This window comes from Gymnogyps californianus, chromosome 6, assembly GCF_018139145.2.
Source record: "Gymnogyps californianus isolate 813 chromosome 6, ASM1813914v2, whole genome shotgun sequence".
Taxonomy (NCBI): Eukaryota; Metazoa; Chordata; class Aves; order Accipitriformes; family Cathartidae; genus Gymnogyps; species Gymnogyps californianus.
The window spans coordinates 7,178,652-7,320,291 of NC_059476.1; the positions used below are offsets into that span (position 1 = coordinate 7,178,652).

At 43.5% G+C, this 141,640-nt stretch overlaps 5 protein-coding genes and 1 non-coding gene across 9 annotated transcripts; 4 read left to right on the top strand and 2 right to left on the bottom strand.

The window, feature by feature from the left end:
• Positions 1–11,380: 11,380 nt before the first annotated feature.
• PRDX3 (peroxiredoxin 3) lies at positions 11,381–16,667 on the top strand. Its single transcript, XM_050899201.1, has 7 exons — positions 11,381–11,431; positions 11,508–11,586; positions 11,783–11,924; positions 12,708–12,843; positions 14,645–14,748; positions 15,811–15,976; positions 16,473–16,667. Exons 1-7 carry the CDS (start codon positions 11,396–11,398, stop codon positions 16,524–16,526), a joined length of 717 nt encoding a protein of 238 aa, XP_050755158.1. The 5' UTR covers positions 11,381–11,395; the 3' UTR covers positions 16,527–16,667.
• Positions 16,668–18,460: 1,793 nt separating this feature from the next.
• On the top strand, positions 18,461–31,566 carry SFXN4 (sideroflexin 4). Its single transcript, XM_050899162.1, has 14 exons — positions 18,461–18,499; positions 18,605–18,670; positions 20,656–20,730; positions 21,680–21,706; positions 21,796–21,850; positions 22,650–22,675; positions 24,102–24,152; positions 24,238–24,303; positions 24,419–24,487; positions 25,783–25,873; positions 27,535–27,650; positions 28,651–28,736; positions 29,842–29,956; positions 31,173–31,566. The coding sequence occupies exons 1-14, from the start codon at positions 18,461–18,463 to the stop codon at positions 31,248–31,250; spliced, it is 960 nt and encodes a 319-aa protein (XP_050755119.1). The 3' UTR covers positions 31,251–31,566.
• Positions 31,567–36,328: 4,762 nt separating this feature from the next.
• DENND10 (DENN domain containing 10) lies at positions 36,329–48,754 on the bottom strand. 3 transcript variants are annotated; one of them, XM_050899365.1, is made up of 9 exons: positions 48,703–48,754; positions 45,088–45,284; positions 43,907–43,986; positions 42,195–42,343; positions 41,892–42,003; positions 41,430–41,530; positions 40,138–40,245; positions 39,445–39,539; positions 36,329–38,765 (listed from the first exon to the last, which is right to left on the bottom strand). In XM_050899365.1, the coding sequence occupies exons 3-9, from the start codon at positions 43,960–43,962 to the stop codon at positions 38,589–38,591; spliced, it is 798 nt and encodes a 265-aa protein (XP_050755322.1). In that variant the 5' UTR covers positions 43,963–43,986; positions 45,088–45,284; positions 48,703–48,754; the 3' UTR covers positions 36,329–38,588. The 3 variants fall into 3 exon arrangements, with proteins under 3 accessions (XP_050755322.1, XP_050755320.1, XP_050755321.1); XM_050899363.1 differs by lacking the exon at positions 48,703–48,754 and adding an exon at positions 45,877–45,922; XM_050899364.1 differs by lacking the exons at positions 42,195–42,343; positions 45,088–45,284; positions 48,703–48,754 and having other exon boundaries at positions 43,907–43,982.
• A 288-nt stretch (positions 48,755–49,042) lies between these two features.
• Positions 49,043–85,861, top strand: EIF3A (eukaryotic translation initiation factor 3 subunit A). Of its 2 annotated transcripts, XM_050898674.1 has the most exons (23): positions 49,043–49,102; positions 52,899–53,089; positions 53,288–53,424; positions 56,580–56,743; positions 58,025–58,224; positions 59,827–60,035; positions 61,046–61,217; positions 62,283–62,387; positions 63,198–63,296; positions 64,004–64,120; positions 65,162–65,347; positions 68,144–68,491; positions 69,047–69,151; positions 70,949–71,062; positions 71,352–71,474; positions 72,472–72,625; positions 73,680–73,864; positions 75,626–75,714; positions 80,232–80,310; positions 80,386–81,013; positions 82,363–82,537; positions 82,986–83,155; positions 84,535–85,861. In XM_050898674.1, the coding sequence occupies exons 1-23, from the start codon at positions 49,054–49,056 to the stop codon at positions 84,774–84,776; spliced, it is 4,041 nt and encodes a 1,346-aa protein (XP_050754631.1). In that variant the 5' UTR covers positions 49,043–49,053; the 3' UTR covers positions 84,777–85,861. The 2 variants fall into 2 exon arrangements, with proteins under 2 accessions (XP_050754631.1, XP_050754630.1); XM_050898673.1 differs by having other exon boundaries at positions 80,232–81,013.
• On the top strand, positions 63,664–63,796 carry LOC127018111 (small nucleolar RNA SNORA19). Its single transcript, XR_007766718.1, has one exon. It is a non-coding gene; the product is annotated as a small nucleolar RNA SNORA19 (small nucleolar RNA).
• A 6,988-nt stretch (positions 85,862–92,849) lies between the features above and the next one.
• On the bottom strand, positions 92,850–94,011 carry NANOS1 (nanos C2HC-type zinc finger 1). Its single transcript, XM_050899269.1, has one exon. The coding sequence runs from the start codon at positions 93,925–93,927 to the stop codon at positions 93,142–93,144; it is 786 nt and encodes a 261-aa protein (XP_050755226.1). The 5' UTR covers positions 93,928–94,011; the 3' UTR covers positions 92,850–93,141.
• Between the last annotated feature and the right edge of the window lie 47,629 nt (positions 94,012–141,640).

Genomic DNA, 141,640 nt, shown 5'->3' on the forward strand with positions numbered 1-141,640 from the left:
AACAGTTATAAAACTTGCTTCCTGGTATTTCAGCTAAAAAGTTCGCTTTGCATCAGGGGTTGCTTTAGTATAACTTAGTCACAAAGGAACTTACACAAGGGACCACAGAAAAAAACGCTACCAAGGCCAAAGCAAATGAGTTGCAAAATTTAAACCAATATTTGCTAGAAAATGTTTGTGGTGGTCACTCAGCCCTAATTCCCAGTCCCTTACAGAAGTCCTCACCACTGGACTTAACGTTGCAGGTCTACCTAAACCGCCCTTTGAAACCAATCTGAAATTTCCCTTTTGCCACTGGTACTGGGTTTGTGTTCCCGTTGCAGTTGTGATAAAACTTCCGCTTTTACTAACGTTAGCAGAGTGGATCCCATCATTTTCCTTCTTCTGACATTAAGTACCACATGGCAGGCACCAACCAACATGTAACTGAGCTAATACAGCTTTTACTTTTGACTTAACAAGTGGAAACATACATGCATGTACTTGGCTTTGGCAACATGTTCACCCAGCTAAATCTATTGATGGAGTCCGCAGGACCTGGAACAAACTTATTTTTAGATAGCATAATCCTCAATATACTAATTTGCTTTTACTCCTGATCTTCCATATGCTGGCCGTCTTCTTCATCTGCAGTGACATCCACCTACATTTCTCCCTGCAAATTTTAAAAACACTTTACTCCCAGCAGCTTGCAATGATAACTAAAAATGCGGAAACATACGCGATACGGGCACAATCCTTGTGGCTCTGATGTCAGGTACGTAACTTGTCCTTTGTTCTTCATTTCAAACAATTTCACACCCCCTCCAAAAAAGCTTTAAAAATAAATAAGCAACCGGGCCTCAAAAAAACGTTGTTGGAGCGTCATACATGGCTAAAAGAAAAGTTGGAATATAGTTTGGAGTAAATCTTGATAAAGTTCTGCCATTTGGATTATAGCTAACAGCTTCTTTAATATAACTTTAACACAATAAAACAACATTACTGTTACCATCTTCCTGAGGATGGTAGAAAAAGACCATAAAAGCGAGTGGCACATTTAAAATTACTTGCAAAATATTGGCTCTCTGAAAACAACACACAATAACTGTAATTAATACCAGTCCTTTAAAGTATTCCTCAAGTCTACTGAAATCTAAACCAGTATTGTATTGCTGGTAGCAACAACTGCATCCTAAACAATATTAAAAATGACAACAGAAAATAAAAATTCTCCATCAGAAGTCAGAAAGTTATAATTCACTGATCTGCTGAATGGAATAACACCTTTGCCCTTATTATTTATAGAGCTTTTTCGGGAGGAATTCAGGACTTTACTCTTTAGCTAAGCCTCGCAAGTTCAACAGCCCAGGAGTTATATAAACATTATTTTACAATTTGAACTATTTTCCCAGCAAAAGGATCCCTCCAGGGGAGGACTATTCGAATTATTTCTTTTACAAAACTCATGTTGCTTTACTCGTACTTCCACAGCTTCAGAGTGGCCAAAGCTGAAGTCCACCCGACCGGTCCCCAGCCTCGCTAGCAGGCGGTTCCAGGCACTTCAGAGGACAGCGGAAAAAAAAGGCTGCAGGTTATACCGCACCTAACAATGCCCAGCCTGGCAAGTATTTTCAGGGAACAGAAGTTTGAATAAAGGCTTGGAAAAAGGTTTTATCTTAAAGAGTAAGCAAGTAAATAAATACATACATAAACCCGGGTTGCAACCGGCAGAAAACGATGGCATCTTGGCAGTGATGCTGCAACCGTGAGACGTGTTGCTTGTGCGTGCCGCTCATCTTCCAGCCAGGGGGGATGCTCCCGGATGGACGGGGGCTCCGCGGGGAGCCGGGGCAAGCCCCGAGCCCCCGGCCCCGCCGTACCCCGCAGCCAGTCGCGGGCAGCGCCCGGCTCCGCGCCCGCGGTGCGCGGCGGGAGGATATCCTCCCTCGGGCACGCACAGCCCTGCGCGGAGAGAGGAAAACCACGTCCCCTCCCGAAGGGAGGAAAAAAGCCCTGCGAGCCCGATCTGCTGGCGGTTATCGGGGTTCGGCTTTGCGGGTTCTTGGGGGGGGGGGGGATGTTGAAGAGAGCCCCGCGGCGCGGCAGGCATCCCAGCGTATTTTTAACGCGCACCGTGCCGAGCAGCGGCTGCTCCGTGCCGGCGGCACCAGCATCTCCCGGAGCATCCAGCTGTCCGTCCGCAGCGGCTGCCGCCGGAGGCAGCCCCCCGCTCAGCGAGCCCCCGCGGCCGGCTCCGCTCCCAGCCGCGGCGCCGGGGCTCTCCGGGGCATCCGCAGGCTGGGGGGTGAGCCCCCGGCCCCTCTGCCCGGCTCCGGCTGGGGACAAACACACTCTCAACAATGGGCATGTTCGCAGCAACATGATATCACCTAATAACGCCGAATAAGGCAATGACTGTACGTTGAAGCGATACGATCCTGCCGGTCTCACCACACGGCGCGGAAAGCTATTTGCAGATTTGCTAAGCCCTTTTGAATGAATGCATCTGCAGCTGACCTTTAACAATAGACGCTGAAATAGCACAATCTGTGGGACCAGATTTGGGGGGGGGGGGGGAAGGGGGAAGGAAGAGATGGGTGAATATTGTAATCTCTGCAATCTCATTCACTTCCTTTCCCAAACCTCCGCACACAGGGGGGAAAAGCGATATTTTCCTTTTCACCGGGGCTCTCTCTCTCAAACAAGCCGTTTCCAACGCCGGCTCGGCCACATGGCACCCCGAAAGCCGGCGGCGGCGGGACCGGCGCTCAGCCCCGCCAGTGCCCGCCCGCACCCCGCGGGCATCGCTCCGCGGAGGGGCGACTGCGACAAGGATGCTCCAGCCCCCCCCCCCCCCCCTCCCCTGCCCTCCCCTCCCGCCGCTCTCTCACCTTCCCTGGCTTTCAGCAAGACGGTGTTGGCAACGATGTTTTCCAGCTCCATTGACGAGCTCGGGCAGCGTAGGCAGGCAGCGGCACTGCAGCAGGACGTCACTCCCGAGGTGCGGAGTCTCCGGGCGACCACCCGCCTCCTGCCCCTAGCGCGTTATCCCCCCGTGCATGATCCCTGCCCTTCCTCCCTTCGCCTCGGCGCTCCCCCGGGCGGAGGCGGCGCTCCCCGCGCTATCTGCTCCCGCCGCGCCTCGCCCCGCTACTCCATCCTCCGCCCCGCGGGCTCCCCGGTGGTTTGAGGGCTCGGGCGCTCCTGCCTCCCTCCCCCGGGGGTGTGGCACCGCCGAGCGGCCCCGCAGCCCCGCGCAGGCGCCATCCCCGCCGCCGGCTCCGCGGGGCCGGGCACGCCGGGACGTGTAGTCCTACGGCCGCCCCGCCGCACCTGGCGCTGGCCCCGCGGCCGCGCAGCGTCCCCGCGGAGGGGCGGCGAGCGGCCAGTTAGGGGAGGGCGCGGAGACGGACGCGGGGACGGGCCGCTGGAGTGTCCCGGGTGGCGGGAGCTGGCGGGGAGGGGGGGGGAGGCGGTTCGGTGCGGCGGGGAGGAGCGGGGGGAGGCCGCGGGGCGATGCGCGGAGCGATGCGCGGGGCTCCCCGCGGCGCGGCCCCCGACGGCGGCGGAGCGGAGCGGAGCGGCGCAGCCCTGGTGCCGGGCGCCACCCCGCGGCGGCGGCGGCGGCGGCGGCGGCCCCTGCCCGGCCCTGCCCCGGGGCCCCCAGGGCTCCCCCGCCCGGCCCTGTGCCGCGGCGGGTCTCCGTGCTCGGCGCCGCTTGTCAGCGCCTCGCAGGTGCCGGCAGCCGAGTGAAGGAGACCCCGGCAACCGGCAGACGAGTTCTTCATCCTCGGCCGTGCGATGCGCGCCCGGCTCCTCGGGCTGGCGGCACGGGCGTCTCGCCTTGCTGGAGGTCTTGGAAGCCCCCGAAGGAAGTCCCCGAGGGAATCCCGTCTTTTCTGCCACACCATTTTTATTTTTTTTTTTATCCTGGTAAGCGGTTGCGTGAGACATCAGCCACTTGTGGGAAGTTTGTGAATTTTAAGCGCTAGATTACAACATAAATTCTCTTCTGTCTATATAGGACAGATGCTCGTGTTAGCATGCTTCTGATTTTCCTGGCAACGGGGTAGATCAATTCGGCAGGTCAAGCAAAGAAAGAGGAATAAAAACGACCCATCGCTCTCACTGATGCTCTTCCCCATCTGTTTTTGCATTGATTAAATCCAGGGGAAGCAAATCAAATTAACATGCACCTTCTTGTAAGTGGAGCATAGACACTACTTTTTCTTTTTTCCTTCTTTTTTTATTGTACCAATCATACTTCTTTCTACAGCCAGGCAGAAATGCCTTGCAATAAGAGGACTTGAAGACTGCCTAGAACGCATTTTCTGAACATAGGAAATAAATGAGAAATGCATTTAATGAATAATACCTTGGCCATTAGGATAAAATGGCTATAATAAATGCCTTTTGTACCCAATTAAGTGTCAAAGGTTAGAACTTTGAAAGTTATTGTGTGTAGCAGGTGGCAATCTTCCACATCCTCTCTCCTATCACTTCAGAAAATGTTCGGCCTCCGGAAGCCGTGCCATGTTGTGGTTACTTTCTTTGTAATGCCAAGTTCTATATAGCAGCAGTTGTGTCTGTAAGTACCGGAAGATTTTTCTCTGATTAAATAATTCTTAAGGGAAAAATTGCTTCCTGGAAACCAGAGCCTTAGCATAGAGATGAGGTTCCTAAGGAGTGCCTGCCCTGCTTGTTGTTTGACCACTTCTGTGGGAAGACCGATGCTCGCTTGTAAACAGAGCAAATTATGCTCAGGTTATAAGTGCATTTCACATCCCTGCCCAGCCTCCCGCTAATGGTCATCACAGGGACAGCACCAGCATCGCAACATGGCTGATGTTGGAAGACGCTGTTACAGGTTTTATTACATATGTTTTTAATGCTACAAGCAACTCCTCTCTCCAAAGGAAAAATGAACACGCGTGTCTTTTAGTCCCCATTTTGTGAAGCAGCGCTCACTGCAGCAGCAAGCTCAACTTCTGCTGACAGCAGTGGGGTATCAGTGTGCTTGCCGCATCTCGGGATGAGGCTGTTCAGGGGGGAGGGATTTACTTTCATGGGAGACTCCACAGGGAGCACTGACTGTGTTTGGTGTGTAACTTTTATACAGGTGCCCAAATGAAACGGGCAGATCTTGAAGATCTTAAGTTTGAGTTGCACTTGGGAATCAGCATGTGAACCTGAGGGCTCTACTGCTCCTCTTTTATCTAATATCTATATGTACCTCTATATACACAGCCACCTGCAGTGTCGCCCTGTGGGACAGAAGTATGACTCCAGCATGCTGATGATGTCCTGTATACTTTGTGAACGTTTATTTAATTCTTGAAAGGGTAAGGAGATTTACGAAAAGAGTTACAACAGATCTATACACTGTTCGGAAATCCCATGGAGCTACCTAGTGTTCACGAACAGCGCGGCTCTGAAGCACTTCACGTTCCTGGCAACCAAAGGCACAGTTACACAGTCCCTTCAGAAAGGGGGGCAGCAATCGAACAGAGTGTTGTGCCGCTGCCAGAGTGGTTATTTCAACTAAGCTGGGTGACTTTGCATTGAAGTGGACTAGGAGCAGTCACAGAACTTAAATGTGGCTGAGCAGGGAGTGGAAAGCTGAGCTCTGCTACCGGACTGCTGAGATTCTGCAATAACATGTTTGTCTTAGTTACACATCTACACGGAGGGCAGTAATTCTGACTTCATGTTTATCGGTAAGAACAATGGGGTGGGTTTTCTTAATGATTCTTACAGTATTTAACAAAATAAAACTTGTTTCCAATAAATCTGAGTCAATGCAGTGCACTAGGACACAGAAGAAGGTGCGTTCGTTAGCACAATGCCCTACTTTGAAAAACAAGATCAAGACAAGCAGTCCTCACTGCATCTCTCTCTTCTACTACGGTTTTTTAAGCCTGAATAAATGGCAAGGGTCTGCTTCAGCGCAGGCCTCAGATGGATGGCCCCTTTCATGGATGTGGCTCCCCGTGGGTTGCCAGAGGAAGTGCCACTGCACAGACCTACTTCAAGTCCATCAGCTGGTCTTTGCAAAACCCACTGCGGCATTTGGAGTCTTACCTCACGACTTCTTCATAGCTGTCGGTATCTTCATTTTTGTGTCACCTGGAACACCTCGTTCACAAAAACAACAACCATTTCAAAAATTAGGAAGAGGCAGATCTATTTATAACCATTTTCTCTTCTGACAACAGTCCTTTAATTTCAAGGTATGTCCACATCTGATTTAATGGAGTAGTCAGGTTCTCTGTGAGTGAGGGAGAAAGAAACAGGAGACCTGTGAGTCCGTTCCACTGCTTATCTTATTCTATTCACTGTTGTAAACTCTGGTGCTGAAATACTCAAGCATGGACTCAAAGACAGGGTGGCAGAGAAGGAACACAGGTCTTTTTTGCTGGCCTAAAGATCCTGATTCAGTGCTTGCTGGGGGAAAAGGGAAAATTTAGTCTGAATCATATACAGAAGCAGCTAATTTTGGAAGGAAAAAAAAAAAGGAGAGGCTACCAAAACACAGTTAAACTCTGAAAAATGTGCTTTCTAAGGTGCTTAATGTGTTTGGTTGTTCTGCTTTTAAATAAAACATCGTCATCTGAAGTCATTCAGGAAAGGCTCAGAAAAAAACCCGTTTTGAGTACTGAACATCAGGATAAAGCAGGGCTGGCAGCCATCTTTCCTTTATGGGAAAAGAGAGGTTTGTAAATGAAACGCCAACACCGGGCGAGACCCAAATGCATCAGTGTAATAAGAATAGGAAAGCAGCAAGGCAGAGTGTGATATTCTGAGCCACTCGAAGGGATGAGTCATCGGCAGGGTGGGCTCACGCAGCTCCAGCCAGAAACACAGCAGCAACACACCCAGTTTTATCCTGCCACCAGAGAAAAACCACTTGGCCTCAGTACCGCCTGCTTGAAATGTCAGGATAAGACCCCCAGTGAACCAGATGTCAAAAGGCTTTTGCCTATACTTATCAACTGGAAACATACCCTAACAGCACCTATCTCCTAAATCCATGTTATAATACGCAATTAATGCAGTAAAGCCTGTTCATGATTAGCTCTAAGCTGGATTGTGTTTGGAATTGCTTCTGAAACTTATTTCTACAAACAGGGAAATTCTTTCGCCTCCTGCTGAGATTCGGTATCAGCAGATGGGAGCACGCAGGCCTATGAGAAAGCATTTGCAGGCAGCTGTAACCTTTTACAGAGCCCCTTTGCGTAAGGACAGAGGCTGCCATCTACCAACAGCCGTGGGGTGATGCATCATGTTGTCTAAACCAAACTTTTTGCTTTGGTTTAGATAAAAATGTTTATGCCTCTGTTGTTTCTTTCCATTTCCAAACCCTTTTTTCAGTTATCTATTTCCTCAAGGTAGAGGACAAATGATCGTTACAGCATTTGAGCACATCGAATACAATAACCTTCTAGAAGATAAGCAGATTTTATTTTTCAAACAAGCAGACGTACGCATCCCGTACTCTCCACAGAATGTGCCATTCAGTGACCCACGGCAGCAGATCTGGTTTGGGATTTGCTCACCCCTTTCATCAAGTTTAGAGAGAAGCAGCTACTTTTTCACTAATACTTTGTTGTGATAATGATGATCTTTCAAAGAGCTCTTTAAAATCTAACTCTCACAAAACAGTAATGGTAACAACACACAAGCATTATTGAGCACTTTTTATCAACAGACCTCAAAGGTTTTCACCAGAAAGGCATACTTAATTATTCCCAGATAGGAAAAAAGGGGCACAAAGCAAGAGCAGGTAGATAAGTATCCTAACCAAAAATAAAATTTACATCTCCCATTATCCGTTCAAGTGCCTTATCCACTGCTCTGCGCCTTGTAACGATACAAACTTCTCCCTAAAGCCTGCTGAAATCCCTGGAGAGTCTTTCACCAACTTCAGATGTCTCAGTTTGAATTGGGCTTAAAGACTCTAATCCTTCACATGCAAACATGTCCGTGCACTGCTGAGCTCGCGCTGCACCAGTATGAACCAGCACTCCCTCACTGCAGGATGAGATATGAAACTGGGGCCTGTCTGGCCAGGCAAAAGCCTGTGGGAGAGAGCAAAGCAGACAACCAACAAGATTTGGAAAAAGATGCACATACGGTATCGCTTGGTAGATTTATTTTGAACTTGGGATGGCAAGAAGAACCAGGGTTAGCAGCTGCTGTAGCCTGTGCCAGAGCCAGAGCTGAGGAAAAAGGAACAACTCTTTTGCCAGGTGCGCTTTGGCAGTGACAAGGTCCATCTTCAAATTGTAGGGATGCCTAGTAAAAAGCAAAATGGAAAATAAACCCCCTGTTAAATAGCAATAGTTCAAGCTCTTGCCCAAAAAACTGAGAAGCTGAATTATGCTGCCTTCATAACAAAGCATGAGCAGTATTTCCCCACCTGCAAGCCAAGTGTTTAAACAAAGAGTTTTAAACAAATATAACTTTCCGGGGGTGGGGGGAAGGACATCGTTTTAGAATACATCAACTTAGCAGTTGTGAATAATCATCTGTGGGTGAGACAACCATCCTCAGGAAATCCTAGCAATAGCCCTTTTCTTGCTGCCACAATACAGCTCCCACAGCTGAGGGAAAGGAACCGATGTGGCCCAGCCGTCCCCGGGTGCACAATTTGCTGCCGAGCCGCGAGGGACTTGGCTGGGAGAGCACGTCTCTCCGTTCCAGGGGATGTGCCAGTCCGGCAGACGTGCCATTCTGCACCGCTACTCAGGGAATCGGCGCAGGTAATGGCTGATGTTTCCTTGCTACTCTTCACCGACAGTCACTGCTCTGCAGGCGTCCCGGGCTCAGCTCCACTGCTCCCTGCCCCGCTGTCAGCCCTCAGCAGTGGCACGAAGACCTGCCAGACCTCTACTGCGGACACGTCTCTCAACAACCACTCCTTCCCTCTCCATCTCCAGGGCTGCAGGCTACAGCACTGCTCACCCACACTGTATCTGACATATTTTCTAACATACAAATAGTTTACTCGCTTCCACTTTTAGGCTTTGAGGGGTTTTTAAGCAAGAATGCCCCTAACTTTTAGGCAACAGACATGCAAATAAGCTGGGTAGCTCAGCCAGCCGGCCCCCCTCGCTCAGCCAGTGACCTCCCCAGCAGAGTCCCCATCCAGCTGGCACTGTCAAGCAGCTCTGGTTCATCAGCAAGAGTCAAAACTGAACTTCTTTTTCACATACCTTCGGGTTTCCCTTAACAAAGTGCTAATGAGAAGCAAGGGGTACGTAAGGTTCCTTAACTCAGAACCTGCTAGTTCACTGACCCAGCGCTGCCCTTGTGCACACCTATGTACACATGCTTAAATGCACACTCAGCTTGTTAGGGGATGTTGAGCCTGAAGGTAACAGCTTCAAAATCAAAAGCAACAGCGATGTCTATTTGAATTGAAGGAAATCAGTGGATGCAGGAAGCAGTTAGACTATGACATGGGTGGACCCCATACTGGGGTATCCGTATCCTTTAGTGTCGACATTTTCTTCCCCCTGATCTCACCATGGCTATAGGAACAGCTCATCTCTTGCACCTTGTGCAGAACACCTCCATCTTCATCATCTCCTTTTGGGCACCTCCATCACAAGCCCAGCCAAGCATGCAGTATGTCTGTGCATGTGTGAGTAGATAACATTATTCTGGCTGCTCTGCTGGGAACTACAGTTTTTGAGAAGATTATCAGAGCCACATTTCCAGCTATCATTGGCTACATCTGGATTAATAAATTCAGGAGTGCCACAGAAAGGTACCAGCGACTGAAACTGGTGATGATGTTAAATGCTCAGAAAGGTCTCAGTGTGCTTTTGGACAACACTGACTAACACTGCCCCAAATAGTTCCTCGGCATAGTAGAGAGTTAATATTGGCTAGTGACCAACCCTAACAGGCAGGTTGCATACAACCTCCCTCTTTTGAAGGCTCAGAGAGTTTACTATTACAGAGGTGACCAGACCATGCCAGCCAGATCAGTACTGGGAATAAGTCTGCTAATTTGTTCAGAAGTATAGATTCAGCATCCATTGAGCTCATCCCAGGGGCCTGGGATGTAGCTGACATTGCTCTGGCTGCCTTTGGCTTTGGCCCCAGATGCTGGTGGCTGAGCTTATCCTGCTGCTGGAGCCAGACTTCTCTCTAGTTCACAAGGTGGGATCTCCCCTTTGTAAAAGACTGTGGTTATTTATAAATAGGAATATTAAAACAGAAATTACCAAAACCCAGAAGTGAAACTGGGTTCAACTTGATTTGACTACTTAGACGAAGAAACACACAAAAAGAAGCTAAGAAAAGATAAATGGACTTTTAGAAAGTGTTTGATTTTCAGTACTCCGGGTTGTGCACACCGCTTGTGTTGCTCCAAAGCACGTGGCCTAAAACAGGGCAGGCAGCTGGCAATTCTTGGTGAAGGCGATCTCTGTTGCTGCCACCATCAGGTATTCAACAAAAACAGCCCGAGAAAACCTTGTACTGCTTGACTGACTCTTAAAGTAGCTCCTTTAGCTTGAGTTGTGGGGACCTGGGCTTCAGTAGCAGGCTCTCTGAAGACCCCAGCTTCAGGGAAACAGAAATACTTATACATATCAGGTGTGGTCCCTTCCACAAGCTGTACACCTTCCCTGCACTGCTTTCATCTGGCAGGAGATGGGAGGCCTGCAACGGGGTTTTATGACTCTCCTACCTCCCCCAGAGCTAATGCGCACTCTAACTGCTCTTCCTAGGGCTGGAGCGGTGTGGTTCCCCAGCGATGGTCTGTGCAGCCCACAGAACTGGGACAAGCCTCCAGAGCAGGCGAAGGCCACAGACACACATTCAGCTTAATGCAGCACTGCCGATTAGCAGCAGTTAAGTGCCTGGATGGGAAATTAGGCAACGACTTTGGTTTGCATCAGCTCACAGCCGAGAGGAGCTAAGCAGGCACACAGCTACCGCGCCGTAATTGTTTAATTATGATTAAACAACTATAAGCGAGTTCAGTAAAGTCAGAGCCAATTGCATTTGAAAAGTTTGCGTCTGGAAGGTTTCTGAGCATCAGCCGTGCTGCCTGCTCCGTTTCGGTCTGCATCCGCGTACACCAAAACCGGGTCCCACAGTCAGCCCCGCCAAACCCACAGCGAACACCCGCCCCCCGCCTCAGCACGGCCGCCGCACTGCCTGCGAGGACGGGGGCCGACGACCCGCAGCGCCGACAGGCTCAGCCCAGCGAAGGCGCCTCTCATCGCCCCGCTCCGAGTCACAAACCGCGGCCGGGAGGAAGGAGGCCGGGCGGGCACGACCGGCCGGTGGCAGCCCTCGGGGCGGGCGGCGCCGCGGGCCCGGAGCCACCCCCCCGCCGTCGTCGTCCCCCCCCCCCCCGCAGGGCCCGGCTCCGCCCGCCGCCGCCGCGCTCAACATGGCCGCCGCGCTGGGAAGGCTGCTGCGGAGCGCGGTGAGTGAACGACCCTCCCCGGCCGCCCCCCGCGCCCCAACCCCCGGCGGCTCTGACCCTCCCTGTCCCCCCGCAGGTGCCCGCCGCTGCCGCCGCCGCCGGGAGGAGACTGACGGCGCGGCCCCTGCCCTGCGCCCGCCGCCAGTTCAGCCTCGGTAAGTGCGGGGAGGGCGGCGGGGACACGCGGGCGCGCCTCTGGGCTTGTCCCGGGCGAGGCGGCGGGAACATCTCCCGCGGCCTACCGGCCCCGGCAGCCTTGAGGAGGCGGCCCGGCCCGGCCCGGCCCGGCCCCGGGGCTCGGCGGGGCGGCTGGCGGCGGCACGGCCCGTAGCTCTGTTTTCTCCCCCGCAGGCTCCTCGCAGTTTGCTCCAGCGGTTACACAGCACGCCCCGTTTTTTAAAGGAACGGCCGTTGTTAACGGAGAGTTCAAGGAGCTGAACCTGGATGATTTCAAGGGGAAATACCTGGTTCTGTTCTTCTATCCCCTGGACTTGTGAGTGCGGGTTTCTGTCCTTTCAGATGGGCCTCCTGCCTTGCTGAAGGTCATCAGAAGTGCCGCAGATCACTGGTGTCTAAAGTGGCTGTTTTTTACCTTATTTGGGCTAGTCTTGCAAGGCAGATGTGTCTGTTTCTAGAGCATGAGCGATAAGACTTGGGGGCAGATAGCCATTGTGTTTTAAAGCAATGGATCTGGTGGCTGGAGAGCATCTTCTAGCTGCTGGGACTGCTTCGAGGTAGACGTGGCCTTGCAAGTGTGGTTCCTCTGACAGTCGGATCCCAGGGGTGAGGGCATTGCCTTGCAGTTCGGGGTCACGTTGGAGACTCTCCTTTAAAGCAGCAGGGCCAGCAGAACTGTAGCTAGACGGCTCCAAAGCAAAAGGTGAACAGATGGGGTTGAGCCTGTCCAGAAGACTTGAATTGCTGAGAGCATCCTGGTGTACGTGGGCACATGGGAGAGGATTTAACCTGCAGTCCTTTCTGCTATGGTTTCCAACAACTCTCTGCCTAGAGAGTGTCTAGCAGAGACAGTTTCTCCATCTCTGCAAAAAATCTGTCTAGAACTGAGAGCTGAAAACTGGTGTGCCAGCTAGGTGGCTACGGCTGTTGCTTTGAGACTGACTGAAACTAATCTTGAGCAGGAAACATGGTTAACATTACCAGGCTAAAGAAAATGCTTTGCTGTATTAGTGCCTAGAAACAGACTTGAGAGTCTTTTCTAAAAAATTCTCTGAAAAGACTGCAGAATCATTACAGCCTGTTCTCTCTTCCCACCCAGCACCTTTGTCTGCCCCACAGAAATTGTGGCTTTCAGCAACAAAGCGAATGAATTTCATGATGTGAACTGTGAAGTGGTGGCAGTTTCTGTGGATTCTCATTTTTGCCATCTGGCCTGGATAAATACGCCACGAAAGGTATGAAGCTGTTTGGGGCTTTCTCTGTTGGTTTGTCTTCTTTTCACAAGAGCTCCTGAGAAGAAGAGTTCAATAAACAATTGTGCAAACACCAATTTCAATAGACTGCCTAAAGTGACACATGAAGTGATTAACTTCTACATTTGATGACATAATTCTGACCTCAATCTTTGTTTTCTTGCTCTCTTCCTTAGTAATTTGGGGTTTTTTTTCATCTTTGTTTTGCTCTCTTGATAGTCTTGTAGGTTACATCATATCCTTACATGTTTATCTCGAAAGACAAATACTCAGTATACATGTCACTGTCCTAAGCTGCTTGTTACAGGTGATGGTTTCTGTGCACCATCACAGAAAATGAACAGCAGCCATTCAGTCATTATTGTTAACCAGTACCTAACAGTGGTGGCCTCAGAGTGGAAGCAGAAGAAGAACCAGTTTATTGGAGCACTTGTATTATTAACTCTTACTTCCTGAAAATGGTTCCACTTTTGCAATACAAACAGAGGTCCTTGGCTTTCTTCAGGGGAAGAAAGTGATAAAGATGGCCTTTTCCTGGAGAGGAGCCTCTTTCAGATGTATATAAAAATACGTGCTTTTGATCATGTAAAGCATCTCACTAGTTTGGTTAGTTGTAGAGAATCAGAAGTGTCACAGGAAGGCGCAGAAGCGCCTGTGCCGTCAGTCATTACCCACGTGGTGGTGCGGACAGCAGTCTGCCGTAGTGCTTGCAGACTGGGGTGCCTTCAGGTGCATAGCCCTGCCGTTGTAACATACAGGGGAGGGAGGAGAGTTTGCTAGATTTAATATGGCTTGGCTGGGCCTATCAAGAGTATTTAATTTTCTGCAAGCTTTGTTCAAAGCTCTAAAATGTGATTGTGGACTGACTTGGCTGCTTTACATGAAAGCTGTTCAGTGTATGCCAGTCAGGCACCGCTCGGTGCACGTGTAGCAAAACGCCTTGCAAAGGGTGGAAAGAATTCCGTGGTGGACAGAGGACTGACACCCGGAGAAGCTAAGGCCTTGGTTTCTCCGACATCCATGTTCAAAGCTCTTGCGTATGAGAACTCCGTTGCAGACGAGCATTTGCAGGATCAGGGTCTGAGTGACTGAGATTACACAATGATTCACTGATGATGCCAGGAATAGAAAAGCTAACAAACTCCGAGCTTGTTTCAAGGATAGACAGCTTATCTCTCTTGGAGTTCCAGTGTGTTGCAAGACTGAAAGACAGCTTGGTTGACTCTCCAAATAGTATTTAAATTGATTTGGGGGAGGGAAAAAAAAAAAAATACATGCACTAAATAGAGAGAGCAGCAGAACTCTGACATACCTAGCGTGGCTGTTAGAAGCCTTGTGTTTTGTCTGTTCATAGTACGCAGGTTTGTTGTCCCTTCCCTCCCCACCACGTTCATCTTGTTTAATTTTGAACACTTAAATATACAGTAGAAATTTTTGTATTCAAAGCTCCTGAATAGGGTACAAGGGAAATATTTCTGAAAATTTATGACTGTTGTCATAGCTAGCCTTTTACCACCAAAATAAGCAATTCTAAAATGCTCAGTGCGAAAGTTTTCGTGTTCCAAAGGAACCAAATGTTCCTGACTACTTTAAAAAAACAACCAAACAAACCAAAACCAAACCAACAACAATCCCCCACCTCCCTGCAGTTCCTTTCATGGAGCAAATGGCATGAATGTGTTTTGTTGTTAGTATACCCTCAAGAGCACCGAATCCAGCAACTCAAGAAGGATAATCCTAAGAAGCATTTTGTAACAAAACAGAATCTTACTCTGTTCTCTAGAGCGGCGGTTTGGGCAAAATGAATATTCCAATTCTGTCGGACCTCACAAAACAAATCTCCCGTGATTATGGTGTGCTGCTAGAAGGACCTGGCATAGCACTAAGGTAACGCGTGATTGCCGGTAACTCAGTTATGACACAACCCAGTCTAAAACAACGTGAGCCATACTGTCTCCTTCTGCAGGGGAAACTGCACAAGGATAAAATGAAGACTGTAAGATGTTACTTTTTCTGCAGAACTTCTGCTGAATCCCACCCTAGGAAAAGGGCACGTGGCCTTTATGGCCATTAAGTTGAGAATGGTTCCAGGCCTCTCTCAGAATGCATGCAGGGGAAAGCCAGCTATTCTGCTCTGAGTGAGTGGGAGAACTCCATGTCACCAAGGAAAACAAGAGTAGGACAGAAGAGCATTTCACAATTTTTTACATTTTTTCACAATTTAGGTCTGTCCCTTTGTTTTGTTTTGTTTTGTTTTCTTTCTTCTGAAGGGAGACGAGACTGCCTTAACTTCTGTGTGAGAAGTTTCTAAAGTGGTTGTCCTAGAGGCCATGACAGTCAATCCCATAATTATATAGAAAAAAAAAATTGACATTTCCTTCTCCACCATGGGAATACTTATTAAAAGCAAATAGTGGTCCTGAGACACATTGGATTCGGTAGGAGCCTTCTGGAGACCTTTGGTTCCTGATCTCTTTGAATCAGGAACTTCTGACATTTGTTTGTTGACAAACTAAGTTAATTAGTATGGTAAGACTGGGACTTTGGTTTTTCACAAGTGCTTATATGCAACAGGATTTAATTTAGTAGCATAATGCGTAAGCAGCTCTTCACTCAATACCTTCAGATTTTCCTATCAAAAAATGAGGATGCCAGCTATCAACTTTGAAATATAGGTGGAATTAGAAGTTCTACCTTTGTTATACATCTGTCTCGATTTAACAGTCTTTATGCATACTTTGTAATTTCAGAATACCATACCATACCAGTTGACTGGTTCTTGGCTTTTGATCACTTCACTAATAAACAATATATCAGAACGCTGTATTGCTACTCCTAACGCTGATACGTGCATCTAAGAATAACTGCCTTGCTGAAATAGTTCATCCGGTTTCTTGTGTTTGGTCTTGGAACGTGATTTGCATTCCCTAAATTCTTGCTCAATTACAGAGGTCTCTTCATCATTGATCCAAATGGGATCATCAAGCATCTAAGTATCAACGATCTCCCCGTCGGTCGTAGTGTGGAAGAGACCCTCCGCTTGGTGAAAGCATTCCAGTACGTGGAAACACATGGAGAGGTTTGCCCAGCAAACTGGACTCCAGACTCCCCTACAGTAAGCGTCTACTAAATACCACTTGTCTAAATATAGACACTGGCGTATTTTTGCATGTCTGAAGGGCTGAGAACCACTTCAACATGAAGTGCTTGACTGAATCTGTGCCTGTTGTCTAAATCTGAGGCTTTTATCGGTTGGACCAATTCAGTCTATTTGTATGATACTAAATGTGTGATTTCTGTGAAGTCACTGATTTTAGAAGACAAATTGTATTTAAAACTCTTAAGTTTGACTTGCACTTTCCACCAGTTGTCTTCAGATTTTTTACTTATTTAATGCCCTGCTTGACATTGAGCAGGAAAATATACTTAAAATTTACAAGTAGGAGCTTGTGTATCATTTAGGCTTTCATCTTTCAACCAAGTGCAGAAACAGAAATAACCTATTGTTTTTATAAAGTATGCATGGATTTTTTTGGATAAAGTGTCAAATCTGTATTTTTTTTTCTACCTTAGTTATAGCATATAATAACTAAACTTTCTTTTCTTGACAGATCAAACCAAGCCCAGAAGCTTCTAAAGAATATTTTGAGAAAGTGCATACATAAACACTCACATATGTGGACAAAACTCTTAGCTACCATAAACAGAAAACATTAGGAAAGCAGCTATGATTATTAAAAAAAAAAAAAATCAAATCAAAGTTCTCATTTTCTCATGTTTAAGAAGAAATTAAATGCTGAAATATTTACTGACTCCCTTGTCTTGCTTTAAAAAGAAGGGTAAAAACTAAGGCTTCCCCCCTCCCCTTTTGCAACTTCAGTTTCATGAATTTCTGTGACCACTCGTTCTTCTTCCTGAATGACAAGTACACAAAATACAGGTGTCTTCCACTGGGTTTTTCCTCTTTCCTTAACTAGTTTTGGACCAGAAAGTGTCCCACTTTTTCTTTTCTCACATGAAAAATTAAATTCTCTAACGAGAGTTTAAAACAATGGGGACAATACAGAAAATAGGATTTTGACACATGGTTTGTTTTTAATGAATTTTGCAGAGGAAGAGAGGAATGTAACAAGTAAAAAAAAAAAAATCCCCGTTTTTGTGTGTAAATGCACTATAACTTGAATGTAAATACGTGCCATTTTAATCCTGCATATAGTCAAAGATGCAGTGCAGCTACACAGCATTAGCAAGCATGAAGAACTTTCATTCTGCTTGGGAGATGGTAAAAACTTGAACCCCAATAGTGTACTTACTGGAGCTTAATGACAGTCTTCTGTCATTTAAAGCATTACTTATTTGCTTGAATCTGTCTCCAGGAAAAAAAGGTGAAATGTTGTACTGCTTGAAAACAATATGTAGCATATCTCTAGCTATAATAATAAATCTTAACATTGACTGGCAGCAGGTGTGTTGCTTTGCTTTTCTTTCACTTTTTCCCCAAAGATTCCTGTTTCTTGATTTTGAAGAAGTTGCATAAGGTGCATTGCCTTAGAAACTATCTTCTCTACCTGTGTTCACAGACGGCAGTTAACAGCTGCCACTGCCTTTGTGTGTGTACCGTGGTGAGTAGGCCATAGACAGTAAGTAGTGGGTATGCTGCTGAAGGGCTGGATAAATCGATACAATAACGAATGGGTTTGTATTTTTCATCTTCTGCCCTTTTGAGCAGGGGAAAGGACTTAAGATAAACAGAAGCACGAGGGAACCACCTTGGCAAAGTGGCTGTTGTGTCCTAAGTTAGCTTTATAACAGGTATCAACGCTGCAATGTAAGTGAAAGGATGAAAAAATGAGCCTGACATTGTGCGGTGCCCAGTGATAGTCCAGGTTTTGGTACTTGCAAATCTCTTTTCAGTCCCAGTGTTTTAGTTGTTTTGTGTAAATCCACTACTATCCATGCAATTTTTCCAGTAAACCTGATCTCCTGGACGTACGATACGTGCAGTTAAACTCCTGCGCAGCTCAGTAATGCAAAATAACACGCTAGTGGTGTTGGTGGCAGCTGTTTGTGCCTGTGACACTGCAGGGCGGTGACACACTGATCTTTTACCTGGCCGTACCTTTCTCTTACCTTAGTCACTTTAAGTCAGTGTGGAGGACGCAGACGGTTCCTCTGCAGTCCCGCTCCTTGGCTCTGCCTTCCCGGGTCGTGCAGGGGGAAACCGATGGAAAAGGAAAAGGCGATCGGACCTTTCCTAACCACGACCCGCTCCCCGCCGCTCCGGGGCCTGCTCTGAGGGCGCTGCCGGGCTGCAGGCCGCGGCCCCCCGCTGCCTCCCCGCCCCGGGCCCAGCCGACAGCTGCTTCCCGCCCGCCGGCCTCCCTCCCTGCCTCCCTCCCTCCCTCCCTCCCTGCCTCCCTCCTCCGCGGCAGGGGCGCGACGCCTCAGGGCGGGAAGGCGGCCCAGGCGCCAAGCCGATCCCGCGGGAGGCCCGGCCCGGCCGAACGGGTGGGATCCCGGCGCGGCCGCACCGTGCCCGGGCGGAACGTGCAGCAGCCGGACCGTCCCCTCGGCGGCGCCTTTCCGGTTCCGCGGCTCCATGGACGCCAACCTGCAGTTCTGGAGGGCGGAGGGCCAGGTCAGGGCTGGGGGAGCCGGAGGGGCCGGGCTGGGCGGGACAACGCGGCTCGGACGGGCTGCCTCCAAAATAACGCCTCGTCTCCCTGAAACGTGTCTCCGTCAGTCTTTTTTCCAGAGGTTTCTTCTCTGGGCGGACGTCTTGGATCCCCTGCTGCTCCTGAAATCCTCCGTGAGTGCTGCGGCCTGGCCTCGTCGCGTTTTAATTCAAAGCCGTGGCGGGTGACACCGGTGACAGGAGGGAGGGGTGTTTTGGGGCCCGGGCCGCAGGATGGCGGGGACACACACACACACACTCGCCCCCCTGCCCTTGGCGCCGGGACGTCGCCTCGGGTGCCGGGGCTCTGCGGGCCGGCATCGCCTCCCCGCCAGCGGCTCGGTGCTCCGGCTCCAAAACGTGTCTGGTAATAGGAAGATTAGCAATCGACCTTAGGAACTTTGACTTTGCTGAGGTGTAAAATAATATCATTACAAGGCTTCTGAGGAAAAATAAAATGCATATATATATATAAAAGAAATATAAATGTAGGTGTGTGCATTTCTATATATAATTACATAAAATAAAGGGTACTTCTAGACAGTACCATTTCAGCAGTCGTGTTTAGACTGTGGCTGCTGTGCCAGCAGTTGAATTCGCCCGGTCAAGAATGAGGAAACCCCCAAAGACAAGAGGGATGAAGCGAGCAGCTGGGCAGGCTGTTCTTAAATACAGTCAGCAGCTGGAGGAGTCGTGACGGGGACCTGTCGCAGCTTCGGAGAGGACAGGTTTGCTGAACTGCACCACAGGCACCCAACATCTCTGCTGGCTAATCCGCGTACCCACCCTTGTGGTGCAGCTTAGTCTGAAGCTCATGAAGCTCTTTTGATTCTCCAGGTGGCTATACTGAAATGAATCCTCCCCTAAGAGGGAGCACAATGGATTTGTAGGGCCTTTTTATACCAGAGAATGATTTTACAGTTTTAACATTCATTATTGAAAGTGTGACACTAAACACGTTGTCGGTCATAAAGCGTAGCTTCTAAATTTCAGGAACTGTCGTGACAGCAAAATTCTGGGGAAGCTGTGCTTTTCTGTCAATCCACTTCTGTATAGTTTTGTCAGGGGTGACAGAGGAAAAAGCACAGCACATTGTATGAGAGTCGGCTGGTTGGTCAGTATGTTAAAGGAATTTTTGTTGATTGATTCTTTTATTTATTTTTTAAGGGAAAGCGCCATTAAAGCAAAAGAACACTGTCAAAATGTGTGTACGAGGTATTTCCTTGTCACTTGCAGAGTTAGTGTGTTGTGTGTATATTCATCTATATATATGTGTATATATGGTATCAATACATATCTCTATATATTTACATGTACAAATAATATAATATAGTAAGCATACATTATATATATGTAAACACCAACAAGAAAATTTTATAGTACATTTAAGGATGTGGAGATCTGGGATTAGTTCACACCTCCTTGAATTAAAATACACTGTTGCAAATAGGGATTCGCCTGTTGAAGAAAAGTCAAATCATCTTAGAAATTCTCCTAAGAGGAGCAGCTTTTTATGTAGACTATGGGTAACTACATGAGGTTACAGTTTTATTCTCTTTGTTTAAGTGTACCTGTTTTCCATAATTAAAAGCTTAAGCCAAGTTTAAAGGAAGACTGTAAAATGCAAAACTTGATCACACATTTGTGAACATGCAGGAACATCTAGCGATATTGTGACTTATTTCTGGTAATTTTAAAAGTCTGGTTTGAAATTTCACTTTAAAATAGTCATCTAGGTGCCTGTGGGGATATCAGATGGTTGCTTTGGTGGCACATCTTTGAGTTTGCCAGCACATGTGGATAACTTTAAGTACAAGAATAACGCTCTTGATTTCAGTGAGGTTTTTCATGTGCTTGAAGTTCAGGTGCATTTATGTAATGGGTTGAAGGATTGATACTTAAAGGGACCAAGGGCGCCTGAATAGTCTAAAAGTTTTTATGACTGTGAATTCGTTGTGTGTCAAGGTGTGTTCTTGCTGTAACTGCTTTGGTGAAGGACGGGTGCATTAGCTTGACATTCTAGGTTGGTATTTAATGTGTCTCACGACTGACACATTGCACTGTAGAGTATTGAAATCTGAGTTATTTTTTTCTCATTGTTTTTTTTTTCTCAAATATAGGATGAAATAAGAAGAACCAGGTTATTATTACAAAACAGTGGAAAGACGCTAAGTGAGCCCATACAGAATGATCAGGTATTTTGGAGCACAGTTTATGGAAAATAGAGGTGTCTTTTTTCATGGCTGAAATAGTTGCTATTAGTATAAGATCTAGCAGACAGAATACTGAGATTCAGATACAAGGGATAACACAAGAAAAACTCATTACTATAGAGATTTTTCTAATCTATGAATCCAGTAGGAATTTCTTTGGATGACTGCTGGTGCCAAACTGCAGTATTATTTTCCTGAAGAATGCTAAGTTGTGTATCATATAGCTGAGTTTAAAAGATGCTCTTGGATCACTCTAGGAATCATTGCTTTAAGCCTGTCTGTCCTCAGCTGGGATGATATAGATGGGTGATAAATGTGTAAAATGCTTACTGAGCTCATTTTGAATCTTTGACGTTGCATCATCATATGGAGGGCAGGTTGGTTTGGTTTCACATCTCATAAAATGAGCAGTAGCAGTACTTGGGTGGAAAAGTTACTCATGGAATTGCTGGAAAGTAGTGCTGAGCCCTTGCTTCGTTAGGAGGAGTCTTTCTTTTTCACTGTGGCTTGCTCTTCCCATGTGGCATTTAGTACCTTCTGTGTCAAAGTCTGAAAGGAAAAATAAAAACTTCTGTGATTCCAGAAAAGCTGAAGTCTTAACATAAGTATTTAGGCTTTTAGCCATATTTAAGTATTGTTGTTTTCTGTTATAAAATACCTACTAGCTTAACTTTTTAAAATTAACTTTCCGTTCTGCCATAGTGTGTACTTTGGTGCTGTTACACAGCACATGGGATGTGAGTAAGTTATATGCAACAAGGAGTATATGGAGAGAAATTTTAGGGAAAAAATAATTAAAGGTGTGTATACATATATGGCATTCCATATAAAAGTAAGTTATTGGAGAAAAAAGATATAATAAATTTAGAAAGAAGATTTTACCCGGTCTCTTCTGCAACTTGATTACTAACCTAATTTTTAAATTGTTTAGACAAAACAAGCCTTCCTGCTAAGCCTGGTAAGTTTACAAAATATTTAGAAATCTTTTTTTTTCTTTCTTATTCAAATATGGCAAAGGTGGTCTAATTTGACTTTTTTTCTTTTAAGTCCAGTGTACATCCTGATACAGACAAGATAATTCCTGTTTTATTTAGACCTCCAGGTAAGTTCCCTTAAGAGAAGTTTTGTGTATGTGACTGAAGCATTCAAGGGGAATAGCTCATAGTAAATAGCCACTGTGATACTACAGTGATACTCTTCTCCATATAGAAAAACAAGTAGACTCTTACTTCTGTTAGTTGCATTGTCATGTCCGTTGAAGATTTATTTATTCCTACGGTCCTCCTGAGGAATTTTTCCCACCATTCTGCTCGGCTAGGTGGAAATAGTCTGACCAGTCTCTGTTTTTTGTCACTAGGGAATGAGTTCCCAAATCCCTCCACATGTAAAACAGTCTACTGTAAGCTAAGTTTTCTCTTGATGAATGTGGCTACTGAACGAATTTTCTTACTGTGGTGGCAGATAAAGTCTGCTTGGGGTGATGTTTAGGGAGCCAAGACAGCACAGGTTGTTAATCAGATATAACCATACTTGGGCTATTTACTCATTATCTCCTACGACCACTCACAACTGTGACAGCCTTTGTTGCCACCTATCTCTTTTTGAATAGAGGGAGGAGAAGCAATTTCTGTTCGAAAGTCAGTTATATCGTTTCTGAGTAGCCACGTTGAGTGGAGTTCACAAGGGCTCCTTTTGGCTATAAGCTGTGACCAGGTATTCTGGCTGCTTGAATGAGGAATGAGAGACAAAGGTTAGAATTGAAGTCCATGGTGATGGTGGGTTTTTTGTGGGCAGTGTTTTACTTAGAGCTGAAACTAGAGGGGGGAAGTAAGGGGAATTTTCTGCTCAAAATCTAGACTCAGCAGTTATTTTTACTGAAATGAATTTTTCTTTATTTTTAGCCTTTCTGCCCATATCTCTTCCATTGGTGAGTAATCATGAAAGATGCTAGTGTAGCACAGGGCTTACATCTTTCCAAAGCCAGGGGTTGGAGGCAGGGAATAGAAGGTTTTAGGCTTCTTAGTTGTATTTTCAGCACAAGCTTTTTAAAAGACATCTATTTTATGGGAACTGCTGAGTAATCTAGAAATTGAGCCCTTAGGGAATCTCATTGGAAGTCCAAACCTGTTAGCTACCTTCCTTCAGCAGTATTCAAAGAGATTGTTCATGCATGAAGGCCAGCTTTCTGATGCAAGGTGAAATTTGCTAGACGTTGAGAGCAAGGCCTGGTTTTGGTCTGTTTAACCTCAAAAAACTGGAACTGCAGTAGGAAGGAGCCAGACCTTGTGTTCTGTGTTTCAGACCCAGAATATGAATTTTTTCTTATGTAGATTGTGCATTTGCAAATAAGAAATGGTGTTGTCAAGAAATTACAAAAGATGTAAAAATAAACTCTTGTTACAGTACTCAAAAACTGCACCATTTTGTTTCATAAAATTTGTAGCTGCAATTATATGCATGTTTATTTATTTAGATGTGTTTGCCTTTGGTTTTGGCATATGAGTATACATACTGAGATATGTCATTCCATATAGAGATTACAGCATGAACTTATATGGCACTATTTGGAAGTATAACAGCCATCAAGACTTTCATTAAATTCATTAAGAACAGTAATAGAATTAACAGAAATATTTCTTTTTGATATTTACAGCTTAATGCTCTTTCATAGATGTGGTTAGATTCAGCGCTGGCATTAATAATAAAGGTAGTTGATCCACTAATATTAAATGAATTAGCGATCCTCCTCTGAGGCTTTGGACATTCCGTGCCCTCCTCTTATTCAATATTTGCCTTATCTTGATTGACTCTGTACTTTGAGAGTGCTCCACACCTGGTAGGCCAGACCTCAAGAAAGGCTGTGGTTTGTTAAAACTGAAGTTCTTATTCATTGTCTGAGTTGGGAAGTAAATCCTAGAATCTTTGATCTTAGATCAGGTAGATCTAGTATTTATATCCCCACTAGCCAAAACAATCGACCCTTTCTCATTGACTACTTTAATTACATTTTTTATTATCTTAGTTAGTTTATTTGCATCTATTTAAGCTTCACAGGTACAAATGCGTTTTTTATTTTGGATAAGAAAGCATCTTGCCCAAATATTCTTGCACACGGTGTTTTAATCACTGTGTCTCTCTGTTTTGTATTGGATAGAAAAAGTGAACATGTCACACCTGTGGCAAGAAAGTGTGTTAGCCTAGAATCAAGGCAAATGTCCTCGGGTGCTGACTGGAGCCTTTGATGCTGCTGCAAGTAGTAACATAGCAGTTCTCTTCGTGCCCTAGCCCACCACTGTTCACCAAAAACTTCTAGACTCGTCAAACCTGATTTTCTTGTGGGGTTTTCCTCTTAGGTTATTGCTTCATCTCTTCCGCTCCAGGCAAAGCAATCTTTTTTTTGTCAGGTAATTACCTCTTCCTTTCTACATTTGCAAGTCTTCTAGTCTCAATCCCAAATTCATTTTTGGTTATAATCTCTCCTTTCTGCAGTTCCTGTTTCACACATATACCACAGGATTCACCCTTCTAAATGGAAATGGTACCGCAAAGGCTGAAGTATGTGTCAATTTTTATTTTTGAAATTATCTTAATTGTACAAGGCCATTTTGAACATGATTTACAAGTAGTTTACAAATGCACTTATGGAGTATGTTTCTTCTGTCCTTCTTAGGAGTACTCACTTGAACAAAAGCAGATCTTCTACGGCTTGGGAGCCATTTCCTATGCAGCATGTATTGGTGTATGTATTTGCTCAATGATTGCTTTCCTAACAAGTTCTGCTGAGGAGGAGTAGGTGTTGAGATAATTGCACTGCCAGATATCCTTCAGGATTGTGCTTTAATGCTCTACTCTGATGTCTTGCCCCAGAACTGTTGAGAATAAGAATTTTCCTGATCATTTGTCAGCCAGTACCTTGCTTGGCTTCCTCTGATGCTTCCTCTTCTGTCCTTTTCTTTATTATTCTGCAAGCTTAGAAAATGGGTGGTGAGAAGAAATGGTCAGGGTTTACAAACACAGAGTAACCCACTGGGTTGCTGTAGTTGATTTTTTGATGTGGTGCTGTGGAAGAGATCTGTCTAGCTCTAAGAAAGTGGTGAAATCTGCAGGCATCTGTACCAGATGAAGTTAGCTCAGATCCCAGAAGCAGCACAGCCATGAAAATACTGCGCCGAATGCAGGTAAATTAGCCTTCCAGGAGGACTAGGTAGCTGAGGGCTACCTAGCTAGCTCTGTGCTGTGCTGGAGTAGGACTCTGTGGTTTCCAGAGTTTGCTACATCAGAATGAGCTCTGGTATCCTCATGACGCTCACTGCAAGTCTAGATGCCCCTATAATGCATTTCCTCACGCTCCACACTAAACAGTGATTTTTATAAGCCTTCTGGCAGAAAATTATGGCTGTTCCTGCTTTTGTTAGATGGACTTTCACCTCTGTCCATTAGGCAAAACAGTTGGGCTAGCAGTGCTCAGGACTTTACAGAGGTCTGAGGCGGCGGCTATGCCTGTGGGTGAATGTGGGAGTTCTTCCCCTTTGTGCTCCAAAGGAGACTCTGAGTGCTAGCTGGTGTCCTGGCCATTTATGCCTAAATGAAACTTCCTGCAAGTGTTTTATGGGAAGATAGAAACTGCAGAGAATCAGGAACAAATGCACAAGTGCACCAGGCGTCCTGTTTGGGGGAGAGAGCAGTATGTGTCACAAGGCAGTTGGACGGATGTCCAGTGAATATTAGTCAGAGGTAATTGTTTTCCTTTTTCTGTCATTGTATTCATAATGCTATTGTCCTTTACATAATAATGTTTAATGCTTTTTTTTATCATAATATTTGTATTCTTATCTAAAAGAGTGATTACAAATACCTTCAGTAACTAGAGAACATACGTATTTTGTTGGAATGTTAAACCAAGGCATTTGTTTATTTTTATAGATGGTAACTATGTACTAAGTCACAGATTTATTTTCCTAAACTGTTGCACATACTGAAATACGGCATATTTTTTTTTTAATAGAAGGTCCCTGTTTCTTCCCAATGCCTTAGGCTCTTCCTCTTGTCTTCATGAATCGATACACGTTGAAGAGTTCGTTAACGCAACTAGTCGTCAAAAAACTTCTACCTGCTCCTCTTCTTGGTGAGTATAAAGAAACTGTACATCGTGCAGCTGGTCTGAGGGGCATTTGCTGCCCCCATCTGACTGTAGAATTTTCTTGCCCTTGCACAGATGTGGTCTGACTGTTTCCTAGCCGCCTTCTCTGACTGCCTTTGCTGGGTACCATCCTTTCTGTGTGAGAGTTAGTACTGATCAGTGTAGCTGACCGCTATTTGATGCTTGCTGGTTTTTAGTTTTAGAGTTGCAGAGCACTATTCTGACCTTTGTATGCGTGACACGCAACTGTTTCTCCAAAGATATCCAGGGATGCAGTTGGCATTTTTCTTTGGCTTGGACATTATACCTGAAACCACCAGGACTGCCAGGAGGGATCAGGAGGGCAGTAGCACTCGAACTGGCATGACCTGGTGTGGCACATACGTGACACCAGAGTGCGACATAGCTCTAGGTGTGCACTGGTGTAGTTCCTTACTCAGGTTGGGGCTGTTGCTGGCTACCTAACTGCTGACAGTGTAGAAAGAGAGAGTTGTTACAACAGAGTAGTATTAACCTTGCAAGGTAATGGGACTCAGTTCATTACTGGAACAGCTCTGCTGACATGGTGATGTTGCACCAGGGCAAGTTTAACTATTTGATATCACTAACTGTTTTTCTAATGCCATTAAAGAAATTTTTGGCCTTTCCTAGGGGGAAACTGGTAAAATTAAAACTCGTCATCTCCTCTGTTCCAAGTTATGTGAGATGGCTACCCAGATCTTTCTGAGCATCTGCATTAGAGCTTTCTGACTCGTTTCCCTTGAAGCAGGTGTTAAAATGTGCTTCCATTTTCTTAAATGTAGAGAGAAACCTGAGGGTAATTGATTAATATTAGTCCAGCATTTGAAAAGTGTCATCTGTTACACTGATGTCTTTATTGAACAGCCCTGCCAAAAACTAATAAAAAGAGAAATCTGCTATTTCAAACAAGGTCAGTTTGCCAGACTGTGCCCTGTTATGCCTAGACCTTAGTGGAGAAAAGAGAAAGGAGAAAACCAGCTAGATTACTAACTCCCATTTGATAGGCCTTTATAAGTGCCAGTGGTTTAGGCCTGTGTTTTCAGTGACTGACTGCAGGATGGATATTTTCAGGTACCTTGTAAAGCTGGATCTGGAGGAGACTGAAACATTCTCATCTAGGATCCAGCTGAAGCACTGCCACTTGTGACAGACACACAGCTGGGCAGAGAAGTGCCATAATGGAACATACTAGAGCCAGTGTTCCCCTGGCACCCTCCCTTTCAAATCAGGGATGCAGCCTTTACTTAAAGTCTGTTCCCTTCAGGGTCGTTTCTTCTGTGCTGGATTTTGTGCTGACCAGTACAAAACCTATCCACAACACAAATCCCTCCCCTTTCTCTTAAGAACAAAGTACTCATGGTTTGAGCTGGATGGCAGTGACTGAAAGCTCTGAGTCCATAATGATAAAGCACCTTTTAGGATTGGGGCCTTAAAACCTTGCTGAAGCTTCTGAAAAAAAGATTAAGATCCCAAGTAGATTTTCATGGGGCAGTCTCTTCTTAAGCTGCCAGGCTATTCAGTTGTGAACTGTTGAACTGGAAATGTAAAATGCACGTAATTATGAATGTTACTATCGAGATAGGCCTTTTGGATCTTTTAAAGCAAAATCCTCTTTAACTCTGCAGGCTTGATGAGTGCATTTACTGTGGCGGTGGTGAGAAGCCCAGAATTTGAGAATGGAATTGAAGTGATGGACAGGAATGGCAAGGTTGTAGGAGTGTCACAGAAGGCTGGTGAGAAGGTAGGTGAGGGGGTGGAGGCCTCTCTTGACTTGCCTTTCATTCCCTGCTAAGAGCTGAATGTGATGCTGAGAGGAGATCGAGTTGGATATATTGAAATGAGGAATCCCAGATCAGGTGCTGAATCTTTGGGTAGGCTTGGACTAGGTCTCTGGAACCAGGTTCCACAACCCTTGTGTCTTCAAGGGTTGGCAGCCTCCCCAGACCAATATACCGAGTGCCAGAGTTGAGCCACAGAGACACTAGCACAGGCATTTCTGCTTTCCCTGGTCACCTCAGAAGGAGACAAGTCTCTTGGACCTTCTTCTGATGGGACACCTCAGAGAAAAGCCCTGTATTGTACATATCACATGCACCTTCTGTAGTGGGAATATTATTTAAAGGCTGTGCCTCCCAAAGGGTAATGCCGTGATCTACAGTGTGCTAGTGCATTTTGTCCTTGGGCTTCAGTTGCTGACCAAGCTGACTCTGTATTTGCTCCTTGCCTTGCTCATCAACATCCGCTGTAGAGCCTGGCACAGGAACTAGAGCAAGGAGTCATATTTTATGTGCTATCAGTGACCCTCCCGTTCTATGCTGCTGTCCAGAGGGGAGGAAACAGCCAGATGAGCGTAAAGATTTGTGGACAGCTGGAGAGAGAACTTCAAATTTGACACAGGATAGTTGGGATGCCCAAAAGTTATAACCACTTGGAAGAAGTTCAGCACAACTTAAAAAAAGCAAGTCTCAGCAAAATGATTATTGTGCTAGGAAAACTCAATATGGCATCAGTAGTATCACCTCCCTTTTAAGGAATTTCTCAGTCACAAGTGGAATATTTGCCATTTGTAGGAGTTTAGTTTCCATTTAAGAAAGAATTCCTCTAACAAATGTTTTTATCCTCCATTTACGGTTGCTTGAAACTCCAGAGTATTAGACAAAAAAGTGCTTACAGAAGCATGCAGTATTTGAAGCTGCACAGAGCATTGCCTTAACAACATTTATTTTTCTTTCTTCTTGGAGGCCGTTAAAGAAACAGCATTGTCAAGAGCAGTCTTGTTTGGGACAACATTCTTCCTGCCATCTGTGCTTGTGCACTTTGTGGAAAGGTAGGAGGTACTGCAAAAGAGCTGGGGGTGCCTGGTCAGTGTGCATTCTGGTTCTTAGTCTGGCTGTTACACTTGCCAGTTTTTTCTTGGGTTTGCAGTATTACTTGCCTTGGTAGAAGTGATTATCTGGGAAGTTTCTGTTCAGCTACTGTGATTCATTTAGATAAGTAAATGAATCTGGTTATGTCCGCATCCATGCTTTGAAGGTTTGCAGGAGGTTGTGTAAAACTGTGAGGATTTCCTCTCTTCTCCCATGCAGGAAACGTGTTTGTGCTCTCCTGACAGGCTGTTTTCCAGCACCTAGGTTCCCTAACTGTGATTTGAGTCCCAGTGTCTGGTGTCAAGGTTGTTCACAGCACTTGCTTAGATTTGTTATTTCTGAAGAGATAATATGGTACTTGAATTTGCAACTAAAACTGGATCCCAACTTCCAAATAGCTTTCCATATATTGTAAAACATTTTATTGCTTTTGATACATTTAGAAACCCTATATTGTAAGAAGAATTCATTATTTGCTTTATGAGAGAATTCTTAGCCTGCCCTGAGCTTTTGGTAGGGATCATCTATGTCATGTAAATAATACAGGTAATTTGGCATTGCCTAAATCAATTCCCTATCCCCCTTTGTTAGCTTAAGGGACTCCTGCTATCAGAAGACATAAATGCAGATGTAAGTTAAAATTTTAAAAATATATTGAGTAATAAATTTTGCATGAGGCAAAGTAGGACTGCTGAGAGGAAGTAAATCTGAAAGGAAAGAGGGTAATGCAAGAAAAATCTTAGTCAAAGGACTGAGACACTTTAAAGCACTAATGCCCCTTCTCTTGTCATTTTGATCTTGCTGCTTATTTTCTTAATCTTGTATTGACGATCTGGGCCTGGAAAATGCTGCAGCTAAATACAAAACAAAGGGAAAGGACAGGAAGTTAGGAGTAAGAACATAGGAAGTAAAGTAAAGAAACGTCTTTAGGATTCATAAGCCTAGGTTATTAGTAACTTCAGTGCAATTTCAACCACTAAAATAGTAGCTAATGCTCTTTGTCTCACTGTCAGATTATTTTTCGAGCCCAAACTGACATACTTACCTTTTCAATGTCTTGAACAGAGCAAAATTGGCAAAAACTCCACGTGCTTTGGCTTCAGTGAGAATGTTTGCGATTACGTCAGTACTAGCAGGGATGATACCAGTCTCGCTTAGTATGTTCCCGCAGTGTGGCGAGGTAAGTCCTTTCATAGGCATTGATTTAGGGTTATTGTTATATTAAATAGTTATTCCAGAACTACGGCCAGCAGTCTTAAGGCCTGTCGTTGATAGAAAAAATCAATAGGATTAATGTGGTTGTGCATCTAAAATGGGGCAGCAGAGAGGCTGCTTTTGAAGGCCCATGTACTAGGCAGAGGCTTACAGGATTTTCTAGGTCTAAGTTGCATTGTGTGTTATTTATATTTATGCTTTTCAATGTAGATTTATCAGATTTTCACAACAGTCTGAAGCAAGCAAGGTCCGGAGAGCTGTCTTAAAGATTAAAACCAAGGCTCTTCCAGCACTGTTTTCAGTCCTGCTGGAGATAGGAAGGATGTAGATGAGAATTTTTTCTTTCATGCAAAGTCAGCATGAGCTCATGGGAGGGGTAAACCAACTCACATGCGACATGTCTTCACCCTGCCTTACTGAACTGTGACGTGTAATCTGTTCCCTGGGACAGTATGCCTTCCTGGCAGGTTTTAAATGGAGGATGTAGCCCTTGAACCTTGGGCTTTGGAGAAGGCCAAGTGAAAGAGGAGCTTGGGGTTCCTTTCTGCATTCATTTCCTCTCCCATAGCAGCACTGTATGAATATTCTCAGAAAATCACAGACTGGGCTCTTGCAATTTTCAGTGATTTCTTTTATTTGCCTAAACTTTCTGGCATTGTAATCTCTTTTTTTAAATTTCTTAATCTCTTATGGCAACAAGGGTAAACTGAACATAAATGAGGGACTTGTGAGAAATTATGTACTGAGAGTATGGCTGGTTGGTTCCCTTTGAGCTTCCCAATTGCTCAGCCCACAGCAGAAGTTCTCCTGGGTGAGTCACCCAAATATATTTACGGTTGGACTCAATCTTAAAGGTCCTTTCCAACCTAAATGATTCTATGATTCTATAGTGAATGGAGATAACGTCACTAATTCTCTGTTTAGATCTCGGGAGTTTAGACCTCTAATTTTAAATAAAACCTTTTTCTTCCCTTATGTGTGCACATGTAGAAAATGTTAGAGAAGCAAAAAAAAAAGCCCCAAAACAAAAAAATCCCTCAAACTCCCAAATAAACAAAGAACCCCAAATCCCATACAGTCTTGCTTCTGAATACGGTATTTCAATTTGTGCAAAGCTCAATGCAGTAAAGAGGACTTACCAGGATATGGTGGTGTTGATTCCCTTTTTCTGTACATTGCAGATAAAGCGAGCAGACCTTGAACCGGAAATTCTGTCATCTACAGAAGAAACGGAGTTATTCTACAATAGGGGAATTTAGAGATTGGCTTTAATATATAAATGTGTGCTCTGATTGAAGTGAATTCTGAGTGCATCAACAAATTCAGTTGGCATATGTGACTGATCAAATCATGAATTTATGGTGGCATACATACCAGATTTGGTGTACAATGGTGCGGTCTATAAAGAGGCAGACTTTGCAAAATGATTTTGCAAGCCCCAGCCCGCAGGCAGATACGTACACGTAACTTAATGCTGTAAATTATATTTGTACCAGGAAGCACTGTAACACTGTCACAAACTGTGTTCTGTATGCTTCCTCCTGTGATTGATTTCTTAATTAAAAGACTACTGAATACAAAATATCGTTCTGCTGCTGTTGCTGCAGCTTTTGACATGCTGCTTTCCAGGAACACAGCTGGTAAAGGCATTAACATCAGTAGTCCTTTGGGTAAAGTCAAGCTGGTTCTTCTCAGAATACTTAACTTTGTATGTTTCATTGTATTTGGTAACACTCATTTCAAGGATGAGACATGAGTGAGGTAGCTATTAAAGTGATATTAGACAAAGCAACCCTGATGGCAATATAATACTGGTTAAAGTTAGTTGTTTAAGAAATGTTCAGGAACCGGGTGTCAAACTTGGCTACAGAGTGACTCCTGGCTTTCTCCACATCCTTGAAGGAGTTGTGAGGCCTGATGCCCCTTGAGCTTTAGAACTTGTTTATTACACTGAAGCCACTGGGAGATCCTGTGGCTTTCTGACCTTGTGATGGACAATGAGGAATCCTCACTTTTGCAGGTTGATGGTGTTTATCCAAACAAAAAAGCTGTCTTTTGAGATGTGGCATAAGGGTTAGCCTGATGATCAGTGCGGTGATAAATCTTGCTGATCATACAAAATTATTCAGGGGACCAGGGCTGTCTGAAGAGCTGCAGAAAGAACTTACAATACCAGATGTAAAAACAGGTGAGATACCAAATGGGTAAGTGAAAAGTAATGAGCTTGGCAGAGGGGATAATCCAGCTCTATGGCTGGGCTGTGACCTGACTGTTAACACTAGGAGTGGAATTAGGGGTAGTGGCACATGATTAAACGTGTAGTTGAATTTTGAAGTTCTTACCAAAGGGCATTACAGATACTAAAAGCTGACGTGAATTTAAGAGGAGAATGGGCATTTCCATCAAAGGGAATCCATGGAAGGATACTAAATTCATGGAAATGACACCAGCAAAAGAAGTTCATAAGCTCCATACTACTGGGGAGTGGAGGGGATAAATAGCTTATTTCTCTGCTCTCGCTCTCTTCTTGTGTCTGCTTTTGGTGGCCACCGGGATATGACATTTGGCTGAACAGATCTTTGGTCTGGCCCAGTACAGCTGCTTTCATATGGTTTGCTGACCCGCCACAAAATCAGGATCAGATCTTCTCCTGGGGAACAAGATAGAAAGAAGCTCCACAACTGTGGTAGGACACCCTGTGGTTGTGATAACTATAGGCGGGGGTCATAGGAGAGGTGGCTCTAAGATCGCTGAAGATGTTGTGTGAGGTACTGCTAAGGCTGTGTGTGACAAGGATAAATATGCACTAAATAATGTAATAATCACTTTCACAGAAATAATTTTGCAAATACAGGCTCCAAAGCCTGCCATAATTTAACTTGCTTAGAGTGCAATACACAGGTCACTGCTCTCCTGTTGCTGGACGATTAGATTTCTTTTCACGGTGTGAGAAAACCGATGGTTTCCCAATCCCCTCCCTCCCTACAGGAAGACAGCAGCATAGAGCAAAGTAAGGAAGAATAGCAGGCCTGGTCTCTTGCAGGAAAACAGTTTCTGCTGTGCTTTTGGTACTGAACAAAAGCAGGAAGTAGGGGGTTGAGTTTAGTTTCTTTGAGTTCTGCCTTTTTTGAGCCTTCCTCTAACAACGTACTGCAGGGAAGGGTCAGACAAGGAGAGAGGACAGGGGAGTAGCAGCCCGTCCTAAGGACCTGTAACTTGAGGGGAGCATGCTGTAAAGCTGTTCCAGGAAGACAGAATGGATACTGTCTGTATGTTGCCAAACCTAAGTGTGGCAAAGAGTTTGCACTACACCGCTGGAGGACTGTCGTGAATTTTTAAAGGTAAAGGATCATTTACACCTACTGAACTCAACAGGGATCACTTAGCCTTGCCTTTGTGGGTCATGTTCTTAAGTACTTAGTAAAATCCCATCAGCCTCAACAATGCAAAAGCAATTGTCCTGGGTTAGACCAAAGGTCTGCCTAGCCAAATGTTGTCTCCAACGGCAGCCAAAAGGAGACACAAGAAAAGGTGACATCAGCCTCAGCTCTCCTGGGCTGGGAGGACACTAGGGAGAAGGAGGCTTGCCCTGCTCTTCTTCCTTAGATACCACAGGGTCAGGTGGAACAGGCTCACAGTCTCAGCCTGCCTCTCTCAATGAAGTGTTTGTCTCCTTCCAAATCTTCAATAACAGTGGCACAGCTAACATCCTACAGTTAAATTCTCTAAAACCCTGTTTCTCTATTAATCCTATTTCAATAACATACCAAGGGCAAACTCAGCTGGGGTCTAATTCCACTCTCGGCAAACACTAATTTGCACTACAATGAAGACCCACACCTCTCCCCACTCCTTTTTTAAACATAATTTAAGAATGGCTAAAGCAAATGCTAGTTACATGAACCACAGTGGGAGCAAAGAGGGAAAAAAAAAACCACAACCGTAGAGCAAAGCCAACAAATTGAAGATAACACATTAATGAACTCTGAATCGTCATGGTAACTAGACAAGCTATAAACTCTCTGGTACCACACTTGGATGTTTTAAGCAAATTGATGTCATCATTACAACTCTGTGAGTAAGGCTTATGGAATAGGTCTGGTAACAGTGTCTGTTATTACAGCTGCCCATTACCAAACTCCGGAAGCTTCTTACTGAATACTCAAGTTGGAGTTTGCTGCATTAAACACAGCCCCCTCAGGGTTATTAAATACCTCTTTCCTTTCCCCCCTTCTCAGAAATGTTTCTATTGCCCTAACCAGAATTTTCCAGAAGAGTAAGGCAGGCACCTGCCATTTAAATTGTCAGCCTGGGTGATTCAGCTGCTTCCCAAAATCAGGGCTGGGAAAATATGTTGCTAGAAAGGCCCTGGCATCCTTGGTCTTGAAATAAAGTTGTTGTGAGGCTACAAGTGCCAGGACCAGACACCTGGTAGTCCAGAGGGATGAGATAAGTGAGGGGAACAAGACTGGGACAAGCAGAAAAGCATCGCGTGTGAAGGACTTGGGAGGAGAGTCAGCACCTACGGGAAAACCTTCCCCTTTGTAACTTGGAATAGATTAACAACATACCAGCCCAAGGCAGGTCTGTCTCCTGCCTTTAGCACCGGCCAGTGTGTTAAGTGACAGTGCAGTAGCGGTGGAACCAGTTTAAGGTGTGGTAAACTACAAGAGATGGAAGCTTTCAGCTTCAAGGAAAGCATAAGCTGTGCTGTGTACAGCACAATATGGTAGCAGTTCCCCACCTACCCAGCCTGTCATCTTGACATTTAGGAATATACAATGAGGCTTCCATATCCCTTTAATGTAGCCTAAAAAGAAATAATAAAATCAGCCACTCCCATGTTAGGAAATACTGAGATCAAAGGATTTCCTCAGCTGGAGCCTGTGTCCCTGTGTTACCCCCAAGCCCATAACACAGCCATGCTGGTTTTCCCCGCAGGCCATAGGGGTGGAGGAAGGAAGGATGCAGGCGGGGAGGGAGCCCTGCACTGCAGCTCCTTCCCTACCAGACAGCGAACACCACGCCACGTGCCGCAGCGTGTCGCTCAGGAAGGAGCTGTCGCCCAGTCTTTGGAGTCTCCTCCCGAGTCTCGCATCATTTGGCAGCTACAAGGAATGACCTCACCTGACCAAAGATGCCTCTGACTCAAGACTCCAGCCAGACAGCTGCCGAGGGAAGGGCGTAAGGCAGTACGAGGCAGCTGTGAACTTCCTACACTGAGCTTCACGGCTTGTTTTTTATCTAGTTTAGCTGCTTCACATGACATCTCACAACACACTATTAACAAATCCCCATTAGCCCTTTCGGTAGCAGTCAGAGGTTGAAAGCAGAGGCAGCCAGTAGTTTTAAGATGAATGCTGTCAGATGTCCTGCATCAATTTTTTTCCAGGTTCTTCCAGGTTACACAGCATTATATTGCCCTCAATCAGAACACACTTGCCTGCAGGGGAAACAAGGCAGGCCAGCTCATACCAGGGACTAAAACCCCAGGCATGACAGCATTAGAAACAACACAGAGTTGGCCTTAAGGGACTAGTCTAATTTACTCAGCAAAATCACAACTGAAGGGATTAACTCTTTATGCTGCTCCCCTTCGCAAGCCTTTGCTCTGTTCACTATCTACCTTCCAATATCTGCAAACGTAGTGCAGATGTTATGCTTCAGCTATCATCACACTCACTGGTTCACGTGGGCAGTGAGCCAGGCAGAGCGCTCAGGGAGTACCTTTTGCCTCAACTGAGGAAGGAGCAGTGCTACAATTTTCATTTGAATTCAAGGCTTTCCATTATTCTATGTGCTGTATGCCTTTTGGAGGCATTCACCACTTCGTATTTATCCAAGAACAGAAAGGCAGTAAGGTGAGAAGGTATGAAGGAAAATCTCATTTTACACGGTCTTTGCTTCTAGGAGGAAGAAGAAAGGATGTTCATCTGACACTGCAAAACCAGCAACAGAACACACAGTCTGCTTGCACGCATCCTGGGGAAAGGGAAGTGAGAAATAAGCAGAAATCTTTCCCTGTCCTGACCTACCAGATTTTTCTATTTTATTCTAAACCTTTTTGAGAGGAAACAGTGTCAAAAGTCATTAAGCAAATGCAAGAACATTAGGACAGTCTTTTCAAAGTACTGAAGCTGAGGGAGGCCAATACATCTTTCTCAGCACTGACAAAAAAAATCAGTACAGATGACAAAACTGTCTGAACGTGTAGTAGTACATTTCTGACCTAAACATCAAGCTGTAGCCTAATCCCAGTATTGCGAAACTAAGAGCTAAGGCCTGTGACTCAGTGGTCACAACTATTCAAGAATAAATTTACATAAATTAAGGGGTAGACTGTTCAGGATTTTTTTTAATAGACAGTTCCTTAAGTGCAAAATTTATTTCATGTGTTTCGCACAAACGTCAGAATACAAGATCTAACACAACACCAAGATTTTCAACTTAAATATTTCCAAAACAGAAAGCAAAGTAAGCATTCAATATTTAGTTCGTAACTGAGCTGCTCTCCTTTTTGTGGTTGTCTCTAACACCCATACTACCTTAATGATATACCTTAAGGCTTTTTGTTAATAAGAAACTATGTGAATTTCTTCACAGTTACAATGTGGTGTTAAGACAGCTGACTGAAAGCACATTCAGGTTCTTCTTGGTGAAAGACTTCCATTTCAGTGGACTTTAAAGTAGGTCCTGAATGGAATTTTCAGCATAATTTTGCAGTTCTGCTATTCTGACTGTTGTAAAAGTCCCAAAACAGAAGCAGCAATACCAAAGAACCATTAAGAAAAAACATTAATGGGCAAATGGGGAAAAAAAGCTGCAGAGCTCTTGCAGGTAAACAAAGGCAACTGTAGTATTTTTCTCTGAAGTTAAAAAAAAAAAAAGCACACTCTTCTGTGTTCAGAATTTAAACTGCAGAGTAAGTGTTTAAAGCAGAATTTTACACCCCTGAAAATAGGGGATTATTCTGAAGCACTTTCATTTACTGACTGTAATAACTAGCCATTTTATACATAGAAGCCACATTCCTTATCCACATTCTTAAAATACATTTCCTTAATGTATGATACACAGCAAAAGGACAACCCTTTTTCAAACCAATATTGCTTGCACGTAGTTATTGATGAGCTCTACCAGTTTCAAAATAGCAAACATCCAATTATTTAACAATATAAATATTGATTACTAAAGTTTTAATCATAAGTATAAAATCTCTATGTAAAACCACATGCTACAGCCTATTTGTACAAAGGCCAGGAAGAAGGTTATTTTTTCTTATAACAAAGTGCTACTGCAGAACTGACTGATTTGTCACGGACATTTCTGAAGAAATACAGATCATTTGGCTCAGAGTACTTCCCTACAAAGAATCTAAGTTCTTCTCAGAAGATTACAAAGCAGTTAGTTTCAGGCTGCTCAATGAAGAAAAAACAACAACCAAAAAACCAAACCAAAACAAAAACCCTCTTGAGTTATGGCTATGCAACCAAACAAGTAGGCAAATTTTAATTTTCTCTAAACTATTTCCCAGTTTTCACTATTACTTCAAAAGCTTCCATCTACATTTAGTCTACACAGAGCACCATCAGATAGTACCCGTGTTACAGCTCAAGCAGTTTAAGAGGCTGATGCTCTAACAATGGTACCTGGCCATTTGAACATTTCTAGTCCATAAGGCTTTAACTCATCTGATTTTCTGTCAAATGGATCAGGAATGAATGGCCAGGTATCTTCTCAGCTGAGAACCCTAACAACTTCTTAAATGACTCCAGCTGTAAAGCAGCACTTGTCTGTGACCCCCCTAGGAAGCCCCATTTTAAATATAGTAATCCTGTCCTCTTTGCCCTCCATCAGAGCCATGCGACGGAGTGAAAGGGGGGAAAACGTCTAAGGCAAGAGTCCAAAAGAGGTGCTCACCTCCCACTTGAGCTTTAAAATACCTCTTCCTTTATATACTAAGGCTACCACGTCAGATTTTGCCAGACATCCTCTTTTACACCTAGACACTTTCAAGTAGAAAGAAGAGAACTTGTCCATTTATTTGGGACTTCCAGGTATCAGGCAGTCCAGAGCAAGAGCAGTATCTGACAGGCTGACATACCTGGAAGCCCCGAATGAGCACTCAGACCAATTGCGTGTTCAGTGTATCCCTGTGCAGAGACTAGCACATCCAAACTGCGCTGGTTTTACAGCACGTGTGCTGCAGCCCGTGTTCCAGACCCCAGGAAGACATGTCAGAGCAAGAACAGAGCTGTCCGACATCTGGAACCTGCAGGACAAACGGCCACTATAATAATGTCTGGCACAGCCTGGACACACGGGCCCATGCTGCTTGTATACGCATCCACATTGTGATATGAAATACAGGAGCCATATATACAAAGTTATAGCTGGGGAAGATAATGACACCAGGAATGTTCCCAAATATGCCTCCATATGTTCCACGTCAAGCTCCGACATTCTGCATTATATCACGGTAAATATGACATTCACTCTTATACCTTTAATTTTTCCATATAAAATACCAGGTATTCCTATCTGTATAGCAAAGACAGTATTTTTGAGTTGGTCCATAACACTGCAGTGCATCAAAATCAGATTTTGAGCATTTGTTCAGCAGCTGCTAAATGAAAAAGAAAGTTTTCTGTAGCTGGTGGAAATCGCTTTTGTTTCAGGGCCTCAGAGTTAAGGGTTGGTTTTTCATTGCCATCGGAAACTTCAGTAAGTGAGGCTAAAGTAGCCAAGATTTCTTTTGTCTTCAGAGAAATATCCTTGAAGAACAGAAAAACAAGCAACCATGAATATAGTATTAGGTATTATAATGTTTTAACATACATTTATTAAAAAAAAAATCAATACAGAACAAAAAGAAAATAATGATAAATAGTTAATTTTAAATAAAGACCCCATTTATTTTAAGGCAAACTTGCAACAGCTCTTCAGCCTGCTCTTGTGCTATGTTGAGCACAGCCACTCCGCAGGCTCCTCTTGCTGGCCTAACTGAGCTCTTTTGACTAAGTTGCTCAGTTGTGAAATGTCTAATAATCTATTAGATAGGGGAGGAAGTGAAAAAAAAAAATCATCATAAAAAATCAGGCTTTATAGCTAAGAAGCCATATCTCAGTAGGACTTTTTCTAAGGTATTGACAAGGTATTGAGCAAAATACATGCTTTGTAGACTAAAACTAGGAAACTAATTTTACTGGAAGTCTTATAATCAATACAATTTCTGAAGTTTCTTCAGCAATGTGGTTACCCAAGAGATAATATAAACCAAGTATGTCATCCTTAAAAACCTGTATGAAGAATAAAAGTGCTCATTTGTAAAAAGGCAGAGGGTAGAAGAGATTGACTGCTTCTCAGGGACATCTTCCTCCTACTCCCCCCTCCGCCAAGATTTAGCAGTAGAAGTAATTTAACTAGATTTAAAAATAAAAAGAAAATATTAACCTTAATGACTTGGCTGTCTGATTTATCTGGATCTTCTGCAGACTGAACAATTAGTTGTCCAATTTCTTTGTGAAGTTTTCCCATTGTCATTGCCTCTGAGCAAGAAAAAAAAAAAACCAAAAGCAGACATTCACATAAAATGACCACTTCTATGGTATCTAGAAATGCATATGAATAACAAGCCAACATAAGGAGTCCTCTTCATGACTGCCATTTGAAATCTATTGGTAAAGGCAGTAACCTGACATATCAACAGCCACACCAGCACAGGCAAACTGTCTGCCTCTAAAGTGGCCCTAAGCAGATGACAAGGAGCAGCAAGACGACAAGCAACATACAAGCTTTCCTTTCAAACAGTCCCCAATCTCCAAGTACTTAGTGCAATGTTTTTCTAAAGACTCGTGTGATATCTCTGCATTCAGCTGAATGTCTCTTCCATGTAATTGTCTAACATGGATGTTTTGAAACCTCAGTTGTACATTTGTTGGAAGATGGAGCATGTCTTTCCAAATTCCAACTTTCACCAGTCTTCCAGGGTCTCAATAAAACTGAAAGACAGAAGCTTACATATTGACTTTTCAGAACCTGGATGGAGGAAGGATCAAGACTGCTTGACCTACAGCAAGGTTCAGCAGTTACTATCAACCCCAGAATAAACATCCTCTAAATCCAAAAATATAAAAAGCAACCAACCTTTTACTACAGGGGAAATAGTGATCTCACTATCCGCCAAATTCACATACACATCGTAGAGGTCTGGTCTACTGTTCACTTCAGAATCTGTAAATCCAGCAATGTAACCTAGAGAGCAGAATTTTGGCAAGATTAGGATCTTCATAAACAAAAACAAAACAAAACCAAGATACTGCAGAAAATCACAGTCCTAAAGTCTGTTCTAAGAGTACTTGACACAATACTCGCTGGACCCAGGAGGCTGCTCTCTTGATATCATCAGTCATTCAACAAGTGTGTCCAGCAGAATGCTTCACTTCTGAGGAGCTTAAAAATCAACTTCTAAAATTGCCTTGGAACATGGATGACCCGCTAACACTACATGCAATATAAAAAGGTTATCAATTTGAAATTTTAAACTCTCTTCCTACCTTGCTACTAAAATTACTCATTTGCAAATGAAAAAGCCACTGAACTTCCTCTTTAAAAGCATCTCCACTCTGGAGCCCCTTGTCACTAAGTCAGTATTAGATTGGAACAGAGGAATAAAACCAGCAGATTTTCTTATTTATAGCATGCTAAGTGAGCAAACTTAGAGCAGCTTTTCTCTGTGGAAGATGTTTAGTGAGCTGAAACAAGCACTGTTGGTAATGCAGTAGGAATATTGAAGATGCGTAGTCCTCTTGCTCATTATTCTGTATAGAGAAGCCTCTTAATTGCCACATTATGTGTCATGCTAACCTTTGCATAAACCAAGGGCCTCTTCCTGGATTATGCGTTAAGTACTACGCATACACAGCAATGTGTCACAGAGATCAAACTCCTACATAGCTGGTAAAGTCTACCTGTGATTAGGAGCCAGAGATTTCACTGGCAGCAGTCAGAATAAAAATTTGGAAATTCAGAGTTAGGAACTGAAAAAAAAAAATCCTAAAAATTCAGTTACTAGCTATGTGTAGAAGTTGGGAAAAAAAAGTAGCTTATCTAAAGTGAGCTGCTTCTGTACAACAGTAAGACTTTCAATCCCTCTGATCACAACATCAACAAAGTCTCAAAGCTGCTTTGCATCTGTGATTAGGGGTAGACTATGATGCAGATCCACCCAGAAACACCAGATTAACTAGTTATCTTCTAACATACTTGTTTAGCTGATTTGCCTTTTCTAAAGAAAACGATGCTGTTCAATTTTGAACAATAGCATTAATAGCAAAGTAACCATTTTTTTCGCCCAAAGAGCACTGGTGCAAGACCTCGCAGCAATAGAAAGTGAAATTAAATTTTCTTTATATTTTTGATTAATAAATTATCGCTACCTGTGCAGGCTTTTAAGGCTTCCAGTTCCTCCTCATTTAGATGTACATATGAATGAAGAATTGACCAGTCTTGTCGATGCCACACTAAAGCAGGCAAAGTCCTAGAGAAATGAGATTGGTACTTGACACACAGTAGATTTTTACTTATACTAATTAAAGTTTCACAGCATGAAATGCATGTCATAAGAAAGAACTAGTATGACTAGGCCTCATTTGGCATGCATATACATGAACTGCAGAGATTTCTACTATCAGAGCAAGCAGAGTTTATCACTCATTCTACACTTAAATTTCTCTGAGTTGACGAAGATATGGCTAAAGCCTTAAGAGGGATTTAGCAGGATTTCAATAAACAGGTTTAAGAAAGACTTTTTCCCTAAAATATGGGCATTTCTCTCAATGAAGGTTCAAAATTTGTTGGACTTTCGGGGGTGGGTGGGGAGGTAGGGATTGACAAAGTACCTGGTAAACTCCTGGATAGCTTCTATTCTAGGATGGTACACCGCAATTCTCTTCTTTAACATCAGTGCCGTATATAAGATAACTGTTTCCATTCCAAACTGAGATACTATATCTAAAAAAGAGGGGAAAATTATTTTATAGAAGATATACATGCTGATATTATCATTTGTTTTTTGAAGAAGCTTAATAACAACAGCACAGATAATACTGTTAACACTATTTACTTGAAGTACATATGAAAACTGGACTGTATTTTATATTGTACAAAAGAAATCAGAATAGAGACTTCTGGTATTAATTAACCTTTGATGGAACCAGCAAGATAAGCCTTCCGAGCATCAAAATCCTTGCTGAGGAAAGATCCATTTTCTTCGCTTTGGCAGATCCCCTTTGTAAGGACTGCAATGTAACTCTCCATCATTTTAACTGGACTTCCATGCTTCAAGTAGATTCTGTGTGAAAAGAAAAGAGTCTGGTATTTTGACTGCAATCAGTACCAGCAGACATATGAAAAAAAAGTCACAGTTTCACAAAGAGCAACATTATTGGCAAGAATTCTTATTTTGGACACCTGGTTGAGGTTTTAAATACTAAACTAGAAGTCTTTCAACATGCACACAAAAACATGTCTGTCTTTTAGGGTAAAAAACTACCTTGTATTTTTATTTGAGTTTCCTATTTTATAAAAAAACAACATTTACCAATATAGAAACATAGCACAAAGGTGTACACGGGTGCCCAGATTAAGGATTCTTTGCAGACTTGGAAGGTACCTGCTTTATGAAAAAGCAACTACTACAGTAACTCCTGTTATTACATGCAGACCATGTGACTAGTTAGTTTTTCATTTTTTTATCCAAGTATCATTAGACATTCTTCTGTACTCTCTGTTAAATCACGAGAGAAAAATATAAACATAGGTCCTTGAAACTCACTGGGGAAGAAAAAAAAAAAACCAACCAAAAAACCCACAAAACAACCACACACCAACAAAACCCATGCACTTTTAGCTGTCTTCCAGACAGCAGAGAGTCACCATAACCTATTTTACAGGTTAAGGTACTTCAGGAACAGCACTGAAGCTCTCAACTATCTGTTTTCCATATTAGCTATAGTACAAAGCTATGTCACATTTGACACTCAATTATCAGGTTTAGAGGAATCCATCCTGGATTTGAAAAGAAGTATTAGCTGATAAATCAGCAATAATGTGATCCACAGCAAATCTAAATATTTCATGTATCAGTGAAAAAGAACAATCTCAGTTTTTCAATACCCTGCAGAACTGGTAAGCCTGACGGCATTCCCAAGTCTGTGATACAATAACCTCACAATTGCATCCAATTAGCTGCAAAATCTCAGGGAATACTCTTGGTATCAAGAACCGGGACCCAACTAATTTGGGAACTGAAGGAAAAGCAAAGAAAGATGCAGAGAGAGATCATGAGAACGGGGACGTGGAGGAAAGTGAGTAAATGGGACAAGGGAATGAGAAGATGGCAGACTGGTTGGAAAGAGGGAGAAGACAGAGCCACAGGCCTCGAGAGGCAGAAGGCTCTCATTTTCCTAGAGCAAAAGCAAAAACGTCCCTGGGTGCTGTGCTTAGTTCAGAGGAGCTGCAAGAAGCCCCTGGAGCAGAGATGTTGTGGAGGAATGCAAGTTGTCCACCACACACATGGTGACCTTTAACTATACAGCACTGACCTCTTCCCAAATGTTTACACTTTTAAAAAATATGTTCTCAGAGAAAATGAGTGTGTGGGTGGGTGGCAGTGTGTGTCTGGAGAAGACACATTAAAACCTACTGGGCGTCTGACATTCACCCAACACTTATTGCATGAACTCAGGATAAGCTCAAATCAAGGACTTATATAATCCGATTCACAGTTTGCAGGACTGAGTTTCCAGCAGATTGTTAGACCAAATGCAAACACAACACAATGAAATTTAATCTTTTGCTTTGGCAAGATCTAAACATGCACACAGCAGTACCTCAAAACAGCTTTTATACAGACCTACACAGTATCCTAGTGAAGGCTGCATATTTCTCTGGGTTGAAGTCTTTGGCCATCAGAACAATGGAGAAGTGGGTCACCTGGGTAAGGCACACGCACAGAAAAATACACAGCTTATTTAATGACCCCATATGAACAGCCTTTTTCACGTTATTGAACTTACTGGAGTACTCTGACAAGGTGTTTCAATTAAAAAAAGCGAGCAGTACAAGCAGATCCAAGTTACTAGCTGCAGAAAAGGCCTGGTTAACGGATTTCTGATATGACTCATTTCCATTGAGTCAGATCTAGTACATGCTATCTTTTGCTTAATCTACTTTATAAGAGTTGCTTTCCTTTAATCTCATGAGATTATTTTAAAAGAGAGAAAGGCATCCTCATACTGGGACAGTATGAGGCTGAGACAATGACCAGGCTCAGGTCTCCTCCTTAAATAGCATCTCCCACTGCCACTGTCAGAGACAGCACTGGGACACATTATTTAATTGAAAAAAAAAAAAAAACAAAACCAAAACCCAAACCTTTAAGGTTCACAGGAGATATAAGCTTGGAGTGAGGAAGGGCAAGTAACATTCTGCTGTGGGCATGCAAAATTAACCACATTATTTTTCTACTTAACAATATAGTATGAAATATGAAAATTGAATAAACTTAACAGACAATTTAATGATCTTCATAACAGGGAAAGTATAGAAGATACAAGCATATTTGCAGTCTTCCAGTTATCAACGCAGCGGAAAAGAAAGTACCTATATAACTCAACCCTTTGGAAAAAAAAAAAAAGCATCAAGTTCCATGCGAACAAGATTTTGGACACTACGAAAGACCCTTTGCAGAGCTTTTTTGATTTAAAAAAAGAGAAAAAAATTGCTGAACTTGAAATACAAAGTAACTAGAAACAATGGCATGAAATAGCATTTCCATTTTAATACAAAGAATCTAAATTGCGTAACAAGTATCTCAATCCCTCTGCAATTCCATGCAACGTATGTCTTGTTGAAAAATGAAACGTGTGGACTGGTTAGACAGCTGGGTAAGAGCTTCATCTGTGAGCACACAAAACCTCGAATCCCTTCCCTTCCTCATAGCATACAACAGGAAAACACTGCTTAAACTGCCAGAGGAAGCTCTGCAGAAGTCTTCCCTGCACCCTACTGAAACACCAGCCAGCCAAGTCCTACCTTTTTCAAGGCTGGAGAATCTTGAACTTCCACAGTTGTGATGTAGAACCACGACCTTTTATACTGGCCAAATACAAACGTATGAAGCAATTTATTTTCATCTGTAAGGCAGCACTTTCGCAGCAGTAGACTCCTCAGTTCAGTTGTTACGGATGGATAACACCAAACCCACAAAGCATCTCCGTTGGTGTCTTTTTCTATGGTGGAAAGATGCTCACTGTGAGAATGCCAAACAGCAGCAAGGAAGTAAATCGATGGGTTAATCAGGTTTGTTTCCTGGAATCAGATTAAAATTCCACTTTACCCTGACCCTAGACATCCAGTTCTGCCACTATGGTTTAAGCTGTAGGGCAGCACTTGTGCTACGGGTCTTATTTTTTAAATGTTAATAAATATCCATTCTTGACCTGCTTCACGAGGTCAAAAAAGCACCAGGAGTTTGAATACGCATTCATATGAGCAAGCTATTGACCAACAAGCACCCAGACCAGCTTATTCACGATTTCCCCTGCTTTTCCTATTTCTGATTTCATAACAGAAACCTAAGAAGCCGTGAATTTAAGACACTTCGGCCGAGTTGTGCAGGGTTTAGCTCTAATAACAGACAGACCGAGACGCCGGCCTCAGCGAGCAGGCACCCCTCGGCACAACCGCAGGCTGGCAATCGCCCGGCCGGGACAGGCCCTGCGGCCGCAGCTCGGCGGGGCACTGGTAACGGGCACCCCCCCGCCGGCCCCGAGGCCCGGCCCTGCCCTCCCAGCAGCCCCCCAGGGCCGGGAGGGCCCTTACCGATCAGCCCCACGGCCAGCAGCAGCTGCGCCTCCGGCTCTGCCATCTTCCGACCCCAGACCCCGCCGCCCCGCCGCTGCCGCCGCCTTCCGCCCGCCGCAAGCCCCGCCCCCGCCGCGGCCCCGCCCTCCGGGCTCTGTGTGTGTGTCCCCCCCCGGCCGCCATTTACTCAGCGTTCCCTGTGCTACCCAGCTTCGCCGTGCTGGTGGTGCCTCCAGCCGCCTCCCTCACACCCTCTGGGGTACCTGCCAGCCTGTTTTCCAGCAGTAACCGGGGGAAGAAGAAAAAAAAAACAACGGTTTTTTTCATTGCCTGCACTATCTCGCTTTGTAAGTCACAGGGCACGATTTACGTGAAATGCCACACAGAAGGAGGTGGCCCTGCTGGCAACCAACCGCCTCCTGAAGCCACGGCCAGAGGCTGTACAGTGCTTCTACAGAGCACGCATAAAGGCTGGTTTGTGCCTGAAAGGCAGCCTGAGTAAGGTGAGGAATATTCATAATGCGTAACAGCTATTCCTGAATAACTCCATGCATCAACAGGTTTATTTGAGAGTTAAAAGATTTCATTTCCAAGTTCGGATGAACAATGGTACCTGAATACCACATATGGAAGCCATAGGGCCCAAACTCTGCTAATGGCACAGAGCAGCCACTGATTAGGAAGAAGAAACAGATTAGGAAGAAGAAACTTCCAAAATACCTGGGATAACTACAGGAGCACCAGAAGCTGCTAAAGAAAACGTGCAGTCCTGGGAGAGAGGCCAGGCCTGTCAAGGATCATGCCTGGCTAGGGAACACACTAAAGGGTAGCCTATTATATGATTTTCATAAAGTCATAAAGTTAAAGCACACACATTTAATATACTTGGCTACTGTGCAGAAGGACACATGAGGAGTCAGACCATAAAAGCTGCTCCTCACACAAAATCGTCTGATTCAACCCTGGAGGGCTTTCAGGAGCTTCAGAGAGATTCAAAAAAGTGGACCGGGCTCTCAAATAGCAAATGCTGCTACAAAACACCAATACATACCAGGCAGCACGCCTGCGGTCCCCTGCCAGAGCGCAGATGCCCCCCCGAGAAGGCTGCAAGGCCTTAGGATAGGCACCGGCTCCGGCGACACGGCACAGGCGGCCTGCGGATGCTGGGAAGCTGCCACCCAGACCTGGGCGGTGTCTCTGGTACTCATCTGACAGACTTTCAAATTAATTTTATGAAGACAAGAAAAGGACTTGTTCAGGGCTATAAATAGCTTAATGAAGACTACTGAATGTATCACCGTGGGTTGAAACAGAAACAACTAGGCTGCCAGAGACAGTTCAGAATGCAGACTGTACTAAAATACCGTCATATAAATCAATAGCGTGGCCTGATGGAGAACACTGTGTGCAATACCGGTCACCGGATCTCAAAGAGGTACCAAGGACACAAGGACATGGAGAAACTCCCAAGTGAAGAGAGCCTGAAAAAGCAAAGTTGCTTTTTTCCCCCCTTTTTTTACTCTAGAATGGAGGCTCATGCAATAGCGTGGAAAGAGATCAGTGTTGCATGGATACACTGCTGGTGCTACAGCTTCTATACAGGGACTGTGTCTTTCTTGTTCTTAGTTTTAACTATTTTTCTGTTTAGCAATAAACTGTGATTACAAGCCAACATTAAAAGTAAAGTTTTAAATGCTTTGTATAATGGTTATGAAGCTTTCTGGTGGCCGTGCAAGATAGTTAATGTGAACAGCATGCAAAAAGAAACGAAGCGACAAGTATACAGAAAGAAATGTACCAAAACAGAAATTCAGAAGACAAGAACAGGCTGTCTTTAGTCATCATAAACAGACTTCCTCTCCATCTACCTCCATATTTTTTGAAAAATCATACTTAGATATACTTAAGAAACCAGTGCGAGACAGCTGGATCTGCAGAGGATCACAGCTAGTCACGATGTCATCAATGATCCAGCTGCAGAGGTGGGCATTTCTGCTGAAAGACTGAAAAGCATACTGCGTTCAATGCCTTACATGGAGATGCGCTATTCTGGTGTTTACTCATTCAAAATATCCCATTAGTGACATATTCACTTGCTGCTGTTCTACTGCTTTTGTTGCTGCTGTTACAGGACTTTTGTGTTTAATTCACACACCTTTATACAGGTTCCACTGTCTCTCCATATGTCAACAGAAATTTTCACATCAGTAGTTTTGAAATAACTACATGCTCGCACTAGTAGTTATCACATGTACACTCTTACGAATATTGCTATTACTATTGTTCTTAAGCGGAACGGTTGAGTTCCTCTGAAATAGTTTCCCAAATTTTTAAGATTAAGAATGAAATCTACAGCTGATGATGACTACATGCACACAGAAGGGCCTTTCTGCAAGTTCTTAACCGCCCCAAAGTACAATTTCTGAACCGGCTGAACAAGTTGTGAAGAGCAAAGGCTCAGCATACATGATGACTTCTTTGCCAAAATGTTCCTCTGCATTGAATTAACCCAAAAGCTTAAGGCTAAGTTAGCCAAACAGCTTCATGGAGCTCCACATGCTGGCTCCCCGATTTGGAGGGCTGCCGCCCCCACTGAGGGTCTGATCAAGCCAGGGCCTGCTCTGAACTGACGGGTACGCGGGGCCGGCGGCACCCACCCCCGGACAACCCGCTGTGACCGGCCGCTGCCTCCGTGGCAAACCTAACCGGGTTCCTGCACCGTAACCCCTCCGTCCCCGACCCTCCGCCGGGATGCCCGGCACGGCACGGGATGTCACTTGGGCACTACCAGCGGAAACCAGCCACGCCGTTAGCCTGAAGCACGGCCCTCGGCGGAGGGCTCACCGAGCGCCCCGCTGCTCGGTCCGTCAGCCACCGCGGCTCCCGCTCCGACGGGCTGCGGGCTAAGCCACCAGGGGCGGACGTTCCCCGCCGGGACCTCCCAGCGACGGTGCGCGGCCAGGCGCGGCTCGCCTCGGCTCCGTTAGGGCCGCGCTCCCCGGGGCCGCCTCACGATCCCCTCGCGGCCCCGCCGCCGCCAGCGGCCCCGCCCGCGCGCCGGGAGGGGTTTCCGCTTCCGCCGACGTCAGCGCGCGCGGGTGACGGGCCGCCCTCCCTTTCCGGCCTCGCAGGCTGCCTGGCTGGAGCACGGAGCGAGCCGCTGCCGCCGCCCTGTGAGGAGAGGCCGCCGCCATCATGCCGGTGTACTTCCAGCGGCCCGAGAATGCCCTGAAGCGGGCGAACGGTCAGTGCGGGCCGCCCCCCCCCCGCCGGTTCGCCACCCGCTCCCCCCCGCCGTGGCGGGCAGCGTGAACCGCTCCTCTCCCCCCGGCCGCGCCGGGCCGTGTCCGCCCCTAGAGCTCCTCTGCCGGCCCCTCGGTGCGGCGCGGCGCGGGGACTCGGCCGGCGCCTCCCTGGCGCTGAGGAGAGGCCGCCCGGGAGCGGCGCGGCGCCGCCTTGCCGCGAGGAAATGGCCGAGGCCTGCCGGCGTCGGCCGCGCCGCATGGCGGAGGCGAGGCCCGGGCGGCCGCGGGGAGCGGGCCGGGTCCGGCTCCGCCTCCCTCTACCCGGCGGGGCCCCCGGCCGCCCGCGGGCGGAGGCGGTGTGCTGGCTCTGGGCGAAGGGGGGGGTCGCGGCGGCAGGGGGGCCTGTTCTACCGAGGGCAGCGCGGCCCCGTCCCCGCGGCCCTGCGCCCGCGGGAGCCGGGGCAAAGCCGCCGCCGTGCCCGCCGACGGGAAGGGGCTCTCCGCTGGCCGGGGGCTTGGCGTGAGGTGTCCGGCCCGGATCTCGCACCCGCTCCGGGATGATTTCAAAACTGGTCTGATCCTGGGCCCTGTTTTTCCATGTGGGCTTCGTATGTAGTAGTCCCATGCTTCATGTGACTCTGGTGAGAATGCAAATGATTAAACTCCTTAAATGTTGCACAGGCTGATGCATAAGTTTGCCTCTGGAATAGAAACCAAGGAGGACTGCGCTGTAGCTGTCTGTCGCTGACTGCCACATGTAAAGCTGGACTGGTTATATTTATCAGCTGTCTCCTTTCAAGCTAAATATATGGCTTTGACACTTCTTTTTTTATAGTATCCTATTTTAAGCGCTTAGCAAGACCATTTAGACCCTTCATTGTCACAGGGCTGGTTGCAGGATGACACTTAAAGACATCCAAAAATTACAGATGATGTACGGGTCTTGAAATGACAGCTGAAGAGGCTGCGTAGTCTGGGGACTATACATAATTCAAGTACTTGGTATTTTAACAGGAAAATGTTAAATAAAGTACTACCTGTCCTCAAGATCTCTAATCTAAAATTCAGTGTAAAAATCATTCCCACAAAGATAAAAAAATGAAAGAGAAAATCATCTTCAATCGACTTCCAAAGACGAAGTTGTATTTTAGCAGTCCTTTTACTGGATAAGATGCACATACCATAGCATATAAACTTTAATTGAACTTCAGAATTCTTGGGTAGAGTAAGTTGTATTTACTTGGTGAGCAAGTCACATTGCTGGAATATTGACCTTAAACTGTTAAAGTCTGACATTTTATCGTTGCTTTCCTGGTATTGAAGAGCAGCTTTAAATTCATGTCTTGCACTGCTGCAAGTCTACTAAATTCTGATGAGCTGAAGGAGTAGAGTTGAACTGAAGGGAGCGTTCTCTAGACAAACGCTAGCAATCCTGAGTCTCGGTAGACTGAATGGAAAACATGACGAGCAACGTCAAGTCTTGCAAACTGCAGGGGCTCAGTCTCACCGTGGCCAAGTACAATAAAGGGTGAGAAGTCATACCTAAGGCAGATGGTATGTTGCAGGAAGCAGTTTAATGTTAAACTGACGTTTCAAATTGGAACGTTCAGTGCAGTTCTCAGAGTTTCAGTGTTTGCGTTTTATACGTAAGGCTTAAGTGAGCATTTAGGAGCACTTTATGCTTCAGGTTCTCAGTGACCTCAACGTGCATAGATGATGTTTGGAAATAAGAAGAGCTTGAATGATTGTAAATAGGTACAGAAAGGCTGGTTTTCCTTATAAACGATAAATGTAGGTCAAAGCCAACCCTTAGGTATTGTTAATATCTGGCATTGCTTTGTAGTCAAGGATGTAGTGCAACTTTTGGGAGTGTTTTATTGTTGCAGATACTGAGTTTGCTCTCTATTAGAGATCTTGGATAATGCATGACATCTTTGTCACCTTCTGTAATGACGTACGTTTTCTCAGATTGAAAACTTGACTTAATTCAGGATTTTGGGTTAGCAGTGGATGAGTTGTCAGTGTGTATCAGCTAGTTCTTGTCCACTCAGAGCTTCAATTGCTGTTTTGGATACCTTTTAGCATTTTAAGTAGCATAACAGAAAAGAAAAGAAAAAATGTAATTCTGACAGCTATGCAGGGGCTAAGGCTTTACATTTTGTGTGTTACAAATCTTTTTTTCCATAACTTACAGTTTCTACTGCAAGGCATGGTGATGTGTGCTGTGTTTGACTCTTCAGGTTCACTTTGTGTGTGCTTTTACTACAGTGTCTGTTAAAATAGCCTTAATTATTTGACTTACTTGTAAGAACTCGCTTGACCAGAGTTAATTAAAAGTTTCAAAACGATATGAATTAATTTTGTGCTTTGTCCAGTTGGTTATTGACCACTGAGAGTTGTAGTTGGAGTGGCCTGGCATTGTTGCAAGATTAAACTTGCCTTTCAAGTTCATTTTCATACAAAAAAAATTGTAAAGCTGAGCAGTAATTGTCTCAAAAGCAGCACTGAGATAAAATAACAGTGTAAATTATGGGATGGAGGATAGCTTTATTAAAATTCCCTTGAGTAAAAAAAATACTGCTGAGTACTGTCACGCTTTAACCTTAATTATCTTGAAATGTAACAGTATGTTTTTTCTAGAAAGGAGCTTGCTCGTGTTACGCAAGCTCATTATTTACATGAACTAAGCCCCGAATACATGCTATTGTGATCCTTAAATTAAAATCGCACTGCTGCTTTCAAAATACATCTTTTAGCCATGTTTAACGTCGATTCTAAGATTCCAAAACCCAGAAGCTCTATCTGATGTCCGAGCACCTTGAGCAGGCCCCACTTTAATCCTTTCTGCCATTACTTCAGTAGGACTGTAGTGATTTCCAAAGTACTTCATGGGAAGTACTGACTCCACCCCTCAGCCTTTAAGGATACACACATTTCTTCTTAGCTGTACTCGACTTCTCTTTATCTTTTAAACCTGTTTGCTTCCTGTTTGCTTCCCAGTCTCAGTGTTCTTTTGTCTTGCTTTTCTGCGGTTAAGAGTATGTTTAGTGTAGGGCCTGTGTGTATGCTGGTAGCTGGCTGTGCTGCTTCGGTGTTTGCTCGTGGATGGTTTGCTGTATTTTGTACTGAGCAGAATGTGTGGTCTATCATAGATGGGAGTTGCTGTGATGCTGAGAGATCCTGTTAGTAACAGCAGCTGCTTAGGGAATGAATAAGTGGGGCACTGGTTTCAGCAGCAAGGCTGATTTAAAAAATGTCTGACCCTTCAATTGGACTGTAGCAGCTTTTAGTGTAACTATTCTATAAACTGAATCTCTAGACCATCCTGAGTTAAAAAAAAAAAAAAAAATCCAAACTTTTCTGAGTGAAGTTTCTTTCTTTCTTGGCTTGAGGGCCAGACTTTTTTTTAAGTCAGATTCACTGGAAGGTTTGCATCTTGTTGAGTAACATTGGTAGGCGCTGTACTACTAGCCTCGTGGTGTGTATTCGTTGTCCTTCTTGATGAAACTAGCTTTGAAACTGGATGCGTATATTTTATTAATATGTATGAAGTGAGACATCTCTGCTATCCTGAATTTTCATGTTAATGGAGAGGTCTGCGTTCATTTGCCAGTTATGTCATTGAAAGACTGCCACTGCAGTTGCATCTGCCAGCATTTTTGATACGACCAGCTAAATCAAACCATCAATGAACTTTGGTTGGAGTTGATTAAATTCTAAAAATTTACAGTGTTAAGCATAAAAACATGCATTTTCTGGTTTGCAAATCTTTTGCTAATTGGATTTTACTTTCAGAATTCCTTGAGGTCGGCAAAAAGCAGCCTGCCCTTGATGTTCTCTATGATGTTATGAAAAGTAAAAAACACCGAACATGGCAGAAAATCCACGAGCCAATTATGCTGAAGTACCTGGAACTCTGTGTGGATCTCCGCAAGAGTCATCTGGCAAAAGAAGGACTGTACCAGTACAAGAATATTTGCCAGCAGGTATGGCTTTTGAATTTTCTTTTTCTGTTTGTAGCAAGCATGGTATATGTCAGTTGATATGATCCAAAAGTAACTGATTGGTCTTGAGTTAGAATTAATCTGCATTTTATATGTTCCTGGGTTTGTAGCATTTACATTTTAAATATTTCCTGCCTATTGTGGGTGGAAACATCTTCCCATTTTCTGCCTTTGATGTAGGTGAACATCAAATCTTTGGAGGATGTTGTTCGAGCCTATTTAAAATTAGCTGAAGAAAAAACAGAAGCCGCTAAGGAAGAATCCCAGCAGATGGTACTGGACATAGAAGACTTAGATAACATTCAAACTCCAGAAAGGTAGGCGATTTGTCTTTAAAATGTAGCAATTCACAGCAAAGTATCCTTATTTTCATGAAGCGTGTAGGCAATTCACAGAACTGAGGTATAAAGGTGGTGGATTTGAAATGGAATACTAGTGGTGTTCTAGAGGTTCTAAAGGTAGGAAAAAAATATAGGAATTTTGCATTGAACAAAATCCGAAGTCTGAGTAAAGAAAAGTAAAGAAAGTAAGTAGTAAAGAATAGAAAACGTAGATACAATAGGAGCAGTTCTGGGAGTCGGGTCACCGCTTTCTAGAGTCTACTCAGATCTGCATCTGTAGTGGTATTGGGAGAGTTTATTATTGAAAGCTGCTCATTATCAGTTGATGTGCAAATGCTATTAATTAGACCAATTTAATTCCTATATATGATAACCTCCAGTCTTTCTGACCACATTGTGCATGTACAAACAAAAGGAAGTGTTACTTTATACGTGCTTGGGTAACTGATGAGATAATAGAAGAAAGGGCATAAAAAGTAAATTCAGAGTGTTATACTTAATTGGATGGATAATGAGAACATAGAAGGAATGGAAGAAAGGATCAGTAAATATATCTGCCTTAGGTTGTATATAGACCTTCACTGGCCAGTAGTGCCAGGTTAGGATGAAACCACTCTCCAGCTCTGCGAGAAGTCACTATTCTGTTGTCAGAAAGTTTTGCGGGAGAACTTCCTAATCTGCTTCAGGCAGAGTGAGGTTAGCTCCGATTGCATGTTTATGTTCTTCAGATGAATCTGTTGATTTAGGGAATACTCATGTTAACTCTGATAGTACAGCTATGTATATGGTGACATCTGTGGAAGAGGGGTGACGAAATGTTTTAAAGCATTCCAGCTGAGTTTGGAAGAGGCCATCTGCCCATATCCTTTAAAAAAATCAAAAAGTGTAGGGAATAAATTAAAATTTCTGTAAGTCAAACCAAATTAAAACTTGCAGAAGATATCAAAAGAAATAACAAAAGGATCTTCAGCCATAAGTGGAAAATTCTAGGAAAAATAGTCATAAAATTCTGAGGAGGTGGGTTGAGATTAGCCCTAGGTGTGGTCTGAAGATTAAAGCAATACTTTGTTACTGATTTTTGCAAGAATATTGATTCTCGAATAAAAGAGAGAGAGAGGATTTTAAAGCGTGGAAATCACCCTGTCTGAGGTGAATGGAAAAGTCAGCTTTCTCTTCATGTTGGGTGGCAGTGTAATTTCTATCCTAGAGTTTTAAAAATATCAGCAGATATTTTGGGTACTAAAGCTCTGCAGATACCCATCTGAGCAGACAGTGTGTTTTCTCATCATCCGTATGTAGGACTGAGTAGTGGTCTGAACAGTTGCTGATGTGTGGTTATCTTGATCATAATAACATTTAGTATGAGTTTTGAAGGAAGGAAATAGTACATGGAGTTAAAAATAAGATAAAATTCAGCACAGGCTTGCTGAAGGGTAGATGACATCTGATTATGTTAGAATTTTATTTGGTAATTTAATGTTTTAGATTCAAGAAGTGGCAGAGATCTAACCTGGGGAGAAGTAAAGCAGTTGATACCATACCAGAAGGGATGTTTGCAGTTGAATTGGAAGGGGACTATGACATTGTCCAGTGAGAAATTGATGATATGTAATGACGAAAGGAGATATGAAGCAAGAGTGAAGTTAGTGGGAGTTCTTTCAATTAAAATCTTGGCACAGAAACTAAAAAAATCCAAGTTGTGTCTAGTGATGATAGAAAATTGGAAGAAATTATCAAAGTAGAGGACATTTTGTCTTGTGTAGGCGACTATGAGGAATAGAGTTGTAGTATTCAAATAATACTCACAAAGACATGGAGTAGAAGGCTGTGAATTTACATGTTAACAGCAAGGCTCTCTAGTAGAATTTGGGAACTCACTGGCTGCAAAAAATGAAAAGGTTACGGACCTGTCTTCAGTAGTTGTTCCAGGATCGCAATGCCATTCATATTATTTCCAGTGCCTGCAATAGTCTTTGTTACAGAGGAATTCCACTAATAGACATTGAAGATTGACTGACCGCTCTTTTCCTTGTTCTCTTTTATGTAACTGTAGACTAGAAAATGTGTCTTTTCAGTCACACTTCTTTATCTGGACAGCCACAGTTGCTTTAGTGTTTTTTAGGTCTTGTTTTCTAGACTTCTCATGCTTTTTTGCTGGATTCACTGCTTGATCTGTTGAAGAAGGCACGGGTGAAATGTCATCTTTAATATTGTATGTAGTACTAGCGCTCAAGGAAGTAAATTAGAACTGGAAGCAGTGTAGTAGAAGAGAGTTACAAGAGTTGAGAGTTTATATTAGAAGCATAGTTCAAAAAGGATTTTAAAAATGAAGGCTTAGGGAAGATGATTCCTTGCAAGTTTGTCATGCTGGGTGGACTGTTGAGCAGAAAGGGATCATGTGGGCCATAGCGCTGACGTTATCTCAGTGTCTTGGGAATCCTTTCCAATCTTGTATTTCTGTGAATGAGGGAACGCAGTTATGGCCACTAAATGCAAGATTATCATATCTTATTTCTGACATCTTTAAACGTCTTTTTCATGTCAGAATTTTTAAAGGATTTGATACTTTAATGTAAGTATTCTAGTTTTCGATGTCTGCAGATTGTAAGGCACACATTGCTTCTGTGTCATATGTCAACAAGAAGTGAGCTCTCTCTGGCAGCATTGCTGGTGACTAAAAAGGAAGTTTCAGCAAGTAGGAAAGTATCTGAGTGGATAGTGATATTTCAATCTAACAAAGGTACAGTGTGCAGCTCCCTGGTGGAAGAGGGAAGGTGAAAATCCTGGAATTAGTTTCCTTTGGCTTACTCATGTGAAGGATACAAAAGCTCCTGGTGTGTCTTACCTCTGGAGCTTGTACATGTCAGTCATATATTCAGGGGCCAAAGTTTGAAACATAACTTTTCTTGCTGTTATCTAAATCCTTTAAAGGAAAAGGGAGAAGTCTGAGGGACCAATTTGAAAATAAGCAATAGACTGGTGGGCAGCAATTAGCTGTTCAGATTCACCTTAGATCTTGATAAGATCTATCTTAGATCTCATCTTAGATCTTGATAAGAAAAATTGGTAAGAATTGTGGGGAATAAAACACCTTTTTTTTTTTTTTCCTTACCCCCCTGCCCCAACTGTAGTGTTCTTTTGAGTGCTGTAAGTGGAGAAGACACTCAGGATCGTACTGACCGACTGCTTTTGACACCCTGGGTTAAATTTCTATGGGAATCGTATAGACAATGTTTGGATCTTCTCCGAAATAATTCTCGAGTGGAACGCCTGTACCATGATATTGCACAGCAAGGTAAGTTGAAAAGATGGAAACTTAAAGTATAATGAGTTCTAGAACTTCTGTAGTACATCCTGTAAAACTAGAAAATTAAAGGTTATTTCTTTTTGGATATTGCTTCAGAGTTGGAAATAGGTTAGTCTCTTAAGCATACGTATGTACACACATACTATTCTTAAAATTACAGAGGTTCCTTAAAATTACTGAGGTTTCTGGACACCTGTAACAGAACCTGCAAGGAAAAAGTTATTTTTTCCTGGACATACTGAGAATATGAGAATTACTGGTGCTTTATCTTTATTTTTTCTAACTTACTGATCAAAATTAGTCGTGTTCTTGCTTTGTTATTAAGAATGGCAAATGTGTCTTCCATTAACCTATTCTATGTCAGCTAACTTCAAAAACTAGTGTACACAAAAGGGTACTGTAAAATTATGATGCGCTATCAATTTTGACACACATAACAGCAAAATATGCAGAAGGTAATAGGAAAAAGTCTAGTCTGATTCTTTCTGGCATTATTCTGCAAAAATTGAATTTATAAGAATGAATACGTGCATGTTAATCTTTTCTTAAGGGTGAGAGATGAGCAGAAAAATGTTTTCCTTTGTATGTATAACTTCGGGCTCTGTATTTTTGAAAAAAGAGTCTGTTAGATTTTTAGCTCTGGATCCAAATTGTGCAAGTACATTAGGAAAGATGACTGTCAAATGAGTTCTAGGTGCTTTAGTGTATTTAAGTCTTTGTGCTACAGTGTCAAGACTTCCTTTGTGCCTGTTTCTGGTAGAGATACTTTAGAATTTTCAGAGTGACAGCGGCAAAGCAAAAACAGATTTTTGAGAGGGGTCAAAGATGATTTTTTTTTCTGTGTCATTTCCAGTCATTTGAAAGCTTCATTTAACTTTACCATATTTAAATGACTTGAGAATTTTTTCCCACATTTTACAAAGCCAAAACCTGAATTCATGCCATACACAGAATTTAGTTTGCACTGAGTTCAAAATAAAAGCTAGAATCACTGCTTAAGTTAGAACATTTTTAAAGAGACTTGAAGTATTCCCTTTGTTCCTTAAACTTAATTATGTAGAAGCATCTTCAGTTTTTGAGGTCAAGATGGAAGTGTTCTGCATTGTCACTTATTCATTATGCGTGACAGATTGCATCTTGTTTGATATGTCTTTGGACTGTAAATGAAGATTCTTTAAACATACTGATTTACGTATTTGAATCCCATTTAGAACTACCATGAAGTCACCATTAGTGAACGTTCTTAATTTATATTGTTCATTTTTGCAGCTTTTAAGTTCTGCCTGCAGTACACGCGTAAAGCTGAGTTCCGTAAACTCTGTGATAACCTGCGAATGCATTTGGGGCAGATCCAGCGTCATCATAACCAAAGCACAGCAATCAACCTCAACAATCCCGACAGTCAGTCAATGCACTTGGAGACCAGGCTTGTGCAACTTGACAGTGCTATTAGCATGGAGCTGTGGCAGGTATGTAGCAGGGCTCCTGTAATCACACTGTAGTCTACAGCCTTTCTAGAATCTGTTCCATGCAGATCATGTTTCATGGTATATACTCCAAGGTAAAGACAGGCTAATAGCTAAACAACAAAGTTTTAATATCTAGAATGTGGTATTACATGCATATTGAATACTTAGTCTGATGTTCCTGCGTAGCATTTCAAACCAAGCTTCTGCTGGTAGTAGTAAATGGTAAAGTAGCTGAAGTCACTTTGAGTTGTGAAAGTGAGAAGTTGATGATGACACCTTCACCTCTGCCATCTTGCATTCTCATGAACTAGATCACTGGGAAGTGGTTGGTAAATGTTTCAGCCTCCTGGGCCTGCTGAGGCCCCAGCATTGCTGGTTAAATTATGTTAGTGTCTAGCCAGTGAGGGCACTGTCAAAGCAAATTCTTCAAAGAGGTGCTTTGCTTTTCCAGCCGTTCTAATGTCAAATTCCTTAAAAAGCCAAGGTTGTCATTTTTGGTTTTGTGAATTTGGAGAAAGTTCTCTGTTGTGTCGTTTCCTTTTTAGGTACGTAAGTAAGTACATGTAAGGCATTTCCAAGATGTTGTGGTTTAACCCCAGCTGGCAACTAAGCACCATGCAGCTGCTCGCTCACTCCCCCAACCCAGTGGGATGGGGGAAAGAATCGAAAAAAAACCTCGTGGGTTGCGATAAAGACAGTTTAATAGGACAGAAAGGAAGGAAAAATAAAGATAATAATAAAAAATGACAATAATACTACTAAAAGAATTAGAATATACAAAACAAGTGATGCACGATGCAATTGCTCACCACTTGCCGACCGATGCCCAGTTAGTTCCCAAGCAGCGATCCATGCCTCCCAGCCAGCTCCCCCATATTTATGTACTGGGCATGACATCATATGGTATGGAATATCCCTTTGGCTGGTCTGGGTCAGCTGTCCTGGCTGTGTCCCCTCCCAACTTCTTGTGCCCCTCCAGCCTTCTTGCTGGCTGGGCATGAGAAGCTGAAAAATCCTTGACTTAGTATAAACACTACTTAGCAACAACGAAAAACATCAGTGTGTTATCAACTTTATTTTCCTACTAAATCCAAAACACTGCACTATACCAGCTACTAGGAAGAAAATTAGCTCTATCCTAGCTGAAACCAGGACACGAGATTATATGTATTTTTAGGGAAACTATACCCATTTTTGATCACAAAAATTATTTTTATGAAAAATGGTAAAACCAGTAAATAGTAGAATTGGTATAATAGTAAAATAGTAGAATTTTTGTTATTCTGGTTTGGGTTTTTTTCCCCCCTTGGTTTGTAGCTTGAAAATCTGAAAGAAACCAGTTTGCAAAAAATTATGCAAACTAACCGTTAACTACCAAATTCTAAGCAGATAGTTAATGGATTTCCAGTATGTCCAAATAATTTCTTTATTAGGAAAGAAGCATTTCATTTCATCTAGCTGGCGAAACTGAAGATCACAGCTCTCACTGGTATTGAATGTCTTATAGTCTTATAACCTTTAGTGAATGTGTATTTTTCCCGTTTTTGGAGGTTGCACAAAACTTCCTAAAAGTAGTGTATTTGTTTGGGTTTTTTTTTTTAGGAAGCTTTTAAAGCAGTGGAGGATATTCATGGGCTATTTGCACTATCTAAGAAACCACCCAAACCACAACTGATGGCAAATTACTATCACAAAGTTTCAACTGTCTTCTGGAAATCAGGAAATGCTCTTTTTCATGCATCCACACTTCACCGACTTTATCACTTATCAAGAGAAATGCGAAAGAATCTCACACAAGAGGAGATGCAGAGGTGGGGAAAGATATTTAATGTGATCTTAGATTCTATTTTTAACCCTTTAGGTTCAAAAATAAACTAAACTGTACCCCAAAAGAAGCAGATGACATATATGGCTATGAGCAGCTCTGCTTAAAGTGGGCGGTACTAATTGCCTCAAAAGAAACATAGAGTGAGAAGGATATTTTACAAAGCTACAGTGTGAATAATGTAAACATCAGGATCACCTTAATTAAGCTTCCTTCCCTGTTACTGACTGGGAAGCTAAGCAAGTTAATAAGTATCTGTGTTTTGCTTCCTTTTTCTCTTCTGAGTGGTGGTATTTACTTCACAAGATTTCATTATAACTATTATAAACTTTTCCTCAATATATAAAAGTCTGTATAGCGAAATGGCCTTTAATTTTTTGGTAACATGTATGATACTGGCAAGGCTTTTGAGGCATGCAGAATCCATTGACTGCATTAACCTCTGAAGTTCATGTACAGGCCTTCATAGAATCAGAATTTGGTGGGAATAAATACTCTATGGAAATTCTTATATTCCTGTTCATCTGGGTACTAAGGTCAGAATTTAAATATTTAATGTCATTTGTATTGTTACATCAAAAGGTACATCTGGCTGGCACAGTAAATTTTAAAAACAAATGCAATCAAAATGACTGGTATGGATTTGCAGCTAAAATAAGTTTTTAAAGGTGCTGCTTTCTACTGTTTTCATTATTTTACAGTATTTCGATATTTACAGAGGCGGCTTAAATTTCTATCATTTCTGTGTATATATACATATGTATATACACACATATAAATAATGAAAAGTTGTTATCAAAATCTTTCCCCTGGTTACTGAAGAACACTGCATTCTGTACCCTTAGTGCGCAGTTGGCATCTTTTCTGTTATTGCTGGTATTTTTACACAAAATCATGAATGCTACTCATTCCTACTCTTGAATTGGCACGTATATGAAAAGGAATTAATTAGTGTTCTCTTGCAGTTCATCTTTTGCGGTTATACTTTGTCAACAGGATGTCTACTCGAGTCCTTTTGGCCACTCTGTCAATTCCTATAACTCCTGAGAGAACTGATATTGCTCGCCTTCTGGATATGGATGGCATCATTGTTGAGAAACAGCGACGTCTGGCAACCCTCTTGGGTCTTCAGGCCCCACCTACACGTGGCAGTCTCATTAATGATATGGTAGGTAGTTGTGTTCAGATGAGCAGCTTTTGAACGTTGAGTCCTTTTTTTGGACTGTTTTCCTTCTAGAGCACTGTGCTTAGTTATGGGACAGCAGTTTAAAAGTTAAAACAGCTATATGGTTAATTGTATGACTTACGGTATAGTGTAAAAATTTCAGATTCACAAGAAGGACTGTTTGGAAATGGCAGCAATAACAGGAGGCCTGAATGCTTGTGTGCACTAAAGAGTCAGATTCAATATTGTCCTTTATGTCACCCGAGCAACAAATGTTGTTTTGAAACTCTGAGGGGTCTGCAAAGGGTTGTGAGCTAGAACTTTGGGTCTTTTTCCCTAACTCTAAGGTGGGTAATGTACTGACCCACGTGTTATTTTTCTATTTTAAATATATTTTGGATAAGCACAGGTCAGATACCAAGTAGTGGACTGTAAGGACCTAAGTGATTATGAAAACTTCCTTGTGTTTAATTTGAAGGGAGGCTAGATTTATCCATCTTCAGACTTTCCCAGATATTCATAAACAAATTAGGCATTCAGTCATAGTTAGGTATTTTCAGAGGATGTTTGAATTTCTTGCAGTCATTTGCATGCATGCCTAAAACTTACGTTCAAGGTTCATTTTACAATTTACATTAATTCTTCTTCTGGTACCTCTCCAGTTTGCCTTAAAACCACAATGTAAAGCTTCAGAAGTTTACTCATGAACTGAGATGTGTGGTTTTAGTTTGGATGTGGGCCTACATCTGTGTGGTAGGACTTGTGTCTTAGAAATGGCTAATAAGTTGAGGGTGGTACTCTAGTCTAAATATTTATCTTGTTTATACATTTTTTGTCTACTTTTCAATTTTTAAATACAATTAAGTGGTGTAGCGTAGAGTTATCGCCACTGCAATTAGAATGCTGTAATAAAAAATCAGTATTAATTTTTAACTTGTATTAAATTAACCTGTATTAAAAGGTACATGTGGTGCCTATTTAACGTCTTGAATATAAAATTCTTAAAGCATAACTATTTGTTAATATTGTATTTATTTTGAGATCTTTGGATTTTTTTGTTGACTGTAGGTAAGGTTCAACGTAGTGCAATATGTTGTTCCAGAAGTGAAAGAACTTTACAATTGGCTTGAAGTAGACTTTCACCCGCTCAAGTTATGTAGCCGTGTCAGCAAGGTAAGTTCTGTAGCTCTGTGTATATAGTAATTGGTCTTGACTATCAGTGTGTTATTTGACTACTGATTTGTGGTAAATACCAGCTAGCTTTTTCTATTGCTAGAATTTTCAATGGTAGGCTTTATTTGGTCAAATTCCATTACAATGACATGTACGTAACATCTGATATACATAGTATACCAGATTATTGAAATAGCACCCTAGAGACCTGAATTAATTTTCATTCTATTCAGAAGGCCCCTATAAAGGTGCAGAGTTTTGGGAATTTATCAGAAGGTCTTGTTGGTGGAGATGATACTGAGTTAAATTTTGTTTAAAGGTGCAGAAATGAGAAAACTGTGTGTGCGCACACATGCATATGCATGCAAGTGGGTTTTGTGGGAAGTGGAAAAATATACCAATGACTGTTTTTACTATTAAAATGTAGAGTATTGAGAGGCAAAATAATGTGAGAGCTGTTGATTAGGTTAATGTAAATTCTGCAATTGATGAAGCACATCATGTTCTTTTTCTTTGATAGTGGGAACAAAGATATTTGAGGTGCTAAAAAGAACTTGAAGGTAAATTAGCAGTGTGGTAAATGTTGCCAGTACTGTCAGTCGCCTTCATACAAAACATATTAGCTATCCATTATAAATAAAAGTGTTCTGATCAAAAGATACACTTCAGTAAAACAGTGTAGTATCTGGACAGAAGTGCTGTTGTTTCATGAGCTGTAAACCAGAAGTATTTAAGAACCATGCTTCGTACTTTAATGTTGAAGTTTTTAAGTGTTGATGCAGATAGAGTAACTTTTCAGAATTTTTATAGGTTCTGAACTGGGTGAAAGACCAAGCTGAAAAGGAACCTGAACTGCAGCTGTATGTTCCTCACCTGCAAAACAATACCATTCTTCGCCTTCTGCAGCAGGTATGAGTAAAGAAAATGTATGTTCATAAGTATACATAAGTTAGAAAATGCTTTGGAAGAACATTAAGTTGAAAACTTCCATGCTGAAGTAAATTTTTTCCATCAAATAGAAGACCATTATGATTTTGAAATACTTTTTTCCAGTATATAACCTGTATCTTCAGGTTTGTACATCATTTAGGTACAGCTGTAGTAATTATACTTAGTAGTGGTTGCATACAGTGGCGTAATCTCTTGCCTAGATTTTCTTCATTACAGATCTATGATGTCTTATTTAAGGTAATTCATCGTTTCTTAACTTTTTTTGGAGTAAGGTCTGGGTGGGATGTTTTGTTTTTGGTTTTTTTGTGTCTAGGTGTTTTATAAAATGCACATTTCATTGACCTGCTTTCGTTACAAGTGACGAGCAGTGTTATTTCTGATGTGCTAAAGAAATAGTTGAAGGCTAATTAGCAGCGTAGCTGTATGTAGTTACTGCTGCCAGTCTCCTTCATACAAAGAAGCCATTCACGAATGGCATTTAATCTTAGGTTAAGTTTGAATACAGCACAGAAACAAAATCCTGAAAGAGTATTTGCAGTTGTATTAATATGTATACATTCATTTGTTGACAATTTAGTAAGTTAGCTTTATAGCCCATACAACAACTTTTATTTCTGATCTCTTTTTAATGAGGAAGAATACCTAATGTTTCTGTTCACATACAGGTGGCCCAGATTTATCAAAGCATTGAATTTTCTCGTCTGGCTACGCTGGTTCCTTTTGTTGATGCTTTCCAGCTGGAACGTAGTATCGTCGATGCAGCCAGACATTGTGACTTACAAGTAAGTGCTGTAAAAAGACTTCTGTGAAATGATGTATGGATTCATGTGTATTACATTGGATGAAAACTAACTGGTTGACACTGAATCCAATGAAGACAATTGATTCTGAGAGATGGAGATAAACTAGAGTAAAAGATGCATGTGACGAGAACTGATGATTATTTGCATTGTGGTGTGTATTTTTGATTTAGGTCAACAACCATTAATGTAAGTCCAGTAGAAGTAAAAGTTGAAATAAAATTTGCTGAAACTTGCCCTGTGAGCCCCAGTCATTTAGTCCAGCATATTCTGAAGCAAGTCTAACAAACAGGGATGCGAATTTCTGACTATGCTGAATTAGTTGTGCAAGTCTGAAGAGCTAGCAGTTGCTGATGTTGGTTTTTGTCTAACCAAGTGACTGAAGTAAAACACCAGTGTCTGAGATGTGCACCGGTGTCTGAGATGTTTCAGCAGCTGTTGAAGATTGCGTTGTTGGTAAAGTTGTCTGTATTGAAACAACGACAGCCTGTAGTGAAATGTTTAAGCTGGTGATGAGATACAAGTAGTTTTTAGTTGAGGTTGCTTAGTAATTATCCATTTAGGTTTTTCGATAAAGCTGAGTTAATTTATTTAGGTTAACACACAACTTTAGATTATATTTTAGATGCATTGAAATTGTCTACATTAAGGTCAGGTTTCTTGTTTCGCGTATTGCTAACGTGGAGGAAGAGGCAAGAATGATTTGTCTTGCAGTGCTCATTTCACAGAAGTATTGAAAGTTCAGCCTCTTCCAGTGATGATTTTTTTGTTGTTGTTGTGGTATAAACCATGGAAATTAAATAAACTTTTATTCACAGTGCTATTTTTCTTTTACTAATTTGGCATTTCTCATAGTCTGGTATAACTAAAACTTTTTTTTTTTTTAAAGTAATTTCTGCTTAGAGCTTCTGTTGACTCATATTGGTCATAGGCAGAGCAACAGAGAAATTGTTTAATAAATAATACAATCCTTTTTCTTTCTGTTTTTTTGTTTTGTTTTGTTTTTTTTTTTTTTTTGCAAAGGTTCGCCTTGATCATACTACCCGGACACTGAGTTTTGGCTCTGATTTGAATTACAGTACTAGAGAAGATGCTCCACTAGGCCCTCAACTACAAAGCATGCCTTCTGAGCAAATTAGGAATCAATTGACTGCTATGTCCTCAGCTCTGGCTAAGGCTCTTGCAGTCATTAAGCCTCCTCACTTACTGGTAAGTCATTTTAAGTCTTCTGAAAATGTTGACAAATTCTGACATTTCCTCCGTGTGCATTGTGTGATGTTTATCTGTTGCCCTTATGCAGCCTTTTGTTATTTTTTTGCTTGTCTGATCAACTGCTCCTTCCAGTAGTCTGTTCTCAGTGCAGTGGTAATCAATATTGTTACTGCTGTCCCCTCCCTTCAGAACAAATAATTGATCCTTGAGGTGTTAATACATACAAATGTAGTGTAGCATTAATGTATTTATTAATGACAAAGTATCCTTCTGCATCTGTTACATACTCACCTGTTCTAATAGATCTAAATTTTCTGGTTTAGCCAGACAAGCTTGTTTTGAAGTTGTGAGACCATACTTGAAGGAGTTACTTGGTTTACCTTTCCTTGACATAGGAAAGGCAGTGAGCTATCTAATGATTAATTTAACATGACATTGCAAGGATTTGAGTAGGAAGCGATTGGTGCTTTTGTACATTTGTTTATTTTTGGAAGTGTGTGGCTGTGTTTTTCAGAGCATTGTGGTAACAATGTCTGATCTAATTTGACAGTAATGATGCGCTGCATTTATATATTTGTGAATTAAGTAGAAACGTAAGCTAGTAACTCGACATTTTATACCAAAGCTTATATTTTAATGAGTGTGTTTTCTCAGATTAGATGTACCTTTTTATTTCTTTTTTTTTTTTCAGCCTGGTGGTAGTCAGCTATTTGTGCTTGTGAAGAAGAATAAGTCATTCTTAAATGCACCCAACTACTTAGTGTTTGGTCATAACTAAAATCATGTCAAAATGTACACAAGAGGCCTGAGTTTAAATTGCCAGTCTTACATATATCAGGTTTAGGATATACCAAATAATAACTTACCCATAGATGGGCCTACAGAGCTAGGATTTGTTTAAAATTTTGCATGCATTTTTGAAAATCCAAGAGCCTGCTTTCTTTGTTCTTCCTGGAGAAACTGCTGTTGTGAAGAACCTGGAATGTAACTTCATAGTGGAATTTAAAAACACGAACAAAAGATCCCACAACTCAAGAACTGACCTGTCCTTGTCATTCCCTGTCCTCCTCACTGGGGCTGTTGGCTTCAAGGTCGGACTCACCGATGAGCTCACATTTCAGGTTCTCCAGAGCCCTGTAGGAGCAAGGTGTAAATCAGTCTCGGATTTCCAGCATGCTTTGGTTGTGGCAAGTTAAATCTTCACTTCTCTTAAAAGAGCAGTGGTAATTTTTTCTTTTGCTTTATGTTTATGAAAGATTTCACAGCAAACCTATCAAATAATTTTTCCATATGGAAAAAAGGCTGATAGCAAGATGTCCATGTTAGATTCTTTATACGGGTTGAAATACTAAGTAATATTCTTAAAATAGAAACACACGAAGTAGGACTGTATCATGACACTTAATGCTAGCTTACTTATGTTAGCTTGAACGTATGTTAGCTGTTTTATAGTGTTTAAGATAAAAATATTTCCATGTAAGTTTTCCCCTAAAAAGATTTTATTAGTGATTGGTATTAGATGGATTGTTGGTTTGAAAGAAAAAACATGCTTTATCTGTACATTCATAGAGAGAAATGACAAATAGTCTTATACTTGACATGTTAAGTACAATTAGCTGAATAAGACATAAATGCTAGTAATTACGCTTGTAAAATTGGAGTACAGTATCAAGGTGAATATCGATCTGTGTGTTTAGAGAAGCTACAGAACAAGTTGATACCCTTTTTTCCTTTGCTATCCAGATCAAAAGTTTTCACTTTTTTCAGGTGCTTAAAAACTTTTAATTTCTGTCAAATTTGTTATAATTCACAAAATCGTTAAATTCATCTAAAGCTTTTCATTTTTTTGTTTCTGGCACCTCCGTTTAAATGCTTGCAGATCTGCAACAAAGTATGGATGTTTCAGTGTTTTTGTTGAATGCCCTAGAAGTGACAAATTACTAAAAATACCTCTGAGCTAGCTCACATTTCAAGAGCAGCATGACTGAGGGAGTGTAATGAGGTGATTGGGCTGCAGTGTTTTGCTGCTTGCTGGGCTGATTAAAACGGGCAGCTCCCTGAGCTGGCACAATTATACCTCTTCATGTGTACAGCGTGAATCTCTACAAAGAACTGTATAGGTACTCTGGAGGAGAATGGTGGGGTGGTTAGAAGGATGCTTAAAGAGTGTTAGAGAATAGTCTATATGCTAGTGTCTAGAATTCTAGTGCTTTTTACTATTTAGTTAAAGTGGGTTTATATACAATGTTTATACCTAAATTGTTGAGAGATGATCATCAGGTTTTTATCATCTCACAGATAGTGCTTTGTGTCAGTTAGGGTGTTTTTTCTCTTATGTTAGTGTGTTTGGAAAAACCCAAAACTTTAAAAACAAGGGAGCTTTGGTGAAATACAGTACGTGTGGTGCTATACTTGCTAACACATGCAGAGACAAACAAGATTGACCTCCCTACCCCCCCTTTCAGTTAGAGTCTTAAATATCACTAACATGTGGGTGTGCAGTATTTTTGGACAGAGAAAAGCACGAAACTATCATACTTAAGATGTGTTGCAGAATACTGTCTTTTACAGACAACTTTCTCCATTTGCACGTGGTTCTAGTCAGTTGATACCACCTTGTATGCCACTTGGATGAGTGATTAGATTTGCCATTACAGTTGTATTTCCATGCAGTTGGCAAGTTTGGAGAATAAAACTAACCTTGAGGGTTTTTTGAGATGCATTTGCTATGCTTTCTGCCTTTTTAAAGAGATGCTACTTAACATCATTGTCTTATCCTTAATTTAAATTCAGCAAGAGAAGGAAGAACAGCATCAGCTGGCAGTCACTGCCTTCCTAAAAAATTCAAGGAAGGAGCATCAGCGTATTCTTGCACGTCGTCAAACTATAGAGGAAAGAAAAGAGCGCCTTGAAAGTTTAAACATTCAACGTGAAAAAGAAGAACTGGAACAACGTGAAGCAGAATTACAAAAAGTCCGGAAAGCTGAAGAAGAGAGACTGCGCCAGGAGGCAAAGGAAAGAGAGAAGGAGCGTATCCTGCAAGAGCATGAACAAATCAAAAAGAAGACCGTTCGTGAGCGCTTGGAGCAGATTAAGAAGACTGAACTGGGAGCCAAAGCATTTAAAGATATTGATATTGAGGTAGACAACTTATTATTGAAGTTTTGGGTTATTTTTTTTATGCTTTTGGTGTTACATTGCTAGGCTGACTGAATTTCATGTTCTTTACTAGTTTTATACTGTAACTGGTCTTACAAACAGCTTCTCTTAAAAATGAGGCAGTTTGACACTTAAATATTTAATTTGCTCAACAGCGTAAGTAAACCTTAATTTTGAGTTTGGATAGGACCTTTTTTACCTGGAGGAATTAAGTCCAGCTGTTTGGGTTCTGCCTCCCCCCCCCGGCTTGTTGTGTGAACAGTATCTGAAATACAAAATAGACCTGCAGATCCAATTTTGCAGTACCTGGACTGTGTCCTAATTGAAAATCAAGATACAAATGCTTTAGAGAGTTTTTTAAAAATAAAATGCAAGTTACTCAGAAGAGAGGAGAAGAAACAGAACGTTTCTGAAGCAAATTAGTTCAAAAGTTAAAGGGAAAACTGCAGAGAAGCTTAAATAAATAAATAAACAAACCACATTTGTAACGGAAAAACGTTCACTTCATTTTGTATTGATAACTGTACTTGGTTGTAGGATCTCGAAGAATTGGATCCTGACTTCATTATGGCTAAACAAGTTGAACAGCTTGAAAAAGAAAAGAAGGAACTTCAGGAACGTCTGAAGAATCAGGAGAAAAAGGTACGAAGTAGGAAGGGTACAAAATCATGTCTATACAAAGCTTTAGTTAGTGATTGTGAACTCCTGTATTGATACATATATACACACACACACATATGTAATATTGGTGTTGAAAATGTTATTGTATGAAACTAAAAAAAGGTAAATGGGTTAAAAACTAAGTTTCTACTATCAGTGCACAAATCTGTTCTAATTAATGGAGTTGATTTGAAAATGAACCCTTAAGCTGTATGTGAACTGAGTCTTAGTTGGGAAGACTTGTAATAGGAAAATGTTCAGAGAAGATTAAATGTTCACAGAAGGTGAAGCCATTACAGAGAAGCTAAATTTAATTAGTTGTATTAGTCCTCACTGAAACAGAGGAAATTCCACTGCTGGAGCCCTTCTAGATGGCAGACTAGGATCTGCCTGAAACTTGGGTGACTGTAAAAGTGTGAGGAACATATTGTCATAGTAAATAGAAATATATAACCTGGGCAAGGTGAAACTCACCCAGGACTTCCAACAGTATTGAAGAATGAAACAGACGTTATATGGTACAGTTGGTAATTCAGTTCACTTAAACAAAGTGGCAAGTTGCTTAAAAAGGTTCCAATGAGGATCTTTTACGCTGCAGGTTTGTAAGCCTGATGCACATACTGGGCAAAGTAGCAGAAAATTGAACAGTAGAATTAGTAGTCACCTGGGTAAATATGATCTACCTGGAAAGGTCAGCACAGCTTCTATAAAAGAATTGTAAGCCAGGGCTTCCTCTTGGAGTTCTCTGAAGCTGTCAAAACAAACATATGAGTAAGGGTGGTCTGGTTGGTGTAACTAAGTTGGATTTTCCAAAAAGCTTTTTACAAAAGTTCTTCACCAAAGAAAACTTAGCAGCTGTGGGGTAAAAGGAAGAGTCTTTGAATGAAGTTCAGTTTACATAAATAAAAAATACTTTGTGTAGGGAAAGCGGGGAAAAAAAATCCTCCAATCTTTAGCTTTACATACTAAATGATGCACTCCAAGCTTAACATTCTTAGTCAGCAATGAGAACTTGGTGGTTCTGCATCTCGAGCACTGTCTGCAGTTCTAGTCTCTTTATCTCAAAAAGGACGCGGTTGAACTGGAAGTTTGAGAGGAGGCCAACAAGAATTATCAATGATGTGGATTGGCTTCTGTGTAAGAAATGTCTCTGTAAATTAGTACCTCTACCTCTGAAAGACTTCTGGAGAGAGGATGTGGTAGCAGTCTATAAGAGTGTACCTGTTGTAACAGCTGACGATGGGGAGCAGTTGTTCTTGCACTGACTGCAAGGGATAGTGAACTAGGAAGTATCAGATGAAGCTAGTAGGAGCCATATTCAGAACTATTTGTAGGTAGAAGGTGGGTCTTCATGCTGTGAGCCATAGACACACAGGAGTTCTTTCCAAAGTACGTTGTTGTATATTAAAAGCTTCTTTGAGTTCAAAAGGACAAGAGGAGAAATCCACCAATGCTTCCTAAATACACAAAAACTTCAACACAGGAAATGCTGGGAGTTGAAAACTGATGATGCTGAGAGAGTATTGTATATATGCCTGCCTCTATTCTTGCATCCTTGCCTAGGAGTGCACTTGGTTGCCAGTGGTGGAGGCAGGTTCTTCTTGGATAGGTGGACCTTTGATGTGGTCCAACGTGGTTCTTCTTGTGTAACAATAATATATCAGATATATTGGAGGAGTCTCCAGATATGGGGGTTTTCTTTGGGGGATGCTGAAGATTGAGTCTTCCAGATTTGGTCTTTGCATTATGACATGCTAAAGGTATGTTATCTTTGTTTAGATTGACTATTTTGAAAGGGCGAAGCGCTTAGAAGAAATTCCTTTAATAAAGACTGCATATGAGGAGCAAAGAGTGCACGATATGGAGCTGTGGGAACAACAGGAAGAAGAAAGGGTAAGAATTTTTTGTTCAGATGATAAAATCCATTAGCGATGAATGAAAAATAGTGGGTTTTGCACTGTCTTTTTTTTCCCCAGCTCAATCCAAGGGAAGCAGCTAAAAAGTTGATACAAAGACTGAAGTGTTAGCTTCGCAATTTCATTGTGCTAGTGGACAGCAGTATCTTCTGTCTAGCATCTGAAAGAGGAAAAGATAATTTCTCTTTCTAGTGGCTGAGGTAGATTGAATGCAAATATATAGTAAGATTTTACTTTGTAATACTTCTTATATTATCTATTTTTAGATCACCACTTTGCAGTTGGAGCGCGAGAAAGCCCTTGAACATAAGAACAGACTCTCAAGGATGCTGGAGGATAGAGATTTATTTGAAGCCAGGCTCAAAGCATCACGACGAACAGTTTATGAGGTACACAAGAGATGGTATTGTAATAAAATATTCCCCTAAAGTGAGGAACTAAACTTGTGACCCAGTGATTCTTCATGAAAACTAGAAACAAATTAGTATCTAGAATGGCTCAGAATTATGGAATTGTTTATTTTCGGCTTTGACTTAAAAAAAAAAAAAAAATATATATTCTTGCACCCATTCCTAGATATTACCACTTACAATTTTTGACGACTTCTGGAATAGCTTATATGGAAAATAAAAGATAGGTAAATTATTTATTTCAATGCAGCTATTGGTAAGAGATCATTGGGTAGCATATGAGCAGCCAGCTGTATCTGTTCAAGTACTTGGACTTACTGTGGTGGTGGAATAATACAATAATATTGAAGCCAAGAAATACATAGAAATACTTGTTTATTGTTTTTTTAATCTTTTTGTTTGAATCTGGAAATTGTTTTGATAGTCCAAGTATTTGGAACTTCACGTTATGTTTTATGTTCACAAAATTTAATAACAAATTAGACCACAAGGGCAGGGAAAGAATTGTGCCTTTGTTTCTTGCTCTACATTTTAAAAATTCTACATTTGTTGAGGCTGTTTATAGCTTTGGTTATTTGGCTATGTTGTAGTAAGAACTGGTTTTAAAAAAAAAAAAATGCAAAAGAGGTATTATGTTAAAATAAGTCAAGTAACTGCATATGATTCTCTGCAACAATATAGGTAATTGTAGGTAATGTATTTTAGGTAGAGGTAAATTATTATTTAGGTAATTACTTTCCTGAAAAAGCAGGCTAAGGACTAAAATTGTGCATGGTGATTGTCTGTCTTCTAAGTAGGAGATATTCCCTTATGCAAAATTTATTGCAGAAAAGGTTGAAATGGCAAACAGTGGAGCAAAGTTAGTATGTTGCAGTTGGTTTGTGTTTCTGTGCAGCTTTATTTAGCAATTTGTGTAACTGTCTAGCTCTTAAACATTACAGTTCTGGTGTTTTCATGTGTATTCTTTGTATTTCAGGATAAACTCAAGCAGTTCCAGGAACGGTTAGCAGAAGAGAGGCGTAATCGTTTGGAGGAACGCAAGAAACAACGCAAAGAAGAGAGGCGCATTACTTATTACAGAGAAAAGGAGGAAGAAGAACAAAGATTACGAGAAGAACAGCTGCTTAAAGGTATAATTGAGAACGTGATTATTTTATCCTTTGCATCCTTGACCCATTCCAGATGTGTACGCAGCTAACATCTGGTTTCCCTGTTTCACATTATTGGAGGAAGTCTTTTCACTTTCAGTCAGTGGTGAAGACTGTGTTCATTGCTATTAGACAATGTACCTTTACATTTTACCTAATGCACCTTCTGAATGCTTACCCGGGCAGCACGGAAATGAAAGTAAAGCTTTACAGGAGGAAGGGAAAATGAAAGCAAATTAATGCTTCCTGCCCTCCCCTTCTCCCACACGTGAATAAAGGAGGAGATAAAGTAAGAGAGGCCCATGACTAAAATCAAAGACTCAATTTTTCATTTAGTTTGAGTTCTGTCCACTTGTTTGTGCACGTCTTAAAGAGAATAGAAAGGGAACATTGGTGTCAGATCAAGGACTCAAGAACTGTGACTCGCACACCTTTCTTTGTGAGTTGCTTTATCTGGTAGCCTGTTTCAAGGCTTTAGAAGAGAAGAGATGATAGGCATCCTGTAAGGTAAATTTCTGTCCTACTTGTCACTTGGTGGATGAAGATTTTATGTATCAGAGTTCGTAATCATGCAATATTTAAAAACCAACCAAACAAAACCCAAGCAGTCCTGAATATCACATTTCTGACACTGCTAGCTGATTTTTTTGTTTGATCTTTCCTAAGGAAGGGATCCTCTACCATGCCTGAGGTAGTTACTGGTATTTTAGCTGGCACATTTGTGGTCTGTACATCGAATTAATGTATGGGTATTGGAACATTTTCTTTCCTTTCTCGCTAGCTGTTGTTCAAGATGTCACATTCATGGATGTATCAAGGTTCCTTTTCCTATTGCTTTGGAGTTAGGATACTTCCAGAAGACAGGTTCTATGGTTAGTTAAACGCATCCTGTTAAATGCTGGGATTTTTTTTTTTTTTTCATTTTTTCATAAGGAGTCAAAGGGGAGAGATTGTACTTTGTAACCCTTCTGTGGATACAGCAAAGTAATGGAATTTGTATTGGTAATACATTCTATTTATGTTTGCAACTCCATAGAGCGTGAGGAAAAGGAACGCATTGAGCGTGAAAAACGTGAGCAGGAACAGCGTGAATACCAGGAACGTGTCAAAAAACTAGAAGAACTGGAGAAGAAAAAACGTCAAAGAGAAATGGAGATAGAAGAAAGAGAGCGTCGTCGAGAAGAAGAAAGGAGAGGTCTGGATGACCCATTTTCAAGAAAGGTAGGTAATACCTGCAGGTTTCTTTTCTTTTTGACTGCTCCTTCTTCTGTAGATTATTTGGAAGAAGATGGTAGCATTGCAAAATCATAGGTTAAATTTTTTTTTAAGTTGTGGCATAAGTGGTTAATTTAATAGTTAAGTTATTGTCACTTGGTTTCAGCTCACTATCAGCATCTGGAATCTGTAGTTTAGTAAAGTAAAACAAAGAAACTACTAAGGTCTCCAAGCTGTTTAAAAACTAAACAAATAAAGACTAAAAAGAATATTGAATAAAATTTTCTTTAACACAAAAGAGGGAAAGCTGTATTGGAAGCAAGTGTAGTGACTCATGCCAAAGTCAGGAATTAGAGTAGATATTGAAGGAAAATCCCAGACTAAACATAAAAGCGTAGTTTATATTTTATAAGAAGTATGCGGTAACATAAAACAAAAACAAGATGTGTGTGCAACTTCCCATTTGCAAATATAAGTATTGGGGAAAATCATTATCCCAATCCAACAGGAAACAAAGCAAAAGTTATTTGCAAATAAATATTTAATGATTTAAAAGAATGTAACTGAGTACCACAAACCTTCTGCGCTTCCACTTTTTCAGAACTTACCGATACGAGAACCAGTTTTAAATTTCATCCACCATAGCCATTGTCTTTGTTTAATGCATACTTCTTTGAGTAACACTATGAAGATAAGTGACCAGAGCTTGTATAAATTGTTTTGATAGTCTATCAGGTAGATAATCATGACTGGTCTTTTTCACATAAGAGGTACTCCTAGCCATGGGCACTTGATGATATGGAAAAGCTGACTCAGGTTCTGGGAGAGATATCTGTACCACTTGAAAAATACCATTTGCAGTTTTGGGATTCTTTCTTTGCTCACCCTTGTTTGTTGGGGTCATTTCAAAAGCATTTAAGTAGACAATCATGGAGTAGTGGATATGCAAGATCTTGTGCAATCTGTATATTTCCCCATATTGAAGCGTAGACTTTGACAAATAAAAACACTTTTCAAAGACTGGTTTAAAACCGGAATACCCTTTTATAAAGAGGTTGTGTGATTATGTGAAATCAGGTATTTTATGTGGTTTACCTAATTTGCTTCTTGTGGTGGAATTAAGGAATAAACAACTGCGTTAGAAATAGTTTAAATGGTTTGTCTTTGTCCAGCAAAGGGGAGAGACATTTACCTTTATTAAAAAAAAAACAACTATTGCTCTGCCCTGCATCTAAGCAACCTGTGTGAATCACAAATACCTCACCTGTTTGTGCATTGAGGTACTCGGAACAAAATGATCCCTGCTACAGAGAGCTTTCAGTTTATTCAGTTACATTTTCTGATCTGATTAGAAAGCACAAAAGCAAATAATTCTTTGAATTCATTCCTACTGTCATTAAGCAGCAGGAAAGTGAAACTGTTAGAACCTCTTTTTTGTGTTAACAGGTGGTAGCTTTGGCTCGCTGTAGCTATTGTTCATACACTTGTTCATAAACTTTTTAGTGTATTTGCATATATCCTACCCTACTAGTAAAGTATGTGGCACAAAGGGTACCATATTGTTTTTTAAACTGTGCCAGATACAATAAAGTTAGTCAGTTAAGACCATACTTAAGTTATTCAAACTCCTGATAGTTCAGTATTCTCTACAGAGTAACAAGTGAGTTTTCAATGACATAGTATGTTCTGAAAGGAGTAAATTATACGTTGAAAATCTTCATTTTAAAGTAATCAGAGAGAATGTTCCTAATTTCTTTTGTCATACAGGAATCTCGTTGGGGTGATAGGGAGTCTGAAAGCTCCTGGAGAAGAGGTGGTGAGACAGAATCTGAATGGCGACGAGCACCGGTGGAAAGGTAATCATTGGGTTACGAAGAACCAGTTGTATTGGGCTCAAAATGTGTAGGCTCCCTTTTTGTTGCTACTGCTAAAGCTGCACTAACTGAAGAATATCTCATGCCTTTACATCTCTGAAAGTTACCTTTTATTAAAAAATTGCTTTCTAAGGGTCTCAAAATGAGAGAGAGGTTTTGTCTTGGAACTGCATTCAGATAACATTCCTGTTTTATTTAGCTTAGATATGTGGAAGCTAGCAGACACCTTCTGCATGTGATAACTTGCTGACTTGGTTTCTTCTTTCAATTAAAAATTTCTGTCCCACTCAAACATTGGTGTCAGTTGTATAAATACAGAATGGGGAAGGATGACAAGCAGATGCAGGGTTCCTGGATGATGAAACTGTTGGAGATGTTCCATTTAGAAAACTGACAGTAATATATAAGAATAGTAAAGTAAAAATTTAGAGTCTTAAACTATTCAAGTCCCAGAGTGAGTCACAGAGCAGAAAATATGTGCCGTAAACTAAAACAAAGTTCTGAAAGACTGTGTTGAACAGAGAAGGAAGGATTTCTGAAGGAAGAATATTCTGAAGGTACTTTGCACTTTTTAAAAAAAAAAAAGTGCTTGTTCACATCTATATATTTCAGGGGTTTTGGATATGTTCATTAATAAAGAAGACTGTTTATACAGTTGTAGAAAATAAGATCTTTAACATTTGTCCATCCCTCTGCTCCACAACAGGATGAGCTGTACCTAAAATATCTCTGATGATGCATGTCTAGTTGTTCTTAAAAGCCTGTGCTGATGGAGATACCACTGCTTGTTCCAATTGGCAATATGTTTTATTGCTTAATTAGCCTTCCAGGTAGATAGATTTTTATAAATGTCTAACCTTAATTTCCAGTGCAGCAATTTAAATCCATTACAGCTTACTCTGACTCCAGTGGAAGCAAATTAATTTACTCTTTCTCTAGTAATTTCTTCTAACATATTGGAAGAGTATGATCTCTTAATGAACAAAATAGTCTTTCAGTCTTTCCTTAAAAGCTGTGTTGCCATTCGTGGTAGTGATCCACTTTCACATGAATGGCAAAATCAAAAATTGGATGAAACTCCTGGGTGAAGCCTTTAACTATTAACGTATTGCAGAATTGTTTAATGCATCTGTTTTGTGTGATATTTTTTTTTTCCCCACACAGAATGATACAGATGACGCAAATTCATTTTTGAATCATTATAGCATAGAGTTTTTCTGAATAAGTGTTGTCTTAGTCATTTCTCATTCAACTTCTGTAGAAATTGAGCCGAGTGACTGCTGAGGAGTTAAAATTAGGCATATTTTGGATTATTATGTAGCATGTTCGGTAAAACTTTCCCTCTCTCTTTTACTAAAAGGAATATACTGAGGAATACTAAAAGGAAATACTGATAGCAGTCAAAATTAATATCTCTATGGAATTTTAAGTAAAGCAATGTTTCTCAATTATTTTCTTTTTGCTGAACTTAGGAAATAACAAAGTAAAAGTGATGATGCTCAGACATAATTGCAGAAGAAAGGTGTAATTCTGCATTCTTTAGTAGCCCCTAGTCTACCTTCAGTTGGATTTTAACCCTAAAGGGAAAATGTGTTGGATACAAAGACAGCAATGCAAACCTAACTGAGTAAAGTAATTCCAAAACGTATTTCTGAATCGAGTGATAAAGGCAGTAACATAGAGCACAGAGCATCAGATTTAATTTGCAGCATGTATCTAGCTGAAGTACAGCTATTGGATATATGCATTAAAAAGTTCTTATGGATGCTAGTACGAGGAGAGAAACTATAAAATCTGTCTCGCAGACAATTTCTAATGGAAATGGCACAGTCCTGGCGTACATGCCTTAATGGTACACAGGTTCTTACAGTCACGCAGCAACCAATTGTACTATGCAGAAGTCCCCAGAGAGCTGGATTCCAGGTGATCAGCATGTTCCAGTGTTCTCAGTCTTTTCCATATCATGGTCCCAGTTACAAGAGAAAACAGATTATAGAAAGGCAGAAGAGTCCAGCAAGGGCTGTCTGTCTCTTGGACAGCTAGTGGCTTTGTTATAAGTTATTACTAGACTGCGAGTATTTGCTTTGTTCCTTCACTGTGCAAGAAAGGTAGTTATCATAAGAAACAAAAGAGGAAAATAAAACTAATGATGCAATAAAACTTTATAAGGAAGAGAAGAAAGTAAATCCTGATACTAAAAAAAAAATATTACAAGTATTGTGATTGCAGGAAAAAGAGGTTAACATGGAAGTGCTATGTAGGAGTTAAATTAAAAGCCAGTTGATTTAGTAGAAAAAGTCATTTTATGGTGGTACCTCTTGTTCTTTCTCTAGATCACAGAAAATCAATAAAATGCTGTCAGGAACTGGACGCTTGCTCCTTGAAACAATGAAATGGCAACTAATATAGACCTGGTATTCACTAAAAGTGGCGGGGCAGCGCTGCAGGCTGTCATACTTAGCACAGCTCATTAGAGATATTACTGCCACAGATTGCTAACCCAAAGGATCAACAAATGCTTATGTGCTTATGGTCAAGAAATACTAAAAAGCCAAAATGTATACAAAAGGAGAGTTGACCTCTATTTTATTGTCTGTGCTGTTTGTGCCTGAGTTAGGATAAGCAAAAAAAAGTTATAAACCTGTGACAGTGGTAGACACTATAGTGTGAACTTTGCCGGCAAATTTCTGCTTTATTTGGTAAAGCTGTCTGCATGCTTTCAGCTCTTGTAGATCTGTGTGTAGGATTTTTAGAGGTTATTGAAAAATGGGTTATGTAATAGAAACTGTATTGCATTACAACCAGTGACTGCCATTCAATAATATTCTTAATATTCATGCATCCCTCTGTTCTTTTTAATTTATCAGATGCTGTTTGACTCTTAATTTTAGTAAACTTTTAAAGTGGGAATTAGGATTTCTAAGAGGGAAAGAAGGACAAAAGCTGAAAAATGAGAAAAAAACTGTAAAAACAACAGAGGCATAATTTCACCTGCAAGTAATAGTTTAAAAATTAGAGCAGTAATAGTTTAAAAATAGATTTAAAAACCGTAAAAGTCTGAAACAGTACCTAAGTATGAATGAATTAAATACTTGTTCATTTGATGAACTTTATAACCATTTCTCTACATGTCTTTTACGTCAAAATAATCAGATTTTTCAAAGGGGAAGATTATCCAATCTGAATCTAAATGGAAGTTAACGATCTCCATGTCTTGTGTTTATCTCACAGCTCAATGGTAATTGCATTTTCCCTTATTCTTCCAAAACTAGGAAATACGCTGCTCACAATTCCTCGAAATTCTTGAGATGCAGAGTTGTCACAAGCTGTTGCCTCTTTGTTCTCACCTCTTGGAGTCCTACATCTGTTGTTTTGTAGCAAGTCATTGCTGTTCTTTTGTTTACATTTTAGTAGCATCGTGGATTTCTAAACCTGTGGGGGGTTTTGTTTTTGTTTGGTTTTGATTTTATTTTTGGAATCCATGAGATTCAACCCCAGTGCAGCTTCTCTTCTCTTGCCAAGAAGCAGGTACCAGTACATCTTTATGATGTACTTATTCCTTGTTTCTTGTTTTTTTGCTGAGGAACTAGCTTAGGAAGGTTAATTTCCTGAAATAAAGAAATTAATCTAGTGACAAAGCCAAGGTTTATGGTCTAAATGTATGTGTAAAATCCTGTAGGCATTAAACTAAATGGTGTGTCCGGAGAAGTGACAAGAGTGGAACGCTCTAACCGTTTTTCAGCAGTGCCTGATCTTTTGTTACAAATCTAGTGTTACAAATCCAAACATATTTCAAAGATGAACTGATGACTCAATAGCCCAGGGAAAATTCTCACCAATCCTTTACTTTCCATGTATATCCTAGTAAGGAGAGTCTGTGCAAGCACTGATAGCCTGCCAGAGCCTGGTGCACCCTGCTTGCTGTCAGGCAGTAGCAGTGGATTGAGTTATGAGTTCACTACGTTGTCCTGCCGTATCTAGTTGTGGATGCTTGTCAGTGAAAGTATTGCCAATCTGTTGGGCTGGAACTGTGCCAAAGCATATGAAAACAGGGATTGGACTGTAGCGTTGGCATGTGCGTGAAGAAGGGGCATACTTACTTGGTGGTTGTGGGTTTTTTTAATACTGGTTCTTTGAGACTTAGCTTGAGTTTGTCAAATTAGGCTTAGTGTAGAAGCCAAACCTCTTCTCTGTTGTGTTGCAGCAGATAACCAACAGGGGACTGTAGTTACCCCCTTCAAACTGTTGTTTTGAAGGAGATAGTAAGCTGTTCAGTCTTTACTGAAGCTGTAGGGACGGTGACCTACCACTTGCCCATAGCAATGAAGGCAATTATAAAGTGCATTTGAAAACCGCAAGCTCTGTAAATGTATCCACTTGATGTTTGGTTGCAAACACATTCAGAAATGGACTTGAGGGGTTTGATACTGTCGATCTAATATGTAAAGCTTTCCTGGATGTCAGCTTCTACTTTTTGCTCATTCCCTATGGTTTTATAGAGATTGGCGTCGAGGAGAAGCAAGAGATGATGAAAGACCTTTCCGACGAGGGGATGATCTGCCGCGACGAGGGGATGATCTGCCGCGACGAGGGGATGATCTGCCCCGACGTGGTGCTGCAGAAGAAAAGGAACGTCCTTCTATGGAATCAACGGAGGACAGGCCACCTAGGCGTGAAGGGGATGAGGACAGGCCACCTAGGCGTGAAGGGGATGAGGACAGGCCACCCAGACGTGGATTGGATGAGGACAGGCCGCCCAGGCGTGGTTTGGATGATGATAGAGGGAGCTGGCGGGCTGCAGATGACGACAGGGGTCCCAGGCGTGCTTTGGATGACGACAGGCCACCCAGACGTGCTTTGGATGACGACAGGCCACCCAGGCGCGGCTTGGACGATGACAGAGGCAGTTGGCGTGCAGCAGATGATGACAGAGGACCCAGGCGTGGGCTGGACGACGACAGGCCGCCCAGACGGGCTTTGGATGATGACAGGCCACCCAGGCGTGGGCTGGATGACGACCGGGGTAGCTGGCGTGCTGCAGATGATGACAGGGGTCCCAGGCGGGGGCTGGATGATGACAGGGGTCCCAGGCGGGGGCTGGATGATGACAGGGGTCCCAGGCGCGGGATGGATGACGACAGGATGTCAAGGCGTGATGATGACAGGGGACCATGGCGTAGCGCAGATGATGACAGGCTGTCCAGACGAGATGATGACAGGGGTCCATGGCGTAGCGGTGATGATTCAAGACCAGGTCCTTGGAGACCATTTGGTAAACCAGGTAAAATATAATAATATAATAATCTTCCCTCCAAAGCACGTGTTAACCTAGTAGATAATGGATGTAATGTACTTGGTGCCAGAGATGGGAGAATCAACTCTGAAAACATCTGGATTAATTTGGCTAATGTGGACACTCCTTTACTTAGTATAATTAAACCTTTTAATTTGGTTGAATTAAAAAAAAAAGAAAAAAAAATGCAGCAGTGTCTATTGCTTGCCTGGAAGATACCTAAAGGTCACATAGTAATGCTGGTAATTTACCTATGTGCAAAAAGTTTAATGCTCTGATGGGAGAGAAACATTCTCAATAGATTAGCATACCTTGGTCTCTTACCCGGCCCCCTCTGTATGTCTGAAATTAACCTCCTTCTAAGGAGGATTTTGATACATCATTCAAGTGGGTCTGGTTTTGATAAGCCTTTTTTATGTGTACAAAGATATTCCTGTTTTTACCATTCCTTTTTTGCTTTTGTGTCTGCCTTTCTTGAAAATCCTGCTTTGAGCAGGAGTTTGGACTAGATGACCTTCTGAGGTCCCTTTCAATCTGAATTATCCTATTCTTGTATAGTTTATTTCTAGTCTTAAGTCTTGTTGATGGTGACTAGAACAACTGTTTCTGATTCTTTTCAGAACTATTGTTGACGTTTAAATATTAGATATGATTTTGATTTCCTGGTTCTGTATATTCAGATTTATGTATTCACAGGCACCACATCAACTTTTATAGACACTAATTCTGTAATCCAAACCTGCAGAAAAGTTATCATAAATCTCAAAACTCGCACTCCAATAGCTTTCTCCTTTTTCCTATTTAAAGAAAAAGCAGGCTGCATGATAAAGAACTCCCATTCTAAATAACTGAACGATATTGCAGGATGCACTGTGTAAGCAGATGGTAAACGATAGTCATACTTTTAAAGTAGTGCTTTAAAAAGCAGTACTTAAAAAATTTGCTTGCCTAAAATCTCCCCACTTGTTGATTTTCACAAAGGAATCTGCTGTCTAAGCTACCCCCGTTACTTCTTTTCCTGCACTTGTTTTGCACAAGACCCCTGAGGAGTTTGTGGTTTCTGACTGAAAACTGCAGGATGTAATCAGCTCTGCTAAATTGTTACAGGCAGTCCTGATAGATGAGGTATATATTACTGTCTTTATGTTAAGCAGTTTCTACAGTGTTTTGTCTATGGCTCCCGCTCCATGTGCACACTTCTTACAAGCATCTTGAGTTGGATCCTCAGGGATCAAAACTTGAAGAACCAGTTTCTGTGAGGGAAGTAAAGGATTCTTTGTCTACAGAGAGATCAGAGGTCAGTCACAAATTCCTTTGACTCTGTTTCTTACTTATAGGGGGATGGAGAGAACGAGAAAAGGCTCGTGAGGACAGCTGGGGGCCTCCCCGAGACTCCAGACCTCCAGGAGACCGTGAATGGGATAGGGACAAAGATCGTGATGAAAATGAGAAAGACCGTGAATTTGACAGAGATAGAGATTTTGATCGAGATGATCGTTTCAGGCGCCCCAGGTTTGACTGCTCTGTTTAAATACTTCTAGAATGTTTCTGTTTAAAAAAAAAAAAAAAGTGCCCTGCTGATAAAGAAATAATGTGACATTGCTGAGTGAAAGGAACAGTGGTTGGTTGGTATGAAATTAAGCACTTTAAGGCAGTAAATGGATAGTGGCATTTTTGGGGCCTTTTTCATTTGTTATTTTTAAGATGACATTAACTGTTTACAGAAGGAATCCCAAAATGCTTTACTGCTTTTAATTTTTTCTTTTTTTTTAAACCTATTATCAAGAAAATTTCATTTTAGGCTCCAGAAAAACAGAAGAGGTTTTAGAACTATGTCAGTATGTTAAATAGAGACCCACTGGGCCTGAAAATATCTGCGTTGTGATTTATTATTGCTTCTTCCCATAGCAAAGGTAAAATCTTAACATTTAGTCTTATTTTATGTTTTGAATGGCAAAAGGGATGATGCTGGTTGGAGAAGAGGACCAGCTGAGGAAACTTCTAGCTGGAGAGATTCAAGTCGTCGTGAAGAATGGGACAGAGGTGGTCGTGACATGAGAGATCGACGTACTGATGACAGAGAGCCACCTCTCAGAAGAGGACCACCACTCAGATCTGACCGTGAAGAACGTATGTTTATTTCAGTGTTCCTAAAGGCTTACATTCATTATAGGGCCTTCATGTTAGTCTGACAGTGCTAGGATGTGGTAAAATGGGAATAAGTTATATTTTCAGCCACTTAAACTCCCTTTGCATAAGCAAAGTACTAGAAAGAAGCTTTAGTGTAATTGAGAATTCTTCCTTGAATCTTAACTTTTTTTAGTTGTACTCTTTTCTCTCATAGTAGCATTTCACATCTGCAGTAGAAGGATAAGATTTTAAGTATGCAGTTTTCATAGTAGGATTATGTTCAGGGTGAATGAAATGCATGTGCTTAAATTATCAAAATAGACATCCCAGAAAGTAATTTCTGGCTCATTTCTTAAAACCATTAAAATGTGAGGGCAGTATTTCCAAACAAGGCCTTATGGGTTTCACACTATTAATGGTATTGATTTTGATGAATAACCTATTTTAATTACAAACCTGTTTTAATTATGTACATTTATTAATCCTTTGCTGTGTTCTAAAAATACAGTAACAGCAAACACGTGTAGCCTGAGATACCGTGTCTTCCAATTCTGGCATTCTCAGTTCAGAATCTCACTTGGTCTCTGCCCCGAGTGTGGGTGCTCCCTGAACATGGGTGCTGTCAGGCAGCTGGTGTCAGAGAGCAGACTGGAACAGAACACATCATATGGGACTTCAGCTGGCAGAAAGGCTGAGCGTTCTCAATGTGGAGATTTTTAAAAATTTATTTATTTATTCTAATGTATCAAGTTTTGGTATTTGACTGTCTGGTTTGGTATTTGACGCAGCTTTGTTCACACATAGCTGGGGTGGAATTCTTAACGTCCTTTTAGTGGAAATGAACAATTCTTCATATAGTAAAGGATGGTGAATGCTGTTACCAGTGGAGTCGTGTAATCCGGTGCCATTTATACCTCTGATTTCAGTCGGCTGAAGAATAATTTGCTGTCTTTTGAGACAGTGTACACCTAAACATTTTCCACAAGTGTTTCTAAGTTAGGATTTTTCTGTTTTCAGGGTTCAGTCATTTCTGAGGAGATGCTTTTGTGCTTTTAATTCTGATAATAATATCAGAATATATTTTTACATCATAAAATCATGTACATCAATAGAACATTCTTATTGCAGTTACTGTGTTTTGAAGATGACACTTGGGTTGCTCACAACAATCCTGAATCTGAAAAGAGGCTTGAGTAGTTCCTGTCCATTACTTCACTATAAAATTCAACTGTGCATTTGGCTGTCATCATCATATTACCTCTTGGCAAGACTGTGAATCAGTAAATCAGACTGTCGGTGCCGGGCGTATTTGTTTAAACTCTTGCAGGCTGCTGGTGGAGCGTGACAAAGGTGGTTTTATTGTCTTTCTGTATTTGTAGCAAGCTCATGGAGGCGTGCTGATGATAGGAGAGAAGAACGTGGAGAAGAACGTGAAACAGTTCGGCGATCAGCTCCTGCTCCTGCTGCTCCTCCAGCTTCTGCTCCCCCACCAGCATCAAAAGATCGAGAAAGAGATGGGGAGAAGGAGAAAGGTTCCTGGAAAACAGAAAAGGAGCGTGAGCCCCTTCGCCGTACTAAAAATGAGACAGATGAAGAAGGGTGGACCACTGTACGACGTTAAGTGAAAATCACAGAGTTTAACCAATGTTTTAGCTTTGATTTGATCGAATCCACGAATTATATTTGTGCTTATAAACATTCTGAATTGGAGTTCTTTAACAAATGTTTTGAGGTAACATGAAAGCATGAGCTTGAATTACTTACTCATATAGATTGATCATGCACAAAACTCACAGCAGAAGGTTGGAAATTGAATGCCAGTTTTTGAAATTTCAAATGATGCTTATTTCATGGGTCATTTGTTGCTAAAATAAAAAGAAGCAAGGCCAACAGCTGTCTCGAGTAATGCTTCTGTCTCGCACCAAAACAGGCTGACCTTTCTATTTTTAGTCTTTCTTAATTTGGAATGGGGTATTATCGTCACAGAACATGCATTTGAAAACACCTCTGCTCACACAGTGGAATTATTGAAAAAGCAGAGCGAAATCAATTTCCATCATTAGCCAAAAAAGTAGAAAAAATATAAAGGCCCTCTTTTACATAGGTATCTTTGAGGGCAGGCGGTTTCAGAGATGTATTTTATCACTATCTGAATTCAGTAAGTTGTTTAAATTTGAATTAAATACAATAAACATTACGAGCATTAGCTACACTGGGATATTTTCTGTAGGTTCACTTGAATACATAACGCCTATGAGGCCATTTTGCAGTCATTGTTCCAGTAACGTATACTGCTGCAGTGTACAACCACAAAACTTCAAGCTTTTACAATTTGCGTGTTTTGGTAAGCATATGGCTATGTATTTTCCGTTGCCAGGATCACAACCGCTTTTTCCATTACTGGATAATTCATGCCTTTCAAGGATTTATAAATATTGTCATATTTAAAATGTGTGGTTTTGGAGAAATTGTTGCATTTTCCCCCAATTCTTTGTCTTCAGGGTCAATTCCTTCCCTTTCCAAAAAAGTGATTTGTAGTAATGGCTGTGTTGACTTCAATTTTGGGGTGCAGTAACAATGATTAACTCTCTGGTCATACTGAAGCCAACACAGAACTTGCTGCTGTGTGTTTCTTCAACGATAAATAAACAACTTAAGGAATTAGCTGCTACAGCGTCTTGACTTTTTAGTAACTTCCTGCAATGTATGTTACTGCAGAATAGCTGTTGAACAACTCCTTTTCTGTATGCATACCTGTTTCTGTACCAGCTGAAGGAGAATGTGAGAACACCTGGGATAGTGTCTTCCTGAGAAACCTGCTTTAATTTTAATGTGTGTGAACAAAAGTTGTAATACTCCTCTTGTCCTTTTCCTGCCCTCTTCTGAGTTATCCAGGACCAGTAGGTTTCGCAGGAAAAACTTGCTCTGGGAGTCATCGTCTGAGGGCCAAATTTTTGTGCCTTTGGAGCCTGTCATGTCATTGCTTGTTGAGTCACAGAATTGCTTCAGAGCAGTAGTGTTTTCTAAGCAAAAAAAATACTATGGTTTTTGTTCATCATACAGTCCTATAAAGGATGGAACTAGGGAACGGCAGCTATCTAGTAACAGAGAGCGCTTACTGAATTTGGAGTAGTGGGTGCTGCTGCTGTTAGCTACGTCTTGCGGTCCTTGCATTCTGTGTCATAGGATCACAGGATCATTCCTGTTACAAGGGACCCCAGGAGCTCACTTCACCTCTGGCTGTGAAACGATTGTGTTACTCAGAACCATGTTTCTCCAGCGTGGTCTTGAAAACCTCCAAGGATGTAGGCTGCACAACCTTTCTGGGCAACCTCTTCCAGTGCTTGACTGTTCCCAGACTGAAAAATCATAGAATCATAGAATGGTTTGGGTTGGAAGGGACCTTTAAAGGCCATCTAGTCCAACCCCCCTGCCATGAGCAGGGACATCTTCAACTAGATCAGGTTGCTCAGAGCCCCGTCCAACCTGACCTCGAATGTTTCCAGGAACTGGGGTGTCTACCACCTCTCTGGGCAACCTGTTCCAGTGTTCCACCACCCTCATCGTAAAAAAAAAAAAAAATCTTCCTTATATCTAGTCTGAATCTACCCTCTTTTAGTTTAAAACCATTACTCCTTGTCCTGTCGCAACAGGCCCTGCTAAAAAGTCTGTCCCCATCTTTCTTAGGAGGCCCCCTTTAAGTATTGAAAGGCCACAGTCAGGTCTCCCCGGAGCCTTCTCTTCTCGAGGCTGAACAACCCCAGCTCACAGCCTTTCTTCATGGGAGAGGTGTTCCATCCCTCTGATCGTTTTTGTGGCCCTCCAAAAGCTTAACCCTTTCTCTTTTCAGCTTCTTCCTAGTGTCTCTCATTCTCCTGCCTATGCACTGCTGTGAAAAGTCTGGATTTTCCTGGTACCTTCCTGGTGTAGGTACTGGCTGGCTGCTGTTAGGTCTCCCCAAAGCCTTCCCTTCTCCAGGCTGAACAAGCCCTGTCCCCTCAGCCTTTCCTCCCAGTGACATGCTCCGGCCCCTGACTGGCCTGTTGGCCCTCTGCTGAACTTACTCCAATTTGGCAATGTCGACCTTGACCCAAAACTGCATGCAGCAGTTAAGATGAGGTCTACTGAGCGCTGAGGGGCATACTCTCCTCATCTGCAGGCTATGGTCCTGTTCAAACAGCCTGAGATCTGCTGGCTCACGCTCAGCTTTTTGCCTGCCGGGGCCCCGGAGGCTTTTGAGCCACCCCCCAGTCTATCATTGCAAGGGCTTCTTCCTTGGCAGCGCAGGACGCTGCCCTTCTCCTTGCTGAATTTCATCAGGCCCCTGCCCAGCCTGCCTGGGTCCCTCTGGATGGCAGCCCTGCCCCAAGTGCAGTGACTGGGCCTCCCACCTCGGTGTCGTCCACAAACCTGCTGCCGGTGCACCCTCCTGCTGCCTCCAGGTCCTTGAGAAAGATGGCAGGCCGGGTCGCAGGCCAGGTCCCTGTGAGACCCCACTCCAGGTGCGCTCCAGGCCATTGACCACGACGCTGAGCCCGAACATCCAACCATTTTTTCTGCCCACCTTGTTACCTAGACTGTAACATCCTGACTTGGGTACAAGAATGTTGTGTGAGACAGTGTTGAAAGCCTCGCTAAAGTTGAGATGAAGAACATCCACTGCTCCTTCCCTTGTCCACAAAGTTATTTTGTTGTAGAAGGCAGGTGAGTCCGGCATGATTTACCCTCAGTAAATTCATGCTGACTGTTCCCGGTCACCTGCTCCTGCATGTGCCCAAAAACATGCTCTGAAATTACATCCTCCGTGATTTCCCCAGGGACTGAAGTGATACCATCTGGCCTGTAGTTTCTCAGATGGTCCTTTTGGCCTTTTCTGAAGATGGGTGCAACGTTTGCCTTTCTCCAGTCATCAGGGAGATGTAAAGAATGATTATACCTCCAGTTACATATTTTTAATTTTATCCATACAAAGCCATTTTTGCATGGGGATAAATGTTAGTGATCATTGCACCAGCTAAAGCTCTGTTCCCAAATGTGTGTTCTTAACTTCTGTTATTTGAGATGATTGTGATAATGTTGCCAACACATGTAAAATTCTCAGGACTGGGCGGCTTGAGAAAAGATGTAAAAGATGTGAGCTTTACAGACATGCCAGTGTGTTTATTTTACTGCTTGATCATTTTAGACAGAGTACTAACTACAGCGATCAAAAACCACTACTGATCAAATCCAACAGCTAAAACCTCCATCTACTGCCGTAATTATACATTAGCACAAAGTTTGGTTACCTGAAAACGTTGACGAAGTCAAATGAATTCTCTGTCAAGCATTGCTGTGTTTGATTGATTCATGTTCAGTTAAACATCTAAAATTTTCAGTGAACCTTAGAAGAATATAAACTGTCACATGCTGTATTTAGAAGGCAGAACTTAAGGCTGCTGCTGGGTAAATGGATGCAAATGCTGCTCGATTAAAACAAATCTCCAAGAGCAGAGCAAGGCAGGTGATCAGGTATGAACAGTTCAGTTTCTTTCCTACTCCAGGAGCAGCCCAGAGACTGACCCCCAGCTGGTGGGCAGGGCTGAGGACCATCAGGGTGCTCAGCAGAAGTAGGGTATGTGCATTTTAATTATGTTTTCTCTAGAGTGCCTTTGTTCTAAAAAATAAAATTAAAAAAAAATAATAATAATCTGTATTTTATGAGAACTGGCAGACCAGGGCAGGGGCAATGAATGAAGCGGTGCCACTCCGGTCTCGGCACAGCCACAACTGCACCTCGGGACATGTCACGACCTTGGTTGCACGGGCCTCGGTGCGGTCATGGGCAGGATCAGGAGCACACTGGGGAGCTGCAGTGCAGGTGGGCTGGTGGCCAGCCAGGAGGCAATCTCCAACAGGAGGAGTACTGGAACTCATCTTGCTGTAAAAGAAATGTATCTTTGTTGTTTTAATATCCTTAGGCTGCAGTCATTGACAGGAACTGCTACATGTAAGCAAGTTTTCCTGCTGGAACTAAAAGGTACTGTTAAATTGTGTAAGCCTACGAATTGAGGGTGTTAAGGTCAGTGAAATGTAAGATTCAAAATGTACGCGTTATTCGGGCACTAGTACCCATCCTGCGTGGTTTACTGCAGAATTGCAAGAAGTAGGCACTGAGTGGCATAACAAGAACGCCCAATTCTTCCTATTTTGCCATGGCAGGATCAGCTAGAACTGAAATGCTCTACACTTTGTCTGGTCCTCCTCTTAAAAAAAAATAATGCATTTAATTATGGTAGGATGGAGATTCTACAAGCTGTTCCACTGCTTCTTGCTAATCAAAATCTCCCTCGCTGCAATTTAAGCTTTGTTAGTCCTCATCCTCCTGCCTAAGAGTGAAATCTACTGGCTTTGCTATACCTTTTTCCGTATTTAGCATATCACTTGTTTTGCCCAGACAACAGGCATATTAGAAGTAATTATCTTCCTCCCCATGTGACTGTTGGCAAACAATCTCCAGTATATGTTAACCTATATATTTGGTGGGTCAAACTGGCACATCTATGGGAAGGAAAGACATTTTATAGCCACCATGGTTTAGTCCTATGGCAAAGCAGCTACCTGAGGCACTCTGGTGAGCAGACTGAGAGCAAACTCCGTCCAAATAGGATTTCCACTAAAGATGGGTACAGACTTTACCTGACTTCAGCTGGATCAAGTTATCTATGCATCTGAAAGCAGTTTTTAAGTAGAAGTAGCTTGCTTTTTGCCAAGACTAGTATCAACTGAGGACTGTAGGCTAACCAATACTGTGTTCACTCCTCTTACCAGACTATCACTACGGAAAAGATTCCATCACTTACATGCTTATTTCCCTGTAATAAAGTGATTCTCTGAAAATAAAGTATTTGGTTTAAACGAGTGGCCATAATATTTTGATTTGCAGATGCCTGTAGAATAAATGAAAATAATATCTGGCTCTTCTTAGACCTCTTCTGTGGAGCATGTAACAGCTCCAACCTGGGCTGCTTTCAGATTAAGCTATTTGCTGTTCCTAGGATTTAAATTACTAATGTAAATGGTTTCCAAATCAAAGCAACGCTATAAGCACTATCTATTGTAATAAGCTTTTCAGAGTGACCAAGAACAAGCATGTTTCAGCTTACTCAGTGCCACAAGGAGTGTGCTGGTGCACACGAAATGGCAGAAGCTTACTTAAAAAAAAACCAAAACGTCCTTAAAGGTTGAGTCTTTGTAGGACACCGACTTGTAAAACTTTAAAGGGCAAATTGTCCTGTTGAATGATCACGTAAAGTAACTGAAGAGCCTTGCTCTCAGGCTGCCTTTTGCTGATTCTGAATCTTGTCATCTCCTCTCCAGAATAGTTTGGGGTCCATCCCTGTGTCCCCCCCCAACTGGTCTTTTGAAGCTGTTACTCTACCGCCCTGCCTGTTAAGACTTTGATCAGATGCCTAATGCTGTGCAGCGGCTACGACAAACAGCTCTCGGCCTTTCCACAGCAAGGCTGCCAGGACACGTGCAGGATGAGAGAAGAACCAGGAGTGACAGGCAGCAGCAGCGGCCACCGATACAACAGTTTTCCTCTTATACAGACAAAGGGAAGAAACAGGCACTGCAGAAGGCCAGTGCCATCTGCAGCAGGGGATCTTCTGGTGTCTCCATGAATTTCCAGGCATTGCAATAGGGGTGTTGCTACACAGTAGCTTAATGTACAGACCAGAGCGGAGGGGTGGGTACGTTGCAAACACCGCGAGAAGCACCTTGGATCCAGCCCTGCCAGAATCACCCCTCAGAAAACGCCCCAGACAGATTTTTGTTAGATATTTCTTGCTTTTGTGTCCAGTAACAGTCAACTGCATTAAAATGTATGTACTGATCTTCAAACTTCCCACAAAGAAGTAACAAAAGTACAGAAGAAAACTCTTCCTATAGCACACTTGAGCTTGATTCTAACGTGTGGTGGATACAGATTCAACCTGCGTGGACCAGGCATCACAAAACCAAACGCATCTAACAGCTTAGAAGCGCCCGTGGTGCATGCCCCATACAGCAAGAGACAGTATGTAACGGTATTTAGCACGAGGAGAGGGTAGCTGCCACAAGGTTAGCTGCAGGCGCTATGAAGTGTTATTTAATGCAAGCCCCACTGCATTTGGTAATTAGACCCGAGCCATCTTTGGAGCCATCTGATGAAGATTTAAGAGAACACTGCCACACAAAATCAGTTTCTCCTGCCTAATTGCTGCAACTGTGAGTCAACAGCAGTGATGAATAAGGAACCCCAGGCCCTCGTCCCCAGCCCACCCTGCGCAGCTTTCAACTCCATTCTCGACTGTCCTGCTCTCCCCCTCTCCTGCCCCCATCTCCCACCCTGTTGAGCAGCTTATCAAAAGGAATCCACGCAAGCGTGCATCGCCCCTCACTTTCCCAGCTCCCTTTTTCTGTCAGGACCCATCTCCGTTCTCATCCTCCTGGTGATGCCCCAGCAGTTCCTGCGCAAGGTTCTCTTCACCTCCCCGCTTTTGGCAGGGCCACCTTTGTGGACCGAGCACCCCTCCACGCCCCAGGTGTCGGTAAAGCCATCTACAGCATAACCCTCTCTGCACTGAGAACTTGGGTGCCTGCCTTTCAGCTCCAGAGGACTCCTAAGCAAACTACAAACCCGCTGCTGCTCCTTGTCCTGCCTCCGAGTCACAATAAAAGCAATTTCTGATCTCTTGACGATTAGAAGCAACGCAGCCCTGTCCGATACTCGGTACCAAGGAACTGCCATCACCTAGGGTCCAGGTCTTCAGCATCAACCTTACATTTTGTATAGTTTATGTAGCATCAAGGATATCCGTTAACCACATGGGTACATCCCTCCCACCTTGCAATGAGTTAAAGCCTTATTTTCTCAGCTCTTGAAAATATGTCACCTCCCCTTCCACCATTCTCCTGCGGTCACGACTTTCTGCTTTGTCCAGGTCTCTTCTCTCCAAAGGCTTCCCATCACGTCCCCATTCTCCACCACAAACACAAGTTGCATCAAAGCTTATCCTCTGCCATACTTCCTGCCTTTCCTTCAGCAGAAAGGGCTCAGTTTGCACCTCGGGCCAAAGTCATGATGTTTTCAAACGTGCACTTTGATGCTTTCTCCTCTCAGACCTTCCCTAAAGCTGCGTATCAGACACGGGGACCTGCGAGACCAGCGCCGTCCACACTCGCTAGTGGAACAGTTCAAGGGTGACCGTGGGGCACGGCACTGCTCTCCCATTGTGCCAGGTAGGATGCTGCGATTTTGGGGAGGTGTTAATTGCCGAGCAAGTAACCGAGTGCAGGTTTGATCACGATTTGCTTCCCGGTTCTAAGATCGGCAAAGAAAATTGCTCGGCTGTTTACTCTAAGACCTCAAACGCGGAGTGTTGTACCCTAATTAAATACCCCGCTATTAACAGCCAAGACGACAGCTCTCCCGCCCGGCCCCCACGGTGCAGCACCAGGCTGAACAACCCAGCCGGAGCCCCCGACGGCACGGAGCGGTTGGGGAGGCGGCTGCCGCCGCTTTCCCCCGGCCTCGGGGGGTGGAGGCAGAGCCGGGCCCGGCCGGCGGCAGAGGGCAGCGCTGCCCCGCTGCAGGCGCCCGGCGACGCGGGGACCCCCCCCCGCCCGATGCTTGCTTTAACCCCCCCCCCCAGTTAGATCTCGCCGTAAATCCGTTTCCGTAAAAATCACATATATATATTTTTTTTTTCTTACAATAAACAAATACAGTGCATCTAAGCTGCGCGATTCCCGCGGCCCGGCGCCGGGCTCCGCGCGGGCCAGCGCGCACCAGACGCCACCGGCGGCACGACACCGGCCCGGCGCTCCCGCTCGCCGGTCTCCGCCTTTAATATATTAATGTGGGAAAGAACAAAACCGCCATCCGCTTTAAAGACAAAAAAACCAAAACCCCAAAGGAAACAGACGGGAGGAGGCCCGGGCCGCCCCCGGGGTCCCGGCGCCTAACGGCCCTTCTTCCCCAGGGCGGTCCGGGCGTGTTTGAGCTGTTTGGCCGCCTGCATTTTGGAGAGGGGGCAGTACTTGATGGTGTGGGCATTGTCGCCGCTGGCGCCGCAGAGGGGGCAGGTGTAGCGCCGCAGCACCGGGCAGAGGACGCGGCCGTCGGGTCCCTTGAGGATGTGGGTGGTGTAGAGGGCCACGGCCTCCTTGTTGTTCCGGCAGAAGACGCAGACCTGCAGCTCGGGTTTGAGGAGGCGGGAGGCGGCCCGCGGGTGGGTCGGCAGCCGCCCCGCCACCACCACGCCGCCCCAAGCGTGGGGCGAGCCCTCCCGGCCCGGGTGCTCCCCCGAACAATCGAAGACCACGGCGGCGGGGCCGCCGCGCCCGGGGAAGGGGCTGAAGTCGGCGAAGCGCTCCTCCAGCAGGCCCTCGCCGTGGTGGTGGTGGTGGTGGTGGTGGTGATGCCCGCACAGGTCCAGGTCGTGCAAGTCCAGCGCGCCCTCGAAGTACGGCCCCGCCGCCTCTTCCTCCTCCTCCTCCTCTTCCTCCTCCTCCTCGGCCGGCGGCACGGCAGCCGCCACCACCACCGAGGGGGGCTCGGCGCCGAAGCCCTTGCCGGGGCGCACGGCCTTGGTGATGAGCGTGGCCAGCCCCAGGTAGTCGTTCCAGGAGTTGAAGACGTTCCCGCAGGCGCTGTGACTCCGGCCGCCGTAGCGGGCGCCCGGCAGGCACTCCACGGGCGGGAGGTGCCGGTGCTGCTCCAGCTTGCCGCCGGGGAAAGCCTCCATGGGGGTGCAGCCGCCCGGGAGCACCCGCTCCCCCGAGCGCGGTGCGGGGCTGCGCTGGGCGCCCGTCCGCGCCCCACGGACCGCGGCTCAGCACCGCCCGCGCCCGCCGCTCCCGCCGCCGCCGCCTGTGCGAGCGCGCGGCCGCGCGACGCGCCTCAAATAGGGGGCGGCGGCGGGAGCGGAGGGGCGGCCGCCGCTCTCCCATTGGCCGCCGGCCAGAGCCCCCTCCCGCTCATTGGCTAGCGGGAGGCGGGGAGGGGCGGGGCGCGGCGGCGGGGGGGCGCGCGCTGGCGGCGCAGGTGTGGCGGCACGTGCGGGCGGGGCGGCGGCGGCGGCGGGTCCGGCTGTGTGGCGGAGCCGGGCCGGGCCGGGCCGGCGGAGCCCCCAGAGCCCCTGCGGAGCCTCCGCGGAGCCCCCGAACCGTCGGGGCCCGGCTGGGGAGCGGGAGCACCGGGGGGTTCGCGGAGCGGTCCGTGTGGGCCGGATCCGGCACAGCCCAGGCCCGCCAGGGAGCAGCGGTGCCGCTCAGAGCGGGCAGAGCGCCGGCACTGGCAGGGACGGGTCTTCTCCATCTTCAGCAGAGCTATGGAAGGATAGAACACGTTTGGTAATATACAACCAAGAATGGAAGGTAATTAGTACCTCATAAACTCATTAAGAGCAACAGATGCCTTCCCATAGGTGCTAGTAAGTTGTATGGGGCAGAGGTGATTCTTCTTTGGACCCCTCTTAAGAAGTGGGTTTGATTATTGTCTAAAACGAACAAAAGGTTTGGATTGGGTCTCAGATGAGGTACGTGCGCTCACTGGAGTGCTGCTCGGGTGTCTGGAACCGGTCTGGTAGATTCAGCCCTAAAAAGGGAGGGGGCTGACCTACGCTATGGCTGCGAGCGCATCGTGTGCAGTGGGTGCACGCAGAGGGTGCCGTGCGAGGGACCCCGGACAGCAGGGTGGGCACTGGCGTCCCACAGTGCGCGCCCGGCAAGTCTGACGAGTCCAGGTTTTGGTGGCCCAGCTCTCACCCCTCTGACCGGTGCTCGCAGAGCAGCTGCTGCGCTGCTGGACGCGGGGCCGTGGTGGGGAGATGCAAGTCCCCTGTCCTGCCCCTGATGATTCCCATCTGGTCTGTCCCCCCAGAAACCAGATCCTCCTCCAGGAAGCATCACGTGCATGCTCTTCCATTTGGGCAAGAGGAGTTAAAAATGCAGCTGCAATTAAAAATCCTATTAATTTCCAGTCCCTGGTAAGAGCTGCTGGGCTGAGCACGGTGGGTGGAGTTTTGTCAGTAGTAAATCTGTCTCCCCTGTGCACGGCTTTGATTTGTGGGTCTGACAGACACTACCCGGGCAGGTAAGGCAGCTTCACAACGTGGTTTGTTTGCAGCTGAAGTCAGCAGGTTTCATAAGCTCAGATATCAGAAATACCTCCCGAGGGGCTGGCTTTCTGCACCACAAGGCCTTGATACGCTTCTCCAGCCACATGAAGTGGCTGGGAAGTGGGTGTACCAAGGACCAAGGAACAATGCAGACAGCTGCAAGGAGTAGAGCCGGCTGGAAGCCGCATGTCAGAGTGTGAACGCTCTGGTTGGAAAACGGCGCTCCTTTCAGTACTGAAAACATTTGCAAAAGAAGTCCTGTTCTGAAGCCGTGCTCGTGGTGGGGCACGGTTCTGCACCAGGTGACCACAGGGACATCGCACAGTTGTGCGGCGTCGGGCTCAGCCTAGAGCCCTTCTCCGAGATGCAGTTATGTGACAGGCCTTTTCTCTCTTCAGTGGAGCGTTTTGGGGCCTGTCCAGTGAGGCACAGGGACATTGCCTCTCTGAACACAAATGGATGACCTGATCTTCACGAGGGGTGAGTGCTTGCAGGTTGTGCTGGAGCCAGTGGGGAATGGCAGAGGTAACAGATGGGTGAAATGGCACAGGGTGATCCGTCAAAGTGGTCAAGCATCACATCCTAGGGCAATTGTTGTCACTCATCTTCTCTAGACATTTTAAGAGGAAATCTTGGAGAGTGAATAATTTCAAATCACTTCATGCTGTAGCAGTGTAAGTAGCACAGGCAGAGAGGAAAATGGTCCTGTTCCCCTCACTGCTAATGCAGGGAGTGATGAAGAACCCGAAGCAGCATAAAAAATATCCGCACTAGAAAAATACTGTGAAGGATAGATATCCATCACCACCGCTGCAGTAACAGTACTCTCTATTTGACCAACAGCTCTGGCAGAGCTCACGTGCGTCAGCAATCCGACTGTACAAGGTATGTTGCAAAAGTTATTCTGCTGCTCTCCCTGTCCAGACTTTTGCAAATGGCCCCTCACGTTCCAGGTATTGAGCAAAGAGTCAACAGCTTGACTCAGGGGTTGGGTCTCTGCAGAGCTGTCAGGTGTCATCAGACTTCAGCGGACCTTGTACGAGCTTGTTGGGTGGCACATCACAGTGCTGGTGCAAGAGCAGGGAATGCCGCTGCTGACATTGGAACAAATTGATGTCTCAGTGAAACTCTTTCATCAGAGAGTTTCAAACAGTAAACAAAAAATATGGTCATGAACAGCTAATGGAGAAGTAGCTGCTTCTAGGAAGGATGCAGCATTGGCGTTTCAGTGTTCTTTGAAAATGCTTTTCATTTGAAACATTGAGAACTGCAAGAAAAACTACTGCTTTGTCCTTAACTGGAGGTTGGGACTATTTCTGACTCTATCCCAAACTACTCTTTTGGCAACACTTGTAAGGACTTTGACAGTGTAAGACCACAGCTGTCTTGGTGGTGTCTTATGTGAGTTCTTGCGGCAAGGCTGCACAGCAACCCTGGAAAACTATCGGTTGGAGCAGAAGTGACAAATAGCTGTTGGCACCATGAGTTCAGCACCACGGGCCAAACTCTGCCCAGTGAAGGGGAAAGTTTTCTGCAGTCCCTCAGAGCAGCGAGAAGCCATGTCACAGATTTAAGCCGATTTGAGCGCAGGAAGACATCAGATCTGCTGGAATGAGGAATCTGCTTGGGGGGACCAGTGTGGGAGCTCCCACCAGCCGTAGCAATTTGTAGAGCCTAGGATTGCTCCTGGGAATATATACATATATATATATATATATGAAAACTATGGAGCCATAGAGTCGTGGTAGTGGACACCAGCGTACATGCCACCCTGTTCCCGAGGGACGGAGCCACAGTGCTCGGGGTCACCAAACCACGTCTGGCTGCTGACTGCCACGGGGAGAGCCTGTCTGGGCAGCGCTCTCCTGCACGCCACGGGTGCGGTGTCCCTGGACATCGCTGCCTCCCCAGGAAGCCTCCGAAACCTGGGGTGGGCCAAAGCAATGTGGTGCTGCTCTCGTGCACGCCAACAGCAGGTCAGTGAGGTCTTTGTATAGGGTCGGAGGAAAGATTTCTTTCTTTATATTAAAGGAAAAATGATCTAACAAGTCATTTAACAAGAACGATAGAAGGATTTAAGCAGAGGGGGTTTTGAGTGCATGCAGGACAGTCGTCAAGTTTAGAGAGGAGATTAGCGGTTCATTTGAGAGATACATTAGGAAAAAGAGCTTACTCTGGGGGGCTGTTAGCTCCCTTGAGGCTGGGGAGGATTTAGTGTCTGTAAGTGTTGATATATTGTGCACATTGTGAAGCTTGCCATCCCAGCAGCTTTGATATGTTTTAGCTTTTCTTTAAAACCCCTGTGGATGTTAAAGTGACTTTCATTTAACGTGGGAGATGTTGACAAGCTCCCCCAGGAGGCTGGTGAGTTCTCGAAAGGGTCTTTTAAAATATTAGCTTCACTGCCACTTTTAGATGATTTTTTTCCCCCTCTGGAATATCAAGGAGTGGTTTGTTTCTGACAGCACTAAAAATACATTAGGTGTCTGTTGACACAGGAAAGATATGGCCCGCGCTGGTTGGACTCCCAGCTTAGTGTTCGGGGATCCTATCTAAAGCTTTTGGTTTAACAGACGATGCTTGTGTTTGGAAAGCTGAAGTTTATAGCACAGAGTGATCCTTCTGTTTAGAAGATTGGAAGCAGCTGGTGGGACTAACACGGGTGAGTTAGGTTTCAGCGGAGGATGCAAACACAAGTCATGAAAGCAGAGCGTCAGCTTGGAGTCTGCTCAGAGGCTCCAGCGCTGATGTTCGATGCGCCCATGGGCTAACCACTTTCCCCGGTGTTTCCCTTTTCTTAAGGGAGAGGTGCACAAGGGCTTGCGCTGTAAGTGCATGTGGGGTGGCCGTGCTGGTGGGGGGCTCTGGGGAGGAAGCCCCTGCTCCGCATCGCTGGTGTGGGGAAGGTGGGGGGCCCCAGGCACAGCGGCTCCTGGGCTTCAGGGAAAGGAGGGCTTGAGCTGGCACGAGGGTGTGGGTAAGAAATGTAATGAAATGACTCCAGCCCCTTTTACTGGCAAAAATACACTGGGATGGAGGATTAGGGAAGTAAAAGCCAGCTGTGAAATACGACTTTAGTTTTGGGAATCTTTCTTTGAAGATGTGCCTTTGCTTTTGTTGTGTGGAAGCATCTGATCCTTCAAGGAGGCGGAAATCTGTTTGACTGCAAAGGAGGCAGTGGTGGTCTCACCTTCCTCTGATCCGTGCTGAGCCCAGTGGGCTATTTCTGCATAACCAAACACGTTAGGTGTTTCTGTACCAGGGTATCAAACTTCTCCATGGTGTAGACCACAATTTTCATGCACCGCGCTGGAGGCAGGAGTGACTGTCCGGATCTGTTGTCTTCAGCCGTTTTGGAGTTACATGACAGTCCTCAGGCAACTGCAGCAAATGTTTACCTGGGCAAACAGAGCTGGTAGGGGACATAATGTATTTTTAGCTATTTTAATTTGATTCAGCCATCAAAAATGCAGAGCAGCACACAGCAGTAGCCAGCTCTTTAAGAACTGCTGCTCCACCTCTTTGCATGCAGACAACTGGAAAGAGCTGAGAGGAAAAAATAAAGGTGCTTCCAAGAGTACATTGTTACCCGGTGAAAAGACAGCACGATGTTAGTCTCCATTTCATGGGTGTAAAACCAGAGGAGGCAGTTGTAGGTCCCCAGTGAAGCAGAACTAGACTGTTGGCTCCCAGGTCTTGGCACCTAGCGAAACCTCGCAGCTCTCCATGACTGCGGTGGTATCTGTTCAAGGTTCAAGTGAGGAACTGGGCTGCAAGAACTGGGGCTGTGATCCCAGACCAGCTCCTAGAGAACCACGCAGAAACGAATAATCGTATTTAACTACAGACTTTGACAAATGCCACCAGTTGAAAGACCTGGAGTAAAATATTGACGAGCTGTCTCATAACCTGGGCACTGTACAAACTGGGCTTTGGATGGCATGGAGAATCCAAGTAGTCATCATGTAAGTAATGTGCACATCATAGCAGAAAGTTATATGGGCAACCTACATATGGCTCTGCTTGACTGTTGAGTGCTCGATTTTCCAGCAAAATGACATCCTTTTCCCTATTTCATTTTATCTCTAGCAATGGCATCTTCTGCATCCCATATGCTTTGAACCTGAGCCTTCAGTGGAGCCCGAACTGCAGTCTGACAGCATCAGTCTGGCTGTGGCCGTAGCGGTAGGCGTGTATGGGGGCATGCATGGGGGCTGCCGAGGCGACAGCCGGGCCCTCTCCAGGGCTGACAGCAAATAGGAGGAGAACAGACTTCATGTTTTGGGGGCTGACCGTGCAGAGAGGACAGAAACTGATTTTCCTCTCCCCCAGAAAAGTTTGTCAGCTGAAGCTGAGCTAGTTTTCAGGAGGCAAAGTGTTTTCTGGACACGGACCTTTTTAAATCTTCAAATTCAAAGCACTGCTGAAAGTGTTGGAAATAGTAGCTGTTAAAAAAAAAATCCATTACAAGACTATTTCTACAATCAAAAATGTATCATCAAACAGTGAACGACACTATCAGCTCTTCCATCATCTCTTGCAAATGCATGGAATTTAAAGGAGAATGCAGAGGTCGTAGATGACCAGCCAGGGTTTTGACTTGCCTATCCAAACCACTGCAGAACACAAATACAAGCCAAGAATCAAATGTTTATCAGCAGAAACATATTTTTCCTGAGGATATAGTAACTCACATTAATATCTCATGGAGAAGAATGTCAAAGTAGCATAGAAATTCATATATACTGTTTATGAGAAAATCAAACAGTTTTTATGAAAACTGAAAGGGTTTTTTGTTTAATAACCATTTGTGTTTATGCATTTTGTAAATACATCAGGGAAGCATAATAAATGCTATAAGCATTTTGGTTTCTAAATGTTGAATGAGGTTTCCCTCTTACAGGAAATCAGACTCATGTTGGAACTGAAAACCAGGTTCTTCTGTGAAGATCCTGTAAACCTGAAATAGCACAGCAAACGTGTTCATTTTACAGTTTTATAATGAATGAAATCAAACTCTATATTATTGGACTTATTATTACTGGACATCTCAAACTCAAGTTGAAGCAACCAAGGCAGGATCCATGCTGAGCTGCTCGACCGCAGCCGATGCGACTACGCCCACTGACACCAGCCTGCGACCTGGCCTGTGAGTTTTGAAATGCCGAGGTTGAAATCCTGGCTCGTCGGTCTCTGCTGCAGCCAGGGTTTCATCTTCGGAGCTTATCGTGGCTGGCAGGTTATTGTCGTGCGCGTCTGTCAGAGTCTGCCCCAGCAGCTGTGTGTCAGAGGTTCATGCTGTCAGTGCCTCTTGGAGGCTTGGGTATTTTGGAGGTTTCACACATCTAAATTTGAAGTGTTGGTCGGTTTTGCCTGTGTGTAACGCTGTTTCATGCTTTCTTTTAACTCCAGGGTAATAATAAAACCCAGTTCAGCAAACACTGAAGTACGTGCTTACCATTGCAGGCCTTGCTACAGTGTTTGCAGTTTTTCTCAAAGTTGGCAGTTTCTGCTAGATTTCAGGAGACCGCAGGGTTTTTAAAGTACAGAGAGACATTACGGTGACTTGCAATGCAGGATAAAATCCTGTTGGGTTGATATCAGTGATGAAACTCCTGCTTACTTAAAGGGGGTGGCCAAGAGTTTACGTACTGATTGCATCGCGTGCTGCCCACGCTTTCTTGTCTCCTGTGCAAGGTCATGGAAGTGGAAGGCCGAGCCAATGCGTTTGGGAAAAAGCAGAGGCTTTCCGTTTTGGACAAGTCTTTGGATTCATTGAAAAGAGTATTTCAAATAAAATTTTGGCTAGACACTCTACATTCCTTTATGTATTCCTCCTCTCCACAAATTACTGCTCCAGGATATACTTGAGAGAGCTTGATACTTGCATGAGGATTTATTGCTTTTAGTTTCTGAATCAGTTCTGAACCTGAATTAGCAAATGCTAGTGCATATTTCTAATAGCAACAAGAATTCCAGCAGAATTTCTGAGGTCTGCCTGGCTGATTAAATCCAGCAAAGGCTCGTGCTAAGCTCCTAGGCAGAGCCAGCCGTATCAAGGACTTTAAGACGACCGCAAATTCAGTTCTGAAGATTTTTTTATTGTGTGAAATTTTACCAAGCAGAAGACATCTATATTAGTTGATCCATATAAATGTCATACACACATGCAAGACAGTAGATAAGTTCCTGATATATTAATTTCACATGGTGAGGATAATAGTATTTCTCCTGACAACTTGATTAAATTTGTAAAAAATTCCTAGTGAAAAACAGTCATTGCATTTTTTGTCAAGCTGATAAGTATGATTTAACTGTCTGAGAAAAGCAACCGAAAAAATCAGGCTTGCACTTGAAAACTAGCACTCTTGTTTTCTGTTTTGTTATTTGGTAAAAGGGGTAAACAGAGGGTTCTTCATTGTTCTGCTTGCTGGGTGGTGCTGGTTTTCTTAATCTGAAATTGAAGTTGTCTCTATTGGGAAGAACTGTGATGACCAAGAAAACAGTGGAACAACTGAAGAATACTCAAGTCAAGAAAACAACAGGAAAGAATTTTTAATCAGTCTAAATATTTTAAGTTTCTATATATTTTGGGATCTTTTGTCTTCTCAGAAGTCATAGTTAACTTCGAGACTTAAGATTTTGGGGAAAGGAGGCCTTCATTAAAGATTCAACACCTCCACCCTGAGATTTCCAGCAAACATGTTTGGGGACATTGGGAGTATCCTCCAGCTCAACAGAGGAGATGGGGGTCTGGACTCTGACCTCCTCTGATCTTATGGGAAAAGAGACACAATCTCAGCAAGTTGTTTCTCAGGGCATTTTGTGCTGCGCAAGAAGGCGAATGCCCCTCAGGCTATTAATGTAAACATCTTGGGTCAAACGCATCTTGGTTTGGGGAGGGTTCCTGGCGATGTCTGAGGGTCAGGGCTTGGGCTGCAGTGCTGTGCGCCTCTTGGGTCCTGCTGCTCTGAGGCTTGGTGCTTGTGTCGGGTTGAGAAGGGGGGTCCCGTGGCGGAGCCCTCTCCCTGGGGAGGCCCCGGTGTGGTGGAGGGGCTGGTGTTTCCCTTGATGTACAACGGTGCCCATGCAACTGGCAGCCACCCTAGTGCCTGGCCAGGGCCACGGGCACAGAAGGTATCGTCCACCTCTCAGTGCTTTCCACCATGGTGTGTGCCTTCAAAGGGCTTCTCCCTTGTTCCTCGGCTGTGCCCTTCTCCCAGCTTATCTCATGCCCATGCTCACAGCTTAGGCTGGGCCACAAACCCCGTCTGCCCCCAAGGCTCTTCCTTGCTCCCTGGACTACGGGGTCCCTCTTGCACCCTCCCGCGCAGAGGCTGGGTCGTAGCTGGCTCCTGCCCATCCGTGCTCCTTACCCCTGGGAGCCCTGGGCACGGATGCCCACGGGTGATGTGAGATTGGGTGCTGCCGTGTGCACGTCTCTGTGCGCAGCAGTGTGTGAGTGGATTACAATTTGCACTTCAGCATTTCACATCCCCCAGGAGCCTGTATTAAGTTTCCAAATTCTTGTGCTCCTGTTTTCTCACAAATCCCATTCTGAGTCTGACCCTGAGAGCATGACTGCATGTGTATTTTCAGTTAGAACTATTTTGTTCAAACCTTTGGGTGCTTTTGAATTTTTTTTTTTTTCCTGGAGGGATAAACCACTAATTATACATGAAAATTGTACCTCAAAGATCCATCTTAATAATATAATTGTAGTAGCAAAGCAACTGGTATGATTATGTGCATCATTGCACTTTTCAGCCATTAACCAGCTTTTCTTGGTTAATGAAGTTAGTAAAACCTAGAATGTGCTTTGTTGGAATATATCCAGTGGAATCTCATTATCACCTACAAGCCTTTATAATTGGGGTGATAATGTGCAAAACATTATATTGCTGATAAACGAGATGGGATTAAAAGAGGGCGAAGTTCTGCTCTCAGACACACGTGACAGATCTTGGGATTTTGGTGTGTGTTTGTGGAATGCCTGCAGCCCCGTGTCGAGTTTGGGGGGTGACATTTCAAGCAAGAGGAGGTGCACTTGGAATGAGTCCAGCGGCAAAACTAATGAGAGCTCTGACCTCTCAGGAAAGGTAGAAAGAATTGGTGCTGTCGAGTCAGGAGGAGACTGTAGTGAGGCATGAAAATGGTCTTAAATGCCTTCAAAGAAGGGAATAATCTGTTCTCCATGATCCTGTTGGATAGGACACAGAGGAATGGGCTTAAAGCACAGTGAGGGCGGTTGATATTGGGTATTAGGGAAACACAGAACGGATAATTAAGGACTGGTTGAAATTGCTTGGACCAGGGTGCATCAAAGGATTCTCCACTGTTGGCAGGCACTGGGAAGAGGTGAGGGAGGGATTGGCGGAGGTGGCATGGGTGCGATTGCTCCTGGCTTCAGGCAGTGGGGACCTGAAGCACCAGTGGCACCACTACGATGTTATTTTATGGTTCAAGGCATATGGAGGTGAGAGGCTATTAGCAGTGAGACCAGAGATCTACTTGGTGCTTGCACAAACACAGACCACATCTGCCAAGAGGATCTGTGATCAGAATTATACTCACACCCGTTACACGCTTGGAATTACTGTCAGGACTGCTGATAAAAGGGAGAGAAGACTTACCAATGTTATGAAAGCAAAAGGGAGCATTACTGTTTGTTTCCTTGGATGATACAGGTCATAAGGCTGCTTCTATTTGTGCTTGTTTGAATTTCAGCATGTCTTTTAGGAAAAAAAACATCTAAATGTTATTCAAAAAACTTGTAATGAAGAATCATCCTGTCTGCTCCAGCACTGGCTTCGGTAATAAATTCATTATTTGCACTGTTAAACACGTGCCCCATCTTTCCAGTCAGAACTTGTCTGTTTTCAGTGTCAAGGTTTTCCTGTGCTAATTGAGGACCCTGATCTCAAAATTTCATTCTAGTAAACACTGATGGTCTTTAACCAAGTCATCCCTTAACCTCCTCTCTTCATAAGCTAAATGGATTGAGCTCCTGGATCTGTAACTGTAAAGGCTGTTTTTCCGTCCTTCATATTCCTCTCTGAACTCTCTGCAACTTGTCAACATCCTTTATGAATTGTGGGCTCTAAATTTAACACAGCCCTCCAGCGGGAATTACACCAGTAATGCCAGGAGCACAGGAAGATTTGCATTCTTTGCTACAGTACTATACTCAAATATTGTGTACGACTGAGTAGGAACATAAAAATAGGTTCAGACCAAAGGTTCATCTAGCTCAGTATTTTGTTTCTGACAGTAGCCTGTAGTGGGTGGATGCTGAAGGGTGATATTTCCCTGCGTAGCCCTCCCCTTATCTCTTTAAAATAAAGTCACAATCTGAAATTCCATGCAAAGCCTTTGGTATTTATATGGGTTTGGTGTCTAAATGGTCTCTTACGCCTGTCAGTTTTCAGCATTTGTATCATGTGCTGCCCAAGGAGTGAAACTGTAAAGCAGAAGATTTGTGTCTTTGCTAAGAGCCTGGGAAAGGATATTTTTAAATAACAGCAGGGCCCTGAGAAGGCAGGGCGAGAGCCGCAGTCCAGACGGAGGTACAGCACGTTCCCGCTCCTCGGGGACGGTGCTCATCAGCGGGCCGGCTGGCCGGAGGCTGCCCCGCCACCCTCACGCCTGACAGCCGTCCCGCGGTGCCAGGGGCTGACACCCCGAAAAGGCAGCGGGAGCAAACGCGGGGCCCTGCCAGGCGCTGCTGGAGCTCTGACAGCAGCCGCCTGAGTGCCAAGGAAGGAGTTAATACAACGTTCCTAATGGCTCCCCGTCTGTAACGACTGTGCTTGTGCTTAGCTGATGAACCACTGTGATCCCCAAATCTGTTGTAGCGTCTCTGATTCCCAAGACAAAGCCCTGCCTCTTGTGCGTGTGGAGCTGGGGGACTCGCCTTGGCCCCATCGAAGCGCATACGGCTTCCTTGCCTCCTCTCGGCCATGCGTCCCGACCAGCTCCCTGGCAGCAACAAGTCCTCTCCCTCCGTTATCACACCACTGCGTTGTGTCATCTGCAACTTTATTAGAGCACGATTTCATGTTTTCTTCCAGTAAAGATGTTACATAGCTGAGAATAGATCACCATGGAGCTTCTTGGAAACCACTGGGTGATGATTCCTTGTTTACAGTTACACTTGGAGCTTTGTCAGCCGGCTTTCAGGTTACTTGCTGTGCGCCAGGTTAGTTCTGTGCTGTTCTAGTTTCTCAGTCAGTGAAGTGTATTAGGTTGGGTGTCATGCAGCATTTTATGGCATCGATGTTAGTACATATGTCAACACACTTCACCATCTTACAGTCAAAAGACACCAAGCTAGTTCAGTAGGATGTACTTTCCATAGACACATGCCCTGTGTTTAGGCACTGTTGTCTTACTACAGCCCTTGGGCTGCTGGAGGGATGAAAGGGTGGGCATTTTGGACCATTCCAGTAGCAGACTAACTAAAATAAGGTATAATCCAGTATCACGGAATTTTGTTTATGAAACTTCCATGGAAAAAGCAAGATTTCCAAAGATAGAGCCAGTGCTAGAGGGAGAAATGGATATGTTTGCGTTTCAAGCCGTTGCTGGCTTGCAGATAACCAAAGACGTACTTGCCAGTGGTGGGCAGGACTGGCGATGAGGAAATGTGTTTTATTGCTGGGGAAGGAGATCAGGAAAAGGCATTGCTTTAAGGACCTGAAAGTAAGAGCAGGGCCAGGTGAGGCCAGCAAGAATGTAGAGATGAGACACAGAGAAAGAAAGGATTTTAAAATGTTTAAATCCCGTTTTCTGAATAGGCAGAACAATTGATGTTATAGGCCACTTAGGAGACGTAAATGTACACGCACAAATGTAAATGCAGATTTCCAGTATGTCCCTGGATCCCGATCCTTTAAAAAGACAAGCTCATGACATTCTGGTCCCACTGAAATTAATGGGAAGACTCCTGCTAGCTTTATCCTTATTTATTCACTTATTGTAATAATATTATTGAGATAACTGAGACATGAAGAGCCATAGTGACAACATATTCCACTTTTTTGTCTCGTTACTCAGGCAAAAAGAGCAAAAATCACAGTCGTAACTTCCTGCTGCTAGGGAAGGGTGAGTGCCACGCACTCTAGTTGTGCGTTGTTTCCCCTGTGTAGGAAGGGAAGGTGGGGACCCCCAGGGTGGGGGACCTTTCCTGGGATTTTATTACTTTTTTTTTAATTTTATTTTTTGCATAAATATTTTATGCATTTGTTACCATTTTTCTGGTAATTTGCCAATTCTGGGCACTTGGATTTTTGTTTGAGCAGCTGAGGAAAGCAAAAATACTTGTTCATAAGTATGTTTAGTTGTGAGAAGATTCCTCTACCATTCAGATTTCTGGAGGGATCATCTTGATTTTCTCAGCAGTTTTGCCCTGGTACCAAATTATTATAGCTTTCCAGATGAATATGAATGCTCTTCCCATTTGAAAAAAATGCGAATAAACACCATTGTTTCCTAAACTAATAAACAACTTTAAGTTTAACAGCCAGATGTTCTAAAAATTGACAGTGCATGCTACTGAAAGCCAATATTATTGAACTGATTTTATGCAAGGTTATAAAACAGTAATGATAATAAAAAATGAACAGTGCTGAGATTTGGTTGGATTTTTCTTTAAATTTATGATGCTCCTGAGAGCCTAGATACGCATTACATGTGTATGGGAACCAAAGCGTATCCCTTTGAAAACAGTATACTTGTAAGCTTTTACTGAAATGGAAGCATTGCACACATGTGGAATTCATCAGTATTTGAACAACAGTTTTAAAACTGTATGGTTAGTTCAAAATGCTTCTTAGTGTTGTTTCAGCAACCGTAGCTGTCAGAACTATAAAGCTGGAGTGTCTTGTCCTTGTTGAAATAAACCATTTCAAAACGCTTATTTTAACATTTCTGATTTTTTCCCAGAAATTGTGAGAAATTGTTAACATGTCACTATTTTATTCTGACACATGCCAGGTTCCACCCGACTCTAGATATGTTGTGCTGTTGCTCATGAAAACCTCACAACATAAATTCACCCGCGCAGAATCCAGATGGTTTCATTTAGATAGTTATTTCGATCATGGCCGTCACTGTGGTGTGGAGGAATGCTCGTGAAATGACAGTGCCTGCAAAAGAGGGAACAGGAATGAGAGAGGTTTTCATTCATCTGCAAATGAAGAGAGAGGTGAAATCCTTCCTAGAACAGGGTTGCTTCTTATTAACGGAGTTTTAACAAGTGCCAGGAGCCCTTCTTTTTTACCATTACCAGTTAAGACAGCAGACAGAGCTGCTGTATTGTTGTTCAGCAATGTCACAAAACACCACAACACTGAAATTCAAAGATGTTCAACGGGCTTTGAAATATAATAATATACGACGGTCAAAGTTACTATGAAATTAAACAAATAGAAATTGAATTAATTGTTCTTAAATTCTGGGACTCCTGTGAATGCAGTTATGGCGTCTTGAACAAATTTTGCCAGTGACACCATGCTAATATTTTAAGGTATACAGGATCTGTATAAATCCAGAATTGAACTGTATAATCTGTGCTGGACTGTCTAGGTGGTGGTGATCCGTTTTCTCTGTGTTACTTACTGGCTCACTCCATCCCTGCCCCTCTTCCCGTTTCCTCTCGGACTCACGTCAGATAAAATGTAAACACGTTTTCAGCATTTAAAGCTTTTTAGACAGGACAGAGATGTTCAAAAGATCCAGCCCATCTTTAATCCGCTGTTTGGAGAGATCCGCTCCTGTAAACACTATATGGTGTGGCAAATGGCAGCCAAATCTTTGGAATTTTATTAAATGCTGCCTGAAATGCTGTCTGAGGGCAGGCTTTATAGCCCTTGCTTGCTAGCTACAGATAGCTGCATCTGCTTGAAGGAGGTTGTTTGCTTTGTAAAATATTCTTCATAATGAGAAGAGAGATCGTGGGTTCGATCTTTAAGATGTTTAATATGGGATTTTTTTGTATCACTGATTTTTATGTCTTTTTGCAAAACAGCTAAAATATTTTCTCATGGAGGCTTCTGTTATTTTCCTTCACTGTTTGCTAACATGTTAGGAAGAGATCAGACACGTTTTTATCTCATTGTAAAGAGGAGACTTCCATGGAAACCACAGTGGATACTCCGGGGAAGCCCGTCAAGTAGTTTAAGGTCAGAAATCAACCTGCATTTACGAATGAGGAACGGCGAGCCTTACAAGCAAGCCTGGGAGCGGAGTCGGGAGGTCTGGCTGCCCGTCCAGCCGCGCTGCCCACGTTGGTCCAGGGCAGGTGCCCCTCTGCTCTTTCTGCGTGACAGCCATCCTGTAACAACCTGTCATTATTTAAGCAATTTTTCTGCAACCATAACTTCGTCGTTAAGTTACTGTAGCTATAGTCCATGAACGCAGTGGCTGCCCATGTCGGCAGCAGGTCGAGCATGGTTTGAAGCATGTCAGCGGCGCTGGCTGTGGCTGTGGCCGGACTCTGCCCTCCTCCCTTCCCGTGGCTGTTAGCCAACGAAAAGTCCTGTTTTTGGACGTAACCATAATATTTTTGTTCTGCAGCTGCAAAAAAAGCACAAGTTATCTAGCAGGGCTAATCCCAGGACAGTGGGAGTCCTGAAGTGGTTTATAAAAAAAAAAATAAAAATGGTGTGTGAAATATGAAAATCTGGGTTGGCTTTTACTCGCTCTCTGGAAAACCAGGGGATAACGTGTAAAAAGGGAGGCGAGAGAGATGTGACAAGAAGCCAGAAAAAAAAATACAGTTTGAAGCAATTTAAAGCAGATAGGATAATCTTTCTGAAACAGGATGATGGGAGGACAGCAAAAACTTTTGCACAAAAGGCGCTTGAAGGATACCCTTGGTATGCTGCGCCATTAATTGTGGAACCGTGTGGACTGGACAAAGTTGATTTTATATTGATTTCACTGAAGTAGTGCAGTCTGCCCATGGGCCAGGGCTGGGCCGGGCCGCTGCAGCAGGGCATCTCCTCCCAGTCCCCTCAGGCCCTCAGGGTGGCCATGGCCCGCAGCCTTGAGGGATGGTGCGGGGAGGCTCCTGGCAGCGCTGCGGTGGCCGGGGGTGTCTGTGGAGCGGCCGGGGGTGTCTGTGGGGTGGCCAGGGGTGTCTGTGGGGTAGCTGGAGGTGTCTGTGGGGTTGCCGGAGGTGTCTGGCAGCAGGGCCAGAGTCTGCCAGGGCCGAGGCTGGCACAGGCCATGCTCGCTGTTTCCCTGGCAATGTGAGGCAGCGCAGGGGCCAGGTGAGGCCTGGCAGCCCTGGTCTCCACTGTTCTATTTTATATTGACATTGCCAAAATGTGTTTTTTTAAAAATCTGTCGGCTAAAGGCAGGGGCCGAAGGCTGACAAATTATTTAGAGGGGAAAAAAAGGCACCCAACAGTGTTTTACCTACTGCTGTTGGAGGCAAGCCCCATCGCCACCAGCAGGGAAAGAGAGGAGTAAAACCAAACTCCAGCTGCCATCTCCTCAGCCTGATTACTGTCTTGGTTTTACTGATTTCTGGTTAGTTACTCGCTTTCTCTTCTTGTTTATTTGTGACTTTCTCCTGACAACAGCAGAGAGAAAATGTTATTTTGCTGTTTCTTTCAGAGGCAAATTAGATACAGGTGACACAAACTGTCAGGAGTGTCCGGTGGATTGAGTGGTGCCTGACACTGCTCATCAGGTGGGACTGAGGGTTCAGCAGCTGCCTGCGTGCTGCCAGAGTCCAAGGAAATCCCTGTTGCCACGGAGGCTACCTTCAGTCTTGGGGCAAAGCAGCATCTTTAGGTGTAGCTGCAATGTCTGTTGGCATAAGTATGCAAACACTGAAGAAAAATGGGAAAAAGACACTTTTCCTGCCATGTCAGTGCCCGAGCATCTCAGTCTCTTCAATTTATTTCCTCCTCACCGCTAAAGGTGGGGAAAGAGGTCGAAGATGGATGCACCTTTGCAAGAGGTCCAACCAGAGGCCTGCCGGAGGGAAGGATTAAAACCCGGTCTGATCTGCTTGGCCTGGGGTGAGTCATGGAGCACCGGGACATCCTGCCTCCTTCCGAGGCTGTAATTTCATTCTCATCATGGTCATTCAAGAGAACAAGCTTGCTGGAGACTCATGGAGTAAGCTGCGACTTAACGAGGTTCGTGAGCAAATGCGGGTCACCAAGCGGTTGGAAGGGACCTCTGGAGATCGCCCAGCCCTGCCCCGAGCAGGGCAGCTGGGGCAGGCTGCTCAGGAGCGAGGTGCCCTTTGCTCTTCTGCAGGAGAAGCCACAGTCTGGTAGGCAGTGCGGTAATTGAAGGTGGGAGTGAAGGAACGCCTGTCCCTTGGCGCCCTGCGTGGGCACGAAATGCTTATTGCCATCCAGCCGTGCTGTGCCTGTAACAGCTGCTGTTCTGGCTTCTCCTTCCTGATGTTTTCCAGGCAGACTGCTGTTGGGTAGAATGGCAGGATAGAGGGAAGCAATGAAACTGCGTTTGCTGCAGGTGCTGCTGAGAGACCCAAAAGACCACTGCTATCCAGCTGTTCCATGCACACTTTTAAAGCTAGCACAGCAGGGCTTTCTCTATTTTAGTCTTTACATTTTGCAGGCGTTACTGTGACATTCATCCCACTAATACCTGAACTCGCTGCATCCTCCTGTGAGAAAGGGCATTTGTATCTCCTTTTTATGGTGGGGGACTCCTAAGGTAGAAGGTGGTTATAGAATTTGTCCATAGTCACCTATTAGGGCCGTGAAAGAGCCAGGAATAGGTTTGTTTCCCTATCATGTGCCTTAATCACCAAAAAAAATCCTTCTACTCTAGTGAAGCAAGTCACGTCGGGTAGCTGCTTTTGTGCCTGTGTGCATTAGTCCTGCAGTTCATAGACCTCCCTCATTAAATGGTCACATGCTGCAGACTGAATGCCAGGCCGATCTTCCAGCCCTGTGTTTGCAGGCTGGAAAGGCGAATGCTGGCATGGAAAAACTCAGCTTTCATTAGGCACTGTCTGAAATCAGCTAATCTCGTTTGAGTGAACATAGAAACTGCAATACTGTAAACAGAGGGGTTTGGTGCTTGGGGTACGCTGGAGGATACAGCCACATCAGAGACTGTCCCGGCTCTGCTGAAGCCAGCAGCAGCCTCCCACTGGCTGGGAAACTGTTTAAGCAAAGCCAAGAGAGAGCTGAAACTGCCGAGTGCACAGCTACTGACAGCTGGTAAATAACAATCCCGTTTGGAAACAGTAAATGAATAAAATACATTTGACCTTTGGTATCTTCAGGGAGCTTTGTGGTCCCCATGTAGCAGGAGTTCAGGTGTCACTGCCAAAGGAGGGGGGGTTATGAGAAGTGATGGGCTAGTCTTGAAATATTTCTTCTCATGTTGCTAAGGTCCTTTCAATAGCAAGTGAGCAACGTGTGTTTTCCCTCTCTGGTGCCCTGAGCTAGCACATCTTCACGGTGTGCCTCGCTTTCTTCTGAATCCCTTTTCAAGGCCAGCTGTGGGGACCTGGTTTTCCACTGCTTTGGGAATTGTGCCCACATTTGTGTCTATATTTGTGTGTCTATTTCTTCATGCCACCAACTATCTTTCCGCTGGGTTTATCAGCAGGACTGAGTACAATGGGGCCTCCTCCCTGCTCCGGAGCGGAGTGATAACTGGTGATAGCAACCTATGCCTCTGTAGGGTAGTTGCAAGGAGGTATAAATGGTCTCCCATCGGCCCAGGAGGTCTTCACAGCCCTTGGGTTCACCTGTGGTTACAGGGTACATGGCAGAGGGCCAGAATCATCTCAGTATCTCATGTCTTCCATCCCCTATGTAGCAGTGATAACTTTGAATGGTGCTTGTTTTACATATTGGTTCATTTACAGTACGACTCAGGCCTCTCTGCAATAAGGGATGTTTTTCTAGAGGCTTCTAGTGACCATTCATTGCTTCCCAACATGTTGGAGCTGATGTTGGTTGCTCTCTGCTTGTCTTGCAGCACAACATCAGGAGATGTAGCTTGGGGGTCCTGCCTGTTTGTTGGTGTGCCTGGGGCAAGTGGGCAGGGCGGGCTGGGGTAGCTCAGATGCACGCGGTGCTGTAGGTGCGGGACTGGCATGTCGCTAGGAGTCTAATTATGTTTGGAGTGTAGAGGAAAATAACCCAAGTGTGAAAGGAACATGTCTTAAAATGAGCATTTTGCTAAATGGATTTGCTCCTGTGATTCATTGCTCCAGTGCAGGCTTTCAGCCTCCCCGGAGTAGCTCATTGTTCACTCATTTTTGCTCTATTAATAAACATGCACAAGCACTTAAATGGAATAATGTGCCTTGTGGAAAAAAAAAACCAAAACAACACAACTTGATGTCCCTAAATGGGGGAAAAAAAAACTGCACAGAGAAAAACAGTGCCATTCTGGTAGATTTTTGTTTACTGAAATAAATTTGTTTCTTAGGCTTAACGCTTGGGGCTTTGCTGTGTGGAGCAAGGGCAGTTTAACTGCTCCTCCTCTTTAAGGTACATGACTTTTTTTTCCCCAGATCTTTCGTTTTCTCTCTCCCTTCTTACATTGTTACGTTTCATATCGGAGTCAAATCTAGTACTAATTTTCTGAAGTTTGTTTGAGTTGAAGTTAAATCAGTATCTAACAGGGAAGCTGGGTCAGGATCAGTGTCTCACAACACTCACTGTGAACAGTGGGAGATAAAATAATGTTGGAGCAGACTGTATGTAGTTTGGAGTGAAAGAACAGGCTATGTAACGTTACGAAAAAGCTTATTTCTGAGGTCTTTGTTCTTTTAGGTGAGGTTTCCTCTCCTTGAATGGCTCTAGCGTGTGCAGTCACATGACTTGTAGATATGTTTGGGGTTCACCTCCCCTTTTCTCCCCAACTTGCTCCTTGGACATTGCAGGTTTGCCAAGCTTTTTATTCCACACTGGAAGAAATCTCACAGCAGCTCTGAAATTCCCTCACCCTGGGGAGTCATTACAAGAGGTTTTCACCTGGGCAGATAACAGGTCTCAAGGGACCGATCTCCTCTGAGCTCCTAGGTAGAGGTCATATTTTATACTAACACTGGATTATGGTAATGATGCCACTTTTGAGGAGTTTTTCTGTTAAGCTGTGCTTTGTTTCCAGGCCTCTGTGTGTGTGTGTATGTGTAGGACAGAGGGACAGCCCCTTCCTGAGCACCGGAGAGTGGCACTGAAGTCCCTGCTGCCTTGCCAGGCTGCTCCCAGGGGCTCTGAAGGGTGGAGGGCACCTATGGTTTATCTTCTCCTGCTTGGAGAGTCCAAGCTGTCCTCATTGCTGGGGAGTCTCTTGTGCCAACAAAGGGCATGTCCCTCCTCTTCCTCCCCTGCAGCAGCCAGGGCAGCCTGCAGCTTCTCCACCTCTGCCTGGCTTGCCCTGTCCTCTCCCACTACCTTCCCAGGGTGGTGTGCAGGAAGCTTTGGCCATCAGGGTGAGCAGGGGCATCCTCAGCACCACCGGGAGAAGCAGGCTGGCTGCCCCCGGGCTCCCCTTGCAAGGAGGAAAGCAAAGGATCTTGAAATGAGTCCAGTGTATTAATAAGCCAGGCTGCCCCACATAGCAGGAGCAAAAGTGGGACAGTCAGCACACTGCTAATTTTACACAGGCCCAGGGGGATTTTTTTTTTTCCAGGGAGTGTGTTATCATTATTTTGTGTCCTGAAGGGCCTAAAATTAGTGCTTGTCAGAAGCAAGCCACTATTGGAGGCTTCATCCCAGGCAGCCCAGGCCTGGGTAGAGCTGGGTCTCATGCACACACCCTGTCCCAGGAACTCCTCAGCCTGGCAAAAAAGGAGACAGAAACAGAGGTGCAGAGAGGTGCTGGCTGCAAGTCCCTGTCTGCAGCCCCCATCCCTGTCCTGTGCTTCTCCCAGGCTGGCAGCGAGGGAGGTCCGCTCCCCTCTGGTCCCCAGGGGCATCCACACCGCAGCAGGGCTCGGCTGTTTCTTCGCTTTCCCTGAGCCAGGCTGTGGCTGCAGAGTGGGAGTTGTGGCCAATGTTAAATGAGGGATGTGCTTTTGAGCGTGAAGACTTTCCGTCAGTTAATTACAGAGAACATTTGCAACTTCTCTTTAAATCCCAGCACTGCCTCTCTGCACCCTCTTCCACAGGCAAACTGGGATGCCATCCAGGAAGGGAACGGGGGACCCATTGGTGGATCCCCAGCTCTGCCAGTGCTGCTGGCTCACCCACTGCACTGCTGGGCAACAGCCAGGAAAGTCCCGGGGTGCTCAGCACCCTGCGCACATGGCCTCGTGCAGCTCTGGGATTCGAGTCCTGGTCCCCACCCGCAGTTATGTTACCCCTAATACCTGGGTTGAAGGGTCCCATCCTGCAAGGGAGCCAGCGTTCTGACCCAAGCAACGCAGCGTTTAGTCAATGGAGTTGTTCATGTGCTTAAAGTTAAACACTTCGTTAAGTGCTTTTGCTTAATTAGGCCAGACCGCGCTGTTCTTGTGGGATTGAGCGCAAAGTGAGGCACACTAGATTAGAACTAATATTTTCAAGCGAAAAGCTAAAAATGAAGCACTTAGCCCCCAGTTCTGCAAATAATTAAGCACATGGGTAATTACTGATTTCATTCCATTCATCAGTTTTGTTGATTTCAGTAGGGCCGTGCGATGCTAGTAGTTACTCGAGTGTGTAAGCATATGCAAGGTCGGGCCCCCAGGTTAAAAGATCGCATAGACTGGGGAAATGGATATTTGTGGAGTGTCTAGCACGTGGGGTCTGCGATGCCTGTCATGTGTCCCTGGGTAGTACGGAAAGAATAATAATGCCATATTTAAGTACTACTGATTTCTAAAGATGCTGAGCACTGGCCTTCCCCACAGAAATGTGGCTTGGGCTTTCTGTGTCAAGCAAGCCTCATCGTTAATGGTGCACAAGAAACACCATATGATATCTGGACAAGGAGACCTGTAGCCTCGTGTCCACCTGGGCTGTTCTTTTCCTAAATGTGAATGTTAAAATACTGTCTTCACTACTGCAGCCCCTAATCCAAAAGGAACAAAGTGAAATCCGGGCTGCAATAGGTTTTGTCTCAACAAGTCAGTGAGAAGGACTTTTGCCGCTATTCTTTCGTCTGTTTGCTTTTCTCTGGGTATGTTTTGTTTTGTTTTGCTTTTTGAAAAATTCATTTTAAAAGCAGACACAGCCCTTATCTGCTAGGAAAGACTTAATTCTTTATATCTTTTTGTTCCCCTACAGATGATTTGACAGTGATGTTTACAGAACTCATGATTTAGAAAAAACGAGAAGGGAGGAAGGAATAGGAGTGAACTGAACTAAGCTGACGCAGGAGAGCCTCCTGCCACTCCATGAAGCAGCTGTTAATGATGCCTTTGATAATGTGCCATGCTGAAGGGACCGTTACATGATTTCTTTTCTGTATCCAGACGGCTGTGTTTTTAAGCTGATTGTATGTGCCCTCAGGGGGGTTACAATACCATGTTTTCAAACAGAGCCACCATGAAGCACCTTGTGTCGCAAACAAGGCTCATTAGCATAGCTCAGCAATTAAACCCTGCTCGGTCTGCTGTCCTGAGATAAAGAACTCCCAATTTATGGCCCGGTTGACTTTCGCTGGAGATGAATTGGCTGACAGCTTGGAGCGGTGACGTTTTGTCTCATGAGTACAGCTGTTCACAAGGGTGATCTTTCAGAATGTGACTTTTCCACAGACTAACCAAGGGTATTAGCACTAACTAATTACAGGGAGAAGCCAGGGGCGATGGTTTTCTAAGAGTGGGAACATCACAGGCCCCAAACAGCTGGGTAGTGCTAGTGCTTTTCTCTCTTCGAAAACAACAGCCCTGCTGGAGGAGAGCTCCCCATCTGGCAAGCTCTTCTAATTCGTATAATAAATGCAAATGATATTTATCTTATTTATTTTTTACTAGACTTTAATGAAGTTTAGAAGGGACCGGATGCATGTGGCAACACATGCGCCTTCTCTTCAGAGTGAACATGTTGTAGCGTTTGATTAGTGACACTGTATTACAGGAGCTGTCTCCACGTTAGTCTGTTTTCAATTTTATGAACATTGTTTTTAGGAAAGAAGTTTTTTCCTGTTTACTTCTCAGTCCAGTGACTTTTTGCTGTTTGATTTTGGTTCTTTTGGGTTGAGTTTATATAGGAAGACTTTTAGTGGTTTTAGGTATTGGTGTTGCTGGTTAAAAACTTCGTCTTCATACAATATGATGCTTGCCGCTCTTAAACATAACAGATAAAGTGACTTGAATCCCAAAGCAACTTTAACCCAGGGATTCTTCATGTAAATCAGGAGATAGAGTATGCTCTCCAGGATCTAGCAGAGAGGGAAACACAAAGGAAGAGTTACTGGTGAAGCAGTGGAAAATGAGTCACTCCAGGAGCTCAGGGAGGAAAAGGGTCAGGTCCTGCCTCAGATGGGAATTCAGATTGCAGAGAAGCGGGCTCCCAGGGCCCTGCTGTTTGGACAAATACAGTAGCAAGTTTGAGCTGTAGGCTTGTCATCATCTACTTTATAACAGCTGCAGATCCATGTGGACTGCTTACATCAGGTGTTGTCAAAAGTGCAAGAGAATTGCACCTGATGATAGATGTTTTGGTTTGTTCTGCTAGTAATAAAGACAGTGGGATTGCCACAGGAGGCATCTACATGACTGTGTAGGTGTTTGGGTACAAATGAGCTTGGAAGTATGTCCCTAAGCTTGTTCCAGGAGTTTGTGGTTGGGATTTGGGGCTTCTAAAATGTTAAATACAAGCCTTTGCTGCCTAAGACCCCTTGGGAAGGGGAGGGGTGAGGTGGGATTGTGTGTATAATACATTTATATATATATATATGAAGCTGGATGTGGTAAAGGAAGAAACAACTATAGAGTTGAGGACTTGAAAAAGTGTTGTGCTAGCCTTCTGCAGCCTCTGGCATGATGACACCTGGAGACCTCCCCTCTGCATCATGTCAGTCTAGTTGCATCAGTGCTCAACTGCTTGGTCCGTAAAAGGCCTTTCTGCAGCTGTGATGGTCTTTTCCATCTCTGTTGGCATGCTCTCTGTGTAGCTATGGGGGTTAAGAGTCAGACTCAAAAATCAGTGCTCTGTTTTTTTGGCAAAGGTCAAGGATCCAGCAGTAAAAGGCTGAAAATCTGGTAGGTCAGCACAGCGAGAGGTCATCAGATACTAAACTGGTCAATGTGCATGTGTACAGATGCAGTACATGGAGGGTGTACTGTTTGTGGGAGAGGGGCTTAGAGCCAAGAAGGTGTCTTTAGCTGACTTCTGTCCCTCTTGGAGAATGAACTATTTTGTGCAGTGAATGTCTGTATAAGCCTTTTTTTTCCTTATTAAAAAAACTTTTCCATGAGCATGTGGATCCCCACAGAGCTAATTTAAGCCCATTAACAATAGACTCACTTTTCTTAGTTACCCTTTGCAGAATCATCCTAGGATTCCCAGGTGTCCTTGGGCCACGGGCTGAAAACTATACGTTGAAGGATAAGATGTCTGATGATGGTGGTTAGGAATATAGAGCACAGTTTCTGAATTAAGCAGGGCCTACTGGTGTTTGTTATGTGGTAATCCCTCTCGTTTACCCCAGCTTGTAGCTCTTTAGGAAACACCGTGTTCTGAGTGAAAGCCAATAATGCATGCACAGACCAGGTGGCCACAAATACAATTTAGTTCTGTGTTTGCTGCAGATGACATTGGTTTTGAGCCTGGGCCAAGCAGTGAGCCAACCTGAGGTACCTAATGGTGAGGAATGAGAACATGAGACTCTGATCTCTGTTTGTTGCCAAATAAATGGCAGCAGGAGGCCTGGTGTGTCTGGGGCTGTAAGATCAGCTTGTGTTGACTCTTTTGGAGCCAATATAAGTGCTGGTTAATCTGTGTGTGGCTACTTTGAAATGTCACTGCTTTCTTGGCAGCAGCGACTCAAAGATTTCTCTGGATGAATGGTGGTGGGGAGGGAATAAGCTGTGTACATTAATCGTTAACTGCATGGTGTATCTCTTCCCAAGCACGTAGGATGTACAAATTTCTGTCTCTTTCCATAGCTTTCTGCTCCCTGCCACAGATGCTGGTGTGCCTGAGGAGCCCTTAGCTCCATGTTCACGCACATGTTCAGGTGTATCCATATGGAGCAGAGACGTGGCCAGTGTGAACTCCAAGGATCAGGACTGCCAGGTCTACTACAGCATCTCCCTTTGCTGCTGTGCAGACACAAACATTGGATTTTCTTTTTTTCTTAGAAACAGGTTTTTTGCCCTTTAGTATGTTTGTGCTGGACAGGACTTGCAAAAAGCACTGTAGTTTGCCCATCCAGGAACAGATAAATCTTGGTGAAATGGAGAGAAAAGACAAAAAGGAACATGAGAGGAGAGCCTGGTCTCTTTTTTGTGATTACGGTACTGAAGGCTTGGGCAATCCTTAGGATTATTGAACCATTCGTGTGATTAGCAGTGACTGTTTCTTATGGTTTCTTAGTGATTTATTTGTGCTATCTAGGGGGAGGCATTTACTGATGCTAAAGCTGTTTTTAGTGAATCTCTGAGAAATAAGTAAAGTTATAATGCTAAGTATGCACACAAGCCTACAGAGAGCCCAGACTTCCTGAAGGATTTCTCAAGGTGGACATGAGTAGCCATCACAACCATTCATCAGCACGGATATGTAGGGGAGTGCAACCTTTGCACGAGCTCGCTGAGGAGCCCTGGTTGGCTCCAGAGAGGCCTCTGCAGGGTATTCCCACAGGTCGTGTTTGTGGGAGCCTGGTCTCACAGGGAAGTGCTCCTGACTCAAGCTTTGGCTGACTTGTGTGCTGACTGGTTTTTCAGATCTGTGTCACTTGGTATTTGGTGGTATCCATGCTTTGCATTCTTAGTTGCTGCTTTAGTGACTAATTAAATCGCTGTCCGCAGCCCTGCTTTGTAGGAGGGAGATTGTTATTAATAGTGCAGTTCTGGTGTGTGTTTGCTGCGCTACCAGCATAGGATCAGCCGAACAGAGACCACTCATGGAAGCCACGATACGTGAGGAAATGAGACCATTCATGCTGTGAAAGTGTCCTGGAGTCATGACCAGGACTACAGTCTGAGGTAGGGCCCCTTGTTAGTGTTGCCTTAGCACCTCAGTGTTGAACGTCTCAGTGCTGAGAGACAAGAAAGTGCTGCCATTGTCCTGGGGAAGAATTGGTGAACAGGACTCAGACCCAGATGTAAAAGCAGATTTAAGTGTGTGGGACTGAGGTGCTGAGATCCCCAAAGGTCTCTCCTGCAGCAAGGAAGAGGTGGGAGCTCAGTTGTAGGCAAGTGTGCGGGCTGGTAGCTGTCTGGGGACCAGGAGCTGCGGGGATTCCTCAGGCTGGCAGGGCAGGATCCATCCCACCACCTCCAGCCAGGGAGCAGGACAGGCTGGGGGGCAGGCCAGCGATGGGCAGCCCCCAAACCAGAGCACTAGGCATCTCCGTGGGGACAGGGATGGGCCAAGGCCAGGCTGGGATGTCAGCCCGTGGGTCAGGGTCAGGATCAGACCTGTTTGACCCTGAGCCACAGCAGCCAAAGCTCCAGGAGAGGGGAGGATCCTCTCGGCCCTTACAGTGTCCTACTCGCTGTACTAATTCTCATGGGTCCTTAACTTCTCTGCAAACATCTCCTGCAAGGATTTCTTCCTCAAAGAATTTGCAAAACACAGAAGGTGGGTAACCTCTAATCAGTTGGGGGAAGGATATTTGTCATCCCTAGGTGAGGAGGAGACTGGTGTATTTCCACAGGGAATCCAAGTAGTGTATATTGATATTGTTACTGCATGCTGCAGAGTACGTATTGCCTGGCAGAAATGTTTCAGGAATTAACAAAGAGCAAAATGGAGACGAGCAAAGCGAGTGGTCTGAGCAAACTCTGTTGAATGAACATTTTTCTTCATTATTTTCTCACTGAAGCGTGATGATATCTGATGGAGCATTATGGATGGGGAGAAGGAAGGAAGTGTTAGCAAAGCCTGAAAACAGCAAGCTACTGCTATGGCTAATGAGGCAAAAAGGAAATTCTGGCTGTAGCGGCAGTGAAGTCCAACGAGAGAGAATTGGGCTTGAGCTTGAGTGAGGGAGTGGAGCTTGCAGAAAGACCCTTTCTGGGTCAGACATATAAAACCTTTCACTTTACAGATTCTCCCCATCTTCTTATCTAGAAAATGAACGTTCACATGGGCATACAATTTACACCCACCCACCGCATGGATGGCGTGCACATTCAGCTGTGGTGAAGGTGACTGCTATAATTTGTTGTGGTTTTGATTCAAGGATCTTTCTAGTCTTTGGAAGATGAGGAAGACTAGGAATCAGCCTCTTATTGCACATGTGGTAAGAGCAGGAGACAGGCTAGTCATCCCACACACCAGATAGGAATACATAATTTTTCACTCAAACCAGTTTTGTGGAGAGATGTCTTGACCTTTTTAGTGTAATTGTGAAATCACGAAATGGTAAATGAAGGCTAAGATGCTCTGCCCTTGTGGCAGTAGTTTCTTAACTGCATTTTGGACAGATATGGTCAAATTTTCTTTTGAGTGTCTCAGGCATCACTGTTGGAGAATGATTCCCTGGGGCAGGACATGCACCATAACATACCCAAATTTTGGGCTCACAGCCCCAGGGAGTGAGGATTACATCTACTGCTCTGCTGCAGACTGCAGCACGGCTTGGATCTTATGGTGTGAGCTTCAAAACAGCCCAGTCAGGGTGCACTCAAGGCTGCAAAAGTGCCTGGAGATGTGTACAATTTGAAAACTGTCCCAGTTCTTCTCCAGTGTCTCAGAAATCACATCAGTCCCCAGGGTGTTGACTCTCTGGCTGGTTTAAAACAAGACGGGTCAGAGATGCACCTATGCTTGGTGGGCTGTGAGGTTGCAGTGCCTGGTCAGGAGCTGGTCGCGGGTGCAGTAAAACAGAATATGTTGCGCTCTCTGATGATTTTTCTTACCAAAGAGAGAGAGAGAGAGAGAGAGAGACAATCCTGTGTGACTATTATCACATACTGATGAGCTGAGCATTTAATGCTGGTCATTTGTGGATGAGAGGTAAACAAGCACTCGTATCACCATTGGCCATATCAGGTAAAACATAGGAATGAATAAATAAATAGTTTGGATCTGGCACTGCTGAGTTGCCAGGTCTCCTTGTTGGCCATTGCTGTGGCACTGCAGGGAAAGGGCTGTGCTGCCAGCCTGGCATTCTTCCACGTAACCAAATTCATCTGCTAAATAGGACGGAGTGGCTTGCGCAGACTCAGTCATAAGCTGGACAAAGTCTTACTGGAGTTTAGCGTGCGCGAGCAACCCAAGCCTCCTCCCCGCAGCTCTCGCGCTCGGTGATTTTGGAATTCCACACCAGAATGTGGCTACAGAGGTAAACACCAGCTGGGTGTCATGTGAAAGGGAGGGAGCTTAGTGCAACTTGACAGCCCCTGGATACAACCGGCAGTCTTGAATTTCATATTCCTTTAGAATGAAGAGATCAAAGAGCTGTGATTTGGAAACAGCCAGCAGCCTGTCATGGTGCATTAGGAGTGAACAACAATCCTGTGTCCAGGTGAAAACGGCTTTTGTGTGATTTGGTATGTGGTTTTAGAATGGGAATCCCCAAATGCCCAAGGATTAGGCACACAATACACAAGTCCTTTGTGAGCCTGACTAAGTGCGCTGCTGCCTGGTGGAATTTGCCACCCTGGGTTACATTCCCCAAAACAGAGAATGATGGGAGAGGCGCTCGTGGGGCTCAGATGGGGACAGATGGGGATGGCCAAGGGGGTGCTGAGCTGCAGTTGGCACCTCTATCTCAGAGGCAGTTGCTTAGCTTGGGATCACATCTGTTTTGAATTTACAGCTGTGAGCTGTGTGGTGGGGCTGGGAAGGACAGGGCTGGCCTGAGACCATTATAAGAAGAGGAGGAAGAAGAGGCACACAGCTACTGGTGAGTCGCCAGGAACACAGCAGCCATGTTAGTGCTATCTGGGCACTCCATCTGGGCTCATGCTTCCCCGTGTATGGACTGGGCTTCAGGTAAAGATGAATACACAGCTGTTGTACCCATCTATGCAAGGATTTCTTTCCTAAAATATCTCCAGGTTTCTTTTCCGTGTGTTTATGCAGTCTCTTTTTGAACCCATATATGCTCTTGGTGTTCACATCCATGGGATTGTAAGTGGTGACAGTGTGTTGAAATCTTTTAGAGGGACTAGCCCTGAATGCCAGACTTTCTGGGAGATTTCTATGCTTAAGTTACGTCTGACAGGATGCTCAAAAGTGCTTAGTATGAAGTCTGAGCTCTGCTTTTATTAGATCTGCAGGTGCTGATATGGCCATTTAACAGGAGTAAAAATAACTTAAGCCAAAGATGTCCTTTTATTAAGCCATCACTATATCTTAGGTCAAATGTTCTTATTCTGTAAATAGATGTCACTTTGCCCTAGGAACAGCTTGGCATTTTATTAGCATTGTCTCTTTACTAGCACCTACCACCTATTCTGTAGTGCTAAACTGGGAAAAGCTCTTAACTTTTATACCCTATATCTCAGGTCTTTTGCTTTCAAGTGCCTGTAAGAGCATTGAATTTGGTATAAGGTCCAGTTAGGACTCCTTTTAGTGGACACTTTTTGGTTTTGTTTTGACTTTTTGCCTCCCATTGACTCGCACTGCTACAGAAAATAACAGCTGAATTACATTTGGCTTCTCCTGCTTCCTTTCTCTTTGAGATGAGGTTACAATGACCTCGTCTACCTAAATCAATAATCTGCACCTAAATTTAATAAAGATTTAGCAGGGCCTGTAAAATAGCATGCAGCCCAGATGGAAAGGGAGGTCCTAATGTCCAATCCACTCATTAGCTATTTATCAACCATTAATGATGAGAATAGGAGTGGTGTGTGGGGAAAAGGACGCAAAAGCAAGACAGCAGAGAACTTTCCTGAATATGAGGCAGAGACAAAGGCTATAAAACACATGTGTGCAGGTTACAGCATGACACCAGCTGAGGAGAGGGAGGTACCTAAAAAGTGGAATTTCCATGGGAGTTTGCTTGCAGAATCCCAGATCTTTATACACAAAACCTGTGTGTCTTCAAGCTACTGTATGAGAGAACATAATGAAGAGCTGAAATACATTTGGCTTCCCATCAGCTGACCCTGCATCCTTTTACAGATGTGAAAGCACTAAACCAAAAAGCAGTATTTCCTGAAACTGAATATTATATCCCCCTTTTTTTCAGTAAAAGAGATATTTCCTATGTGATAATGGACCCATTTCTTGATCTGTGGCAGAGTTAGGAAGAAACTGCAATTTCCCTGTTCTTTGCTTTAATTCCAAGACTTTTCTTTCAGCTGAAGAAAATGAACATGTGAACTGGCCATCAAAGTTTTTTTTCACCAAATTGCTGGAGCACAGAATTAGGCAGGCAGCTAGTGCGAGTAGAGAAATATAATTTTTCATCACTGTTTATTGAACAGAAACTGGCTTTGTGACAAAGTGGTTCTTTTCAGTACTGTCAACAACATGTTATTTTGTATTTGAAAACTGAAGCTACTCTTTTTTTTTTGTTTGTTTTTCTTTTAGCTTTAAATGAAAACAGTGTTTTAGTGGTTAAACATTTTTATACAGGTTTGAAGCATTCACGCTTTTTTGAGGAGGAGTGTTAATATTTGTTGGAGATGGGAAATATTTTTTCAAAAACTGGAGCAGTAGAACAAAAAGGAATTCAGCATCTCTGGAGTTTGTGGTATGCATAAATACAATAATGTTCCATGAAACAATATTTCAGATTCCAGTAATACAGAACATAGTAGCAATTCCAAAGAAAACAGGAAATAGAAGTAATTAGTCAGACAGAAGGAAGAATCCCAAACATTACTAGGATACCAAATGCTTTGCAAAACCGTAGCCAAAACCCTGTCTTTAAATCTTCTTTGCATATTCTTTGAATCTTGCTCTGCAGGTGGAAAGTCAAAATCAGTTGCAGTAAACTTGTATTCTCTTTAATGAATGCTGACTTCAAATTTATCTGTTAAATAGTTGCAATCAATTTTTTCCCCTTCTGTAGAAGGAACTATTCCACACTCCATATATCTCATCTAGATACCCTGCACTGAAGGGAGCACGGCTGCAGCCAGGGGCTCTTTCACAAGGCCCAACTGTGGGAGGTCAAGTCCCTCTCTCTCCTTAACAGCATCTCCTGCGGCTCGAGCTCTGCTGCGTGTGGAGGGGAAGGGTGTCAGCAGTGCTCCTTGCAGGGCTGGCCCTTGCTATGAATGGAGGCAGCTGTGCAGCGTTTTTCAAGATGGACTGAGGAATCCACTGCATCCTTTGCCAGTTTGCTCTTACTGTTTAAAATCTGAGCTATATTTTCTATTTGAAGTTGTCTGGCTTTAGCTTCCAGCCATGGGTTCTTGTTAAGCCTTTCTCTGCTAGATTAAAGAGCCCTTTATGACTGGTATTTTCTCTCCATGGAGGTGCTTAATACCCTGTAATCAACTCACCCTTGGTCTTCTCTTTGATAAGCTAAACAAATCCTGCCTGTCAAATTTCTCACTGGAAACAGTTCTTCCTCCCCAGCCTTTAAATCATTTTGGTGGCAGTTTTCATCATAGTCTCAAATTTTTCAATTTCTTCTAAGATAGTACAGATCCCACGGTTGTGCATGGTCTTTCTGCATTAGTACCACCATGGTTTATGGAGAAACGCAACTGCAGCCCCACAGCAGTGCCAAGGGAACACATATGCTGAGCTTTGTGACTACAGCTGCAGAGGTGCTAGGAGAGGCACTTTGTTTCCATGTACACTTGCAAGGCTGTAGGCATTGCCTGCATTCCTTGTCCCTCACTGTATAAGTGTAATAAAAGCATTTTTTTTTAATAAGCCCAGCTTACCGGATGAGTCATTTAACTGTATGATTTCCTGTGTTTCTCTAGGCGGGAGCGGGGCAGCAAACTGTTCTGCTCAGCCATTAGGTTTCATTTCTGCTTTTTGGATTCCTTTTCCTGTTGGGTTTCCTTATATTTGTCTCCCCCAGTGCCAATCCTGTGTTTAGATTTTCTAGATAAGGGCTAGTGAAGATGAGCTGCTTCTGACCATACTCCTGGGAAAGCCATGGATTGTCCATAGCTATGAAGACCACTTTTGCAGAGCTGTGGAAATAGCATCTTTTCAGGAGAGACTTTTAGAAGAGAGAGATCTCCATGAGCATGGCTGGATATAGTTTGGCAGAGAAAGGCATTGGACGTGGAAGGGAGAGCTTGGTAGTCATCCCATGACACATCAACCTTTCCTCTGTATTAGTTAAACTGTCTTCAGGTTTTACAACCAGAGGTTCTCCAGGTGGTGCTCGATGAGGAAGGACCTCACAGTGTGCTCTGCAAGTTTTGCTGTTTTGTCCTGGTGAAACACATCCTCTTTTTAGACTTAGTGCAACTAGCTCTGCTAGTGGCTGCTCCGTACCTAGCAGGGTTTGCATGCTGCACAGAAGAGGTTTTGGATAAAATATATTCATTTCCTTCTGCAAATATGCTCATGTTTGTATGATAAGTTTTATTCAACTGTCTTTCTCCATCACGGCTGCAAAGGTTTGGTGGTTTTTTTTTTTCCCCTGGAGCAGTAAATCAACATGCTGTGATTAAAGAATTTAAGAAGCTCCTTCATTTGCCAGTCCAAAATTTAATTTACTGAAGCATCTCTAACTAGCTGGCAGCTGAATCACACAGTTTGTATTTCTCTTCTTTATGGAGTGGGACAGAAGACCAGAGACACCATGTTCAAAGACTTCCAATGCTGCTGATTTTATATATCAGCCAAAGACGTGTGTGGTTGTTCCCCCTCCCTCTTTCAGAGGAAGGTCTTTTTCATTACATAGCTCTAGACCTGTATTTTTCCATTGACTAGTTGCTACTGTTGTTCTCCCTTTGTTTCCAAAAAGGAAAAAAAAAAAAAAAGAAAAAAAACAGATGGCTTTAGTGTTGTTTACCCCAGGAAACATTTTGAGCATTCAGTAATAAAACTGGGAGGAAATCCTTCACTTCCTTTATGCCTCCTAGCAAGTAACCACATCAATATGAAGTGAGGATGTTTTTGGGTACTGACCCAGTGTCACTGATCAAAACACAGCCATAAATACTTTCAAGATGCAGTCTTGAATCAGGCTGGTAGATGAGGAAAAGCCACTTCTGTTTTGGAAAGGAATTCTTTCCTTCTGCAACCACTTTCTAAATTGCATTGACATTTAGCAATTAACATACAAAAGCTTTTGTATCCGCAGGATCATTTTTCATGTCAATAAACACATTCCTTTGCTTTTCAGTGCAATGTTTAATAATTCTCATTTCCTATAGTGGAAAAGAACCCTTGTACTTTATTTGTATTACACAAATTACATGGAAGAAACAAAGCCATATCTGATCACAGTTATTAAATTAAGAACATTTGCATAAATCCTTTTTTTTTTTTTCCCCCTAATCTAGTTTGCTGTTGGTAAACAGTGTGTTATCTAGGTTTAGCAAAGCATTTGGTTTCTAGCCAGATTTTTGCTTTCCCCCTGCCCTTTTTGAAGTTCTCTTGGCAGGCAAGGTCTGCTTCTCCTAAGCTATCTGTCATCACACAAAGTGGATTCCAGCTTCAGACAATAAACGACTTGCTATTCTAGATTCATGGGCTGAACTGTCATTAAGTCACTGCATCTCTGCTCTGGGGTTTTAGGACGTGTCTCTGTTCCAGCCTTAGGCTCTGCTCTGGGAGCTCCTTTGGGGGCCCTTCATAAATTGCAGAACGTTAAGCGGAAAGTTCAGTGGTGCTCCCTGTCTCTGCGTGGGTTGCAGGGCAGGGTGTGCGCGGGAATGGCTTGCTGTGCTGGATGGCTGCTTGGCACTGTTGAAATGGAAAAAGGACTGTCTTGTCTCCATGGGGGCCCCTCAAGTTTCCAAATCTGAGTGACACTATTGCAGTTAGGATTGAAGAGAGAAGAGAAGAATAAATGAAGACTGATTTCCACCCACCCCTGCCTGGAAGAGGATGTATGTGTTGAGAGAAATGATCCTTCAAGAATGTGGAGACCTGGTCCTACAGAACAGGAAATATTAGAAATACTTGAAATATCCATGAAATCTGTGTGCCTGGTGAAGTGGAGCCCTGGTCCATGGCTTGCTCTCGAGGTACTGTGAGGCTTCTGCTGTGTCTGTATACATCATGAACAGCCTGTGGCGGCACAGTGCAATTTAAGCAGTGAATGTTGGTGTCTGCTAAACTTCTTAGCTGGAACCTGCAGATGTATGTAGAGCGTTGATGGGAGTCTCCAGTTACCTTTTTTTCCTTTCAGGTGGCTTGCTCAGGATGCTGGAGGGGTTGTGGATTTGGGTGGACGAAATATAAAGGCTGGGGCCATGTCAGGGCTGGTGCTGCATGTAGGGTTAGTTAGAGTTTCTGGGAGATTACTCTTAAGAGGTTTTGGTGGCTCTGTGTGAGAGGGTAGGGACTTCTTTCCCATTCCCAGTTCAACCTGCTTTGGGACAACCAGATTTCATTCCCCTGCAACAGGGAATGTTGGAGAATGTTTCATTCTCTTCTTGGAGAAGCCCTTCTTCCCCTCCCCAGCTCTGCTGTTGGTTATTCATTTTCAGTATTATTTCTTTCTTTACAGGGGAGGGAATTCAACAGGGCTGTCTTCCAGTCCTGAGTGACAGAGGTTTTGTAAGGAATGAAAAGACACTTGGTGCTTTTGACAGTAACATTGATGACCATCTTATAAATAGTAGCGCTTCCCTCTACTACTCCAGCTCGCATTGCTCTGGCCTTGAGCTTGCTCCCAGGCTTGTGTGTCCACAGTGCTGTGCCAGCTGCAGCTCCTGGGTCTGACTGCTCTGTGGTGCCTGGTGTTAGGGTGATGGGCTGGGCTGCCTTGCAGCCCCTTGCTTAGCCAGGGCTGAGGTCTGTCATGTGTCCCTTCCCTGCCCCATGATGTGGAGTTCTGCCTCGTTGCACGGGGGAGAAGGAGGTTAGACATGAGTGAAACTGGACAGGTCAAGGAGCTGAATCTATCTGGACAACACTACTTCCAGCCTTGCAGGTATGGCTGGTGCACTGTAGGTGTCAGGTTGTGTCTCCGTGGTGTCTGCAGTTTGGGGCTGGACCAACTGGGCACCATGAGCACAGCCAGCTGGTGGACAGCCGACTTCCTGAGGGCTCAGTTCGCTTAGAGACCAACCTTGCAGGCTGCCACAGCGCATCCTGATTGCCTGGTGAATCTGTGACACGAGGAGGAATTGTCACCATGAGGGACTTGACAAATCCTGGAAAGAAGGGTTTAAGAAGTGTGTGTGAAAGGAGAGGTCCTACATTTGTGGAGTCCAGTCCAACTGCCTTTAAAGGCAACAGGCTCACATTGATTTAAATGGAATCTGGATTGGCCCTTAGTAAATGAGATCATTAAACCCAGCTTTTATCCCCCTTTTAATCAAACATGAGGCAAAATTGAAGCCTTTGTTTATTTGCAGCGATGGAGCCTAACTGTTGGTGGGGTCCCGGAGACAGAGAGCTAGGCACTTAACTTGAAAATGACTTTACTGCAATAATGTCATTATGTTTTATTGACCAAGCATTTCCACAAGTGGTGAAAGGGGATTATTGGGAAATTGGGATGAATGTACATTATGTCACTTTTGAATCATATCCTGTATGCGTGGAAGATGTGAGCCCCGATTAAGTGACCCACCAGGCAGAGGGGGTTGGTCTGTAGTAGCTGTACTACTGCATGCATGGGAGCTGAGGGCTGCCGTGATGAAAGATTTTAGTGGGAAAGTACAAAGCCATATTAGAGGAAATGCTTTCAACGTATCTAAATCCAATTGTATGGGGTTTTATTTCTGCCTGTGTTACATACCCCGAGCTCTTTTTGGCCAACTGATAGTCATTAGACAAAGCTGTATTGCTTCGCAATTTACTTTCTGCAGGGCTGTGACTTAACTGCTAACAGAATAATATTTTTCCTCATATGTAACTTATAATTTGTTGGATATGCATTCAGCTCCTGTCATGAATTAAACTTCCAGAGGTGTGCCACTGCTCTCCAGGCACTTACAACCTTCAAATGGCTATTGAGCACAGCCAGATGCAAAGTGTTAGCACAATTGCTTGCAAAGGCCTTTTCTCTTGCATCCACACTCAGCTAGGAAATGAAATACACGATCACTGTGACATCAATAAAACATGCTGTCAGCAAGACGTGTCAGTTACCTGGAAGCTGAATTCCATTTACAGGTGGCAGTGGAGTATACTTTATGCACTTTTCTCCCCAAGAATCAGTTTCTGTGATTGATTGCATTTGTGTTATGTGAATCTTGTTTCCATTTCTGGCATTTTTATAAGGTTTATGAAAGTGAGAGATATTGAACTGGGAGGTTTAGGAGAATGGGTTTCAGGCAGAAACAATAAGACTGGAAAAGATTTTCTGTGTTTGTTAATATTCAGCTGGGCTTGGGTCTTTAGGTCCTAATACTCTGCATTGGAGGCTGTTCCGGAGCTTGTTTGTCTTGTGGTATAGGAGAGTCTTTTGGTATATGTGTCTAAATATACCAATATATCTTTCATCAAAACCATCTAAATGACTTTTCCCACACTTTTGTGACTTTGATTGTGCTGAATATGCCCAACTTCAGTGATTCTTATACACAGAAATTCCTGGTATGGTCATCATAAGACATATGTCCTGATCCTCCAAGACTAGTGAAATGACCAGCATGAGGATCTAAGGAAGAGCTTGGGGCTAGAGCAGAGAGCCGTGGAGGAATAGCCTTGCAGTAAGTAATGCTAGGTTTCTCATTTCAACAGAATTTCTCATTCAGTGCCAAAAGTGATTCTCATGGATGTTCTCATTGCGAAGTAGTAACATATTCTCATCTTCATTTAAAGTTGGTAAAGCAGAGGCACATACCTCCCACTGACTTTTTTGGAGGAGGAGAAGAGTACGACTGAAAATCAAGTCCCTTTTATTCAGATACTTAGAATATGGGTTAAATGTCATGCTTTAGAGAGTGCAAATAGAGCTAAGGGTTAGTAAGATGACTGGTTTTCTCCTCACAGGTCATGATTAATAAATAGCATTGTGTTCCTGTTTCTTCTGCGCTTAATCCCCTCCTTGAGACTAGTAGTGATCTTCTCCCCCTGCCCAACATGAGCTGTCCCCAGGCAATGTGGCAGTGGAGGGCTCCATGCCTGCGTCAGCCCGTGTTTCCTGCCCGGTCTTGCCCACCTCTTTGTTTGTCGTGGCCGCTGGATTTGGGCGAGCACACTGTTTGTGTTTGGCTCGCAAGGGCACCCACTGCCAAACCGTTTGTGCAGCCTAATCCATGTTTGTGGCAGGAAGTCACACATCTCCCAAAGTGACATTTCATCTAATCCATTTCTGGGTTTAAGCAGATTATCAATTTCTTTCACTGAGTTTCTCTTTTTGGAGAAATAAAAGGTGACTTGTAGAGGAGTTTGCCGCTAAGATCTGTGTATGTGTGTGCATTGAGGATTTATTTATTGGACTTCTAACCATAAACAGGTTAATGTTTTTGAATTACTGCTCAGTCTCATTTAGTTTGGTTGTGACCTTGAGCCATACATTTCCAGGGTTCTTGCTAATGGACCTTTTAAATGATGACAATGAAATACAACAGGCCCTTTGATAAGGGGACGGTTGCTACATTGCATATTATTTTAATGTTATTCTACAAAATAACCATTATAATATCATTCTTATTTTTTAACTCTGATTTTCTTTTGTCATACCAACATTACAACAATCTACATCTAAAATATTTCCTCATTTGTGCAAAGCACATTTCTCTGCCAGGGGTAATGAAATGACCAAGCAGTGACCCTCATTTTTATGTTTCTCCTACTGTGAAGAGGAATTGAAGATGAAATGTAGAAGCTAATAGCTGTGCAGCCCCAGTGAATCTAGCAAATCTAAAGAGCCCAGCCATGGGATACATTTAAATATTAAAGCAGTTTTTATGTGCTCTAAACAATATTTGATGCAGCTCTCAGTATGCTTTAATCTGGCTAAATGGTTATTGTGTTATGTGTCCTAGCTGTAAAACTGTCTAGCTCTTTTGCGGTCAGGATACTTTTCCCTACTGCAATTTAGATTGGACGTGGATAAACATAAAGGACCATTCTCCAAAATGTATCTTGTACAGGTTAATCCTGCATGGAGCAGGGTGCTTAGAAACCATTCACATTTATTTAATACTTTCTTCCAGATGTGCATCATGACAATTGGTTGTAGGGTAGGAAGGGTGCTGGTTTTTTGAGGGGAAAAAATAAGAGGAACTTGACACAGTTCGGTTGTATAGGGAGAGTGGCATCTGGCAAGGTGCCTGGTGTCTTACCTTTGCCTGGCTACAGTGGGAGTTGTGTGTTTGCATATTGGAAATGTTTTCTTGCCAGTTTCATTGCTGAACACCAGAAAAATGCCTTTTTTTTTTTTTTTTTTTGGTGAGATTCTTCTGTTTCCCATTGACAGTTTTTTGGGGTGCAGGAGCTCCTGTTGTGCCGGCGCTCAGTGCTCGGGGCTGCCAGGATGCAGCAGTGCCCTTGGTGAGGATGCAGCTTGCCTGCTCCCACCAAGCAGCAGCAAAATGTCGGGGCTGAGGCAGGAAAGATGAGGCAGGAGAACCTTGACTAGTGGCTTTTTCTTGATTGCTGGCTTGTATAGAAACAAACAAACACAAACGTCTTAATTTCTTCTATGCCTCAGTCCATTTTGGCTGGCACATTTGCTTTGGAAAGCAAAATGCTTGCTGGAAGTTGGCTGCTTCAGCTGATGGAGCATCTCCAGATAGAGGCGTCTGATTAAAAGAAGTTGTTTGCATGCATCAGGACTGCAGCTGAATTTCCTGCAGGTCTGTGTCTTTTGTGGGGGTTATTCAAGGCTTAAAAAGGTGCATACGGAGTTTTTCCTGGTTTTGCAGCCTTCCTAACAGAGCTCTCTGGTGTCCATTCATGACCAAGCTCAGGTTGTGTTGTTTTCCCAAGAGGCAGCAATAATTTCTTGCCTTCTTTCTAGCTGCCTAATTCATGTTCATGAGATGTGTAAGAATGCTTTTGCCATTGCTCTCTCTCCCAAATGTGGTTGAAATAGGCTAGTGACCTCAAAAGTGAAAAGGTTGCATATAAAGCCTTATTATTCCTTATTTCTTTAGGAAACCAGGCTAAATGTGGAGAATATACACATTCTGCTTTTCTTCCTCCTAATTATTCTAATAAAAAACCCACCACCACTTCCCCTCCTCTCCCTCCTACCCCTGAAGAAAAAATCCAACCCCCAGTGCAGCATGGTTGTAGTAGTAATAAGGGGACGGAGTGTTTAGTAACCTCTGGGAACGGGATTTCTGAATTATCTTGAAGTCTTGAAATTACTTTAGCGATCTCCTTTAAATCCCAAGTGGGCAGTGATCCATATTGTAAACCCTTCACACGTAATTTGACACAATTAGCAAATTCTGCTTTCGAGACCATCTTGTGACTTGTGCTGAAAGTGTTTCCTACAGAGGAGCTGTGGGCTGTCTGGGTCCGGGTGGAGGTAAATGAATCAGCCGTGGGGGAAAGCTGATATTGTCCAGCTCACCCCAGGCCAGGATGATGTTGATTAAAGAAAGTCTAGTTTATCCACTGTCAAAGGAAATGTTTCCCTGTTTATGTTCCAAAAATAAAGCAGAACATTGCACACAACTCCAGTGCAGGTCTTTTCTGGACTCTGATTTACTTTTGGTCTAACCTGTTTTCCTTAAACAAAGTGATTTCCCAGTTCCTGCAACTGACCTTCCTATCACCAAGTCGAATGATCTTTGTCAGTATGACTCTTTTATGATCTTGCTAATGAACTTTCCTTTTTATGCTTCTTGTCTGATTAGTAATGCCAGAGATTTAACCAAGCAGAGATAATTCATTAGTCTGAGCCATAGCTCTGAGGGCACGGTGTCAGACCCTCCCTTCCCGCTCTGTGCACTCCATTAGTTTCTCTGTGCTCTGAGATCTCCTCCATTTTTTTTCTGAGGGGAAATGCTGAAGTCTTCTTCTACTGCAGATTTTTTATGTATTGGTCATTCTTGACTCATTGACAGTGAAATTCATAGGATCATTTTGGAAACTCTTAGGCAGTGATTTTTTTTTTTTTTTTTTTAAATCCATATTAAGTTTCATGCACATCAGTGGAAACAGAAAAAACATTCATAAACTCTGACTTGCAGTGTAAAAGAATAAGTGATTAATTGCAGTTTGTGGATGCAGCTATGATTATTTATGCTACAATTCCTTTCCTTTTTGATGTTGTTTTAATTTACAGCCCTTAAAATTCAGAAATGAAATATTTAATCTGTTACTGAGTAAGTGTTGAAGTCAGTGTACTGTAGAGAAGGAGGGAGATTTCTAAGAGAATGACTCTGTGCATGACTCAGTGTGTTGGTTTGATCTTGTGCTTCTTGTCTGCTGATCCCCAGGGGCTTGTCTCCTTTCTAGAGGTGCTTTCTGGGATTGGGAAGTAGACACTCAATGGACTAATGTACGTGCATGCTGTTGCCACGTCTGCACTGGGTTAGTGGGCCGTCAAGACTTTGACCGTTGTTTGGCCACACTCTTTAGCAAGTTGTATCAGTTCCACATTAGAAACCTGGTTCTGCCAAATAGGTACGCTGGTGAATAGGCAGCAGCTGGTATGGTGGGGATTCACCTGGCAGAGGGATTAAAACCATGGAAGGATAGCTCTCCCTCCTTCCAGTGGTAGAGCAGGTTCCTAGGGTGAAACTGGCTACAGCAGGGAGAAGAGCTGGGGGAAAGGAGGAGGGACTTGCTGACAAAGCAAAGTCATGTGCAGGAAGAGTGGGAGCAATTGTAAGGGAGATACCTTGGAGTAGCGTGGGAAAGACCTGTAGACCACTATTATTTGAATGGCATGGATCATGTCACTTCTTCAGGCTAAAGCAATGGAAGACCTCTTTCACTCCACTCACAAGAAGTGTTTCTGCTACTGCGGAGTGGCTGGTGTTGCAGAAGAGATCAGCTTAAGCTTCTGGGAGATGTGGGAAAGAGAGCGAGGGCTGGGACCTTCGGCAGTGGGGCCTCTTCCTTCTGGAAAGAGAAGCAGAACCGGACTTTGTACCAACTCCACCAGAAAGGCTGGAGTCAGAGCAAGTGGGACCTTGCAGGGAGTAAGCATAGATATGGGCATGGGAGTCCTCCGTGTCAGAACCTGCAGCAACAGCCAGCTGACTTTTGGGCTGGAAAATCTCTACTAAGGCAGTTTGGCTGCTCTAGTGCCTTTCTTTGGACCTTTTTATTAGCTTTTGCCCAATTTCATAATCACTGCAAATTGGGTAGATTCACTAGATTCACTCAAGTAGTACCCGATTGTGCCAATGACTATTTTAAAGTTATTTCGTCATAAGCAGTGTGTGCAAACCTGTATTCCTTGTGTACCCGCAACTGCCAGAAAACACAGTCATCGTTAATCTGTCAGTGACATGGTCATTGCAGCGGACAAAGAGATGTGGGAGATTCTGCACAGAATGCCATGTGTTTATTAGCTCCACGGAAGTCATACGTTTTGCAGCATGGACACTATAAAAATTGTCTCTTGCTGCTGGTTTTCCTTCCCATGTACAGCCTGCAGGTGTTGGCAGGACATGCCAGACAGTGCACGTCGGGATCTCTTTGTGATTATTTCCCCACTGCCTAACATGTGCCCTTCTCACTTATACTGCTGTTGCTACAGAGGGTAGGCAGGATCTAATTAAAGACAAGGAGGGATGGATCTGCATATGTTGCTTGTGTTTGGGGACTGTCTGGCTCGGAGGAGTAATAATTGGCTACAGGGCCTTTCACCTCTATGGCATGGCTTTGAATGCAGATCAGCTTAGTGACTTTTAATGTCATTACCATGTGACAGCTGTCTTCCGTGTGAAATTAGCTGGTAGTTTGAGTGCTCTTTCTATAGGAAGCCAATATCAATAATTACCACATCAAATGGTGCTATTAGCACCCTTTAAAAATATATATAATTTGAAGTTTAATGAATATGCTTCAAGGATACATATTGGCATGTGTTGTAACAACACTGAAATCAATATAAATCCACTTAGTTCCATAGTTAAGTCTACGTATAGAAATATATACTGGAGGTAAGTACTTGGAATACAGTAAGATATAGCAGTAGCATCTAACTGGAGGACTCTAACAGCTTTCTGCAACTGCTTTTGGGGTCCCATTATTATATAGGGCATGTAAGCTTGTAATGCTTAAAGTTAGACTGTGTGGCTATCCCCTAAATGTGTAAAAATCACAGTGAAAAAGCAGCATCAACAGAAGAGGTCAAGGTAGTTCAGGGAAAAGTCCTTCTTGATAAATGACTGCCATTTCCATGGTGAGAGCTGTAAGGAGAGATATCTCTTATTAGACCAGCTGATACAGCTGAATGAAACAGATAAGCTTTTGGACACATGGACTCTTGTTTTTAATGTGCCAGCCCTAGATTAAGGCAGCAGCCCAGCTCTTGTTAAAAACTTTGGTACTCTGCCAGCTGTAACTGGTTTGTCTCAAGAGGTATGGTACATGTCCTCCTGATTTACACCACCCATGCTGGTGGCTGTGGTCTGAACTGCAGCGATTTATAGAATGAAGTTTTACTGCTTTTTCTGTGGGGAAAAAACAACCCCACGAGAGACACCAGCGAAAAGTGCTGTGGTTGAAGGTTGATCTCAAATTCTTTGCTTGTGTCCTCTGATGCCTTTTGGAGTTCTGTTCTCCATTGCAACCCTAACAGCAGTAATAATACAGCTGTGAACTGTTGCCTCATTCCCCTACCTGAGTGGGAAGCTAAAGAAGGGGCTGGGAATGTAAAATGTAAATGTATTTGTGCTGGAGAGCAATGGCTCATCAAAGCTAAAACCTTCTGTGGAAAAGTGTTTTTAAAAAAAGAGCTTTTCATTGCATGTTCCTCCTGGACCATAGAGACAAACAGCTCCAGCAGAGAACCCATGGTTTTGCAGGTCACTGGCAGGGTGGGAAACCTGAGTCTGTGTTACTGCTGTGCCTTGCTTGGTATCATATCATATTTATGCAAAGAACAACAGATCCAACAGAAAAGGCTTGCTGAGAATGACACTGTCTCACCCCACTCTGAGGGATGAAAAGGAATATCTGACTTCTTGACATTTTTCATAATATGGAATTCTTTTCCCCCAGCAGGTCCTTTTCAAGGTGATGAAGGCAAATGTTCTCAGCCTGACTGTTCCTTGCTTATGATCTCTGTAGATTTTCTACTTGGTTGATTCTGTAGATTTGCAGGCAATCCCTTCCTCCTCAAAATCTTGTAGTACCTGTATACTCATACACTATTATGGTAACTTGTTCTCCTCGGGGTGAAAATGATTAAAACCCCCATAATTCTGCAGTCCTCCATAATACATATAGCCCGTCCTATTAGTTAATGAAACCACTATTCACTAACAAATTAAACATGCAAGTCTGTGAAGGTCTTTTATAAACAGATAAGGTGTTATCTGTTAGGGAAGAGAGCCTCCAGGCTATCACAGAACAGCATAATTTACATGAAGTGAAGGATGTTCCTGAGATCTTGGGAAGACACAGTAATAGAGATTATCTTTCTTTACAATGACAAGAGAGTGGCTTCTCAGGCCCAGTTTCTTGGGGGTCTCCATAGAGTGTTTTTAGAATACGTTAGAGACATCTGTCAGGAGTGCCAGAGTTCATGTCCCTTTCTGGATGACCTCCTATAGCTGCCTCCAGACCTCTCTCCTATGATTCCGCGATAGATTCATGTCTGGGTAAGCGCAGGAACCGATCTCTACCAAAGGAGGTGGAAATGTTGCCTAACACAGGATTACACAGGAAGGATAACTCATTGGCTAATTTGTGGCTATGGATTTCCTAGCAGAAGACTATAGAATAGGTTGCAGACAGCTTCTTATTGAACAAAGCCACCCTGTTGCTAAGAGGCTTTCTTGTTCTGCCACTCTGCAATCCCCGCTTCTGGGGTCCTTTCTGCACTGTGACTCAAACTATAGACTAGAAAGGAAAAGCTTCAGTAACATGAGTGGTGATAGAAAAGATTGGGACTACTTGGTTAGCCCTTTGTACTGCCTGCCGCTGCTGCGATCCCTATACTGTGGTGCATTTGAGCCTTTTATCCTTTAGAACGCCTTGTTGACAGGGGCCCCAAAAGAGGGGCATGCAGGGGATGTAGCAGGCTGAGAAATGCTGAGCTGTAGTATTGACCTGGGCTTCAAAATGTCTCATTTTACAGGTGAAGTACTTGATGTGGAGGTCATGAATAGAGGAGTGTTGGTCATTTAGCAATGAGGAGCGGAAGGAGCGTCTTGCGTATGGGAAAATTTAGTGACAGGAATGGGAAGAAGAAACCCAGGGACATGTGTTACTTGCACAGATACACCGTGTCTCAGTGGGATGGTGGTCTCTTTCATTATTGCATCATGAAAGAAGCAGCCTGTCCTACTCCAGATGTGTTTTATGCCTTCATCACAAACTTCTTTCTGCGTGAAAACCAATTACCTCACAAATGGCCCTTCATTAGCTCTGGGGTCATGTCAGAAACAACCATCAGTGTATTGCTGATGTGGCCAACACATCTTGTGAACTCTTTGACCCTAGCAGTCAGCAGGATTTCTTTATGTGAAGCACTAATATGAAAAGCATTAGCATTAATGAAAGAGCTCTCGACCTGGTTGGTGTAAGGGGTCAGCAGAAGTTTACAGACACCTTTGCCTAACATTCCTATCATGCCTGGCAGTTTGACTCTCATCTTGTTTTTCACAGGCTCTGATTAATAATATAATTCTCAAATTCTGCTACAGCCTGTCAATATAGCAGGAATCCAGCAAATCTGGAAGCCACCCTAACGGCAAGCCATCACCTGTTTTGGGATTGGTCTGTCTGCTCACATTCACTCATTTATGGCATTGTGTGAACTCATTACCCTTCTGGAAAACAAGAAGGGGCTAGATCACATGAAGACTTTGAAGAAATTTTTTTTGAGAAACCTTACCCTTGTGCTTCTTTTGACCTGGTTAAGAATCTGCTCCATGGATGGGACAATAGTTTCCCAACATCTCTCGAGCCAATACGTTCTTCCCAGAGGATGCAATGATAGATGTTGAAGGTCCTGAACAGTCCTTAGTCATGACAAACAGTATTTGAAAGGATGCCAACAAATGGTGGAAGCAGAAGCTGTTGTGAAGGGTAGAAACCCTTTTTATGAATGCCTTTTTCTTTAAAATTAAAAGTCACTTTTAAAATATGACTGTAAACATCAACCTGATTTTTACTTAAAAATCTAGTTTGCACATGGATCAAAGAACAAATGAATGTTGCATATAGGTAGACAGTACAGCATACTGAATCATAGATAGAGTAATAGTGTACATTAACTACAGAACTTGAATTGCAGGATGTTTTATTTCAGAGCCCCAGAAATATTCAGGTGCCATCTGAGCGCCATAGCTTTTCCCTGTGCTCACAGGGATTGCAAAGGGGAGTCTCAGATACCCGTGCCTAGGAGCTAAAGGCTTGGTGGCCCTTCAGGGATCTCTCAGCTTACTGAGCGGGGAAGAGGACTGGAAGTCTTTCTAAGTGAATGGCAAACCAGTTTCACCTGCAGGATGAGCCACCTGTGTCTATAAAAATGTGGGTAAATGTAGTTTGGAGTCTTGCATCTGTTTGGGACTCCTGGTTCTGGTCTTTACAGCAGCAACTGAGCATATTATGTTTCATTTCTGCCACTTGCCTTATTCCAACTCCAGCTTTGATTCACAGCATTGCTAAGCAGTTGTGAGTGGAAGAGCTATCTGTAACTGTTTTGTCAGCCTTACAAAAGTGGTGGGATGTGTTTAGGTAGGAACAATGACTGTGGCAGTCCCAAGACAATAGTAGCTTTTTGTTTCTAGTCTGGAGTGCTCTCCTAGCTGTCTGGCATCTCACGGAGCTGGTTATGTTTCAGAGAAAGAAATATTTGGATGCTTGGCTGAGTTATGGGGCTAAAAGTTCATTTCAAAACAAATGGTATTTCAGCTGTCTGACTTCTTGTAGGAGATGTTTACTTACTGCAAGAAGGATTGTATCAGCTAACGTGAATTTTCAGTGTTCTTAACAACATGCTTTACTTTGATGGGAATAATTTACTTAATTAGGTCTGTCGGTTATTTTTTCTTGCCCAGTTGAACTTCTTCATTCACTTCGTTAGGGTAGCCAAATCCCAGCTCTGTTGAAGACATGGGGCAATAAAGAGAGATGGTGATTCCTGTTCACAGGTCAGTCCTGTGATGGGATTGACAGTGTCTGTGTCTGGCCTGGAGTCCAGACTCTTCTGTATGATGAGTACGGAGCTGACATATGCACCTTCATCATCTCAAAGTCTGCACCTGCATTCAGCCTACAGGAGCTGCAGCCCTTCCAGGATCGCATAGAGTAGGCTGAAAAGGTTGAACAACTGAGGGTCCAAGGTGGGAATGCAAAAATGGCAGGGACTTTGGCTCTTTGGTCCTTATTATCCACAGTGTCATCAGATCCCACCTTAGAGAAACAGAAGAGGCTGCCTGGAGAGAGGTGTGGAATATTTCATACTCTGTTTTGGGTAAACATTAGCTTCTGTGGGAGTTGCTTTATTTCTGGATTTGTTATGCTTGGTTTGTCTTGCTGGTTTTAAATATTTGTACAAGTGACTAGAGCTATGCAAACTGTGCCTGAAGGAAACGTGAAACAGAGGATAAGAATTAACTGGAGGTACCAAAATTAGTCAGTATCCTAACTAAAAATATTATGAAGGAAACTGAAGAAATGTGGTAGAAGCACAAGGAAGTAATTGTGCTCTTGTGACCTGTGGAAGTGAATGTCCAGGGAATGTATTAGTCTGACAGAGATGCTAGTGGTGAAAGCCTATGTTTAAATAGGTTTATAATTTACAATGTCTTTAAAAGCACTCATTTATTTGTGTTTAGACCTACCAGTAGGTAGGGAGACTGCCTGTAAAGTTACTGTTCAGACATGTTGACTTCTGCTGCCATTTTGTGGTCAATATTTACCTTGATTTTTTTTTTTTTGGTAAAGATTTATAAAATGTGTGGTAACATTTGAATAGCTGTGCAGATATGGTCAATATAGCCTCTGTCCCATAACCCACCACCTGAGCAGCACCACAAATGCTCATTGCCATCACATGAGGCAGTGAAGTTTAAAATCACAGTGGACAAATTTGGGCAGTATTGCAAGGATTAGAAATACCTAAGCTTGGGACACGCCGCCTTACCAAACACGCAGTTTGCTATCTTATATATCAAATGACAGGATTACATTTACAAGTGTAATAACTCCATGTGAAAACAAGTGGATGCCTTTTAAATTAATTGATTCCTTCCTGTCAGCTGCTGTAGTGGAAGACAATGCTTATTAAGAAAAATATAATACTGCCAAATGGAAAACCCTGAAAACCAGAGATCTCTTGATATGCAGAGAATAGCAGTGGTGGTGAATAGCTGCTTAGAATGCAAGTACACTGGGGTCTGCCTGTACTAAAAAAAATGCTTTATTATTGCTGCTGCCTTAACTGCTGGTTAAAAACAACTCAGCTGACAGTATTAATGGCATAAACCCATTAGAGTGAGAGAGAAATGAGGGAATAGGTTTCCTCTAATGGCATTGTTCTGTAGACAAGCACCTGAAAATCATTTTTAGCTTGTTTGCTGAATAGGGAGGGATGGAGAGACCACTTTGATGTGATGCTAATAAGATCTAGTTGCTGAATATCGTCCTCTGGAAGAAAGAGGGGTGATAGCTGAGTGCCTGTGATTCTTCAGTGTTCATGACCAGGCTTGGACAATCCAAGACTTCCTACTATGCAACGGAGAGCTACTTTTATCTTTTTCCTCCATACTTGTCACTTGCTAGAAAAATAGCCAATGCTACTTTTAAAAATTTTTTTTAAACATAGGAAGGAGAATAACAGTAACTGGGCATTACTTTTGGGCACTGTAGAAATGGAAGTTTCTCTGCCTCATTCCCAATTCCTTGACCCCTCAGTTCTACTACCTATGACTGTATTTTGATATTAATTATGATTTTGTTTGTCTCCAGGCTGTTCACTGATTATGTTGAATACAAGTGAGCTGAAATCTTGTTCAGTAATTGGAAATATTTCCTATTGTTTCATGAAAGTTTAAAGGAAATAAAGTTAAAGTATTCTGCAGAGGCAAGGACAGACTTAACAACCTGCTGTCCCCTTACAGCAGCATGTGACTCTT

Excerpts from the sequence above, each read along its gene's own strand:
- PRDX3 (XM_050899201.1), top strand. The coding sequence starts at position 11,396 with ATGGCCGCCGCGCTGGGAAGGCTGCTGCGGAGCGCG. Across the intron at positions 11,925-12,707 it reads TTCTTCTATCCCCTGGACTT|CACCTTTGTCTGCCCCACAG; the intron begins GTGAGTGCGGGT and ends CTTCCCACCCAG. Across the intron at positions 15,977-16,472 it reads GGACTCCAGACTCCCCTACA|ATCAAACCAAGCCCAGAAGC; the intron begins GTAAGCGTCTAC and ends TTTTCTTGACAG.
- SFXN4 (XM_050899162.1), top strand. The coding sequence starts at position 18,461 with ATGGACGCCAACCTGCAGTTCTGGAGGGCGGAGGGCCAG. Across the intron at positions 28,737-29,841 it reads CTTGTGCACTTTGTGGAAAG|AGCAAAATTGGCAAAAACTC; the intron begins GTAGGAGGTACT and ends TGTCTTGAACAG. Across the intron at positions 29,957-31,172 it reads TGTTCCCGCAGTGTGGCGAG|ATAAAGCGAGCAGACCTTGA; the intron begins GTAAGTCCTTTC and ends TGTACATTGCAG.
- DENND10 (XM_050899363.1), bottom strand. The coding sequence starts at position 45,922 with ATGGCAGAGCCGGAGGCGCAGCTGCTGCTGGCCGTGGGGCTGATCG. Across the intron at positions 42,004-42,194 it reads TCTTGCTGGTTCCATCAAAG|ATATAGTATCTCAGTTTGGA; the intron begins GTTAATTAATAC and ends CCTCTTTTTTAG. Across the intron at positions 39,540-40,137 it reads TATTTCCCCTGTAGTAAAAG|AGGCAATGACAATGGGAAAA; the intron begins GTTGGTTGCTTT and ends TTTCTTGCTCAG.
- EIF3A (XM_050898673.1), top strand. The coding sequence starts at position 49,054 with ATGCCGGTGTACTTCCAGCGGCCCGAGAATGCCCTGAAGCGGGCGAAC. Across the intron at positions 49,103-52,898 it reads TGCCCTGAAGCGGGCGAACG|AATTCCTTGAGGTCGGCAAA; the intron begins GTCAGTGCGGGC and ends TTTTACTTTCAG. Across the intron at positions 72,626-73,679 it reads AGAAGAACAGCTGCTTAAAG|AGCGTGAGGAAAAGGAACGC; the intron begins GTATAATTGAGA and ends GCAACTCCATAG.
- NANOS1 (XM_050899269.1), bottom strand. The coding sequence starts at position 93,927 with ATGGAGGCTTTCCCCGGCGGCAAGCTGGAGCAGCACCGGCACCTCCCG.